Raw genomic sequence first — 144,179 nt, forward strand, 5'->3', positions numbered from 1 at the left:
ATTTCTGAAAGGGACAGAGTCTAGCAAAAACCCTTCCCAGGGAAGATCTTTTAATTTTTCTGTTGTTTCATCATTAGTACGTGAAACAGATTTTTAAAAATTGTCAGTCTCATACACAAAGCAGAAGGATTAATAAATCTTGAAGAAAGCACCAAGGTGTAAAGTGCAAAAACATCTGAATGGAAAACTCAGCTGCTGCTCCACACTAGGAATGCTTTAGTAACTTGGGAGTGGGAGATTTCTCAGAAATATGACTATTTTAATGAACGTTTTGCAAGGTTTTTCTAATTCCTCCAAAGCATAGAGTAATATTTTTGTTAGAGGGCATCTCTCAGCAGTAGCACTTTATTAAAGTACTGGTCTTATATTTAATAAACCAAATTCAAGTCTGGGAGAAAGGTTCCCAGGACCATTCCCATGATCCCTTCTGATCACTGATGAGATGGATGGAATTTAGAAGTCGTGACAGTTTGTTACAGCTTGTCATATTTTGTGTCAGTTTCTCAGGTACTTCTTTTGAACCATCCGCAGTGTTTTCTCACTCAATCTGTTCTCACTCAATCTTCATGTTCTTCCTGCAATAATTACAAGCTGTTTATGACAAATTGCTGTGCAAAGTAGCATTTTCTTCATGTTTACAACCACCACTTAGCTCACTGGGGTGACTGTTTGGAGAGGAAAAAGAAAAGTTGAATGAATGTAGACAATACAAAACTCAGCTTTGCCATGACAGCAGATGCTGCTGATGGATTTTACTTTCCCTTAGAATCATAGAACTGTTCAGGCTGAAAAAGACCTCTAAGATCAAGTCCAGCCATTAACCCAGCACTGCCAAGTCCACCATTAACTGCTACATCTGCATGCTTTTTGAACACTTCCAGGGATGGTGATTCCACCATTTCCCCAGGCAGCCTGTTCCAATACTTAACCACCCTTGTCTCCCTGTAAGATAACCCTCTGATTTGCAGTCTCCCTCCATCACTTCGTGCTTTTCCTCAGTGTGAGGATGCACAAGACTCCTGATGAGGTGGATCAGTCACTGGTATCCCCCTCACTGTGCTGGTGCCTTTTTGTCTTGAAATTGGGGCTGTTCTTCCATATGAGTCCTGCTGTGTATTGCTCCTGAAACTGGTGCATGAACATCTCTATCTTCCTGTTGTCTTTCTCCTCCAGGAGCAGGCTTATTACCTGCCTTGAGATGAGACTGCTCAGCAGTGCTTCTGCTGGTACTCTCAGCCTCCCCTTCCCAAGTTCCTCCAAACTGACAGCCGTGGCTTCAAACCAGTGTCTCTCACTCCCAGTTCTGTACAGACACACTGCTTCCCCACACAGAATGGTCTTGCACGTGTGGAGTTTGATGGAGCAAGCTGGGCTGCTCCCCACCCACCACAGCTTTCACCACATCTCTCCTGCGGTTGTGTAATCACTTTATCCTGTGCCCAAGCAACTCTCTTGTCTCTAAGCGTGAAGCTGGGAAAGCTTTTGGCTTCCTCTGGCTACATCCACATCTGGCTGTGCAGCCCTGCTACGATCATGCTGGGCTGTCCTCCCCCAAGCAAGCTCCTCCTGCTCTGCTCTGCCCAGTCTCTCTCTGCCTGGGCTGCCAGACCTCAGTGCCCTTGATCTGCTGTCAAACAACTCAGCTTTAAAATAAAAGTGTGCAAACAAGAGGAGAACTCTAAAAAGGCCCTGGGGACCCCTTAAAATGCTCTGGGGACCTACTTTTGTAATTGTTTTCATTTCTGCAATATGATCTTCTTCTCCATAGCAAAGGATTAGGGCTTGTATATGCAAATTCCATCCTTCTAACTTTAGATTAAAATTTTTAGAACCATTTTAGAGCTTTAAATCCCCAGTTTCAAGTTGTAGTATTTAATTTGAACTAAAGTATGTATTGTGATAGGCTCTTTAATAAGCAAGTGACTGGACTGAACTTTAATATGCAAGTGACTGGTTTCCTTGACAGTCTCTAGCTGCTCTCACCCAGTGTGTGCTGCAGGCCCAGCTGGGTCCAGCTCTGGGAATCTCTTGTAATCCTAAAATTGAACCCTTTTTGGTGCCCAAGAGTTAGCTAGTCCCAGTTTGGAGTGTCCTACGTGTTACTTAGACTGCTTTGTATTTTATAGAGTTCTTAAGAATGACAATAAGCAAGGTCTAATTGCACAGTAATTATAAGCAGAAGTTGCAGTACAGCCCCTGCAGAGTCTCCTTGGCTCCCTCAGTTCCACTCAGTTGCTCTGTTCAATCCTGCCTGTCACAATCCTGTGTTGTGCGGGAAAGATGTGATCAGACATACCAAGGGAGGCAGAAAGCACTCGCCTTTCCAGAGCCAGAGACCTTTATGGTAAAACATTTGTGGAAGAGGCAGTGGAAGGAGGCCAGGAGCTTCTTCCAGTGCTAGAAGTGAAAAGAAGTAAAGACTTCAATGGTCATGGAGCATGAGGATAGGTAAATGAAAGGATGAAGATGAAACAGATGTTTATGGTGAAGACTTGTGAGCTGGGGAATGGGCAGGTGTTGCATTTGAGCTGGGAGAAGAAATAGAATTAACTGGATTGAGGGGACTGTGAAAAACCAGAAAATCAGCAGCACTGGGTAGTCAGTGAGAGCTTTTACAGCAGGGACCTATTTTGCTTTGCTCAGTGAGTTGAAGAGAGTAGTGAGAGATGCAATGAGGGAAGTCAGGGAGATGCAATGAGTGGAAGGGGAGAGCTCTGAACAGATGCATCTCTTTTCTATAGGAAAGGATTGTGTAGGTGGGGAATAAGCTTGCCTGAATCTGGCTTGTTGATTTTTGTGTTTTGTTGCCAGTCATTTAATTTTAGAAATAAACAGGATTTGGAGGAGAAATTTGACTTGTAGGTTACTCTGCTGGGTTTGGGTATTTCTGTTGTGGTTTTGTTTTAGCACCACGCTTGGTAATTCATATCACAGAATGATCGAATCTTAGAATCCCAGACTGGAAGGGATCTTAAGGGCCATCTGATCCAACCTTACTTGGCAAAAGCACAGCCCAAATTTGTCCAGCCAAATCTGAAGTGTCCAAAGTGGGGGAATCCGGCAAACTAGACCTATCATTGATGTTTCTTAATTTCTGTCATTATCTTGGTAGATAACTAGTACTTGGATTTTTAGTCCTAGAGGATACTCTCTAAAAGGTAGATTTATTATTACTTGGGGTTCCAGTGTAGGGATCTAAGCCAAGTAATAAAGTTTATATACATTTGAGAACTTAAAAGTGAGTTGCAGCTTTATGCTGACAGCTGTCGTGACTGATATGACTCAGATATGAAGGAATAGTGGTATCAAAAATAGACTGGGTTTTGTGCAAACGAGATTTTGGTATGGTTTAGTCTGATAGCTGTTTTATAATGAAGTTAAAATAAATGCAGAGTTATCCAAATGTGAATAGGGTTCTTAATACTTACTTTAAGGTAGAGAGGAGGAAAGTTCATTTTTAGCAGTACTTTAGGTATTGTGTATTTTTATTTTATTATAAATTAAAATTATGTAAAAACACCTACAACCTTGGACTTTATTGCCTTTTTATGTACTGCACTAAATAAGCAGAATATTTTTATTAGAAATGCTTAGTTTAAAAGGAACCTAAAGGTGAGAGTAGAAGCTGGATATCTTCATTTTAATGGTAGTAGGAAGATTTTGCTCCCTTTATAGTCACAGTGAGCAATTCATTTCTCAGAGTCAATAGTCCTGGGATAATTCAGTGTGAAAAAAGGGGCAGAAAATAGTTCTTCATATATCTTGGCAAAAGTTCTTTTTTTAAATTTTTTTTTTAAATCTTCATTTTTAAAGAAGTAATTTTTAAAAAACAATGGGAAATAATCCATGTTGTGGGGGCCGCAGCATATTTATAAATGTAACTGCTTTTGTTACCAGGGAACCTGTCTGACTCAGCTAAGCTTAGCATTTCAGCAGCTTGTTCTTTCCTCTCATTCCTGTTGTTCTCCATATGATTTTAGGCACATAATGACCTAATGTACTTTATCAAAACAGGAAGGGATTGTCATGGGTTTCTTTAAGTTTTGATAAGTGTACCAAATTTCTGCATCTCGTTTACCCCAGGATGACAGGAGGAGGCAAACACCCTGTGAGAATTACTGGTATTTCTATCTAGCTGCACCATTGGCTCACACATCAAAGGTATGGATCAAACACATCAGGAGTGTAGATGGAGCAAGCAGGACCTTTGCAGAGCTTGGCAGATTTGGAGTATCTCTAATTGTAGATGACACCTTACTTACTGTGTCCCATCTCCAGTGTAAACCAGAGACATCTCCCTGGGGGCATTTAGCTCAGTTTGATCTGAGCTGCAGTTCGATGCTGATTATCTCCATTAGTCGTCTTCTCCAAAGCACAAACAGCCAGTACAATCAATGTTAAATTTCTACTGCTTCCCTCAGCAAAGATGTTCCACACATGTCTTTGGTGAGCAGACTGCAGAGCAGGGATGGGGGTCCATCCACTTTGCTGCTCTCCATTCTCCTGGATTTGGTCACAGAGCAGTGCCCCCTCCCCAAGATTAAAGGTACCAGTTTTTCTGCAAATTATTTCATAGTGTGAAAGCTTACACCATGTGATCTTTGTGTTTTCCTTGTATTTTTGAAACTTCTGTACTATATATCTCATAAGCCACAGTGGTTTATGCTCATTTTAAGGGTGTAATAGCAGAAAAATTTTTAAAAGTCTTGATAACTTTTAGACATTGGTGGCCACATAGATAATCTTCCATTTTCATTCAAGTTCTTAACAGTTTTCAGTTTAAAGAGCAGCTAAGTTACAGTTGGTGTCCATAGAAGATTTTTAATTAAAGTTGTATCACTTCAGGGTGATCTTGAAATATAAAATTGTTCCATTTTCTTTTACAGTCAGCAGAACTACATGAAAAACTGTAAATAGTTCTCTAATGGTCTCTGGTTATTTCCATAGCAGTGTTCTTCTAATTGTCTATATTTACATCTTAGCACTACAATAGCTTCAAGAGCTTTTTTTTTAAAGACACTGTTAGAAATACTTTCATTCCCCATTTTGGTTTTAGAAAGTTACAGGAAAACAGATGATTTTTGAGGCCAGGTATGCAGTGCCTGATCAGAAACCGTAAGAAAGCTTAGAAACCTAAACAGTCTCCTGTAAATGTAGTTTATCACCTTTCACTGCTCAGAACTTCATTCCTTTTGAAGAATTACTTTCCTGTTGTCTTTACCAAGCACCTGCCAATTCTGCATTCTGCAGTGGCCTCTGTGCTGAATTGCAGAAAATGTCTCTTTGAGGAAGTCTTCCCTGTCAGATGTCTCCTAAAGCTTTTAACCAGGCTTTTTCCAAAACTTAAAGGAATCTATCTCATTTTCCTTTCAATTTTGTCTCTCTCTGACATCCTCCTACAGTCATTTCAACTTAAGCTATGCAATTAACCCCATGCAGTAAATCTCTAAAGAGAATAGAGTTATATTCCACAACATTGTAGATCTGGAGGAGATTTCCAGAAAATTCTGGTAAGAACTTTACCTCAAAACTTTATCAACCTGTAAAAAAATTTGTCCTGCTACTGATGCCTTTTCCTGGTCTTAATATCAAGAGTCATACACTCTTAGAAGTGTTAGAAGGGGAAAAGGGATTTTACCTTGGTATTTATTTTAAGGATCCTTAGGTGCACACGTCCAGGTCATGTGCATCGAGATGCACCACGCCAAATGCCCACCCCAAAAGATCTGGTATAACATTATAGATCTTACTAATTATCATATCTATCAAAGATTCCCCAATGAGAGGCTCAAGTGGGCCCCCCTCCCCAAGCACTCTTCCCCTGGATGGTTGTATCTTAGTTTCTGGAGAGGACCTTGGGGTCTGGGGCACACTGATCCCTAGCTACGAAGCTTCTAAAATGTTTAGTCTCCTAGCTTGACAAACAAGTCCAAGAATGTAGGCAAAAAGCACTAAGAATACAGAATTTGTAAAAAAGGTATAACAGGGGTATAAAAGAAAAGGCAAAAAATCTTCATGGCATCACTACCATGTTTTCAGGCCCTGTGCTTTGCTTAGCAATACTGAGATTTATAACATGAGGCCTTTGGCTGACAAGTTCCTGCTGTTGGCATAGCCAGTAACGCCTTTCCAAAAGCTTTCTTCCTCTCAGGCTATTTCCGTGCTGAGCTTGCAAGTACAAAAGCAGTGATCTGGGCTAATTTCAGGATTCGGAGATCACAGTCCCCTTCCTTGATTATTTTGGATATGCAATTCAATGCAGTCTTTAACAATGCAGCAAGAGAGGCTTTTTTAATTTATTACTTTCTTTGACTTTTCAGTTGCTTTAAAAGACTGGGCTCCTTCAAGTTGAATTCTACTCTGAAGTTAACAAAGTTTAATTAACACTTGTACTGCTTTTTGTTGCTCTGCAAAGGTTTCATTGACTCAACCTATTGAAACAAAATAGGGGATAGGTGGTCACCTGAAGGAGCAAATCAAATGACTGGGCTGAGTCCCTTCATGAGTGGACTGTCTTGGGAAGATGCAGGAAGAGCTGGAAAATGTGTGCGTGAGGACTGACCTGAGGGGTGGGTTGCAAACTCAGCTCAGGCTCTGATATCCAACAGGATCTCTGGGCTGATATTGGATGTTTCTGGGGCCAGTATAAAGGAGTTTTAATGGAAATGATAATGAAAATTATCATGGGATCATATTAAAGTATGAAGATATTTTGGAAATTTAGAGCATGGAGAAACAGAAAATATGTTCTGTGTACTATCGTGAATCTAAGCATTGTCAGTCGTGGACAATTATTTAATTTAATGTAGAAATTTCAGCTTGTAAACAGTATAACCTGCAGTAATGGCTTTATTACTGGAAGATCTTTTTCTGAAATTGAAGGTTAGACTTCAAAATTACAGCTTTGCAAAATGACATGTTTCCTCTGATATATTCACTGTGTTGCACCCTGTTGGTATTGGTGACTTATGTCGATCATCACCGCATTAAGTAGGGCATGATGCACAGGGAGAGATGTTAAAAATTAAATAATAAATGCTCTTGTCTTCAAACTAGAAGACTTTACCAAAGTCTGGTGAGGAATGCGAGATTCCTATAGTCCACAAATTCCAGCAGGCATTAGCACTTAGCAGGATGAGGTCCAAACTAGTGGTGACAGTGCTTTTACTGGTAAAAGTTAATACCAAGTATGGTAAATAATTATGAATTGAAAATCTTGGTGGTTTATGTGCAATTTACTCATGAGGCAAAAGGTTCTTGTTCTTTGCCATATGTTCTTGTGATCCATGTGTATCTCTGTAACACATTATGTGTAATAACGGAACTAAGAACTTGTTTGCCTTTGCCTTGCCTTTTATGGCACTGAAGCTCCTTGTAACCCTTCTCCTCTATACACTGAGAGAGAAACTTCTTAGTTACTGGAAATTGATTTAAACCCCAGTGAAAACCCAGTAAGGGAAAAATAATTTTAAAGGATTAAGTACATACACATTTCTTGAATTAAACTGACCATACTGTATGAAATTACCAGTTTTGGTTACTCTGTTCCTTTAATTTTCTTACACCTGAGCTTGTCTTGTAAAAGAAATTAATTAGAATAATTTTCTTACCACATGTTAGCCATTTTAAATTGACAGCAACATCAGCGCAATTTATCTTCAGTACACGTTCCCTTGTCAGAGTTGTTCTGCTGCTGATAGGTAAAATTAAGTTGTATCCAAACTCTTTTTAAACTGTTCACTCCTTTTCAAACCTTTTACATGTAATTAATAGTCATTGTACCATAAGAAACCTTCAAAACTTAGCTTGTGAGTCATGGACCATGGCCATGCTTGAGAATGCTGAGAAGTAAATAACTCCAGTAAACATTTAATTTAGATTTAGTAATTGATACAGAAATGTTTAGGGATGTTAAGCTGTATAGTGCAGGAAGGAAAAGCTATTAACTGAAGTAATGTAGTTAGTTTAGAAGAAATTAAGATCTGTAAATGTGAATATTAATTGAAGTTCTGATTTCCAATTCTAAACTAAACTAATTAGGTTGTTATTTAAAGACTTGAAATAATTTCACCATATTATATAACTTAGGTTTTGAAATTTTGTGGAATAAATGTAGTTTTTAAAAAATAAACTTGCTATAATAAAATGCTGGGTTACTAATGTGTAAGAGGGTGGTGGGAGCAGTAAAATTCCTTTCTGCACATTCCAAAGTACATTCTATTGTTTTCCCAAATCCATGAATAGAGCTGAATGTATCTTGAGGCATGAACCCCAGCTTCAGCAAGAAAATGCCTGAGCCCTGGTTTAATTTTTGAAGAAACCTAAGAGCTTTAGGACTCTAGAATTTCAGCTGCTCAACACTATTCATCTGGGAAGTAAAGACAGAGAGAAATTTTCCTGTTTTCAGGATTGGTTGATAAAGTGAAGTAAAGAGTTATGGAATTGATTTTTTGGATTGCAGGGTCTTAAGAGAAAGAAACAGCAAGCACATGGGCTATAGGAACATGGAGAGTCAGAAGGCTCAGTAGATATTATCCAAGTTGCTTCTGATTTTCCACTCCCTTCACTGAATGGCATCTCAAGCCAGACCAAGGCAGTGGTTGAGGGTGGGAATCTTAAGGTCTTTTAAAGCAAGAAGACAGATTTAGAATAGGTTCCTAACACAAATTTCAAACCTGAAATATGTTTTTGGCTGCTGAGACTCATTCCCCTAACACATCTGTCCCTCGCTGTTGCTATTCACTTTTAGTTTCTTTGTGCTTATGCAGGATGCATTTCATGGACACACAAATTAACATTTAATTCCTGAGAAGAGAGAAGCATAATCTAACTTGCTTGTTTGATTAACTGTGCTTTACTCCAGATCTACCCTCTCCTTTATTTAATGGATACAGGCTTCCAGGTCTGCAAAATTGTAATGCACAACTTCATTTGGTGATGGGTTGTTCATTCTTAGAAGTCCTGTTGATTCCTTCAAGGGCTTCTCCAGGAATTAGTGGAGGATGTAAACTGATTTATACAAGCTGAGTCTCCCCATACATATTTGCTTAGAGAGTTATGTCAGGTTTTGGGAGATCTTACACCTATTAGTACTTAAAACTGGAGTTCATAAATTCTTTATTATATTTTACTTCTCAACCATTATTCTAACAATGGAGTGTTAAGACCAGCAGATAAATCAGCAACTGCTATTCCATGCAAATATTTTCATCTTGTAGAGTTAGTGTCCTACAGAACACTATAAACTACTTTTAATTTCTAGAGATTCAGAAAAGCGTTAAAAACAGAATTTAGGTCGAGAGGCAGCACTCCAGACGTACAACTGGTCAAATAATACATATTAACTATTCCTGATGTTAATAGACCAGAGCCAGAGGGACTCCATTGATTTCAGTGAAGTCATTTAGCTAAAGATGACCTATGTTCATTAAAAAAACCAGAAAATCACACAATAGATTTTTTTCTTGCCTACAGTCACTTTGTTACTGCAAGGTAGTTTGTTCTACAGAAGTGGAATCCAGACTCTCAATATCTCATTGCTTAGTGGTCTTGAATCTTGACTTTTAGTTCAAGCTGTTTAAAATATACTCCATGAAATCTAGTTCTTAACTGAAGTTTGCATTTCAAACATTTGCAGAGTTTGTGTATATTTCTAAATGTCTTTTAATAAATGAGTGCCAATGCTTTCATACATCTTGCTCTAGTGCCAACAAGGAGCAGTTGTTAATATTCCCTAACTACACTCAGAAAACGTGAAGGCGTGGCTTGCAGTTTGTGCATGGGGGTTTAAATGAAGAAAGAGCTCTGTGAATATCAAAGGGAACCGGAGGGGAATAAAAGAATTTGGAGCTGGAAACATCTTTTCTCTTGTGCTCTTCTGTTTTTATCATCAATACATGCACACACTGTTTTTGCAGATACATTAAAAACAAGTGTACAAATATTATGTCAGGAGTATATGAATTTCTGCATTTACAAATCTTGAATGATCCTTCTTCACTGCAGTGTATGTGTTCCTGGATATGTAAAAAGAGAGAATTTGGTACAGATACAATGTGGAGATAGTTGTGACTGAGTCTTCTTATCTGGATTTTTTATTTGTATGTAGAGTATTCAACGATATTCCTTGATCTAGTTTTCACAGGAATGGAGGTTTTTCCCCAGTAGGGAGCAGTTCCAGGCAAGGCACACATTTCTGTCTCTTATTCAAGGTTGGCAGAAATGGCAAAGTTCCTGACACCCTTTCAGTCCTGAGTTTTCTGAACAATCTGGAAATCTTTGATAGCTCAAGTAATACTCTTTTGATGATGCCTAGTGAAAGATTTTCATTCTAACATTGGGCCATTCTTGCAAATGTTTCACCTTCTACCGGCTTGATACGAGTAAAGCCACAGGTCTGGGATGGAGCCACACAATGTCATTGCAGGTTGGTCCTTACAAAGAAGCTGCTGTGTAGCCAACAGAGGTGTGTATTCATAGCTCTTTCTTGCCTTTAACAGGGATTCCATTAGTTTGTACTAAGGTGTGAAAGCACTGAAAGAACACTGATGAAAGGAGCCTGCTTAATTAAATTTGATTTTATTTGTGCAGAGCAGGCACCACAAGAATGTAAACAATACCTTCTGAAAAGGTGGGTGAAATGTTGTGGTACTACTTGATGCAAATAGTCAGCAATGGGAGAACACATTAGGTAAAACACTTCTGGCCTGAAAAATACTTGTTCTCTGGTGTGCAGGCCTGGAAGCAGCTACCTATGTCTAATCTCATTTCCTGGCTGAACTGGGTGCTGGGCCAAAGAGTTAGGTGCAAGTGCAGATTTTGGCAGTTATAGTATCTGTACCAGCGTGAAAACAGACCAGGCTTTCTACCAGAGGGTGGAACACTGTCCTAGCTTGAACCTTTCTAAAGTGCAAGGAATGTTTCCTGGAAAATGTTAAATACTGTTTTAAATTGTGTTTTTCATGAAGGAAGCAACATTTTCTCAGGGGACAAGAAAACCCTGTTTCACTGAGCACTTGGAAGTATCGGGAGCAGTAATGTGCTGTATTTAATGGTGCATCTACCTTGATGTAAATTACCTGGATGTGTGCAATTTTTACATGACAAATCCTGTGCTGGTGCATTGATCAGAACATGCTCTATTTTCTGTGAAGCAAAGGTGGTTTGTTTTCCTCAAGGCCACGGCATGCTGTGGAGGTCTAGGACTGTGACCTGTTTTTTTCTGGGGCATAGTAAATTGTCTTCTCAGTAACTGGTGAGTGAGTGAGTGGTTGTGTGGTACTTGGCACTTAGTTGCCACCTGGGATTCAACCACTGTGGACTGCTCATGGGAGTGTGTTCTTGTATCACCCAAGTACCCTTTTCCCTGAGCTAGGCTTCTTCCTACACACTGATGGATTCAAAGCAATTTTAAATCCCCTCTGTGTTAGTGCAGCCTAAAGGGGAGCTAATTAGGCTTTGAACATCTGCTGAAATACAGCTCATACAGCTGTGTCCTCATACAGGAGAGTTCCTGCTTCTTGCTGCTGCCCTGCTAGGTGAGTTTTCTGTCTGCCTGGCTGGGTGTGTGTGAGTGCAGGGAACTGTTCCCAGTGTGGGCTGCAGCTCCCAGCCATACTCAGGGCACTGGTTACTGTCTTGCTCTCCCGAAAATGGAGGATTTCCTGTTGTCTTTGGAAATCTGTATTCTTCTCACAGATACCCCAGGCCTCTAAAATTGACCTTGACCATTTGGAATTTCACTCTGGACTCCTTCTGGAGCAGTAATCTCCATACTTTTATAGCTGCTGCACAGTGGATAATTTCCCAAGATGTGAGGCTTGTAAGTCTTGTACTGGGAGGCTAATCCCCTCCTTTTCTAAACAAGATAGACCTGGCTGCTAATTCTTCTCTGGATGTATGGGGTAGTGGTGAATATAAATCCCATTAGCAGTAATAAAACTGAAATGTGTAAATCCCTGCTATGCTGTTGGGAGCACTAATTTCCCAGTTTCTCTAACCTTCCTGCTTCACTAAAATCTTGAAGTTCCTCTTCAGGTTGCCCACGTGCAACCTCCCATATACCTTACATATTTCTGTGATGTCCTTTCTTGTGATATGCCAACTACTGTGAATTATTCTACCTTCATTTTGCAGACCTTTGTATTCCTAGGTTTTCATACTGTTCAAATAAACTCAATTTAACTTTTAATCTCTATCTCCATTTGCACATGTAGGCATCTTTTGTGATTGTAATTTTATTAAACTGTTATTGTAATATGATTCAATAACACAGTGAAGACACTATCTAACTACTCAGAAATGGGTAGCCCAGTTCTGTGCCAAATACATTCTCACAAGGCCATCACTCAGCAGTGCCCTGGTTACATCCTCTTGTTCAGGGCCTGGGCATCTGGGCCTGTTCCACGTCTCTTACTTGCAGTAGTTCCTAATGTTTTCTGTTGTCCATCTGTATGTTTGATCATTTTTTTCCCTTCCAAGTCTGTTCCCCAGCTTCCTTATCAACATACCATGTAGGTTATACATTAAATATAAACAAAGATGCCACAATGTAGAAACTCAATTATTCTTCCTCTTTTTGAATGAACCATACAATTCCAGTGTATATTGCATGGTAATTTAAACAGTTATCAGTAGCTAGGGAGAGAAAAACATAAAACTATAAAGGATGGGGTTTTTTGAGCATCTTGAAAATCATCACATACAACAATCTTTGCTATTATTTTAGGTGCTAAACAAGGCTTGCAAACCTTCTTCCAAGCAGTTCAGTATCTCAAATTGCTTGAACTCAGAAGATTTCACTTCTCATCATGGTCTGTTTTGCCTTTTGTTTGTTTAAGTTCTGTGTTTGCAAAAGGAGCTGGCTGCCAATTTTGCTAGTCCTGGAGTCCTAAAATCATGTTTTCACAGTGCATCACAGCACTTTGTAAGGCTGAACTATCTAAAAGTTCCAACTTGTCCTTTTTTCACAAAGTGTCTCAGATATTGGAAAATCTGGACTACGCTATCAGCTAAATATGCAGAGCCTAAAAGCACCAATGGAAAAGTTCCACAGATGCATACTGGTCCTAAAAAGAGAAGTTTCTGAACTGGAGGTCTATTTCAATGAAAGAGCAAAGGACATCCTGGCTGTATTTAAACTTGTGTCTTCTCTCGATAAAGGAAAGTACTGAGAAAAGTAGGGGATAACCAGCTTCAGTATTCAAATTTTTAGATCAAGTACATCGCCTTTGATGGCCAGTATGATATAAATGGCATAAAAGTAATTTAAGTGGCCATTGTAGAGTTGTCCAAATCTCTTAGAAAATGAGAGAGGAAGAGCAGTGAATTACAGTGCTATCAAACAATTTCTAGCTTTTCTGATGTTTATTTTTTGGAAGAAGAAGAAGAAACACAAAGTCTGTTTTCATTCATTCTGCAGTACAGTCTCATTGTACATGCAGGAACAGCATATATGGTGGTGTGTGATGATACAACTTCACATGCTGTAAAATGGTAGCTGACCTGGAAAACCATCAAAGAAATGTGAAAAAATCAAGCTACCCTGCCAGTATGATATATCTAAAAGGAGACTTCAAAAAAATCTTCAGAGTCACCTTTTGCATATTTTTATCCTTTGTATCTCTGTTTTTTCTGTTTTATTTGCATTTATAGTGCATACACTATCTCATATTTTGCTTTCACCTTATCGTAATGTTCTTAAATGCAGTTGCTTCATGGTTAGAGCAAAGGCTGGAACAAATTTCCCACTGCATTTTCTTGTCTGTGTCTGTAGTTTGGAGTCAGTAAAACCTTCCTCATTCCAGCATCATTGAATGATTCAATTTGAATGCATCTCTTTTCCATGTATGAACTGTATCACCAATATGCAGAAGGTCAGCTCACTAAAGCAAGGAGTATAAACGGTGCGTTTCAATTCTTTTTCGCATTTTGCCTCTAAATGACAAATCAGTGTTGATGCATCACTTCATAGTCACATCTAATGTGTTTTCTCTGAATTACATCTCACCTGAAGGCCACTTGTCTCTGTTAGCAAGTATTAAACAGTCAGTGATAGTTTGCTCTGCCTACCTTTCCCTCCCCAACTGCAAGTTCATACTAAAAGCATCCTTATTAACCTCAGCACATAAACCCAGCACTTTCTTGCTGATCAGGAATATTCATATCAAGATTTTGAGGCAAAAAATCCAAATGGAACTTCTGTGCTATGCAATAACCACTCATATTTGAAGAAGGAAACTTCTCAGAAGAGAAGCAATGATTTGTCAAAGAGGGAGTGCTAAATGCTCTCTGTCAGGCCAGCAGCAGCTGTCTTCTTGAAAAAAGAATTCAAAGTAGTGCAGTGCAGTGGAGACACTCTGAGCAAGCTGCAATAGGGAGTTTTCACTGCCATTCTACAGCTCTTTGTAAATCAATTAAAAGTAGAAAGCAGTCTAATCTCTCCATTCTGAAATATCTTGAGGTATTTTTGCCACATCTTTTCCTGACTGTTCTATAGAAAACTGGATATGACTGTGTCATACTATAAAAAACCCGAAACAACTGCCTACAAGTTTTCTCCAGGGGTATTTCAAAGTGCTAATCCTAATATCAGATCGAAAAAGCTCTGCTCTACAATTTTAATGTTTTTAAATGTAAATTGAGTCACTGAAATAATTTATCTGATTACTAATATTATAATAAGGAATTTGAGAAAACTGAGAATTAAATTTCTTTACACCTTTCTTTCAGAATAGCTGTTACTCTCAGAATATGTGTTCCTTTAAATATCCTTAATTATCAATAGTAAAAAAATGGACTTTCCTGAACATTACAGACGGCCTCAACAGCTGTGAAATAATGGTAGTTGTTGCATTGTTTTGCAATAAAAAAGTGGCTCTTAGTTTTATTGCAAGTAGTTAATTTAAAGAAAAAACTCTTGCATTACCAAAACTCCTGTTATTTTTTCTTGGGTCTCTATAGATTTTTTATCTCTTCAATCCTTTGCATTTACTTCTTTAGCAAAAATACATGTCCCAATGGCTTAGAATGTATTTTTTTGTTCTTTACTTCCTATATTGTAGCTTCTGTCCTTTTGTTTTATCAGTTCATTTTTCTTGTATCTCACATATTATATTTATTGAAAAAGAACACATCTTTGTAATGAGTTATATCTTCTTTCACTAGCAACTAATATCCCCCTGTGCTCACTCCAACCTTCACATTTAAAGACAATGAATCTGCTCCACTTTTGTTCTATAAATAAAGAAACTAAATCTTAATTATTTTTTCAAGTTACTATGTCTGTATCTAGCCATGCATATGTAACTGATCACCATATATGTACTATTGAATTTATTTTTAATCCCAAATTTTATTTTTCAGAATAAATATAACATCTGAAATAATTAACTTGTGTTTATGTGGACACATGTCAAATGCTGGGACACCTATCTTACTGATCTTGGTTTCCTTCAGTCCAGAATTTCTGACACTACACTGGAGCTATGCAAGCTTGTATTTGCATTTTATGCCTTCCTTATTCAGGCTGGATTCCCAAAGATAACATGCAAGTGTCAGGCATGCAATTTTTACAATCCTCCTGTATTCCTTTCTTCATGAATTTGTAGCATGCTATAAAAGCCAAGCTGCTTAAAAGGATTTTATATTTTAGCCAAGCTTTCACCTCCTAAGTGTATAAGCCTTTATAAATATATCCTTAAATTTGCAGTTGAAAACAGTTCATAATAAGAAAACTAGCTACATTTTTTCTTCCATAGCAGTGTTACTACTTCCTTTAAAATAAATTGCTTTGAGAGGAATTTTTGAAGACAAAGTCTAGAAGAAACGGCACTACATCAAGCTAAATAAATCTGTCTAAAAATATCTAAAGCAGTCTAATACTACATTAAAGATTCTATTTAACTCCAAACAAGAGCATCTAGTGTTTCAATGGAAAGCCTTCCAGAATCCTCTGTAGCAAAGAGAATACAAATTCACGAGATCCTTTGAAATTTTTGATTCATATGAAAAGAAGAACATTGACTCAGGCAAATTTCACCTGAACACAGTAAGGTGTTCTGAGCTGCTGCACTGTATGTATGTAGAAGTGCAGTTCATATACCCCATTCAGAAGAGGGTTTTGGTGAACCAGTAGCTTATTTTGTAGCTTTTTAACCTGTGGAATTTATGGAACAGCCACAGTCAAAACATACCAATTTGACAAGTCAAGGAAATACATCATCAGTATTTCTCTGGAGAATAAAGGGTGTTGTTGGATTTTCCCCTCAGCTATTTCAAGATATTCTTATCATTTCTGAGGTGGGCTAGGTCATGGCTAAGTCATGCCATGGCATTATGCTTGTGCTGTGATACGCACTTTGCGCCCTGCTGGGAACGTTGATGTCCTTGGTACTACCAAGGGATACACAGGTCATGCAGAAAACTTAGGCTTGCACTTAAGCGGCATATGGAAAATGGACAGAAGTTTAAAATGTCACACTTTGGTGAATTTGTGTAGTTCTATAGGTTTTTACTCTAGCAGATTTAATGACATGCCTGTTTATATTAGCTATAGATAAGAACTTTCTGGAGAAATTCTGATCCTCCCTACTTAATCCTTCTCCAGCTTCTGCCTTCAGAGCTTTTTTCATTATTCCCTTCTCCTGGAAAAGAAATACTTGCTACTTCATACTTCTCATTACCTCCAATAAAACATTCTTTTTTCAGTCTTCCCTACAGAGTTTCCTTGCCAATGGGTACTGTACGATACCCACCTTTGCCTGAACTGCTGGCACCAGCTTCTGCAGAACTTGAGGACAGATGGTGTATTTTATCTGGTTTTTGTGTGTTCTCAGAAACATTAATGGGCCTATGTAAAGTTAGTAAAATGTTTATTATTAATATTGCATTGGTTTTACCTCCTTTCCAATCAGAAGAATACTGCAAAAGGTGTTTTTCTTGTTTTGGTACTATTAGAATCAGGGAATTACAGAAAAATAAAAATGATTTTATGAGAATTATTTAGGCTTTCACCTTTTTTATAATTTCCTCCATTTCTTGGCTTTTGCTCCTGCTCACGCAGATTTCTCATTTTAATCGGATTGCTCTACCCATCCCAATTATGTTTTGTGCTTTGCATTGTGTCTCTTAGCAGCACCTCATTCCAGGAGGGGATAACTGGGAACCAGATTTCTGAAAATGGAAAAGCTGAGCAATAAGCAGCTAATGTATTGGTCTGGATGCTTCCTAGGAGCTCCAGAGAAACAGGCAGCAGCACAGGTCCAGCAGAAGTTGAATACATCATTTTATGTCCCAGGGTAAGGTCCCCAGGAAGCTTAAGTCATTCTTAGACTATGTATAGCCTTTATGCTATGACAGAGGGGATTATTTTTGCACAGACCTCTTTTGCCTTGCATGGAAGGAAGAAAAACTGCTTACTGTGGTCAGAACACTATTCTGCTTTTACATGGAAAGCAAGCTATTTACTTTTTCTGGCATTATTTCCTTTTCCTCTGAGGAACTCGCATTTTATAGAGACAGCAGTCAACAGGGAGGCCATGCTGCTCTGCAGTTTGCTGCCATTAACAAAATCAAGGGCAGCAATGGTCGAGAGCCTTTGGACAAGCAGCTCTTCACTCTTGCAGGCCAAATGAATTGTGAAAGCAGAGTCTAGCTTAGTCTCCATGGAGAAGGATGGCAAATTGTGTATTCCTGTACAACATATGTTTAGAGATTCTTTTTTCCTTTTTCTATCAGGCTTTTTCCTTCCATCTATGACCTCAAGCAGGCTGCTCCTTTGTCTCAAACCACCATTTGGCTACATCCTCACTCTCTTTCCTTCAAAGCTCCTGCTTTGATCTCCCTCAGCAGAGTTCCAGCAAATCTGACAAAGGCAGAGGTTTGCATTTTCATCTGCTTGCTAGATTATTAGTTGAGAGCAGCAGAGAAACATTGTGCAACCTGTCAATGCAATTTAAAAAACCATATTATTCTAAGTTGCCACAGAGGGCTTGTTCAGTGGAGCAGAAGTCCTCCAAGAACCAGTTCTCTGGGGCCGTTCCCCTCTTTCATGTCAGAGGAAGACATTGCTATGGCTTCCCCCACAAATGTTGCAGGGTATAAAATTAGCCTGCTGATCTTAGGAGAACAGCTCAAAATAAAGCAGTTATTTCCAGTTTGATGAAGTTCCACTCCATTTAACTAATCACAAAAATATCAATTTTCATATTTGACCATCTCTGTAAGGAGAAACAATTTACTGAGGGTCATCTCATGCTCTTGCAGTCCAGCTCACAGAAGACCCCTCTCAGCATCTTCTGCCAAACTGAAGAAGGCAAAGAGTCACTCACCTCTTTATATTAATATTTTTTAGCATAACATCTGCCCCTCTTGGTTTTCACTCTGTGATCAAAATTCCCTCAATTCTGAGTAAAAGCTTAGTAAGGACATTGGGGTATTGCCTGTGGGTGCTTGGAGACTCTGCTGGCATCAGGCGTGGAATGAGTTGCTCTGAGATGAGCTCGTTCCCTGGTATTTCCTCCTGTCAGAGCCACAGATGTGCTTCATTTCATTAGGTGTAGCTGTGGGCATACTGCCATCCAGCTCTACAGCTGACTTTATCCCACTGCTGTTGAAGGCCAAATAATCATAATCATTTCAAGTTGATAGCACAGTATATTTCCCCAGGGAATGCTATTCAAATTAAATCAGTCATACCAACAATAATTTTATAATTACATAAAGGGAGCCCTCTACTTCAGTAACTTTTCTGAAAAAACTGCGCATTCTATCAAATGGTTATTGCTTCTTCTGGAGTTTTTTCTCCCCACAAATCTTGATACTCTCTGCCTTCTTTTATGTGAAAAAAATCGTTACTCTGATAATTAACATGGTTAAGTTCAATCAGTGTCGAAATAAAAACAAATGTAAATTTCAGAATTCATCTCTGATGTAGTCACTGGCTGCCACGAGATGATTTTCTGTTGATGGCAATAAGTCATTGATTAGCCTCATTTTGAAAGCACTGAAGGCCAGATTAATTTTTCCAGTCACACTCAATGGAGAATGACATTTTCTTGTGAAACTACCATGACTGATATTTATTGGTCAGTCTCGGGCTCTGCAGCTCCCAAGTTCAGCAAGGAGCTCTATTTTGAATGTCCAGAGTAATTTCCTGGTGTCACTTGAATGCTTGTAGGAGCAGATGGGCGTAAGGCCTGGAGAAAAGCTGAGCCTGAGGTAGTAAGCTGGGTCACAGAATCAGAGAATTACGGAGTTGTTTGGGTTGGAAGGGACCCTAAGGCCCATCTAGTTCCAGGGATTGGGAGTGAGGAGTGATGGCTATCTCTTTGCAAGCGGGTTATTCAAATATAACACCACTCCTGCCTTTTTGTATTAATCCTCCCATTTTTCTACAGCAGAGCAATAATTAGAGTAGAAAAATAACATCATTTCTTCTACTGCAAGCAGATTGCTGACCATTTATGGTGCTCTGAGTTAGATAAGGAAAGCCAGTTTAGGAGCAGGATGAGGCCTCTTTTTTAGACTAGATCAAATTGATTGCAAAAAACGTAGAGCTAATGTGCTCCACCTTTTTAGAATGGGATGATTTATATCTCCTTTATGCACAGGAGATAAAATGTTCTGCTTCTTAGACTCTTCACAGAAATAAAACAGAACTAAAAATAAGTCCTAATGCAGACAAGTTTAAAATAGAGCTCACAGCAGACAAGTATTCATGAGAAAATGAGTTAATGATTTCTGACTGGTTGGGGCATATATCGAAATATTAAACATAACCTTTCCTAAGTGTGTGTGGTTTTATTGCATTACTAGCAATGAGTAGAATCAAATGGCAGGAATTGTGAAATTCTTCCCTGGATGAGGCTGAATCAGTGTTTCACACATAACTTCAGCAGTGTGAAGGTGAACTTTGTATGTCCCTTCATCTCTCATTTTCCTGTACTCTGAACTACTTAATGTGCAGTGACTGATTACTTTGAGGTGGTCAGGAAAGTTTTCACAAGAGACGTGAACTCTGAACGGTCAAAATCTAGTAATGAATTTGATTTTCAGTCACAGGATACTTCTGGATTTTATGCTTGTCTTAGTTTGTCACAAGTGTTCCTGTTATCATCAAGGTCTAGTGAAAAGCTCAAGTTCAGGAGATTTCTGGTGGGTAGGATAACAATGAAATTCTTGATTCTGACTGTGACTGTGGCTTTTTTTCTGGTAGGTGTTTTTTTTGTCCATCTTTAGAAAATCATTTAAAACTCAAATGAACACTTCTGCTGTCAGAGAGAGATAAAACTGATGTAAAGTTTCTATCATAGTATCCCATTCTCAATTTGTCAGTTCCTGAGAAATAAAATACTGGGTTATATTGTAATCAGTCACTGGTATGTTTTGGGGGCTAGGGTTCTGCAAACAAAATTCCAGAATTAAGTTTGCCTGTCCATTTCAGCTGATCTAGAAAGAAATGCTTCAGCTCATTTCAGTTTTGCTGCTCAGGAATGTCTCATCAAAGAAGAAAAAGGTCTTTTCCATCATTAATTTCCACATCTCCTCAAAATGGAATAAAATTACTTGTCCACTGAAAAATATGAGTCTCATTCCGAGCAATTGATTCGTCAAAGTGCATGTTGCTACTTCTCATGTATTAGTCTCCTTCCATCACAAACCACATTAACGTAGCATATTGATGTAATTAGTCTTTTAACACCTACAGAGACACTGCACATGTCACACTGTGCCTCATCAGTGGAATAAAGTTAACAGGGAGAGCTGTTATGCATGCTGTATATACATGATCTTATAGTCTACTTTTTGTGCTAATTTTTGGCCTTTGAATTTCCATCTGGCCACAGCCTGTGGCTGCACCTTAGCAGTCCTGCATAGCTGTAGGCAAGGGCAGTGCTCAGCTCTCATTGGGAAGGTGGTGCCTTTTTCTTTTGATTTTTTTGTAACATATCATGGGGTGGTCTTTCTGTGCTGCTGCTGACTGGAAAATAATAATGTTGGAAGAGAAGCTGTCACTCACCTTCTGTGGGATTTGCCCCATATAGCATAGGGCCATCCATGCATCAGTGAGCAGTGGCCACCCTTGTGTCAGGAGATGTCTTTTGCCTTAGGCTGTCATTGCAAACTTGCCTTGTTATTCATGAAATGCACTAATTAAGCATTCTCTTAATTATAGTGATTACAGTTTCTTCATCTTAGTGATCTTCCTGTGATTCAACTTGTGTAACATCAGTTTATTGCTTCTACTGATGAAGCATGTGAAATGCTTTCTTTTAAATTTTGAGTATTAGTCTAGAAGTACAGGTTTCACAGTGTTTCCTTTCCCCAGGACAGAGATTTGACAGAATGTCATAGGTTAGCAAGCATAGTCCCGGAAGGGACGTCCTTGCTAAGGGGTGCTTACAGTTTCCTCTGGGAACTGATAGAACCTATCAGCTGGCCAGTTTGAATATGGACAATTCTCTAAGCCACTTAAAGTTGTGATCACCTCTGTGATCCACATTTAAGAATAGGCAAACTCCCCCTCCAAGCTCTCTCTCGTTTCCGGCGCTGGGACAGGTGGCTGCGGGCCCCGTGTGGGGGCCAGCGGGCCCGGCCAGGCCCTGCTTGGGCCAGGCCGGGCCGGGCCACGGCCATCCTGGAGCCATGGACCTGTTCCAGCCATGGAACCCCCCCCACTGCCTTGCCGTGGGCAGCCGGAGCGGCTCGGCTCTCCCCCCTCTCCACTTCGATAAGAAAAATTCAACATTCCAGCTGCAAAGCTGCAAGGCCGAGGTGAGAGTAACCCTTTTATTGCTGTGAAGAGCTGAAACCCCGAGGGAAGAGAGAGAGGAGATGCTTAAAGCTGAAATTCTGTTGTGAAGCTATGATATATCAGAGTATCCCGTTGTAATTTCATGAAGATATGGGGGGTGGAGTGTTCAACTCGTGAGCAAAAGCACCTGCGCTGAGATAGGCAGATGCTGACGCAGCTGTAATTTCATGAGAAGTTTGGACAGGGAGAGATGAACCAGATGAGGACTTTTGCTCCAAATGGGAAAGGAGAAAACCTCAGTCCCTAGAGATGCTCCCAGAGATAGTCCTAACGATGAAGATGATGAAGACCCTTTGCTCCCAGGGAAGGAGAAGGGCCTCTGTTTTTGTTTCTGAACGGCTCAACCTTAAAATTGTACCCCAAAAAACTTCAAGAGTGGACCCTCGAAAGCAGTTGCGGGAAAAGCTGCAAGTCGGGGGAAAGGACTCACATGTGAGCAGAGAGACTCCTCTTCCTAAATGGACTGAACAATATTTGGAAGTGGGCGGCTGTCTCGTTGTGATAATGTTTTCATAGCATGAGCAAGAAGAGACTTCTCTTTCTAAATGGACTGAACAAGGTTATTATGGAAGTGGTAAACAGACTGAACATCTTAAGGGTTGTCTTTTTACATTGTCAGTGGGAGAAGGGAGGAAGGTGGGGGGAGGAGGAGAGTTCTGAAGGTGGTATAATTTTTTTTTCTTCTTTTAGGTCTGTTAATAAGCTTCTTTATATTCTTTCAAGTTTGGTGCCTGTTTTGCATTTCTCCTAATTCTTATCTCACAGCAGATAAACAGTAATGAGTATTTTGGACCAAACCACTACACTAAATTGGTGTTTCCACCTGGTTACAAACCGAACCCGCGACACCTAAACATTGGAGCCTTCATTGTCATTATAGAGATATTGTTTCCTTCTTTGGCCATGTCTGGCCATTAAGTTTTTGATCAAAATTTCAGTGTCACTAGAAAAACAATCATTTCATTCAGCTGGGATTCTCTTGCACGCCAGTTTTTCCTCAGTCAAACCCTTTTACTTCTTTCGCCCCAGAGCATGCTACCAGCATTTGTTGGGTCTGCCTTTGTCCTTTAATAAACTAATTTATATTCCCTAATATAATTTCTTCCTCTTCAGTCTTTTCAACTCCTAGTTGCCCCAGCTCTACACCTCTACATAGTGAATTTGTTTCTTTCCTTTCTTGCTCCGTTTTTTTTGGTCTTATTTTTATCATATAAGTAATGGGAGCAAAAGAAGTTGTGCAATACTGCTTCTACTGATTAAATTAGAACTAGAGTATCTGCTGCTTGGGGCAACCTTTAACAGCTTGATAATGTGATAAACTGGAAACAGACAGACCAGTAAAACTTCCTTCTTTGCCTAATTCTGTTTTCTGCGTACAATAACTACGTCATTACTATCCTCTGTGCTGGCAGCAATGCTTAGCATTAATCCAAATTAAAGAATTCATGAGACAAAGAAATAGTGACAAGCTTGGACTGGACTATGACCAACATCATATGGATTTATAGGAGAAAGAAATGCAGCTATGAATAAATAGCCTTTCAGGACTTAAATTTTGGCCTCACTACCTTGACTCTGGGCACTTTAATACTGTTCTTTGAGACCAGCCTTTAGAGTTTAAAGTCTGTTCTTCAAATGACCACTTTTCCAATTTTTTAAAATTACTTTTATTAATATTGTTGCTATTGATAACACAGTTCACAGAAGACTCCCAGGTAAGACTGCAAAGGCACACAAACCACATCCTCTCTGAGTGGCTAAAGACCAGGGCCCTGGGACATTTAATGCCAGATGATAGGAAAAAAGTTATCAAGTGGGAATAGTATTTTAATTATTCTCTAAGTATTATAATTAAACAATAACTGCAACATATGCTGGTTATTTGCCACTTTTACTCACTGGACTTGTATGTGGTAAAGCAATGGCATTGCCAGAATATATCAGTCTGCAGAAAATGAATTAAGCAATTGGTAGATTAATGTCAGGCTGACTGACCTGCACCTGCTTCTGGGAGCTAACATATTCTGTTTGGAATTTTTGATTTAAGGAGGGGAAGTTCTGGTTTTAGATCAAGTCTTTGAGGGCATCTCCCACCCTACATAGTTAATGACAGGGAAACCTTTGCCATTAAAATAGTTCTGCTGCTTTACATTTTGAGAACATTGGAATATGCAGTAGATATTTGAAGTACATCATCAGTGTCAATAAACAAAAAAGCCCAGGAGAAAATTCGGCATTTTGTCAAAATCCAAGTTATTAAAATACCATTCTGATTCTGACCTTTTGATTTCTTCATTAGATTCATCTAAATCAGTTTCAAAAACAGTATTTTGAAATTAAGAATGTCAGCAACTCAAAATGAAGTGTTTTTACTAAAATTTGTGTTACTTGTTTTGGTATTGTTGACTAGTACTTTTGAACCTTTTTTCATTACTTATGTTCACTCCATTTTGGACCCTGCAAAAGTTTACATCCTGAAATTCCTTGCAGACTAAAAATTTCTTTGACCAAAATCCTGCATACTGGATATTACAAATGGCACCTCCTGTGGTATGAAAACCTGTCTAAATATACAGAAAGATTATTTGTCTTTAGTCTCACATAATTTGAGATTTTCAATGCTCAGCCTTCCTGAGTGGCAGTTGATCAGTGTTTGCTGGGCTTTTGGAGGCCCTTCCACATTAGAGGTAATTTCTTTTCCATCCAATCTCTACTGCTTGTAGCTCCAGTGGAAAGTAACCATCAGCTGCTGGACTGACACTGTGGGAAAGAAAAAGCCAGGCTTCATTTGTATATTTTTCTTCCTTTTCCCTAAACCAGATTTTGGTGCTTTTAAGATGAAATACCTTTTTTTTATGGTGGGAACATAAATAAGACAGTAATTTCTGGGATTCTAGGTGGGATGTGAACATGATGGGGTTCATAGATTTCATGAGAATTTGAACATGGGTTGTTTTGACATCTGTGGGAGCATCTGCAAGATTGCACTTTAAATTCTCACATTTTGGCCTTCCAATATAATTTCAAAATGACAATAATGCAACCTTACTGCAAATAGGAACAGTTGGTTCCTTAAATGAAAATGACTGGTAATTGCAATTTAATTTTTTTATTAGAAACATAATTAATTTTTTTTCCAAGTAATTTGCAATAATGCCTGTGTGTTCAGGTGTTGCTACTGTGAGAGACCACTAAATATTTGAACACTTTTTTCTTTGATGGACAGCAATGGCTAAATCCCAAACCACAGATTTTTGTTAGGAGCATCTATGTTCGAGTTCTTTTCTGGTACTTGGGGAAGAGACAGGAGACAGACGAGGTTTCTCATTCACTCCCAGCCACTTGCTGGCCCTGCAGTTGGTGGCCTGGGCTGTTCTCATTAGTGCTGCTGATGGAGAAAAGCAGTGACCTGCTAAAGCATTGAGGCTTGGTCCTACCATCACGTCCCCAGAAAAGTAAATTCAGTGAAACCCGTGGATTATTCCTGTGAATAGGAAAGAGACTAAATTTATGGGTAAAAAACTTTGCTTAGGAAATACTACTGTGTGGTTTTGAATATTATGGTATGGTTAAAATCTCATCCTGACTCTGCTGAAGCTGTCGAAGGTCATTGGCTTGTGCTGAAGTCAGCAATGGGGGCTGTTCTTTGCAGCCATTGAAATCTTCCCTGTATTTTGGTGACAAATATGTGGTTATTATCATAGCACTATTCTATTCATTATCTGAATGGGCAGAGTGAAAAATGTAGTGCAAACAGGGATATATATATATAGCTAAATTTACAGAATGTGTCTTGATCCACTTGTGATGTGCACGTCAGTGACAGGTGAATACAGAGGGACCTTCCTTGTTTTTTGTTCCTCTCCTGGATTTCCCATACTCTCATAGCAAAGTAAAACAAGCTTTAAATCTCAAAGCCTGTTTGGATGGATGGGTATACTCTACCCATGTTAAAAGACATGCAGTTAGGGATGATACAGACCCAAACTGTGCTTATGAGCAATAAACTAAGAGAAAAACTCTAGATCTGTAAGTCTGTTAAAACCACAGTAACTTACACTGGTGCCGAGATGTGTGCCAGAAAGTCAGAACACTGTATTTTTGCATGTAAAACACAATGCAAAAGGTCCAGCCTGGTGCTCTGTACCTGGCTGGAGCAGTGCTACAGTGCAATCCCATCTTGTTTCAGTGCTAGACAGTGCTTCAGTCACAGAAATACTGCTTCATAGTACATTTCATAACACATTTTCACTGCTGCTCATCCTAACATTTTAATAATAGAAGTATTATTATAATACTTAATACTTTAATAATAGAAGTATTATTACTGGAATCTTCCATTCCAGTATCTCAAAATATTTGTGAAGTGCTATAGATAAGTACAGGGGGACTAATTTGCAGAGTTTTGCACATATACTCTATATTACATTTTATTTGTTCAACTTCCATCATCATTCTACAGCTTTATAATAAGAATGATAAAAATCTATTATGTATTTCGTGTCATTATTTGTATGACTCAGTACCTGTAAATGTAACTGATATGAGTGAGGAATGAAGCTGCATAGTTGCTCTGAAAACAAGGCTGCTTGTGGGACTAAATGGCAATTGGTTATGTGACATCAGGGGACATTTCACACATTTTGTTCCAGCATGTCACATCAAGTCGTTAACAACAATTACGATTCTTTTTTAAGTCAGTAAATCTACAATATTTTCAAGCATATGTATCCTTATTCTCCCACCCACCTCTATTTCTTTTTTCCCCTTGTAATCTCAGCACAAGCTTTCTGATTTTTCTTCTTACGTGCTCCCTAAAGGAGCTGGGCAAGTCTCAGAACCAAACAGTTCTTGTTCAGCTCCTCTCTGGAGCCTGGACCAGATGGTACAAAAGAACATGCATCCCCAAGGAGTTGCATAAAAACCCTGTGGAGGCCTGGTACACAACAGAGCTGTACTGCCTAAAACATTTGCATAAATCTTCCTGCAGTTCCATTAAACAATGTCTGTGGCTGGGAGGAAATAAAGGTTTTGGGATGCTTCTAGCTGGGGGTTTCTTTCATTTGATTTTTAGAATATTCAGTGCAACATCCTAAAGAGGTCAGAGGAATGTCCTCAAGGGCTTGCCAGGGTTGTCAGCCAGGACCAATCAAGAAATTAAACTTGATGAACCTCTTACCTTCTAAAATTAATGTTGTTCAGCTCAATCTATGTAGTGTCATTTCATCCCTAGAAAACTGACTTATCTTTTGTAGAAAATAAAATTAAGTAAATTAGTTTTCAATCTATTATTTTAAGTTTATTAGAATTACAACATTTAAAGGGCTATAGAGAAAAGTTCTGCTAAATTGTAAGCACTTTTTATGTGTTTAAATTAACAAAGCCTTACAACACCTGTTGAGAGATGCCTAATTTTAAACTTGTTCAAAATTATCTACATAGTCAGCAGTTGAATTAGAAACAGACCCAATGAGTCCTGATTAACTGGACAACACTTTAGGTAAATGAGCCACCTAAACACCTTCCTTGTTACCTGTGGCTCGTTTGATTAAGTAGCAGAACTGTTCTTTAGAGAGAGGTTGATTCCCTCGTGATTTAAGTTTTGCATCAAGTAACATAAGCTGTGTTAGAAAGGATGAGTAAGGAAGGCTTGAGAAGGCCTAAAGAAGGGAGGGTTTGGAACACAAAGTTGTATGAATCTGGCTTGGGAGAAAACTCTTAACTTTGCTCTTAGCAATCCTGCAAAAGACAGGTGCCTTACTCCTAGAAATGTGTAGTTCTGTCATGAATCATCAGATGATGTTTGTGGAATATTGTGTGAAATTCATTACAGACCTGAGGCAGACGATTCAGATGTGTTACCTTTAATTTTCATTGATTTTCCTCACTAAGGAGAAAACACTGAGATAATGTGATTAGTATTAAGAGCATCCTTAAGGAGTTGTTTTTTAATTTCTGTTGAAAAACAAAGTATTTGGGGAATTTCTTTAGATACAAAACAAAGATAAGGTTATGTGGGAATTCAGACTTTCTTTCACAACCACAAAGAATAAAAACTTTTTTTTTGTGAAGTACTGGGATAACCAGAATTTCTGTGTCTGTTCTGAGTGACTTAATTTCTTTTAAGATGGAGATAATCAGTCAATGAAAATGTAGTCATCTGGTCTGCAACCTACTTCCAGTTCTCATTTTGCTCCTACTAGATAGATCTGCCTGCCAAGCATAATTCTGGTGAATTTTTGAGATGCGGGAACTCTCTGAAAAAGATTTTACTTTAGTTGCCACCCAAATGATTTCAATCCATGTATGCACTTGAAAGAATACTATGAATCACTTGCCTATTCAGCTCTTCTCCAGTTCTCATTCCCAGCAGCACTGACAATGATAACACAACAGTACTTTTGGTCCCACATCCAGGTTTATCTACCAGGAATTACTGTTGCTGTGTCTGTTATAGCTTTCTCAGCTGTAAAAAGAAAATCAATATTCATTTGATGTTTGCAGCTGGAACCTACACTAGGTAGAAATGTAACAATTTTGCTGTTGTCAGCGTAAGTCCAGAACTGAGCTGACAAACAGAAATTCAGAGGAATGACTGAAAAAGCTTGTTAGTATGCCTGCTCTTAACCCAAGGAAGAAGTGAGCATTTGAACATTATCAAAAATGCTTTTCGAGCAGAAGGTTTGGTTACACAGCTCTTGATTCAAGGGGTTTTTTTTAAAAAATAAGATCTCTTCGTTAAAGAATTTGTTAAAGGTAATAGTTGGAAGGAGGGCCTTAAAAATACAGAACAATGCTTTTTAACACTTTTCCCCCATTTGCTTCATTAAAGTATTCCCTCTGACTGAAAGTGTGTGCTGCTCTTCTGTTTTTACTTTTCTCTTCTTGCTTGTCTTCCTAAAGACAGAGAACCAGGGACTCCTTCAGTTCCTGTCTTTGATCAAGCTTTGCTCTTTTTCTGAGAATAACAGACTTCTGGGGCTTCAAGTTAAAATTTTTCAGGCTTTGTTTTCTTTTAAATACAAATGTATTTCTAACTGAAGAGTCCTGTTTTCAAAAGTGCGTAACACCCTTGGAAAGAAGATTTTAGCACATTTGTAAACAGGGTTTGGTCTCTTTTCAGGTTGAAAAATTCAACTTCCCTAAAAATAGATACAGTATTTCTGTGGTTAATGTAAGCATGGAGTCATGGGAAATTAATTCCTTGATAATAAGGAAATATCTAAAAATCATTGGGCAGAATCTGTCACAATCTGTGTCAGAGAGATTGACATGGGAGAGATATTCCATTCTTAGCATCCAGAGCCAATGTGCAGGTTCATTTTGCTGCAAAAACCAGATTGCTTATGCAGGTATTCCTTCAGTAACATTTGTCTATCCCTCTTGTATCAAAGACTGCATAAAACTGCAATAGCAATGATAAAAGTGTAGTTAAAAATAGATATGCAATGTAGAAAACAATAGTAATTTGCAAGAATGGAAATCCTTCCTGGCGAAGTCATGCCCTTGAACCTGGAAGGGATCCTGCCTGAGCTACCACAGCTCTTGGCTATGTACAAAACGAGAAGCAGAGGCACAGTCCTTAGAGACTCACCTGGGAGTGCTCGAACCTCGAGGGCAACAGCATTATCCTGGTTCTCAATGGTCATGTGAGCCTTGGAAAGTTGCTCCTGACAGTGAAGGCAGTGCTTGTCAGGGGGAGATCAAAGGACAGGTATGAGAGTCAAAGCAAAGCTTCTTTCTGCCAAAATATCTATTATGTTTCCCTGATCCTTGGAAAGCATGAAGGTGGGAAAAGCTGCTCATTCATCAGTTCAGTGGGTACCACCCAAAGAGCATGGGAAAGGAGTTTTTATTTAGGGACTTTTTAAAATCAAAGCCCTGCGAAATTAAAAGCAGGAAGGTAAGGGAAAGGGAGGTGTGTGTGAAATCATTTGTGCTGATTGTAGAAACAGTGACCAAATTAATCAGACCCAGATGGCAACATTGCTGAAGTTTTGTTTTAAACTATAGCTCTGATTTGCAAGCTAATGCTTTCATTGCAAAGACTTGGCTTTTTTGGTCATTTTTTTAGTTTTCCAGTGTTAATTTTGTTCAGATCAAATGCTTTGGATATATTTAGCAAAAATGTTCTTACAGAGATTTAAAAATATGAGGGTTCTTCGAACAAACTTTATGCGAAGTTGTCAGAAACCCACGCTACTGGTTAAATTGTCAGGTAACTTTATTTCCTGTGAGGAGGAAGTTGGATGTAGATTGTAGTTGTAAGATGATTCATGTATTTCTTGCTCATCTCCCAACTGCTTCCCTCCTACATATAATACAAGATGCAGTTTCTCCTACAGATATCTGTGCAAGTCAGTCTCACACACATTTTTGTTCTGTACACAGACAGGTGAACAATCCAGATATAAACAGATTGAAATAGTTTGACAAGGAATACAGTTCATAGAATTTTAATCGATACAGTAAATCTTCTGCATTTCTGCTCACTTAAACCAAAGAACTCAAACAAGATTATTGAGATTATTTTATTCTAGTGTTTAAAAATATATGATTTTGTGCCACATTTTAAGGATTAGTATGTGCCAGTCTTTTAAACATAAGCAGAATGTCTTTCTCTTTCAAAGGAGCATAAGCATTTTAAAACCACAAAAGAGTCCTGAATTGATTTACAATGATTAGAAATGCTGTTTATGTAGCCTGCTTTTTGGCAATGTGCAAGTGTAGTATCTGATGTGTAAATACTGCATTCTGAGCACAAAGGGTCCAGTTCCATCAGCTCTTCCATTCAGACAGTCTCATTAAGATAAATAAAAATTCTCAGGCGGGATTAAACTTTGCTACACTATGCATAAATATTTTCTCATACTATGAAGCTAATGAGTAGACTTTTTTTTAATGTATGAAAAAGAAAGGAGATCTTTGTTCTTTTTCCCATAAGAACAGAGGTTTTTCAGTGCATAAGTCATTTAGTGACATGTCATTCAAGATAAGAAAATAACACTTTTGTAAAAACAAGCCCCCAAATAATATTTTAGTATTCAAGAATGGAATGCATGACACTGAGGTACATTTATCCTATAAATTGGCTTGCACTGAAATTGGGAATCATCTAATATAATGACGAAAAGCTCTTCCAAAGGAAAAAGTGATTCAGCTGACACACTGGCAATTACTCACACAGACTTTTCAAGTCTGTCTTTAAATAAAACATTTGTTAAAACATTTCGCTATATGCCTCATGTCACCCACAGCAAGATGAATGTTGCATTACCTTCTATCAGTTACTTTCAATTAAAAATATTTAAAAGCATGTTGATGTAGCTGGAAATGCAACAGGCTTTAGATTTTTGGAACAGTGAGATTTACTTTTTGGCGATGACTAGCAAAGACTAATGAAATGCATATACTTGCTAATTTGATGGCTACAGAGTTTTATTCATTCACAGGAAATCTACATCCAATTTATGCTTCATAACCACCACTGATCATAACTACTGTAATTGCAGAGCCAAGTAAAGCCAGATTGGATTGCCTTTGCTTGCCCCGTTGTTTTCAGCCCCGTGCAGTGGTTAGATATTTACAGCAGTTGTTGTGATTCTTTGGTTGCTCTTTTCAGTACACAGGCTTTAGGATAACACGGCATCATAGCCAATGAATATTACCAGAAGGCATTAATCCAGTCAGTTTGGCATAATTTATTAGGCAGCACACAAACTAATAATCTGTTCCTGTGTTAAATATTATGGCACTGAAGAAGAGAAAGATCCCATTTTTTAAGCTGAAAGAAAGTTCAAGGCAGGATTTGTTGAAAGAAGCCATATATTTAACTTAGTTAAATTGTTGTGATTAGAAATAAGGTTTGCACACAGCTTCTTGTTCTTGGAACCAGTGTCCCTGAAGAAGAGAGTTAAAGAATACCATATGTACCTGAAAACTGATCTTTTTTCTCCCCTCAGGGGTACCACCTGGGGTAACAACTGTCCTATATCTGCCTTTGGACCTTGCTTTGTGTACTAGTTTGAAAGCAAACCAGTGAGAGATTCCAAGTCAGAACTACAATTTAATAGGAAAATTAGAATAAATGCAATAGTACAGAAACACTGACAGGGTCAGGATACAACCTGACACCCTGTCAGGCACGGTGGTGGTAGCAGTCTGATTAAATGGTGGCTGCAGTCCTGTTAAAGTGGTAGATGTGGTTCTGCTGAAGTGGTGATCCTGTAGAAGGGTCTGGTCCTTGTCTGAAGGTCCAGTGGTGGTTCCGTAGCTCTTGTCCTCTGGGAATCCAGTAGGTAAGGGCTGCCTGTGGTGTTCCAAACCTCAGATTATAGCCAGGTAGGAACGCTTGGTTCCTCCCCCTGGCCGGAGCATCTCACGATGGGATGATGTAGTTTTATGAGTCATGCAGTGAGACTCGATGGCCCATTAACAGAAGATATCCCCGGGAGGGAGTTACAAAGGATGTGTCATGGAAGAGATAAAGAACACTGCCCCACCTGGTTTTAACAGCTTATGAAGATGGTGATAGAATACATACTTTTGGTTACATCTTACATTAACCTAAGACACTTTGCTAGTGTCTTAGACTCATATAGCAACATCTGTACTGTTAAAGCTGTGTGTGCATCCACTTTATATGTCCGTGTCCCATGGATATATAAGGTTTGGCTGAGAATTGATAGCAAGCACCCCATCAATAGATTTTATGCTACTAAATCCTTAGGAAAATTTACAATCTGGAAGTGAATGCCTTGCTTACCAAGGACATTCTGCTAGAAACTAGCCAAAATTATATCTCAAATTAAAAACAATTAAAGTAAGAAAAATGTATCTTAGTCACCACAAAAGAAATGGATATGAATTTCTAACCTCTCTAAGGAACATTCAGCACAATTCTGTGAGCAACACCTGGAGTTTGTGGTGTATTTGTGTATCTCAAGGCACAGTGAGTGGAAAGTAATTATTAGGACACAGCAGTCTGTGCCATTTGTTTATGGTAACATGCACTGTTTTTCAACATATATATGATGAAGGTCCCACTGTATTCTGTTCTCGTGTTAGTCTGTGTATGCAGAACTACATCTCAATCAAAGCTCTTTGTTTCTGCTCTCACCAAGAGCTGTACTTCCTGCTCACCTTAACTGCAGAAGGAGTCATTTGAAAACCAGATCTGTCTGGGGTGGGGGTGGGAGGAGGATACAGTGGGGGTGCTGGCATAAGTGTCATCCTCACACTCACCTGCCACAAAACCTCAACCCCATAATAAAAGGGTGACCCTGCTTTCTAGCTGCAACTCTCTCAGTAGACATCAGTGGAGGAGTCCCTTTTTTTGATTGCTTGATTACTACCTCAACAAAAAATTGGTGTGTTTAAGACTTGGGATAAAATGAAAATTGAATGAAACCCCAGCACGTGGAATTACTAAGGAAACAGAAGCTGGGCTTTGGAAGTTTGAGTTTCCTCTAGTCCAGGGAACCTTTTTCTTGCTTTTAAAGGTCCAATATAAACTGAGAAAGGAGTGATTTTTACAGAGTTGTGGCAGCTTACAGAAGAGCTGAATGATACTCAAGGAAGAATGGCTTTAAACTGAAAGAGGAAGTTTTTACTCTGAACTTGGTGAGGCCCCAGCACAGGGCACCCAGAGAAGCTGTGGAGGCCCCAAACCTGTTCAAGGCCAGGTTGGATGGGGCTTGGAGCAACCTGGTCTAGTGGAAGGTGTCCCTTCCCATGGCAGGGGGTTGGAACTGGTCCCTTCCAACCCAAATCATTCTGTGATTCTATAATTAGTGAAACAAAGTTGCAGCTACAGAAAAGTAATTCTCTCTGGACTCATCTGGATATATTTTAGTGCATAAACCCATGTACCAGTACTCAGCAAAGATGAGATAAAATTGTGACATTAGAAACTTTGTCTGTTCTCCCAAGTGTTTTATAGAAGTTTTCAAACATTTAAATTACCTGTTCAGGACTTCAGAATTTCAACTTCCTTCATGTTTATTAATTTATAATAACTTTTGTTCATTTACATGGGGTAATTTAATATTCTTTGAATTTTTAATATCTTTTCAAGATTGATATTTATTATGTGTTTATAACATTCTGTTTGAATGCCATTAAGCAGTGTGGTAACAAAATAATGTAGTATATCTGCTACAGAATGTTCAGCAACCTATACTATTGTTTCTCTGAGAAAAAAAGGACCCTTGGGTATTGAGAGGCTCTACGCAGGAGGCTGTGCTGGTAGAAGGGAATTTGAGATAGCAGGATTCCTTGAAGGTCCTCAAGAACCAGAACAGAATTTATTTGTAACAAGTTTACTATAATTGAAGTTAGTAATTGCCTCGAGATAGCATGACTCTCATTAAAAAAAAAATTGTCAAGTATAGTACATAGAAACTCATGAGCAAAATTAAATTGTGAGCTGAGATGGTAAAGTAAACCATCAAAGGTGATATGTGTCCAGATTAACTCTTAAGAAAACATCAGAGGCTTTAAAAAAAAAATAAAAAATAAAAAATAAAATCTGCTCTCCCTCTCTTCCTACTTCCCTTCTTTCTCTCTTTTTGGCTGCTGATTGTAATGTCTACACATACATCCTAATGTCTGTGGGGCTCCTTATGGGTAGTAATAAATAATAGTATCTCCAACTGATGTTCCTAGAAATGACAGCTTCTGAAATATAGTCAGTGATCTGACATATAAATCTTCCTTTGGAATCTTAGCAAATTCTACTTCTCTTCTAGATTTGTCAGCTGCCTTTCAAATTCATGGTCTCTGTGGTTTGGTTGATGTATCTTTCAAACTACATGGGATAATCAAAGTTGCCCTTGCTGGATCCCATTAGAATCTTTTTAAGAAACCCCAGGGGCCTTCACAAGGCAATAGACTGCTAGAATGGACATCCCCAGAGCCTGGTGCTCTTGAATTGCTCATTAATCCTGCATGGGTAGCAGAAAAGTGACTATGCAGGTCGCTCATCTGGGAACCAGTGCTAATCCAGATGAAAATTAGAGGATTCTTGCTTACAAGGTGGCCAAAGCTTAAAAAAAATTGCACAAACAATATTGACCCTTCCAACAATTTTTTCTTCTTTTTGGGGGGGGGGGTGGGGGAGGGGGGAGGGAGGTGGTAGTGGTGGTGTGTGTTTGGGTTTTTTTTGTTTGTTTCATTTTATTAAGCCATTGTGGCAGATCTGTGTGGTTCATTTTATACTTCTGGTTCTTAACCAAGCCCATTGTTCTAATAGCCCGCCTAGCACACTGTCTTATCTAAAATGCTAACAAGACTACTACAGCATGTAAAAACGAAGTTGAAGTAGGTAAATCCAACATGTGAATGTTTTGTCCATTTTTCCTTTCAAAACTGTGCAGTGGTGCTGATGTGGATTCCTGAGGCTCTGAGACAGGACAACCAGTTGCACAGGAGTCTGGCATTCATGTAAGTCTGCTGTTCTCTTGATGCCAAAGAAAATATCCTCCAAGGTTTCCAGACAATTTTTAAGATTAAATAGAACAATCAAACTTAATTAGCATATTTTATCAGTCAGATGACTCCAAATGTTTTTATGAGAGTTACAGAGTACATTTGAATGATTTAGATGGTTTTCATTTCTTAGCAGACCTTTGTTTATGGTAAGTCAACATACCTGCATCTACTGAGACTCTTGTTCTACATTCCAAATGAATTCAGTAGTTTGTAATTTGCTGGATAGAGAGAGGTGCACAAAAAAAAGACTGAGGTTCTGTGTTCATTTGCGACAGGGCAGATGTGCTCCAATGCAAAGCCACCACTGGCAATGCTTCTATTTGATGTTATTGTTTCATTGAGGGTAAGGATTTGGAAAGAGAGGCCCCTTTGGCACTGTGACAAATGGTTTACCAGATCATGCTGTAAGTTTAAGTGTAGGTAAGATAAAGATTCTTTTACCTTATTGATCTTTATCTGATACCCTCTTCAATGTTATAAAATATGTCTATGCCAGAGTGATACAAAGAGTGTTGTTCTCTTGTGGTTCCTTATCTTCGGTTCCTTATCTTCAGTCTCTTATCTGAACATGCATTTGATTTTTCCTCTTTGAAATGCCCAATAATTTTAGAACTGAAAGAAAATCCTTCCAAATAAAAGGTCTTGGCCCCAGTAAATCCAGAAGTGAATGGTTAAATACTAAGGAATGGCAGCAAGTAATACATGAAGCTTGGAATATTGGGCCTAGAGCCAAAATATACAAGACTGTCAAAGGCACAAGGTGGAAGAACAAGAAAGCCTTTGTCAGTTGCTATGGCACTTGGGGAAATTTGGAATCATTTTGTGTACTTTTATTGGCCAAGGGGCAAGGGATCCATGTCTTGTAGCAGTTCTCTGCATGTACTGTTTTGATTCAGAGTGTTACTACTGTGATCTTGAATAATCTGGAAGGCAGAAAAGGGCAGCCTGTTTACAGGCAAAGGGCCTATGGTGCTGATGTTCGTAAGGTGGCACCAGCACCATAGGGTGGACAGTGTGGCACATGTATAACCTCCGGATAGTTTAAGGAAAATATCAGGCCACAAGAATAAAATTTGAAGGCCAAAAGAACTCCAAGCCTGCAAATAACATACTCAAACAATATGGGACATAGATTATTAAGTCTTTTCTAGGAAAATCTGCCTCTGATAGAATGGGACAAGGGAAGAAAAGCCAAGGTGTAGGCTCCTGAGAGTGAGCTATAAATGTGCTATAAAAAATGGGATAGCTGTGTGTGGTTCTTTACTGTTCTTACTGGGCTGAACATGCATTAAATTAAGAAATCTGTGGGTTTGTAACACATCAAGCTGAAAGCTTATTTCTGTATACTGCAATAACCAGGTAAGAATGCAGTTACACATAGATGTATTATAAATACATGCTAATTGCTATCAGCAGTCGTGTTTTGAAGATCATGTATTTTTTAAGCATAACAAGCTGCTAAAATATCCTTACTAGTTATTTCTGCATCCTAGCATCCTTACTGGAGAAGCACTAGCAAAAAGGTATTCCATTTTAGGATTTCCACCAAGACTTTGAAAGCTCCTGGTAAAGGTGCAAGAGGGATGTGACAGACATTGCATAAAGCTCAGAATACTTATTGCCTTCTGCTTCCCAGGGAAGCAGTCACTCGGATTCCTGTAAAGGCAAAAAGCATAAAGAGTCTGGGATCTGTTATCAGCCCTCTTGGGCAGAGCTGCAGTATAGAGTGCTCTGCTTAATATTGCTTATCACTAATTTTGTGCATGATAACTGAAGCATGAACAATATACAAGTGGGAAGCAAAGTAGATCTATGGCTGCACAGTCAAGCCTATCAAAATATATTGCTGAGCTCCTACAGTCAAACAGTTCTGCAGAATATCAGTTGAAACGGGATGTTCCAGCTCACTGGGTCTCCACTCACCCTATGCTTGTGCAGCCTCACCTGTAACAGCAAATAGCTATGCTCAAGGGCAGGATGCATTAAAAATTAGGAAGGGATGCTGGAGTGAACCTGAATGATATCGAAAACTGATGGGTTTTGTTACTTGCTATGTCCTACTGAGTTGTGAGGCAATGATGATGAAGTCACTGAGTCTTGCTGAAATCACTCACATGAGTGAGGAGTATATATTACTCTTAGAAATCTATATTTGCAAAGCCATGCTGTAGAGATTACCCTGAAGAAAATCCACTCTTTTCTGACTTTTCATTCTATGAGAGAAGTAAGAGAGAAAATGATGGTGTTGCTCTGTGGTTTGTCTGTTTAAACAAGAAAGGTTCTCTCTTCTAAGCTTATCCTGTACAGAAAGAATCATCTGTGTATTTTGACCAATGTACAGGCAAACATTTTTTCTGAGAACATGGGATACAGGGTGGGATTTCCTGACAGTCCCTGCATCCTTCATGCACTTGTGTTAGCTGTGGGTTACAAACCTTACACTGGTGAAGAGCCTGAAGATGCTGTCTGGTTTTAAAGCAGATCCTAAGGATCATTGTGATTTATTTCTGTTTCTTGTGTGAGAAAACACTAAGCAAAATGCCACAGGGAAAACAGTAATGTCTTGGTTTATAATAATGTGTCCAATGCATGATTTTATTTTTTACATGGTCACATGTAACTACAAATTATTTTTCTGGGAATTAATGCACAAATGCTACAATTAGACTATTGTGACGAAACACATGCAGTTTATATTTCCCTGTTCTTTTAATGGCAGAAGTCTATGACTACTCTTATAGGAAGTAATTGAAAAGTTTACCTAGATGGAGTGTCTATTAATGTAACATTTTTCCTATTCATAATGCTAAGAAATATTCAAAAAGTTTCAAGGCTTGAGGACTGAGGTACAAAGGAGGCCCAGCAACAGTTTTAAAATTTAGACTTTTTCTTAGGAGGAGGGTGTTTAGTTTTAATTCCAGCAAAAAAAGCTTATAGCAAGGAGAATATCACTGCGTGTTTACCTCACTTCCCTTTTTATTTGATCCTGCAATTACAATTTTATCTGAGTGGATGGGTCCCAGCACCTCCTGAGAACCTTGGTAGGTAACTGGTGCTGCTTCCAGTAAGGTTGGAACTGGGCTACCATTGAAGTGTTAAATATTGGAAGAACAAAATCACAAGGCAAAGGGAAGAGGGGTGTTGTCTTGCTTTGGTATCTGCTTCAGTCAGTGCACTGTAACACCCATATGTCTTGCTGTGAGTAAAACATCATTTTGCCACTGGCAGATAATCTCCACAAAGATTCTTCCCTGCTGGCCAGTGGCTTGGGAATCCAGCTGGGGAATCCAGCTGGGGAGAGAGTCCAGGCGGGATTGTTGTGAGCTCCCTGTGAAATCTGTTCAGTAAATGTGGTTCCACACCCAGAGTTGGTCTGGTTAAACAAGATCTCAGGATGTTCAGGTGTAGTGTTGGATAGCACATTTTCCCCCCAATTTTTTTTTCTCTTTTTGTTCTAGAAATCAATGTTTTTATGATTAATCTTGATGCTAGTGACATATTTTTTTCCTCTTTAAATGTGCCCTTCTCATAATACTGAGGGCAATAACAAGCTGGTGCCAAGTGCAAGTCAAATAAATGGGTAATTGCTAAGGGAAAATACTAGAAACTGCTATAAAATAATATGCTATTAACAACATTTTATTTTGACCATAAATGGCAATAATTATTCTTTTATTGATATTTCAGAAGACTGGGACAGGTTATTGGGACAGGATGAGATGGGAAATTGTTCAATTTAACTTTACTTTCTTCACATTAGAAACTCTGGCGATGCTTTTTTCCTTTTTAAAGCACAATTTGTCATTTCTGTCCAAATAATTAGTTTGAGCAGTATGTAAATGCTCTTGTGATACCAGTTGCAACTTCATCATTCTAATAAGTGTATCTGTAAACCAGCACACATGCATGGAAATAAACTTGTAGAGTAACTGGTAGTGCAAAAAACCATCCAAAGTAAGTTTCTAACAGAGCTCTGTAGGCATGGCACCAATGTCATGCTTGGTGAAAATCCTATGTTTCTTAAACCATCTTGATAACCAGAATAAAATGATGGATTTGTTTACATTAATTAAACAAATTACCTAAATGTTGGATTATGAATACTCTTGTATCTTTGCTGTTTTTAATTTCTGTGTTATGAAAAGGCTTACAGCGCAAGAGATGTGTTGTGAAGAGGAAAGAATTAGAAAATACTTTGAAAATTGTAAAGAAAACATTCCATATAGTTCCTTTTTCCTAAGAGTGAAATTACAATGCACTTAAGAGAAAGAGAAATGTCAGTCAAAATAACAAAACAATATTAATAATGACCCCTAAAAGATTTGCAAGCAGGCAGGTTAATCTTTTTTTTTTCAGTACACCTATCTGAACTCCAGCACAAAGTAATTAATTACAGGTTCTGGTACAGAAATGCCTCACATATCATCTTTGGATGTCTGCCTTTTCATAACATACTAATTAGTCCTTTTTACACTGTGACTTTGTTAAAACGTGGGGGGGGGGTGGTAGAACAATGTTGACATTTGAAAGGGCTGGACTTACATTCCCTGATAATTCACTGGAGTAACACAAACTGCTTTTCTTAATTACCAGACAAAAGCAATACATTTTCCAAGCTGCCTTGCTGTACAGATGTATAAATAAGCCTTAGCTTATTTAACTGGTGTGTTTTTCATCTCTGAGTAGTTTGGGGATGTTTATTTACCTGGAAAAGCTGTTACATCCCACCGCTGCTGGTGACGGGCTGTGATGACCCTGCCTGTTACAGAGGGACTGCACATGTCTTCCCTGACTTCAACCTTCCTTCTGATGTCCAGTTGCTCTCCTAGTCTGGGTAACTGAGTTTCTGTCCAGATCCTCCAGGATTAGAATCTTCCAGAATTAACAGAGTTTGGAGACTTGGCCAACTCATTCCCCTAACACCTCTGACTCCACCTGTCCATGTGAAGTTTTCAACTGACATTTTCACTGAAAAAAAAATAAATTATCAATTTAACATTTGAAGTAGTGAAGTTTCTATAAAAAGGGAGGAAAGAGAATGTGTCATTTCCAACTTTTGAGAATGTCCACTCCTGAATGCTGAAGAATGTATGTTAACTGTGGAAACCTGATCTGAGATAACCTCAGTGCATTTTCCTATAGAGTGTTTCTACAGGCAGGGGGTTTATTTTTCATACTAGTTCCTGAAGGTGCTGAGATTTGTGTTTCACAAGTGTGATGAGTTCCTCTCTACCCAAAGTTAAGGGTGTTTTCTAGAAAGGGTGGGACTTTGCTGAGAGTCTGGTTGATTAGGTTTTATTCATTTAAGATGTAAAAAATAAGTCTTGTTAGATCTGGTGCTGCAGCTAGAGTTACATACATTGGACAAACACAAGACAAAGCTAAGAATGTTATCACTTCCAAAATAAAAGCTGAAAGAGAAATCCATAAATGATATTAAATCTATGAAGGCATTATGTGTTTATATAATATTAGATTTATTGCTGAAGTATAAATATTGCTTTAATTTTCTAAATTTCTTTAATTTCAATTTATCTGCTAGATTTACAGACAACATTGAAAAATGTTTTATAAAATGGGTTTTGTTATGGCCTGAAGATGCAGCTTATCACAGGTAAGTAGAATATTGCATTGATCTCTGCTGTAGATAAGGAGACTGCTGGGGAGCAGCTGCCTTGTCACTTGAAAAAAATGCTGAGCACAATTCAAACATACTGGGGAATTTCATGTTTGTTTTGAACTGAGCTGTAAATAAAAGGGCAAACCCTGTGTTAGCAGGTACATGGGCAAGAGCAGTGTGCTGGGGAACAGGAGAGAGTCTGAATATAGTGCTCAGGGTCTGCAAGGACCCCACGATTAGCTTTTGAGTGAGGAGGGGAGGCAGCTGCTGCACTGACCACCTCCTAAAGGCATGGACCTCATGGGCCTCTCACTCCCCAGTGCACACCAAGGGGCAGGGCAGCTTTGTTTGCTTCTGCCCCCATCCTGCCATGGTGCAGTGAGTGGGCACAGCACCCTTGGGAGCCTGTCCTCTAACCAGGGAGGGTGAGCCTGGTGAGCAGGGAGCACTCCTGGCAAAGGATGCTCCTTGCTAGGAATGTTATTTAAAGAGTTATCAAGGGACTGAGCGAGTACATTTGTTTAGTGTGTTAGATGAAGAGCTATTACCAAAAATAAAGTACGTTGGCACATTGTGAAATGGTAGCACTTAAAAGATGAGCAGGATTTGTGTTCCAGAGAGTCATCATCAGGTACAAGTGCATGCATATGGTGTGCCCAAGTGGCTGCTTAGTCATTCAGGAGGAAAGTGGAGAAGATGGAATTACCCATAGCAAAGGAAGGCTTTGCCCAGCCCTTCTCCTTGCTGGGAGAAGCTGCAGTTCTTGGACAGCCCGTGGTCCTGCCTGGCAGGATGTTTAGTACTGCACATCTCCAGCACTGGTGGTGCTGTATGCAATTGGGAATAAGGTGTGGTGATGACACTCACCCTTTCCCCAGGAGCAGACACTGCTGGGGCAGACAGCGAGCACTACTAGAAATGAGTTGGGCATTCTATGAGTTCTTTTGTGTTCGATCACTGCAGTCAATATAATATAATACAATATAATATAATATAATATAATAAATATACTATATCCCCAAAACTTGCTTCTTGCTTCTTCTTCCTGTTTATCTTTCCTCTCAGTAAGCTCTTCCTCCTGTGGAATTCTGCTCCATGCAATTAAGGTGTAAGGCTTATCCTGTGCATGCTTCTTGGCTGGCTGCATGGTACACTTTCAGCAATCTTTTCTTAAAATATATTAGTACAAATAGACAAACGATATCTCTAACATCTTGGTCTACAGCAAAATGTAACATTTTTCCTTTAAAACTTCCAATGCCTCCATGTTCCCCGCCCTGCTGTTGTGGTACTTTCATCACCCACTGAGTATGAGCCAAAATATGGAGACTATTATGCAAATAGTTAAAGTGAATTGGATGGCTTGTTGTGTTTATTTATATAAACTCTAAATGCTGTCTGTGCACTGTAAGCTTCAGGGTGAACAGCCAGGCTCTGCTCCCACAGTGTGTGAGGAGTTCATGTTTGCAATAGCAATGTATCCCAAATTACAGGTGTACTCTGCACCCAGGCTGTGCTGCAACAAAGGAACCGGGAATACGGCCTCTGGTAAGGAAACAACGGCTGTGGAAGGATGTACTAAAAAAAGCTTTGTTTCAATAAATCCCTGTGGTTTTTTGTTGGGAATCGAGATGTTGGGCAAGAGAGAATTTTAGTCTGACCAAACATGGCCAGTTTTAAATGATAGTGCAGCCTTAGGAATATACAGTTTTACATTACAGATTTGTGCTTTGAAATTAAAACAAGATGTGTGGAAATACACATTGTCAACATGTCAGCCTAGCCGACACCTTTCAGCTGGCAATGAATACTGATTACCTTCTCCATGGCAGACAATTCTTCTATCTAATATCATTTCATTAAAACACAGCTGAAGTGAAAGTCTGGGTTCTAATTTTAAAGGAATTTCTTGGGTAAATCAGGCCAGAAACACATGCTTTCCTTAAAAAAATAAAAAAATTAAAAAAAAAAAAAAATAAATAAATAAAAAGGAGAAAATCATAGAAGAAAATATTTCATTTGAACATCAATGTTTTTCAAAAACTAAAGCAAGTCTAGGGAAGGAATAATTTCCTGGCTGCTGATGGAAGAGTAATGCCAGCTTCTGGGGGGACCAGTCAACACCCATTTATCATTACCTCTCCTATTGTGTTTTACATTTATGCTGTGTTGCTCTAAATGTGGTGTATTTGATGCCATAGGTGTAAGTACTAGTAACAAAGATTTTGTGATAATTTAAATCTTAGACACCTGAGTTACACCAGCAGGCTTCGAACAGATCTGTTCAAGTGAGAATTTCCATTTCACTGGAAGGTTGAGCACATTGAAATGTTTGAATTGGAAACATAACTGTTATCCTTTTTCAATCTGTTCATAATTGAAGCAGAGTACCCAGTTGCCCTGACCCTGAGGGGCCCCCCTACCTTGCCCTCTGGGCCTCCTTGCAGAACCCTGTGATCCTCATCGTGCCCACCCAAGGCCATGGCAGCTGGAGGCCATTGACTGGAAGATGTTCTTCAGGTGTTGTGTCCATGGGCTGACCCCAGCAGCAGCCTGGGAAGGCCAGTTTTGCCAAAAGGCAGCAAATGACCTGCCAGGACATCTGTGGGTTTTTCATGGAAACTCCCAGGGCTTTGGCAGAAGTTTGCTAAACCTGAACTATTTCTATAAAACATCTGTTCTCATTGAACTTGTGAAAAATTTTTCTTGTCTCCCTGAAATTTTCTGCACTGTCTTCCTGAAGTTCTGTATGTTTCTGGTACACAAGAAAGTCTGATGTTTGTGATATCTGTCTTTAAACACTTACTTACAGCACCTCATGAATTAAGGCATTTAAAACCATGTTTCATCTTTGGAGAGGGGAGTCTTTTACCACTGTGTGAAACACATACGTTAAATTCTCCTTATCTCTGGGAACTTTGTCTAAGTGAAGAGTTGGAGCTTGAGACTTTGGTCCTTAATCCAATTTAATAAAACCCAGCCATTGTTTATTGGCTTCTTTTGTCAGTGAGGTGATGGGGGGCCATGTCCCAGATTGCTCTCTCTAATCTGACACCTCATATATTTTCCATTATCAGAACAAAATGGAAAAGAAAATCCTTTACAGATGCCTCTTTGAGTGCTTCAGAAATAAGATTTCAGCAGTGCTGAGATTTTTATGACAACATAATTAGAGCTTCCACCAGATTGTAAAAACTCAATTTGTAGAAAATTGTGTAAGCTGATTTAGGGTCAAATCCCAGACATCTTATTCAGGCTTTTCTCTGAATTTCCATAGATCTCAATGGCATAACTCAAGTTCTCTATTTCTAGAAAAGTATCTCCGTGCTTCTTTCCTTGCTGTTCCAATGAGCAATCTTCCTTCTTACAAAGTGTGTTTCAGAGACATATATTGAAAAGGTGTTACTGATGCAGTTAACAGAGCAAATAGGATCTGCTGTACTTGTGATGATGACTTTGACATTCATTTGATGCTACAAAGATATGAAGGTTAGCTCCAACTTCGATAATCTCTTGTAATGTAGCCTTGTGCCAACAAAGCCACAGGTGTGGACACAGAGATAAGATGATAATTTTGAGTCTATTTTGTGTTCTCTCTTATTTTTCTCACAGTTATGCTTTTTAAAGTTCAAATCTCTAGTAAATAGGATACTGAATCTGTGTTTTCTATCTCTTTTCCTTTCTAAAATGGTGTCATGGGGCTGTTTCTCAGCAAGTCCTGATCAAATTGGCTGAATTTACGAATACAAAGATGTGTTTTTCTACCTGCCAGCTTCATCTAACCTCACGCTTGCATCTGAAAGCCAGGCTGTATTTGATGTGATCTAGAGGACCACCTATAGAGGCCCACCATGGCAATAATGTTATGGAATCAGTTCAGTTAACTGAATTGCTCTTGTGGGGAGGATTATTAGTGTATATACCAGATGGAGGAGGTTCTTACTCTGCAATCTTGTTTGTAGGTCAAAAACCATGGGTAGGCCCCAGCAATGATTCCTGAATTATGTTCCCTTTCAAATCATCTAAAGAGGAAGTAGCATGAAAACTTGCTTTTCAAACATCAGATATTGGATTCCAAACTCATGTGAGTAATGTATCATTGAATATGAATTTTCTGAGATTTTTTAGAATAATTTTGTTAGTCTCAGTAGTGTGTGGGGAGACACACTTCACATGATTATTACTATATTATAGTAATCCTATACAGACTCCACCTGCCTCCAAGTCCCTGTGAGCTGCTGCAAACATGGGTGAAGCAATATTTCCACATAATGGAGTTTATAATCCTCATAGCATAATCATAGTAATCAATGGGTAGAAGAAAGTGAATACATCCCTTTTTACTCAGGAAGAGAATTGGAGGACAAAATCAAAACTGGGTTAAGGTCATACTGGTCACAGAAGAATATTAAGAAATCACCTGTGATTTTCTTTGCTGTTGTACAGAGGTCATTCTACCCAGCAGGCTTCCCTCTGAAAACTACAAGAGAAGTGTTAGTTATTCCAGACCTTTGGTGAGGGTATCACCCTGGAAGGTTTGCAGACTGAGAGCTGTAGAACTGTTGCAGTGGGGATACTGCAACATGCATATATCAAGCCAGGAGTCCCATGGAAAGGAAATATATAGGACAGGCAGATTCTTGATAGCTGTTTCAGAGATGTTTATTTCTCCAGCCGCGTGGCCGGAGCTCTGCCGAGGAACTGTTCCAGTCATGGGACCAAGGGTCCTTCTGCCCGCGCAGGGAACACAAACCAACCAACGGGAACGAGGCTGAGCAGGGACAGGGAAACCCCGTGTCTGTGCCCTCAGGGCCCCTCTCCCAGGGCTACACAGCGGGGGAGGAGACCCCAACACCTCACCCATTTTATTTTAATAGAAGGAGAATGAAAACAACTGGATAAACATAGCAAGAACAGTTTCAAAACAAAACAAGCCACCCTCCTGAGTCTTTAAATGTCCAAACAGATTCTGTGGAACATCTTAGGGCTGACAGAAGGGAGACATGACTCTCTGAGCATGCTTTGTGGGGAAACTGAGGCAGGAGAGGGTTTAACTTCTTCCCTCCCCCTTTTCATCCCCCACTCGGCATTGGAAAGGGATTTTTGGGGAAACAATTGGCAAAAGCATGGTTTTGTGAGGGAAACCATGGATGAAAAAACGGATTGGGAATACACTGGGGGTAATAGGACATAGGGTAAAAGGGAAAGGTGGGATTAGGAAAGGGAGACTGTAGGGGGGGCTTACAATGGAGATATTGTCTAACATGACTACGATTTTTTGCATATATACTGCCTTTTACAGGAACACCATCAGGCCCAGTGACCTGCGATGCTTGTAACCCTTTTCTACCTTGTATAATTTTGAATTCTACCACCTCTCCATCTCCCAAGCTTGGGATGCATTTTTCAGGGTTATTCTTTTTAATAGCAGTTCTATGCACGAATATGTCTTGCTGGTTGTCACACCTTGTTATAAAACCATAATTTTGCTTAACATTATACCATTTTACTATCCCTAAGATCTTAGCTACTATGATCTTTTCCTTTTTCCGAGTGGCTGCTGTTTTCTGTCTCGCTGCGTCTTTGCTCTCTCTTTCAGTCGCTCGGGGTTGGAATTGTCGGGGCTGCTCGTGCCTGCGCGCTCTTCCCGGGGTCGCGTTCAAGGCCGCACGGGCCGGGCCAGGCCGGGCCGCGCCGCTCAGTTCTCCGTGCGTCGCCTCCTCTGGTCGCAGCTTCGCTGCCGATGCCTGGCACTGTACCCACGTCTCGGCCGGGCCCCCGAGCGACGACCCCCCCACACCCTGCTCTAGCGCGCGTCTCGGCTGGGCGCGGCTCCGCTCCACTGGCACTGCCGCCAGCCGCTGCCCGCGCGCCGCCCCTCTCGGTCGGGCGTTCATGGGGCTCACTCCACCACACACTGTGCGGGGCCGGGCGGGCACCGCCGGGTCCCGCCGCTCCCGCCGCGCCTCGCTCTGCCACCGACACTGCGGCTCGCGTGGCTCCGCCCGCGCACAGGAACTGCCTCGCTGCTGCTCGCAGAGCGCTCGGTGCACGTGGCCTGGGCCGCACAGTCCCTGCGCCAGGCTTCCCTTCGCCAGGACACAGCTGACATTGCTCAACAGTCTCGGTAACTAAATAATATTCACGAAAATATTCTTCCATCGGCATATATTTTGACTCCAATATTAACTGTGTCCAAACAGTTTTCCAAAAGCCCTTGGTAAGAATTAAATCCCAAGAAACATAGAAAAAGTTCTTAAACAGCCATGCCAGGAAGTGTTTCAGTTCTTTTTGAGCTTGAATCAAGCTAAAATTTACAAATCGTTGTTCAAGAATCATTTTAAGTTTAAGATAAATGTCCATATGCGGCTCTGAGAGCCAAGAGTCTTCCCACGGTTCCTCCATAGTTTAGATATGGAATAGCAAAGCAAAACCAAGAAGAGGAATCCAAAGTTTCCAGGGTTTACTCACACAAATCAGTCGCTTAGGTATCGGGGATTGTTCTGCCTGCATTCCCACCATTATGTTGCAGTGGGGATACTGCAACATACATATATCAAACCAGGAGTCCCGTGGAAAGGAAATATATATGGACAGACAGATTCTTGATAGCTGTTTCAGAGCGATGTTTATTTCTCCAGCCGCATGGCCGGGGCTCTGCCGAGGAACTGTTCCAGTCACGGACCAAGGGTCCTTCTGCCCGCGCAGGGAACACAAACCAACCAATGGGAATGAGGCTGAGCAGGGGCAGGGAAACCCCGTGTCTGTGCCCTCAGGGCCCCTCTCCCAGGGCTACACGGCGGGGGAGGAGACCCCAACACCTCATAGAACCAGTCACATCCGACATACAGGCAGCTTTGATGCAAATTCCCTTTGGTGAACATCTAGAGAGATTTTCCAAGCTCATTCTGTCTTTTTTCAGGATGGGTAGCAATCCCACTGTGCTTCACTGGCAGTTCCCTTCACTGAAAAGGGAAAGGTGGCTCACAGGAGTCTCAACATCTCACTTTGCTCATATCTCACATAACACAGAACTCACAAACATATTTTTGAAAGAGACAGGGATACCATAATCACCACCTTCTAGAAACGGCTGCAAAGCCATAATTCTGCATACAAGATACTTTTCTTAGCACACACTGAGCTGTTTCATTACCTGGGAGTTCACAGCTTTCCAGAGCCTGACATTGTAGGGAACAGAGCATTGAGATGACAAATAGCTTGTAAGCTTTTAACAAGACAAATAATCTTTTATACCAGAATTGCTGTAGTATCTTCTTAGAATGGACTTTTCCAGTAAATCGTTCTTATCACCCATTTTTAACAGAGCTGAATTCACCCCTCCTTCTCTAGGAGACTTCAGGTCTAAATTCTGCAGCTTATTTAAAGCATTGAGACTTGGCCCTGTATGATGCTGGACCCCTTCAATCTGTGTAAAGTCATTGCCTACAGGCAGTACTCAGTGTGTCCCACCCCTTGGCCCTTGTCACACTGCAGGAGTCTCCAACTATTCCTGCTTCTCCATGTTTCCTTTTAACAAAATCCCACTGGAAAGGGTGTAACAATGTAAGACTAGTACAACGACTGCAGGCCAAATCCTGCTTTCCTCTTGTTGTGCTCTCCAAGGGGCAGGTGGCATCTCCTCATCCATGCTCAGGTGTTTCCCACCCTTCTGGGGCCCTGTTTGCTGCTGACTCCCAGAAACTACCATAAATCACTGTAATACCAAATGCCAGGGCACACACTTCTAGAGGTCAGCTCTAGGCAAGATGAACTTTTGGCTGCCAAGATCTTTGTTTGCAGAAGCAGCAGGCAGGCTAGGGGCATATTTCTCTATTTATTCTTGAAGAACCATCCTGTTTGAGAGCTGTCAAGAAAAATTTCAAATCCAAGTTTTCTAATACATTAGTTATTAATTTTTTTTTTGGTACAGGAGACTGCACTGGCAAGGAGGAAAGAAAGCCGGTTTGAGACATTTGCCAAGATTTTTGTTGGGGTTTTTTTGGTATGTGGAGGTGAGGGGAGCAGGGAGAAATTCTCCAGCTCCATCTGATACAAGGTCACTTAGATTGGCATAAAAATACATTCTTTTCTGCTGCTGTGGGAGATGTAATCTGTTCATTTTAATGGCCAGTGAGCAAGGGCCGCCAGCACCGCCTCAGTGTTTCTGTCGCTGCTGTTCTGTTCCGGTGCCTGCCCTGAGGCACAGGTCAAGCTTCCAAGCAATGACCGAAATTTTAACATTTTAGGTAAGTGATGAAAGCTTTAATAACTGTAAACCTCAGTAAATGTTTGAAGGAAAATAGTCACCAATTTCTCTCTTTGTGTGAACAGACGAGAATGACATTGTAAACTGCATAGCCAGGCTGTAGCAATCTTGATGTAATTCCCAACACGGCTGGAAGCTTTTCATCTGATTTTTGGGCCTCTGGCTTCACATGCCCTGTGCCTCTGCTCCTGCTTTGAAATGGGATAATGATATTCCCTTTTTCTACCTTTTGACCACTGCAATTACAGTGTCACATTAAGTGTTTCTACAGCACATAATAGATCTTTGGTGTTGCATAAAAAATCAAGCTGCTTTAAATCAGTTTACATAGAAAGTGGATGAGTAAGCCATCATAAGTTTTCTGCACAGCTGGTAGAAAATACATTAAATTAATTTGAATATTTTTTTAAGTCCAGTTTGTAAACTTAATTTGTAATGATAAATGGGATTTTTATACACCATTTCTGTGAAGTGAGCATTTGTTCTGTATGGGATTTTTTAAAAAATCTCTTCACAGATGATGTGTTGTAATCCATGTCACAACCTCATAAAAACATCGTCTGAATTTGCTCTATTAACTGAGGGGTTTTTTTTCCATATACATGGCAATCTTTTTCTTTAAGAAAACACTTTACATCATGTTGTCATGACAACAGAATATGGTCTTACATGGAAATGCTGACATTTCTCTCAGTGTTCTTAATGCACTCTCTGCTCACTCCTCCCTTCTTGGCCAGTTCTGAGGGTCTCTACAAATAAATTTATATCTGCAACAGAGAGATGGATTTGGGGGCCAGAAAAAGCTGACTGCTCTCTTTTTCTTTTTCTGTGTTTGTGAGTCTGTGTAAGTGGGCAATCATTTTAAAGCTTGAGGACACTATTGTACCAACATCTGTAACATAATTCAAAGACACACAAATACAAGGGCATTTTCTGTATCACCAAAACATATCTAAATTGTCTTTCAACCAAAAATGTCTGTGCTGGAACTCATGTTCAAGCAGTCTTGGGTCTGTTCCAAATAATGTTACAGAAAAAGAGGTAGCCTGTGATGAACTTGAAAACACAGAAGACCTAGAACAGGCTGTAAAAGTAAGTAAATTCTATTTTGTCTTATCCTCTGGAGATGTTCATAAAATTGAAAACATGAATATGTGAGTTCTGCAGTCCTGAGTATTCAGATGCCATTCAGGTATTTCGTCCCTTACCAAAGAGAATAGGTGTGGTGGTGCAAGTGGCTCCAGCCACTCTGGCCACTGAAGAGGATACCAACACTAAGCTGTGGTGGTCAAGCTCCCAAGCCTAAAGCAGCTCACTTGTGGTGAGGGTCAGAGCCCACAGTCCCCCCGGTCTAGGATTTACATGGTTCCCTATGATTGGTTCATGTTTTCCCCTCCCAGTTTTATGTGTAAGGCTATGTGTATTTGTTTCCCTTAGTTACTATGTATAAGTTCTAGAAAGTACCTTTGCACTCGACACCCCATTGGTTCCTTCCCCCGTGTGTTGTTCCCATTGGTTCCCTCACTGTTAACCCCGCCTACTTGCCCTTATCTCATTGGCTGTACTCTCTTTCCCCACCTTCCCTATCCCCACTATAAACTCCCTGGACCCCGTTATAACTTTGGCTCTTTGTCCCTGTCCCTTTCACAGAATAAACCTCTAAGTGGGAACCATGTGGAGCGTCCCCTGTCTTCTTCTCAGCCTCTGCCTGCTTGCCCACACACCTGCGACAGAGAAGATTGCTCCCTCGGGTGAGCAGCTCTTCCCCTCCTTTTTGCGTGTGCTGCCTTTCGGACAGGGTTGCAGCCTGGACCTCCGGGCTCCTGTCTGTTGGCACGCTGGGCGCAAACCCATCACATAGGCAGCGATGAATTCTAACTGTTCCAATTCCCACAGAATTATGTCCACAGTAAGTGGAGGCCACAGAAAGGGAAACATAGAATAACTGTAAACAGTAACATGTATGAAAATGTTTATTTCATGCAGCTTCCCTGATTCAGGCAGAAGAGTAAGACCTGAAGATGACCTGTTAGTTCAAGTTTACAGACATTATTCCCTGTAATAGTGAAAACAATCATATCAATTTGCCTCTGCTTTGCTTTTCCAAATAATACATTAACATTCATTTGGAGAAATCTCTTCTTTTTGAGAGAAGTTAAAAGAACAGTTTAAAGCTTCTTAAACCTTTCTCAATACTTGCATATTCTTCTGAATATCTGAAAAGATGTTTGTAGGTAGAGTCCCTGGAATGGACACTGGAAACAGCTGGGAGAAAAGGTTAAAAAGAAAAAGACTCACAGGAGATGGCTGGTGAGCTTACATGTGAAATAAAGGCTGATACTGGAAATACGCCCTTTGTTTCAAGCTATGAGAACATAGATAAACTTACGGATATAGTTCTGCATGTGAGTTAGGCAGAGAAGATTTTTTCACATCTGTTTCCTGTAGGGTATTTTATCATCTTCTAAAACACCTGGTACAAGCAACTATTAGGATATTGCATGATAACATGCTGTGTATATGGTCCGCCTTGGCCATACCTTGTTTCTTCACACAATATCGTAAATAGGAAAGTCTGACAGGGACTGCACAAGCATAAAAGGATTGTTGTGGCTTGGGGGAGAAGCTGAAGTAGCAAAGTAGAAGAGTAAACAATGGACTGATGCAATCCACAGACAATATTCTCTGATTCAGCAGCTTGTGAAGTGGTTAATTGGCATTGATCGTGTTGTTAGTTAAACAAGAATATTTGTTTTTATATGCAGGATGCAGACAAGGTTAGAACTTCCTTGCTAAACTTTATGGCCTATTCAGACATTGAAGCACCACTTGAAATCTCTGAGCAAGAGATGTCAGAAAATAAAAACAGTAATAATAATAATAATGTATTTCATCTACTTGTTTGGTTCATAAAAGTACAACTGTAGAAGAAAATGGATGGATAACTCAGAAAAAGACTTTCAGCTACATGAAAAAATTAATAGATTTGAAGTTTTTGCCCTAGTGCTGAATGAAATCCAGAATATCTGATGAAAATGAGATCACTCAAGAAGCTTCATAGTGAGGGACTTGGGAGGCTGGCATTTGTGGACTCAGAGCTGTTCTTGTAATCGAATGCAGCATGCTCAGTACCTCCTCTGTTGTAGAGGAGATTTGACCTCTAGGTTTGATTTGTATTAGCTAGTGACTATTCTCTACTTTCACCCAAGAAAACTTCAGATGAAAATTTTATTAAACAGGATGTAGGTCTCTGAAAACTTTCAATCCCAACTAACTGGCTGTTTTGGGTAGGAAAAGCTTAATTTAAAAATCCCCAGCCAGCTGCAGTTATAAGCCTTCTTATTTCATTACCCATATGTGGGTCTTTCTCTGCAAAAACTTTCCATGCCAACTCTACATCACCACGAAGACTGGGGTGGGTGTGGGCGTGTGTGTGTGTTTAAAAGTGAAGATAGATTAGCTCAACTAATGAGTGTAGCTGAGCTTAATTAAAATTAATAGTGAATATAAAAATTAGAAAATAATTATGGCACCAAGTAAAACAGAAGATGAAGAAAGTAACTGTAGCAGATTACAAAACTGCAGTGGGAAGCTGCCAGAAGACCTGCCTTTGGCTTGCTAAATGGAATCATGGAATTGTAGAATCATTTAGGTCCAAAAATACCTCTAACATCTAAGAATAAACAAAGCAGTCAACCTATCTCTGATGTCAAGCATAAAAGAGTGTCCACTTAGGAATTGATGTAAGTGGCAGGGAATGAACTCCTGGGGTATTACAGTATCCTCTGGTGTGTGGTCAAGGCAATAGGAGCAAAGGGGCTCCTGCCTTGCAGTGACTTCCCTTGACATTTTTGTGTTGGGTGTGAATGTGATCCAGTGGTCCAGTCATAGAAATCCACATACAAAGTGTAAAACAGTAAGTTTTCTCCTTGAGATGCTTTCCACAATAAAACCAAAAGAACTCACAGGAGGTCAGCTTGGGAAATATCCCCAGTGTGTTGCACCCTGATGGAACCCTGCTATGGATTATGGATTACTGCCCTGGTGTAGTCAGATTTCTACTTCAGCTAAGACAGCATTCAGACCTCCCACATATTTTCAGTTTTAGCTGATAATATACCAACAGAATGACTTCTGAATGAAGAGCACTTCTCTAAGAGTAAGTTTTATCTTTCTTTCTCTCCAATTCTGGGCATTAGTCTGGTTGTGACAGGTCATTCCTTTGAAGCATCGTGAGTGACAAGCATTTAACTGAGGTGCTCATGTCACGATTCAAGCTGTTAAAAGTCTCTGTCAATCACCAGAAGTGAGTCTTGCTCCTTCTGCTTATCTCTCTTTACAACTTCCTCAGGATCATAATTCTATCCCAGGAGTTCATTCCACCACATTTTACTAAATATGGACGATTGTGCAGATGACTGTGTGAAGCATTTTAAAAGCTTCAAGTAAGGCATTTTAAGAGAGCAGACCTATTTCAAATTCTCTCTGTTCTGGTTTTTGGCTCAGAGAATTCTCCTTGATAATTTGTAAACTAAATCAAAATTCTTCAGAAAGCTGTGGCATGCCAGGCTAAGTGGGTTGTGAGGAGCCCTTGTGTCCTGAAGCTTGTGCACAGCCTGGGAGTCTGGGAATTCACTGAAAACTTGTTATATGATCTTCCTTCTCTAAAGTCAAAGAAGATTGGGGGTTTTCCTATCCATTGAAGTTAACAACAAGATTGTAGCATTTCCTGAAAGAAAGAGGAATGAAAATCTTTTAATTCTCTTACATGCGTTGCTGATTTGTTCAGCTGGAGGAGATTTATGTGGGCTGGTGCAGTGCCTCTCCATTCAGTTAAGAGTAACCTTAATGGTATTTCTTGTGGGCAGACTTGCTCTCGTGCTCACCTTCTTTGTCAGTCAGCTCATTTATTTTAATTTCCATCTTTTGAACAAAACCAGGTCTGAATTAAGTGAGCTAGTGTATCTAACCAATAATGCATTATTGGAACACATTATGTGATGACTGCAGTTCTTCTTTCTGTGCAGAAAATCATGTGTTAGTACAGTGTGGAGGATGTCTTCCCCTTCCAGAAATCATACCTGGGGAGTTGGAACTGATGGTCTAACATCCAACCAAAGGTGAAAAAACTCTATGTGATGGACCAGCCACAGCACATTTTAAATGACCACCTCTGATAAAACACTTGAAAAACAGCTATGCTTCATCAGAGACATTACAAAAGTCATTAATTTTATGCTATAGCCTTCTCATTTTAATTTGATACTTAACTTCATTATCCTGTAGTTTAGATGGGCACTTTATTACATTTTCATTAGTGGTGAGCTGTAGGTAGCTGTCTCACTGTCATCTTGTTTTCATACACACACTACCACAAAACTGAATTCTGTTTCCATGCTTTTAAGATTCTACAGTGGCATAAATTTCCTGATTATAACATTTACTGCTCATTGAATGATAGGAATGATGATAATATCCTGCTGTGCTATAGCATTCTTAATTAGGTGACGTTGAAGTCACTCTGTAGATTAAAAACCCTGTATTTTCATGTGTTTCAATACTATAGCCAAGTGAATCAGATGAGAGAAGGGAAAAGAAAAGCCTCAATCACTCCAGCCCGACTTAGGGAAGTGTGTAGCAAAATCTGGAATCAGATGCACAGTTTTCTGTGTGTTCTGCAGTGGCTGGATATTAGTGAGCCTGGCTGGGCTTTTGGAATTCAGCAGGGAAACACCTGGGGCTCTGCAGCCCTTCTACAGATGTGTACAAGGGCAGGGTCACTGTCATATCTCTGATGCTTTTGCAGTTATCAGTCTTAAAAAAAACCTGTTCTCTGATGCCATGGAGACTATTACTTCTGAAGCAGTGGAGGAATCAACAGCCAAACCAAACTCAAAGTCCAAAGCCTTTGAGTTTGCCCATCGTAATTTTTAGTTGAGTTCCTCACTACTTTGAAATAAAAAGTAATACTGACTAACACAAAATTGCTGAAATTTAAATTGCTTTTACACCCACAGAAATGCAGTGGGTTTCGAGTTTGACTGATGCACAAAAAGAAGGAATTCACAGCACTTTTTCATAAACATTTTAATACCTAATTTAACACATAGTTTGTGATAAGAAATGAATTTAATACTTTGTAACCCGGGCAGGACATGATAGGAAATTTTGCTTTTTTGCTAAGAGGCACATATATCTAAGGGAGAGCATAAATAGGAACCTGGAGAGCAGATTAAAAGAACTTCAAGAAAGAAACTTGGTATCTGAATCATGTCAGGGTTTTACAAAAAAATGATACACTTTCTGGATCACAACAGAATTGCAAAACTTACTCTGAGCCTAAAAGAAAATGGAGGCCAGTGCAGAAAGCACAAAAATATTTGTTACTGTTCTGGGCTAATGACCAATTTGAAGATGCTAAATTTCTGCTCCATTTTCTTTGCTACTGAGTGATCTTTTTTTAATTGCAAGCAAAATTTTAAAATACCAGAATTATTCTGATTTCAATTCATTGCATGCATTTTAAAAAGCTGAAATACCATTTGGGTTTCATATTTTTGCACATTTTTTAACAAATATTTATTTAGCTGAAAAGGGAATTTTGTCTTTCAAATTAAAGTGTAATGAGATTGGAAATTCTGCACCCATACCCCCATTCTCCTTCAAGTCCTATTTGAGGTTTTGTGTAGACTAAATTCTCTTTGAAATAATAGATGTGTATGATATATAGTGAGCAAAACAGCAAAATAACATGATTGCTATTTAATCAAAGCATAAGGGTGTGAAGCTGCCTTCCCATTGTTTGCAACTACTACTGTGTGTCTTGGAAAATTGGGAACAGTTGCAACTATGGGTAGAGCTTTTGTGTATCAGATCCAGCAGTATCATTAAACACAATGTGACTCTATATTCCACCTATTGAAATATTTATTTATTTAGAGAAGAACCCAAATTATTTGTGAGGGATTGTAATCATAAGTGAATTTGGTGCTGGAACTCTTTTTTGCCTTTGAATCTAATGCAGACTGATAGTTAATGGGCTTCTCCCTGTGGTTCACTGGTGCCAACAGCTGTGTGGTTTTTCTGCCACCTTTTCTCTTTTAAACCAATTCATGACTTCTGCTAATGCAATATCTTTCACAGACCCGTAAGTGAGTGAAAATGTAGTAATTTTTTCCTAATGTTGTGCCTTTCTAGTTGTGAAGGGCCTGAGAGGCTCAGCCAACTTTATGGATCGTGCTTTGGTAGCCTATGTAGAATTCAGATATATGGGCTGTCCTGCAATCACAGTTTCTGTCTCAGTGCAGTTTGGTCTCCCTGTGAAGCTTCTGTTTGCAATACAGTTATCAAGAAGTTATTGATCAGGTAGGAGTCATCACACTGTGCCATACAGCCTCTTCTTTCTAACTTTTTGTCATTTTGTTTGAATTGGTTTCAGTCTTCATAATAGTACTTCATGGGTATAGTACAGAAATTAGTGGTATTGTCACTGAAAATATTCACATCATCATTAAGAACACCTGGTAAATTAGATGGGTGCTGTTAGTGAATTTACCTGTTTATTTTCAGGAGTGACTTTTTCTAAGAGCACATGGGATGCCTTTCTGTGGCTATCACTTGTGCAGGACAACAATCTGGTGAGGTTACCTCTTGTTTTCTCACCTCTGCCATTATGGGCTCAGTCAACTGATAAATTTTAATGCTGTTCTGTGCATCTTTCTCCTAAAAAACCTGGCTATATCGTGGATGTTTTCAGATGATTGACTAGCTGGCAAAACACGTTGTTGGTAATGTGCTCCATCTGCTTTATGTTCTCCAGGATCCAGTAGCAGTTGGTAGCGAGACTACCAAGGCGGCAGTCCAGACTTGCATTGTGTCTAGTGTGTAGGATTGAAGGAAAGAAACGGAGGAAGGGGTGTTACATTTCCTCTCAGTCTCTGTACAAGCAAGTAGGACACCTTAAATACTGTTAGAAAGAATTTCACTTGTGTGTCACTGAAAATATACTAGAGAGACATTTTTCTAGATACTTGTTCAAGTAGTCCTTTATTATATGTCTCCAGTCTTAAAAACTAAATAAATCTCATGCAGTTTAGCTCTTTAACAAAATTATCTGAACAGTGAATGAAAATGCATTTCAGTCAGTCCTCCCACAATGTCTCTGCCTTTTATGTACACTCCTATGCATTTGTTACCCCAGCTATGCTGGATGTGAGCTAGGGCAGAATAGGTGGGAATTGTAACTTAAGTTAATTTAGATAAATCCCCAAGTTTAGGAATATGTTAGGTTTAGTTTCAGATCTTGTTTCTCTTCTGCAGTTCATTAGCTTCATCCCTTCTCCATTCTGCAAACACATTGCAGGCTTTTCTTTCATTTTCGGTTTGCTGGTCATGAAGCATAGGTGTGAGACCCAGAGATTGAAATCTGGGTGTCTCAGGCATCATCTTAGCAGCAGCAAAACAAACCTCCTCAAGCCTTAGCCCTGAAGTTGTAAAAGAAGTGAGAAAACACTGTCTCCCCAGGTGGGTTTTCAGGCCTTCTGTTGGGTCTTCTAACAAGCATATTTGCATGGTGGAGATATTTCTTGGACAGATACTAACTCTTGAAAATGAACTGAAACTGTGAAGTCTCATTTCACATAAACAGTTATTGGGATGATCTTTCAATTGCCCCCAGCTTGGGCAAAATTTGAACTGATACCACATCCAAAGGCAGAAGGCTCCATGTCTTGTTGCCACTCCTCTGAATCATCCAGGTATTAAAATAGTAAAATCCAACAGTTTCCATAGTGACTGTTCTTATTTAATATTTTACTTCTCCTGTTCTCTCTCTGCCTTTAGAGTTGCTATACCATTTATTTTCTTCCACCAATTACACTTTATGACTGATGGTTAAAATACCAAACTCCAGAGACCTATTTTCCCCTCTGTATATGCCCATGGTTGCTTTAATGTTAATAGAAATCACATTTGTGGAGAAGCTTCATCAGTTTGTAATTTACCCCCTTCACACTAGAAATCAGAATCTAGTTTATCAGCATTATAAAGCTACCCTCCTGCCAACCTTGGCCCTGTCCAGTCCTTGCTTGCCTCAAAACCTCACACTTTTCCTGGGGCTTGACTTTATTAGTACAAAAACAGGTCCTAAGATCACATAAAATTAAACCCATTCTTTCTGTGGCTGTTTGTACAGTTGCTGCCCTGAGAGTGCTCAGCTTGTGCGCTGTCAACTTTGCTGACCTGGGGTCTGGGGAGAAGCTCCTGGTTTAGTAAATCCTAAGAACGTTTTGCCGCAGATTTACCCCTGCTTGGGAGGGTGCAATCAGGAAAGCACCATCCGTTTGATACAATTAAGCAACTAATTTCCTTGGCCTCTTTTTGATAATGGGTTCAGTACACAATTCAAAGTACTGCCATTAGGATAGATAAAAATCTTGACACTGCACTGCTTCAAATTGTTGAAAAGGGCAGTTCCCTTTGTTCGGAATAAAAGTCTCTTAAAAGATTTAAAACAAGACCCTGAAAAAGTGTGAGGTTTAAGAGAACAACAGGGGAGATGTTTTCCTGACTGTATGATATCAACTGAGTCTGAACCACCAGTTCTTGAGAAGTAGTACCTTTCAGACTGGAGATGAATGCTTGCTCAGAACTGTTTGGTATCAGAAAGGATTGACTTGTTCAGATTAGGGAATCTGGAGCAGAAGTTAATCATCAAGTTGAAACCAAACAAATAAGAAAAACCCAAACACTCTAAGGTACAGTCCTTGGGGGTTTTGTAAAAATCATTTTCTATTTTTAGGCTGTCCAGGACTTGAATCCAGCTTGAACTCTGTAGGAAGAATGTGCCACCTTTGAGGTACAGCTCCGTCCCAGTGAAAGAAGAGTCAAAAATCCACTCATTAAGCCCAGCAGGGGTACAGGTGATCACAGAAATCAAGTCTGTCACATTGATCTCTTTGTCAAGAAGATCAGGTGAAACCAGATATTCCTACCAGCACTGTTTATGTCATACCCTTAGCACTGCACCCCTACTATTCTTTGGCAGTTTTCTGTGACCTTAATACAAGAAAAAAGGATGGATGAGTTTCCCAGTCCAGGTACAAATTTCTAAGCATAAATAGTCCCAGAAAATAAAGGTTTTGTCTAAGGCATCCTACCCACAGCACAGAAGTACCAGAAAGCTCCCGTTCTTTCCTCATGGCCTTTTCTTTGACAGATACATGTGTACTGCCCTTTGTGAATAGACACTTCTCCCTCTCAATCTGTTCCCTCAGCCCTCTCTATCCTGTGCACCCACTCGTATGAGGCGGGAATTGATATATTTTTAACTTTGCATCTGTGTGGGTGCATGTGACTGGCAGGCTGCCAGTGTCTGTTGTTTCTGAACTCTTGTCTTCAATCATTTTGGAAGTAAGCCTTGTAGGGAGACACTAAGCAGGGATGAAAAAGGATTTCAGCGTACCTTCTATGTGTGGCAGTAACTAATCACTTAAAAGGAAAACATAGAGATAAAGTTCAGTGCAAAATGGAATAGAGCAGAAAAATTCAATTTGTTCTTTTAAATCTCAGTTGTGAAACACTTCAAATAGGTGATTATGTATTCAAAAGCTAAAAACTACAGCCAGATTTTCTATGGGGCCAGATAATATCCTGGCACCCTTCTGCTCTGGCTCCATTTCTATCACCTAGAAAGATTGTGGAAACAGAGCAGCCAGCCTGTCCATGTCAAATGACAGCTCTGCTAGGAAAGTGACGTATGTTAAAGTCAAATTGTACTTTTAAGGTGTGATTATTTAGCCCAGGCAGGGCAAATTATTACTTAATCTCCTAAACTCACTTCCAAACTAATAAGGTGCCCCTATGTGAAGCAGCATTCTGACATCCAGCATGGGCATTAATGTTGTTTACAGAATATAGTGTGAAAACAGTCAATTCACAAGTCACTGAAAGATGTATCTTCTTTCAAGGCAAGTTTGCTATCTAATGGAGATGTGATATGAAACAAACAGAAAATCCAGTGCCAGGCATTATGGTATGATGTTTACCATGTAGGTAGAAAGGAAAGCGTTCTGTTGTCAAAGTATAAACACATTGAAACATACTCTAGCATGAAAGGGATACTCAACACAAATCATAGAATTATTTAGGTTGGAAAATACCTTTAAGGTTATCAAGTTCAGCAGTTAACCCAGTACTGACAAACCCACCACTGAACCACATTCCTAAGCAACACGCCTCCACATCTTTTAAATCCCTGCAGGAATGATAACACCACCACTTCTTTGGGCAGCCTTTTCCAATGCTCGATCAACCTTTCAGTGAAGGAACTTTTCCTAATGCCCAATCTAAATCTCCCCTGGTACAGCTTGAGGCCATTTCCTCTTGTCCATCCCTTTCTTGGGAGAAGAGACTGCCCACCCCACTACAGCCTCCTTGCAGGGAGTTGTGGAGAACAATGAAGTCCCCTCCCCATCCCTGTCTTCCAGCTTAGGGGGGGGCTAATAGCTCTACCTAGAAAACCTGTCTTTCTACACAAACGCTATTTCATAGCGGTTGAAAGCCCCCCCTCCTTTCAGCAGACTTGCTGTAGGATCTGTGGCCCACCTTAGGGAATACTGGAGTTCCCTCTGTTTATATATGCTCTAATGACCTTTAAATGGTCGCTGTTAATGCAGTTGTCTCAGAGCATGATGAGCATGAATGGTGGAAGATAGCTCAGACCTTACTGTGGCTGTAACTCAGGTTCCCGTGGTTATCTTCAGTAACACCTCTTTGTCCCTGTTCTTGTATCTGGAATAACAGGCATATATTGCTATTTCATAAAACAGCAAGATAAAAGCACTTGAGAAATAATAATGAAGTATTTCAGCTGTTCAACCATGCAGGCAGTCCAGTAGACACAGCATGGTCACTTTTTTCTTAGTTGGAATAACAGCACAAAGGTGTTAGAAGGGTTAACAGTGGCTATGCAACATTCTGGAGATTTAATATGCTAATTTTTCATACCTGTGTATAATTTCTTTGTATCCTTTCACTTCACATTCTTAATTGTGACCTATTTTTGTCTCAAACCTGTTTTGGATTATTCTATATGGAGTGAAATTTTACAGCTCTTTTGTCTTTTTTTGTGCTAAGCCTTCTAGGCTGAGCATATTTCTCTGTTGTGCTCTTCTTTATCTTCAGGGCATTAGTTGTATTTGTCATAAAATGGAAGAGCATCTGATAGAAGAAAAGTTTCCTTTTAAATCATAAGAAAATATATTGAATGTAATGTGTGATTTTGCAAGTCTTTAATCGCTTCAGTAGGTTTTGCCTTCTGCCATTAGGTCTCAGATTTGTTGTGTTGTATTTAAAAAAGAAGGCCTCTGTAACTTTGGTTACTTTTAATATTGGAGACATTTTGTTTCATATTGCTTAGTCACGTGCTTTTTCTGTTCAGCTCAGTTCTGCTTCTCTGTGTGATAAAAGTAACAGATCTATGTGCTTGTCTAAAATAGTAAACAATCTTAGTAATTAAACTGGGAAAACAATACTTAATTTTGCTAGTTTACTGTAATAGACTGCCAGTACAGAAGCCAAAAGTTGTTCCTTCTGCTAAACACTGTGTGTGGCCAGTAGACTGTCCCAGTAAGTCAGCTGAAATAATTTCATTAACTTTAGATTAGGCTCAATGTTATTTGTCTGTCACGAGACTGCAAGATTTAGTGTAATAGCAGGTTTTGTGCTGAATCATCAGTAGATAGTGTCCAATTTATTACACTGGGAATGTGAAACCTTTGAGCACAGAGTATTTGTCCTGTCCCATCACTGCCTGTCTTGGCATTGGCAAGGAGTCAAGCCTTATCACAATTTCTTCTAAATATGCTCCAGAGATGGGAAAGCTTCAGGAAGTTGGCATGGTCACGAAGGCAGGTAAGGAGGTGGCCTTTAAATAACCTGCTGAAACTGAGGCAAGATGAAGGCAGAATTTCACACTCTATATTGTATATCTGAGTATATTATTTCATGCATCCAACTTCTTAATTTAGGTATGTAGATGGATTGTGGAACAGATAAAATTGTCTGTGGGAACTCTAAGATGAGGGCAGTGACTTGTGCACTCACTACGTTCCCTCTTATTGAGAAGAGTTCTTGTACATCACTGGCCACAACACTACCATAGAGGCTTTTCCCCCCCCTCTGTGCTCTCTCCTATCCTACATCCTAGTGTACTCACAAAACATTATTTGCTGTGAGGGCTGCTGGCTCTGAAAACTGTAATGTAGCACAGCTAATCTTACGGGGAAAAATTTAAGAAGACCAGTGACCATTAAACTCATGGACCTTGAAAGACAAATTGCAGGAACTTGTGCCTTCTGATCAACAAATCAATATGATTACACAGAAGCTTCTTATTGTTTAAAATACACTCCACATATCTCACAACTTTGACATCATACCCTACTTGTACACTTTGCTTACTTATACATTCTACCTACTTATCCATACTTATACAGCTCACTTACTTATACATTCTATAACTTATAACTTCCACATATCACACTACTTATACCTCTTACTACTGTTACATGATACAGTATGTATACATTTTGCAAATGCTGTGCATGAGATCTCACATTGCTTGAGTGGTTTCTCTATTTTGTCCATGAGCTCTGCACACACCTTTCTGATAGTATGATTGGTTTTAATTTAGTGCAGCACAGTCCTCTTTTTTTATCTATTCCTTGCTATCTTGGTATTTAGTTTTTCAGCTTCTTCTTCCTTGATTATTTTCCACTTTAGCACAGTTTACCTTTCAGTCCTTGATGAATTCCTGAGGGCTCTAACAGGTGGGGCTCCTGGTCCAGGCAAGCAGCGTCAAGATGATGACAGCAATCAAAGACAAAACCCATCCCGTGATCAGCAGCCAAGTTAGCCCAGGAAATCCAAACAAGACAGCAAAGGACAGGAAACAGATATAAACTTGTCCTACTTCTCTCACTTCTCCCCTGAAACCTTCAGACTGGAGCTTAAAAACCCTCTTGGGGCTGATGTGCTGCAGCTGAAGGTGGAAAAGCCAGGTGAAGCTGGTGAGGGTAATTCCAGCCTGGTCCCACTCTGAGGGCTCTGATAAGAATAGGTAAAGATGGTTTGCCTGGGGTACACTATCAAGGTTCAAATACCTTACAACAACAAATAAAATAGATTCATATAGCACAAAACATGACAAAACTTGAACATTGCTTCACTTCATTGGGGGTTTATGCATTACTTGTTGAACTGGTAATGGTAACAACAGAAAGTAGATTGAAAAATAAAAGGTGAATGGGAGAGGGGCTCATCTTTGTCCTTGTAAACCAGTAAGCAGCTAGACCTAGTCTATCTGTCACTTTGCTTCAGAAACCCATGCCAGTATAGGTGTATGAGGCACTTTTTTCTTACCTTTGAAGAACTGCATTTCCCCTTAACAGGATGCTAAACTCCTTATGGAAACACAGATAGTAAAAGATCATGTTAAATTTATCAGTGAGTAGTTTTCTTCATTGACAGAGTCTAGTTTCGGGAAGTATTTAACAAAGAACAGATAAATCTAAGATAGATCATAAAAAGTAATTCCCTATTTTTTTTCTACTTAGCCTAATTTAGACTAGCTCAGAAGACCTTCTTTAATCATCTGATATCATAATACAGAAATGTGTTTAGCCTTACCAAAAAAAAAAATCTCAGAGCTGAATCACTGAAATAATTGATCTATTTAAGTTCTGCTTCAGACACATTTCAAGGGCATATGTTATTTCTACATGTCATTAAAAAGACTTGGTGCATTGCTACAATTAATTATTTTATTGATATTAAAGTGGAATGAGATTTTTGGCCTCTCAACTCAATTGTGTGTGGGTTTTCTTAATATGGTGTTTAATTCTGTGAGGACTTTGAAGCTATATATGTTAGCCGATAACTTGAAACTGAATCCTGAACCCCTGACTAGTAATGTACTTGAATTTGGAAGCATTACATGAAAACTAGTTTTTGGAGGTTTGGATGGATAAAAAGGAAATTGAAAACACACACGAAAGTGCAAACCACATGACTTAAAAAAGTTGTGTTTTATGACTTAAAACACTTGTTTTTCACAGGTCCACAAAGACTGCCATGTTCATGGAGATGAGCAGTTTTCACTACATATCACTTCTGAAAGTGGTCAGCACCATGTCCTGTCTTGGGAGACACAGCAACAGCACCTACCACGTTTCGCAAGTAAATCTCAGGGCACCTCTACTTAGAGATAGGAAAAACAGAGAACGGGGAGCTGAAGTGACATTTGGGACATCACCCAGCAGCCAAGACAGACAATCCAGATCTTTGGAACATTTCAGTGCTGGAAGGACACTTCACGAAGCTTTCTTCCAGTATTCACTGAAAGGTTTGCTGTAGAAATTTCTTCCTGGCCTGAAGCAGTTTGTGGCAGCAATCAGAGACAGTGCACTATTGATTTAACTTACTCCTGTTCAGGCACTTTCTAACTTGCTTTGGAGCCTGACGTCTGTAAATCAGGGAGCTGCACAGTGTCACCCTCAGTGTGTAAATTCACCTTAGATGGAGAAAAGAACTGGGCCACATTTGTCTAATCTTTTTGTGAATACTTTTGTGAATACTAAGTGCTTGGTCTCAGTGACCTATTGCAGTTCTGACTTGACAGGTTAATTATAAGTTATGTGGAAAAAAAGTATTTATTAACTTTAAACTTTATTGCACTTCAACTTCACTTGCTTGTTCCCTTATTCTTGTTTTAGTAAAAGGTAGATAGGAGCCCCACATTTATCTTACTATTTCTTCTGTCATGTCCACTATCCCTGAATTAAGTACTGCACATTTTTTATATTTCTACTCTCTTACACAACAAAATATATTGAATTCTTGTGAGCTGAATAAAAGACCTTGCTCTCATTAGACAGATGTCATTTGAAAGGGCCAAGACTATGTTTCAACATTGTCAATCTGCAACTGTAGAGAGGCTCAAGATCTCTGTCTTTCCATGATTATACCTCTGAGGCAAAGGCTCAGTAGGAAGCAGTTATGTCTGTAGAGAAAACAAATGACACTTTGTCCTATCATTCGCAGCCTGTGAAATCTCTTTAGTCCAAACTGAGAATAGAATGCTGTCCTGAGAGCAAGGAACCCATTCAGACAACCATTTGAAAATACTTCTAAACCAGCCACACATCTACCCTCTCTCAGTTACAGAATACACATTATGTTTCCCCTAACAGGAGGGATGGAGCTGCCATCCCTTCACATTTCTTCACCAGAAAGATTGCCAAGCTGGAGCCATGCAAAGCAGTGGCTGGGGACCAGGACCAGCCTTGTATCTATATGCTGAATCCCACCCAGGATGCATGGGGAAGTAGGGGAAGAAGGTGGCCTTTTGTCCCCAGCTGGAGAGCTGGCACAAAGTTGCGCCTGTCTGTGCTCAGGAAGGCAAGGTGACCACTGCAGGGTTGATGCTCTAAGCTGGATACCGGGGAGGCTCAACCTCTTCTTTCTGAAGGAATTAATGGTCTTCATCTCCTTTGGCACTGACGTTTCCAATATTTTCTTCAGGGAGGACCCCTGCAGGAGAAGAGCTACACTACACCTCTGTTCACGTCCTAATGCACTCTCACTGTTGCAGACCAAATTTCTGCCTCTTTTTCTCTGCTGTGAGTTTCCGAGTGGCATTTCTTCCACCACCAGTGATGCCTCTAGTGCCTCTAGCTTTGTTGGTCCAGCCCTTAGTTCCTCTCAGGAATGGTTAGTACTTATGTTCTCAAATGCATTCTGAATTCCACTTGCAATGAGCATTTAAGCTTATGGTATATGCCATCCTTTATTCCCCTATTCAGCAAGGAACACTAAACCTCTGAAAGGCAATGCTGCCTGTTCCATGCTGCTGTGGGAGAAGCAGTATTTGCTATGATTCATTGCAGTACCAAAGAGCTGTCTTGGATTCTCCCAAGGCAGATAACCTGCTAGAGAATCAGTGTGGCATTCACAGGTACAGCAGATGCATTATTACAATTAACAGTGTCTCCTTTAAAAGTAATGTACTGTCAATATTAATAGAACTCATCCTGTGCCATTCTCCATGAAAATGCTTGGGTATGAAATACTTAGACTTGATCAAATTGCATCCTCTGGCATTAATAAATAAATGCCTTAGGTTTTATCAGAGCTCAGATCAATGTTTTTTTGCCACAGAAATTAATAAACCCAGCAGACACACAGTAACATGTAGATGCATTTGAATACCCCAGCTGTAGTTGTTCTACTTCATAGGCTGGCTTTGCTGTTCTTTAACCTCTGCCATAAGGCCAAACCTAGGAGAAATGTTGAGAGAAGGAGAAAGAGAGGGAGGAGGATGGAAGGAGGAATTATTCAGAATGCAGGGAAAAAGTGGAAGAGGCACATGCCAACTGAGTCTGCCGAGTTCTAGAGTTCATGGAATTGCTGTTAGCTGGAAGGCAGGATTGCGCAGTGCTTTATCTTTCTGGGTACCACAGAGAACAGCAGATAATTCTTCCAGAAACTTACAAGTTTTCTTTAATTTGAAATGGCCCTTAATCAGGTACTATGAGCTTCTGAAGAATAGTTTGGAAAATCGATCTTCTATTTACTCTTATCCTTGTTGCCTAATCTTTTGTAATTGTCTGTATTATAGCAGGAAATGCTGCTTCTTCCTTCTAAAAAATACCAATTTTGACTATACCAATATGATTTTTTTAAACGTAATTATTTTATTTGTTGCTTGTGCTGTATTTAGAAATCTTGGCAAGGCAGGAAATTAAAAAATAAAAGGACTGCTGCTTCTGGGCTATGACGGTTTTGCCTCTATCTATTTTTATTCAATAGACAACTATTCTCAGAGTCTTATTTCACAATCATTTGCATTTCATGAAATAACAAATCCCTGAATCCTGTGCTTGTACAAGCAAATACTTGTATTTCTTACATTTCTCTAGTTTCTCTAGGTATCTCTGCAGACTCCTGTACTTCCTTCTCAGCCTGCAAACAAACTGACAACAATAAATAGAGTGCGGATTCCACATGTTCTTTTCAGTTAGGGTGAACAGGAAAATATGGGCACAAAGCCATTTTTTCTGTTTTTACTTGCAGGTCACCTTTGGGGGGTGAAAATAATTTATATCTTGGGTGTGTGAAATGACAGGCTTGTCCAACATAAGCCTGAGCAGCTGCAAAGATCAGCCTGAAGGCCTGGAGGAGACCACCTGCCATATGGGATTCCCGAAGCTCTTCCCGTACCTATTCACTGCAGCAGCAACAATGCACAAAATGCTGATGAGAAGAGTAAGCATTAATTGCTTCTGAACTTCACTGTTTTATGACCAAAAGTTTACTTTCCATTTCCAGTTAAGTCATCATTCAGTGAACCTTCATAATGCTTTTGAGCTAAAACCAGCCTTTATTGTGTTTAAATGTAATGTAGGGGGCAAAGCTGGAATATAAGAGGTCCCTTCGATGTACGTGTGATGAGATGTCTGAGCAAGGAGATTGGTGACATTTTAAGGGCAGCATTAATAGCAGTCAGTCCCATGGGGCTTGACTCCAGCACACACAGGGAGTGTCCCCATCCCAAGTATTGGGGGTCTATGGGAATCTCTCCTGGCCCCTCTGGAACAGGTGCAGTTCCAAGGTTAAAATCCTGATTCCGACTCCAAGCTGGAAAAAATTGCCTGTTTCAACCAGGTAACCTTTCATTCAAATGTCTTATTAAGGCAGTACTTTTTAGGTGAGGACATGGCAAGTGCCTGTGTGGTATTTGTGGCAATGGCTGTGTCTTTGGCCGTGAGCACACACTGGTACCCCTGAGCACAACAGGAGCGGAGATGTTCAGCCATCATCCCTTACTGGCTCAATGGTACCAAGAGCAAGAGAGTGTGGAGAAGGGCCAGGAAAAACGTCTTCTCTGGAGCTGTTTGAGAGGCACAGCACTGGATTTACTGCAAAGGAAAGGGAATATTACATTTACTGAAAGAAAAATTCCGCTCCCTCCTTCCCTTCTTTGAGTTTCTCCAACTGGCTTGAGAGTCTGAACATTTTTTATCTTTAGGAAGTGATAAGCACTATGGAAGAGCTAAGGAAAACAGAAGCAAAGAGATGCATTTTATTTTGCATTGAATGGAACAGTTCTGCTTTTGAAGAAAAAAAAAAACCCTGCCTTTTTCCTTTCCTAGGGAAAAAACCCACTATTGTTTGCATATTCCAAACAAAGAGGCAAAGATGAAACTCCACTGAGCTGGTCATGGTTTCCCAGAAGTTCAGTTTCGGTCCTACCATCCTTTTTTTTTTTATTCCCTTCTCTAAATTTCCTGACTGATCTGCTCCAGTGTTGCTCTCGTGCTGCCTCCTTCCCAGTTTTCTTTTGAAGTAAATTTAGTGGGACAGTGAAGACATCACTAAGGACAAATGCAGAGTGAGGACACTGACTTATTTTAACACACAGGCTCAGATCTTTGTCATATTATGTGATTTCTGAAGGACTGCAAATTCTGACACTGCATGTGCACAGATAGCTCAATTTTAATGTGATATAAAAGAAAAATCTGCTTAGTGTTCAAGTAGAAATTTGCACTTGCAAAAAAAGAAAAAATAATCCTAAAGAGAAATCTATCTTGATAGCTCAATTTCATTTCTTCCAGCTCGAGAGAAGCAATTGTGTCCTTCCCTTGTTTACAATGCAGTGGAAGGAAACGAGTCACTCTCAGTGATGTGAGCTGCAATTAACAAATCAATAGCCCCTTCCCCTTAACAAAAGCCACAGTTCTGTGCTGGGCTGATATTTTATTCCTTTATTGTAATCAGCACGATGGATCTTTCTTTAGTCACTGCAGGTGTGTCCTCCCACTTACAAACTCGTGTGGCAGAAACAGGTGTGAGTGAGCAGAGGGCCTGAGCTGAGCTCCCTGCACAGCCCCAGCCCTTACAGCAGCCGGGTCCCTCTGCTCCACTGTGCAATTACTCACCTCGTTCCACTTCAGTGCCCTGTGTATATTCCTAATGACTCACCATATGACTAAGTGGAACAAATCTCCAATGACATAAAATGCAAAACGTACATTTTAATCAGTAAAATATTTAGATGTCTGCTGAGTGTATGTTTATGAGAAAGTTATTTGTTTCTAATCACTGAGAGGTGCTCTAGTGGAACTAATTGTGATAGATTATTTTCTTGGTTCTAACAATTTATCTGATGAACTTAGGCTACACTTTTTCTTTGTCAATGGAATTTGTCTGGACTTCTCTAAATATGTGTATTATTTGTAACTGTTTGCCAAATTGCTTTACCAATGGTTCTTGGTTTTCAGATCATTTGTGAGCTGTTTACAGCCTAGTACTTGCCTATGAATAGGAGAGATACATAATTTTGTTTGGATTAGTCATGTGGTCTTTAACTGGATGAGCAGGACTTCTGATGTGATCTTCAGCCCTTATGAATTCAAATTTTGCTTCTTGTGGCTACTTATTGATTCACTTGTGTTTCATGGCTGCTTCCTTTTCATGCCAAGATAATCACTAATAAATTTATTTATGGAAAGCAAGCATAAACTGGACATGAATATACAAAGCTTATTCTGAGCTTGGGGATTTTCTAGGGGGAAAAAAAGACTGGGGGAATTAAAAATAAATGACAGGCAAATATTTATGCTCCAAGAATCCTTCACTCCCACTGAAACACACACAACATAGATACAGCTCTCTCTTTAAATAAGCGGACACTGACCCTGGTGGTTTTACACTCAGAATTCCTGTTGGCTTCCACTGTCTGGAAATTGGCTGAAGGTTAAGTATATAGATAAAAGGTCACCAGTTGTCACAAAATAAGTCATAACTATTACAATTTGTCATTTAACAACTTGAGAAACATTTAAGTAATGAATTCTCTATTATACTTTCCTAGTAAATGCATTCTTGGCATGATAAGAGCATCAAGTAAGAGTCAAATGTGTGAGTATAACCCAGAAAAATAGCTGACATCTGGGCACTGGAAAATGAAAAGCTAACTTTTCCTGTAATGTAATTAACCCTTGAAACAGCTAAGGTTTATTTGAATGGGAAAGCATCACAAGATACATTTATTCTTGTCATTGGGTCATTTTTGCCTTTGTTTGAGAGGTGTCATACTTGATAGAAACCAATTAGAACTGAATTTGATTTCGCAAATTATTCATTTAATCTTTAGTTCTCATTTATCAGTCTAGAAAATAAGGTAATTGGAATACATAGTGAACATGGATTAAGTGATGTATATTATAAGAATATTTGAAATTTGTTTAATAATTTTACATATTTCAGCCATCAGGAAGTATCTTCAAAGACATGGACAGCTGTCATTATTTGACGTATATATATATATATTTCAAAATCTTGTTTATTCCAAAACTGAGGTCTTTGTGCCAGTGTTCAGACCTGTATTTCACTCTCCTTGTTTTTATAGACCATGTTAATGGTGGTGTGGCCATGATGGTCTGAGATATATGAGAAGTAATTACAGAAGTGTAGCTGAATGTCAGTGGATACCTAATAGGAGTTTAAAATATTGTCAAGGCACAATGATGTACTGTTGCATGATACTTATATAGTAAAACCAAAGTTAACTTTAGCAGGAGTTTGGGACAATGCTTTCAGATTTCAAGGATCTCTTGAGACTAGGGAAATACTCTTCAAAGGGGACCAGCAGTGCTGCCCAACTCTTAAATGGGCCCTTGCATTAGTTCAAAAGATTTAGCACAGAGGAAGAAACAAATAGTCAGCTGTGCAAAACCAGTAGCAGACATTTTACAAAATTAGTGAACTTCCCCCATCTTCTGTAGTGTATTTCCTCATGTATTTTTTTTCTTTACTTTTTCTGCTTTGTAGGTTCTGTATATATCACTGATTGCTCCTGAGAGTATATAAAGATTCAGTCCTCCTGTGCTAGAGGTCAAAACCACATGAGCACTGTCTCCTCTTAAGCATATACTGGACACAAAACCCAACAGAACTGCATGAATGGTGGATTGAGGAAATGTCAGAATTTCATGGATTAAGGGGTGAGGAAAAGTATTTTCAGATTTCTGAGAGTGTAAAAAAGTTCAGATGAGCTGGAGGCATTTTATGTCTCTCCCAGAACAGTGTTAGAGCTTCCCCGATCCATGAAACAGGGTCTGAGGAGGCAATGCCAGGCTTTCAGCCAGCTTGTGCCTTCCTGAACAATGCCAGTATTTGGAACCTCTGCTTCATAGGGATATGACAGAGTCAGCCCTGCTGGAGTGGGCCTTTGTGCATGAGTGCTTTGGGTCCTGTGTGCACTGACAAGGACACTCAGTCTGGGGAGCAAAAGACCTCTACAAGGCCATGATGGGGAGACTGTTTTCTAGGGAGCAAATTCCAGACTAGTAATGAATAAAGAACCTGCCCATACCAGGAAACGTTATGCCTCTGTCTAATGTGTGAGAATTCAGGGAATTTCTTCTTTCCTAGCAGTTAAACTGGATGACAGAGTCAAAACTAGGTGTGAATGCTCAGGAACACTCAGCTGAGCTATACCTGGCTCCAGCTCCCTCTGCTCTTTGCTCTGCAAGATCCATCCAGTTTTGTCAGTGAGAGACTCAAGCCCTTCTCCCTGCTTTTCAGTGGTGCTGGTTCTGTCTTCCCAGTTGCTCCTCTCTAGTTCAGGGCTGTTTTTACATGTTCCTCACAACGGATAAGTAAGGCTGAAGCCAGCCCAGACAGGCAGGATTTTAACGGTCAATAGACTCCAGGCACATCTGGTTTCCCTATTGCATTGGTGTCATAGGTTGATACATTGCAGTCAGTTTTCTTCTTAGTCGTTGCTGGAGCCCTCCAGTCTGGTATTGCCACCACTGAACAGGAGCTGAGCTCCCACATGGATGGGCATTCTGTCCTGCACCACATGGTGGGTAAGCACAAGATTGGTGTATGGATTTATGACGCTGTGTGTTTTCACTCAGGAATAGCCTTTAAGAATACCTTGCTATCTCTAGGAAGCCCCAACCAGTGTTAAATTATAGCTCTATTATATGGCAATGGCACCTGGTGGTTACTGGAAGCAGAGTTTATGCACTTCTTAATGAATCAGGGCACCACCAATATCTTACCAGGGTAGGGGGTTAATATATCAATAACCAAACTTCCCTTTGAGCCAAGCAACAATCAGACCTATGAGCTTGGTTGATTTTGTATGTCAGGCTGGGTACACCTTTTAAAGCACAGAGATAGAACAGCTTTGCATTCTGAATAGCTGTGTTGGTCACAGCAAAGTATCCCAAGTCCTTCAGCCTCTTCTAAGTTTGAAATTAAACATATACTGCATTTTATTATATGGGTATTTATTTCTCATAGTCCTTTCTTGAATTTTGTTTTTGTATCCTGGAATATCAGTATGCATTTTCTAGTACCTCAAATGTTTTCTGTAATACAAATCATGGAGTCACATCAACAAAGAAAATTCATCTTTCCTCTTATTTGTATTCAGCTCATGTAATTTTATCCTGGAATGGTAAAAATAGGTTTGAGAGATTCACATATAATGTTCATCAGATCTTAATGAATGTGTGAAGTGATTCCATCACAAATGTGTACTTATAACTTCTGCACAAGGTCAGACTTTGTCAGTATTGATTGGGAACAGAATTAAAATGCCAGAAGTTGTCCAGTTTATCATCAAGCTGCTGAAACCATCTCCTCTCTGATATTTCAACAAAGAAGCCTCAGGCAATCACAGTAATTATTCTGAAAAGCAAATCTCAACTACTTTTAAATGCAAAATTCTCTGTCCTAGCCAAATGATTGTTAGCAAGGGATTACAGCATTATAAAAGATACTTTGCCCTTCCTTATGCATGAATCAATCTTGTTTACATCTGACCAAAAGACAAAAACAAAGAAAAAAATTCAGTCAAAAATTTCTAGAGATCAGGTTTCAATGCATAGTAGATGTTGTCAATAAATACAGAATACTTCAAGTGTTCAATAATACCTACTTTTTAGCTGAAGCTTCTTGTGAGATAAATCAATACACTCCAATAAGACCAAAGTTTGTTCTATGATAACCTTCAAGTTATTTCAATTAAAACAAAATAACAAAATATTCCCTCACCTGAAATAATCTTAAACCTGGTAAGAGAAGTTTTTTCTTTCAAACTCAGAGGCAAAGGTTGGAAGGCACATGAACAAACGAGAGAGTTGTGGGACTCTCACTTGTTTCACTGGAGCAAGTCTTCTTACATGCTGTCAGAGTAGCTGAGATAAAAATAAATAAATAAAAATAGAATGTCACAGCAGGAAAAGTACATGTCAGCCATAGCCTGCTCCTGCTACGGAACTAGGGAGAGAGGAATGAATTACAGCAGGGTAGACCTGGAGGGCCAGGTTCCATGGCAAGCAACAGTTAGCACATCCTAATCCTGTTTTTTAAAGGGGGTCTTACCTGTCTGTCTTCAAGGAAGGGCTTAGAACAGGGATCTGACTGGAATTGAAATGTTAAAGCTGTAGGGAAGAACAGGCTATATAGATTTAAGACACATGGCTTGACCTCAGTTGAGGCTGGATTCTCTGTCCCCATTAAGTGACTCTTGCAGGCTTTCGTAGATCATGTTCTGCCTAAAACAATGCCTGGGCTCTCTTTGGCCACAGTGCAGTGCAGCACCCAAGTCCTCCAAGCCAAGGACAGCCTGCTACGGAGTATTCCCCTTCTAATGAGGCCAGATCTTCTACCTGATAGCACTCTACATCACTCAACTGACTAGTTCATTTAGGTTTAAATGGCCCTTTTGCCTGAAGAAAAGTGTTGGCTGCTGTCTTCATCTGTCATGGCCATCTGCTCTACTCTTCTTCTCAGCATGACTAAAGTAACTTACATATGAGAACAGATTGTGGGACACACATTAACCTCTTTAGAGACCATAAATGATCCCCCAGGAGTAGAGAGCTTACCCTTTAACTCTGATTCCCCTTCTCTTGCAAGCACACATGCGCCACTATTCCCACATCTGAGTGTTTCAGGCTTCTCAAAATAACTGTCTATCTAATTTTCTCTTTGGGGTACATTTTGCTTTCAGTTTTTACAGACTTTCCACTGACGTCAGTGAAAGCTATGTGCACATATTAAGGGCAGCATATGTCCCAGAGTCAATGCTTTCTTTTTTCTCATGTCTTTTCTACTATAGTGGAATAGCATCTTAAATGTGTGTCATTAAAAAGTAATAACATGCTATGACTTTTTGAGCTCTGTCATTGTACTCACTGAATGAACTTAGATAATACCTGAGATAATCATCTTAAGTACCTATCATCAAACATCCTTCCTGTAAACACAAGGTTGATGGGGGTTAGTTGGATAAGATATAAATCTTACTATCAATGGTTCCTAAAAGCAGGTTTTATATAGAAAGATATAAGTGGAAATGTTTCTTTATTTAGTGGATTTTTAAAAAATAGTATATATTTCCATATTGATTTACTTCATATGTCTAGACTGTAAGACAGTTGCTACACAAGGATGTTGCTTTTTGACAGTCCCCTCTTTGATAATGTTTCAGTTATTAGATAAACCTACAAGTTAAACAGCCACATACTTCAAGTGTTTGAACCTTTCTATACCTTTGTGTAACACTCACATTGCAAAAATTTGATCATTTGACAGTTTTGATTTTGAACAGAACTTACAGGACTTTTGAATTTCAGGTTGTATTTCTGTAACTAAGCAACACTCAGAACCACACAAAGGTTACTGTGCTGATGATAAGAAGGTGGCACTTCACTAGAACTCAGTTCATCATATCACCTCATTTCCTATTAAGACCTAAAATCTTCTCCCAGATTTTCTGACAATGCCAAAGTATACCCAGGTCTGCAATTCCTTAGAGAAAGGCGGTGCCTTTGTGTTTATTCTTGTCAGCAGAAAGGGACCTGGGGGTACTGGTTGACAGCTGACTGAACATGAGCCAGCAGTGAGCCCAGGTGGCCAAGAAGGCCAATGGCATCCTGGCCTGGGTCAGGAATAGTGTGGCCAGCAGGAGCAGGGAAGTCACTCTTCCCTTTTACTTGGCACTGGTGAGGCCGCACCTTGAGTACCGTGTCCAGTTCTGGGCCCCTCAGTTCAGGAGGGACGTTGAGACGCTCAAACGCGTCCAGAGGAGGGCAACGAGGCTGGTGAAGGGCTTGGAACACAAGCCCTATGAAGAACGGCTGAGGGAGCTGGGGTTGTTTAGCCTGGAGAAAAGGAGGCTCAAGGGAGACCTTATCACTCTCTGCAACTCCCTGAAAGGTGGTTGTAGACAGGTGGGGGTCGGTTTCTTCTTGCAGGCAACCACAGAACGAGACAGAATGAGAGGACACAGTCTTAAGCTATGGCAGGGGAAGTTTAGGATAGATGTCAGAAAAAAATTCTTCACTGACAGACTGATTGGGCAATGGAATTGTCTGCCCAGGGACGTGGTGGAGTCACCATGCCTGGACATGTTTAAAAAAAGACTGGATGTGGCACTCAGTGCCGTGGTTTAGTTGATGAGGAGGTGCTAGGTTAGGTCATAGGTTGGACTTGATGATCTCAAAGGTCTTTTCCAACCTAGTTCATTCTGAAAATTCTGAAAAATTAATTTTGCTAAATAATGCAACATACTGTAAAGTACAATAATTTAGCCAGAACTGGATCAAGCTGTGATATCAACAGAGATACATTCTGAAGGGTAAAAAACCATGAAAAGAAACTGGGTGATTCCTTTGAAACCTGCCCAGAAGGCCCCACACAGCTATAAAGACTTCCGTCACTGTATCTTTAACTTTTCTTGGGGAAAAAACCAAAACCAAACCAACCAAACAAAACCCAAAAAGGAGCAAATGTGGTTTATATTTATTGGGAGATGGAACTGCAAGAGACAATATGGTTAGAAAATACTCTTTCCTAATCTGGTCACTCACTGAGCATTGAAATAAACTGAGACACCAACTATTTGCTGTCCTGCTTTATGTTCTGACTCACAACCCTCTCTCCCATCAAACAGTGCTTACCTACAAGAATAAACCTATTGAATCCTGAACAGCCAACCCCAGTGAAACTCCCTGTGCTGCCCAGGATAAGTGAAGGGTGCTGAATAGGATTCAGTTTGCATTTTAGCATTGTTTCCACTTTGCTATCTGAAGTCCTACTTTTGTATCACAGGGGAAGGCTAATATTCTTCTGAATGTGACAATTATTTTGTCAGCTGCCCACCAATCAGCACCATGCAGAAACACCCAGGGATGTTTGTACGTTTGCCTGTGCAGAAGTTTACACATTGAGTGCAGGCTAACAGTCCTATTCCAAGCTGACAAGTTTTATCTATGTGTATCTATTGTAATCGAGGATTTATACATTCAGTTTGTTCAAGAATTTTTATGCCTCTGCCACTGACAAAACTGAGAAATAATTTTTCTTCCTTGAAAAGTAGTTTGTAAGAAATTAATAAGATAGGAATGACAAAAAGAAGCTTAAATGGCTTGGGCAGCAGATATTTCTATTTGCAGAATCAAGACCAGCATGAATTTGTCCCTGCCTGAGGGTGATGGTTAATTTTGGTTAAAGATGTCAGTGTCTTTCTGTTGTGGCATCCCCAGTTGCATAATGAGGATTATAGTTCTTCTCACTTGCTGTGACTCCATGTAACCTTTGCTGGTCTACCCAGCCCTCAGCTATTAAAGAACCACAGCCCTGGAGAGCAGGAGCACAAGTCCCCAAGCTGCTTTGGTGAGTGTTCAGGGTTTGTTTTGGACAGCTGGTGTTAAGCTTGGTTTGCAAAGAGTTTAAAAGCCTTGTGATGAGATAGCTGCTTCCCTTCTCCTCCCAAGGGCTCAGAGGCTCTGCAGCCAATACAGGCAACACCAAAACCTGCAGGTTCACAGATTAAGCCTCTCCCCAGAGAGATTTGTCTTCTGTTCTTGCCCTTCCATGTGAGATTCCCCTTCAGCCCATGTGACTTGTGGGTGCTCTTTTCCTTACTCCACCAGTGGCGGTACAGCTCATTTTGTTCCTGACTGGTATACCTTAAATATTGTTTAAATATTAACAGAAAACCAAAAGATTCCACATGATATAGCTGAAAAAGCACAGGGGAGAAAAAATGATAGATCAGTAAAAAGCTCAGACTCTACCTGTGTCTCTCCAAGCTTCAGTTCTGCAGCCCAAAGAACAAGGGTTCTGGCTCCAGGTAGCCACAAGGAAGAAAGAAATTATCAGAGATCTCAGGTAATAAAAGCTTTTGTTCCTCTTGATTTAGCAAATGCAGCAAGAAGTAGCCTGGCCTTTGGCCAAGCTAGGCTGGCAGCTAATGCCATGCTCAATTGGGAATCTTCTCCACAAGTAGGGGAGCAAACTCTGCCTCGCAGACACTCTCAGCTCCCCTGTCGCCCTCTATTGCACAGCAAACAGGAGTAACTGGGATTTTTTGTATGGCCCAAGCATCAGAGAAAGGAGGAAATGTAAATGTCTGAGGTTCAGGTGAAGGCACCACCCAGGCTGGCAGCTTGGCATCATAAGTGGAAAGACCTTAAGTAAGAAATGTGTTAAAACTTCTATTGTAGGCACAGGATAACGTATCCCTGTGAAGATCTCATCCTAGTCTCTGCTAATTGTTTCTCAGCTTAATTCCTAAAGCATGAGATTTTTATATTCCCTGCAAGGTTTCCTTATATTAACTATTTTAATGCCATATGTTCTTGGCACCCTGCATGTTGTGATTCAGCCCTGGATTCTGGTAAATTTCTGAAAATACATTTACCTTCATCCCTATTCCACCTGCTCTTCTGTTGTCAGTGTCCAAGACTGTAGCATTTGTGCTGAAAGCTCTGCAGACCTATTGGCATCTCTCACAGAAAGGATTCTGCCTTTAACTACAATTTGTTCATAGTTATACAGCCTTCACAGAATCACAGAATCAGAGAATGTGCTGAGTTGGAAGGGACCCACCAGGATCATCAAGTCCAACTCCTGGCCTTGTAATTAATGTGTTTTAGATGAAAATACTTTTTATATCAGCTCTACCTGATTAACACATTTATTTATATAATTTTAAATACTTTTTCTCTAACAGTAATTTACAAATCAATAATTCTGGCATGCAATTTTGTTTAATAACATAGGCCAACACTTAATTAGTGCCTCATAATCATGTCAAAATCCTGCTAACACAGTAATATAATATGTGCTGAATGATTTGTTGTTCTAATCCTGGCCTGCTGAAAAGGAAGCCATAATAAACATCTTTTATAATTAATATACAAATGTAAGGAGATTGAGCTTGGACATATCATCTGGATACAGCTTTTGTGGAAACGGTAAGTGATGGTTATGTAAGTTTTCTAGGCCATCAAAATACAGTCCTCCCTGAGGATGTACTAGAGTATGTGTGTACAAGGTCAGGATTAAAATGTCCTCACTGAGCCTCTCTTTAGCTCTATCACGTGCGGCTGTGCCTTGAAAACACTTTGGGCCAGAGACTGTATTTTTCCATTTGTTTTTGGAGAATCTGTAGGAGCACTGCAAGCAAATGATAATAACTCCCAGTGAATCTCCTACTTTTAGAGTAGTCTCATGGGATTTTCCTACCATCTCATGACAATGATGTTGCCCTATTTATTGACCGACTGGGGGGGATCTGCCTTTTGGAAATGGCTGACAGACCACCCCAGCTGAACTCTAAACAGCTCCTGTATGTAAACTGCATTAGAGGAACTCCTAAAACTAGCATGTTCTCCCAGCACAAATAGTGCAGTGAAGTTGACAGAAACCAGTCCAGGATGTGTTGGCTTCGGTGTGTACAACTTAGAGAACACATCACGTACAGGCACCAAGTCATTTTTTGGTGCAGGATCATCCATTTATTATGGTAGTTACTGAAGAAATCCTGGAAATAAGCAGAACAATTCTAAAAAGAAATGTATACTCATACTGCCTTTCTCTTTTCATTTTGGTATTGAGTTTCATTGCCACAGATGATGCAACACCATCAAGTTAAGCCTGGTCTTAACAGTGTAGCACATACACTGTTGGTGTGCAACTTTTCTGGAGCCTCATTCACCTGTATAGCATGAAGAAAGTACTTTGTAGGTATAGGAGGCACATGTCCTGTGGCTGCATTTTGCACACTTGGGTTTGGCTGCAGCAAGGTCAAAGTACCCACATATTGGATGGAGGTGCCCAGGAGTACCTTTGCCCAGATCCTTTGGGTCTTCTTTTAACCTCATTGTCAGGGCTTTGAAGATTCCTGACACCGCTCTGACAGACCCCACACAGTCACGCTTTCCATAGGTATCTCTTAGAAAAACTGGTTAAGAAGTAACTGAGCACTGACTACCAAACATCTCAAAGTTTGCAAAACAAGTTTTAAATCTGCTGAATCAGGTGAAATCACAGCCTACTGAGAGCCACCTGTAAGCCTCCTTAGTTTATACATTTGGGGAAAAGATTAAGTAGTGGCTCCATTAAGCCATATGCATATTCATGCAAGATTTGTTATTTGTATACTCATTACTTTTTCTGTCGTATTTAAAAATCAACACCTTTTGTATGCAAATTTCTCCTTAATAATACTTGCCAGCCTTCAAATTAATGAATTGCAAGCATAATTTTGTGCATGACTTTGAATCACAGAACAAATTAAGATTCAGTCACAAAGATGCCATTTATCTTCTGTTTTGCAGTAGATGATTCTCAGTGGCCTGTGCGTCAGCATGTAAATGTTCTGGCTGGAGATACACAGGCTTGTACAAACAAATTAGTGAAAACTTCATCTATTGATAGTGCTTATTTTCTTACGTTCTTGTATGTTTTCAGTAACTGCCAAGTACCCTGAGCATTTTTACCAGCTGTGTGTGTATTTATATATACACTGCATTGACAGAATATCACCTTAACACTACGAACAATATATAAAAGGCCTCCTCCTCACAGATTCATAAGGGTTATGTAAAGATTTGTGTGACTTAAATGTGCCTACAAGTGTTGTCCAAATTGTGAGAAATGAGACAACTCTTAAAAAGATTAATTTATTGAAAACAGAAAAATTGAAAAAATACAGAAATTAGAAAAATATAAAAATTTGGGATCCTATGGCTCAGTAGATGGTATGCCCCAGGAGCGCAGGGATTTGAGATCTTCTGGCTGAGACAGCCGTAGACCTCAGGTAGAGAAAAAGAACTTGCAGTGCTGGGCTGACTTTAAAAAAATTACTAAAAGCCTCTTAAAAGGGGTAAGGCTTTGAATGCCCCAGCACCGATGGCTCCCACAGCTAGCCTGGAGAGAGCAAGAGGGGAAAAGAGAAGAGGGCCCGCCTCTCAGCTTTGTCCTTTTTATAGTTTTTGCTCCGCCCCCAATCCACCCCCAGTCCGCCCCCAATCCACCCCCAGTCCGCCCCCAGTCCACCCACAGCCCGCCCCTTTGGTCCAAAGCGATTGGTGCTTTCCCTTTGATGGATCATCTCCGTCCACCAAGGGCTCATCATTGTCGGGGGGGGGGGGGGGGGGGGTGTGGTAGTAGTTGAGATAAGGGGAATACAATACCTTCATTAAAATTCAGGTATTCAGGTTGCCATGGGACTTGCCTGCAGAGTAATGGCTCTGTAGCTAAAAATAGCTGCTGGCTATTAAGACTGGGTGAGGTTTTGGCCTTGGAATCAGAATGCAAGTCCAACACATCTCAAAACACTTGTAAAAGTATACAGTAAACACAGGAAAGGTAACTCTTATGGTGTATAGGTGGTTTGAAGTTTGAGAAGGGGCAAGTTTGTGATTTTTAACTGGGAAAATTTTAACTGGGAAGGGTGCAACTCTATTAATAAACTACTTTAAACAAATGAAAACACTGATAATGGAACTGGATTTTTGTACCTGGGCTGATGGGTTAATTTTAAGATTCAATTTAAAAATATTTAACTCAAAATTAATTAATTAAAGCACTTAATATGCAAAGACCAAGCACAAATAGGGATTTCATGTATGACACAAATCATAGCAAAATCTAAATCTTACACTTTCTAATATACTAAGTAAAATAAGAAATTTCATGGCAAAATTCTCTTACTGTTCTTTCTCAATCATCCCTTTCTTCGGAGTCCCGGGTAGCGTTACTGGCTGGGCATTTCCACAGCATTCTGTAGAAGCTGTTTCTTGTGGTCTAATTGCTAGTTGATGCATCCATCCCATAACCCTGGGGCTTGATGCTAATATAGCTTGAGTCAGAGGAGTAAGGGAGACTGGGTATGGAATTCTTGATGCTATAACAGCAAGGCATATGTGCATGCCAGCCAGGTGTGGCAGCACAGTGTTTTGGTTGAATGAGTGATCCCTCAACCAGGAGAAACGATGTTTAAAAAATGCAATGAATTAGATGCATATTACTGAAAGTTTCTCCTAAATGAAACAATGCTGGTATTGAGGGCTGTTCATTTCACACTTGAGGACAGGTTTAAGGCAGGTTGTTATTTTGGTTTCATCAGCTTTAGTTACTGCTTGGTTGGTAAAGAGGAAAAAAAATTAATCAACTGCACTACAATTAAACTGTGATATGATATGGCATGAGCAGTTATTACTCATAGTGAAAAGCCATTTACCAATTCATCCAAAAATAGCCTAGGAAAAATCTTATCTGTAAAAATGATCATCTTATGCATTATTTCCATTTATGCATTAGCTCACTACAGACACTTCTTATTAACTTTGGGAACGGTTAAGCATTTCCCTAATGTGCATATCTTAGTAGGATTTTCCACCGCTTGTGTTACCAGCTGGTATAATGGAATTTCAGAAGAAATGGTTCTTACTTGTATCCCATTGCATTTTCTTGGTTTTTCAGTTTTTAACACCTGCTTTGAAAGCCTTTTTGATATAATTCAGTTTTTCTTATATTTTTGGGGGTGGTATTTTTTCACAATATTTGTGTTTTCAGGAAAGGTGCTCAAATCAGAAACAAAGAGACAAAGATTTCAGAACGTTTTTCATGTAATCTGCAGGACATTTAAGATTTGGTTCAATCCTCATTTCTCAGAGCTTGTCATGAGGTGTAGGCAGTACCTTGGGATATTTTACTATAAACAAGGACTTCTATTGCACCTCTGTAGTTTTGTCTTTCTGCCAAAATAATAAACTCCACTATTTTTTCACCGCATTGCTATTTAAATAGTCAATAGCAGCAGCACTGAGTATCCCCAGTAACAGACCAATGCCAGCTGTCTGAGCTGCCGTCAAACCTGTGAGCAACTTATTTTTTATTATAGCTGTGAGTCTGATGAAACATTGTAGTAGTGAGTTAATCAGGAAAACAGTCTGCTTTTGTCTATTTGCTGTTTGCTTGGCACATAACTGCCATGGGCATGGGCTTGTTCCCATCCAGTTAGACTGTATTTGGTCTCAGCTAAATTATTTTGCTGTCCAGTCTTGCTCCAGAGCAGTGTGCAGAGCACATGAGTTATGGCAAGGTGTTGCTTAAGCCCTCCTGGCACAGGCAAGATCTACACATACCTTCTCACTCTAGTTGTTTGCCTTTTTTTCATTCATGCTTAGATCAGAAAGATCTACTTAAGGTTAATGAGCCAATTGTTGTTGTAAAAAAACAGTCACAATGACTGTTTTCCTGCTTCTTACTATGTACATAAATTGATACTGGAGATGGAGAAGTATTGTAGCATTCAGTATTGTTCTGTATACAAGCAGACAAAAATTGCTTGCTGGAGATAATTACCCACTCATGTACAATTCAGAAGAACAAATGGGTCTTTCATTAAATTCTTGATTCAGTACACACATTTTCTTGCACTTTGTTCTTAAACATAGTACATCAAATATGTCTTTTTAAGTTTTGAAACAAATTTAGAGTAAATTATACCAAGATGAATTCTGTTAAGTTCCCCAGGACTTGTTGATCTGTCCACTTAGGCATATGCAGGTAAAAATTTGAGTCCCTTAATGCAGCATTCATGCTGAGACACAGGAGGAAAACAAACGTTATGCTAGGAAATTACCCTTTTAAATGATGTAGCTGTATAGTGAAATACCTGTTTTCCAGACTTTTTCAGTCTTTTATATTGCCTATAACCACTAAATATGCAATTAGTTTTTTATTAAATTTCCAAATTGCAACTTCTTTGTTGCTTAGACTACAGAGGTAAAGAATCTTCTGAAAATATCCTCTCTTGGTTAGTAAGTCTCCCATCCCAGACTTGGTCTGGGAGTCTCCCATGTCCCAAAGAAAAGCATTTTCAACACAGTCCCCACCCTATCATCTGTGTCCACATTTACCCCTACTGAGATACTTTTGGTTGCCTACAGAGTCCACAGTAGACTAAAGTCTAACTATCCATGCATGTCCAAAATTACTACTTTTCAGCACCCTTCTCAGCTCCTTCATTTGTTCTCTTTTATGATCACCTGACAAAGTCTTCACTAGCATAGATTCAGCTCTGCTATTTTGTAGTATCCACAAACCTTTCATTGTCTGCCTTGCTGTCTTCAATACTAGTTTACTAAGTCCAAAGCAGTTTTCATTTGCTTATAGCAAAATGATTTAAATGTGATAAAAATAAGGAGACTAATGAGAGGGATTTTTATAGCACTGAGAAAGCTGGGATTGCTACTTGTGATTGATATCTGTAGAGCTTCAAACCACTCAGTTCTGCTTTCTCCAACTACCATGCCAATTATTATAGAAAATGTTAGTGGTACAGTCAGCAAGTCATATACAGCTGCTGATTTCTCAAGTTATCAAGGGAAATGCAGGTAGTTCTAAAAGACTACAATTTTAGAAGGTTAATTTGTCACTGCCTGTTGAGAAAAAACAGAGAAACCACTCAGAGATGCGGAAATAGGCCAATTTTGTAATAGCTGCAGATGTTCATTACAATTTGTATGATGAGAATTTTGTTCAAACTCTGTTCATATCACAGCTAAAAGACTGTTAAGAAAGTGTTGTAAGAATTATTCTATTTTCTGTTCTCTTTTAATCTTTGTAGCAGTAATGAGTCATCACAGAATTTCAGTCTTCAGTACATTGCCAGTTTCACAATCACATCAAAATGCTTAACGAAAAGAGAAACTATGCAAGTCAAATCCCTTTTCATGAAAATTTTTAAGAGATTGTTGATCTGCTTATGATAAATTGTATTTCTAGGGCTCTTCCTGATGCAGCATTTTCTAATCATAGCTATGAGGTAGATTGCCACAGAATCCCAGACAGAAGATGTGTGAAATATCATTAGGAGTTTATAATGTGTATAATAAGTCATATCATCCATCAAATGTATGCTTGTTAAAGTATCATGATGGATAAATTACCACCTTATTCATGATAACTGAAATCATACATACAGCTTCAACAACAATTTTGGTTCTGTTTGCAGCCTATAAGGGGGAAAATTACACAGGTAATCAATACTGCACACTTTTGCTGGACACAGAGGACCTGGTGCTGTGTGAAGGGTCCATATAAATCCCAGATCCTGGAAGCACCAAGCTACCCATTGGAAAAAACTTGGCCAGTCTTATGCCAGGTTTACAAATTAATTCCTGAACTAGCTGATCAGGAAGTGTGTCAGATAAAGTTGGCCCTAACTGGACAAATCACATCTGCTCACAAGGACAGGGAAGCAGTTGGCAAGGCAGGGTGTCCATTTCCCTACCAGAGCACTGAGGATTTATTTTCATTCTTGCTAAATTGCCTCGACCTCCCAGTAGTGATGTTCAATATCTGTAATTGTATTTGTCTCCTGGAGGATGGGCTAATAGAAAACATTCCTATGATAAATACGTTCAGTCCAATTTGCCATTAACAGATGATGTGGTGACTTGTCAACTTTGCAAAAGAAGCATAAAATGGTGCCCCACTCAAAGCAGCAGTAGGTAAACTCATTTTCCACAAGCTTAGGTGGTAACTCGAAATGAAAGGCAATGTGAGCTAGGATCAGTAGCTTCTAGGGATGTGCATATCTTATTTCTGATGTTTCTCTTGTTTTATACTTTGCATAGCCCAAAATCTGTTATTTAACTTCATGAATCACTTTATATACTCTATCAAATTTAAAATATTATGCAAATTTTTCAATTTTATCCTTAACTTTAATCCTTAATTTAAAAGGACAGTAGGTTCTTAGACGTGTTTTAACAGTAACTTTCTTTTACTTTAAATGTACACAAATGAGGTTTAGTCATTCTCATTTGAGAATCCTCTCTCTCTGAATTTGGGTGTCATGAAAAATCACTTTTCTTGGATGGCTCCTGCAAGCCACAGAAGCAAGAGTGAGAAATGGTGTGGAGGTTGCTTTAGGAAGCACAGTAGCACCTGGATCTGAATTTCTGCATCTGAACTTTTCTTGGGGCTTGCAATCAGGAGAAAATCTGAATCTTTCCCTGGATTTTTGATTCTCTTGTCTTTAGTATGAAATAATTTCTTATATGTGTAAGAGCATTCAGAATTTCCCACAGGAGTAGGAAATTTAGGCTGAGGAACTTTAGGAAATTTAGTCCTTCCTTGAAAACCTCACCAGTTCATTCTGTTCCATCTACAAATCTGCTTGCTGTATTCTGTAAGTGAAGATCCCTGGCTACATCACTGTCAGTTGTATTAATGTTAGTATTTTGAAGAGGCTGGTTCAGCCCTCATGGAATTCTCCCTTCCTGTCAGTCACTGGCATGTGCCGTTTGTGCCTGAGCTTACTGATGCCATTTCTCTATTGCAGTTTGGTGACATTTGCCCACTTTGTGTAAGGACATGCTGAAGTAATACATTTTCAATACTGTTTTATTAAATTATTTTCAGTTACCTATACTAAGTACTTTCTGTGAAATATTTTTTATCTCCATGTTTAAAGGGGGAATGCATAACAGGAATGGCAGAACAATCCACTGGATTGCATCATGCAGTGTTGCAATCCATGTTGCATCACTGCTAACAAGAATTGCCATCATTTTCATTTCAAAGACTCATCTGAAGAATAGAGCCTGATGTAGCCAGGCTTAATACAGATACACAAGCAGACACAGACCTTACTTCATCATGCAGATGATTGTTACTCATACTGAAAAATCATTAAATTATCTGCAAAGGACAGTATTTCACAGCACAAATGAAACTGTAAGAGGATTCTCTCATCTGTCCTTTAAAATAAAAAAAGATAAAGGACAACCCAAGTGAGACTGTATCACAGTATCAGGGCTGATTATTTCAGGGTAGTGTAAGTTAATGCATGAAGAGAACTGCAGCTTTCATGTTGTTAGTTTAAGTGTTAGTGGAGACATTAATTTTGTTGATAACAGAAAGAAATCCAGTCCCATAAAAAATATAAGGCAAAATTCTATCCATATTAAAATGAATTTCAGGCCATTGCTTACAGTTATGGTGGAGTATTTAAAGGAAGAGGAGATGTTTTATTCAGTGCTGGCACAGCTTATCAACAGCATGTGTCTGCACTAGCAATGTGAGCCTGCTGTACTCCATCAAAGGCTGGGGCAGTCTATAAAAACATTCAAAGAACTGGGAGAAGCAGCAGATTCTGTTCCAGCTAAGAGAGACAGCAGCTGTGTGCCAGGATGTCGTACTTCCTGCTGTAACAAGTAACAATAGTGAGCATAAATTAAGGAGGTGGAATGGGAAGTGATAGAGAAAGAGTAACTGAACAATTTAGTGACAGTAATTTACAAATTCTTTAACTGTGTGGCATATCCCAGAGCCAGCAGGGCTGGATCTAGACTTGGATATCCCTTCCTGAAGATTGCCATCATTCTGCTGTTGGTTTGGATGGAGAATCTGCAGACAAATAATACTGGGAAGCTGAGCCTATAAAAAAATGGACACCAAGATGCCTCATGCAGACAGTGCTATGCTCAGGAACAGTGAATTGTTTTTGGATGGCACTCCATTCACTTGCCCCATAGCTGAGAACAAAGATTCATTTCACATAGGTCAGCTGAGAGCCAGCAAATAGAGGTGACCTTCAGGTACTCAGTTTGGTTTGTCCCTCTGGGTTGGAACTGAACAGCCTCACATCATGCTGCCAGTTCTCTGACTCACACAGCTCTCTCTTGGCCTTTTTTTTTTTATATATACACAGCAAAATTCAGAAGGGGAGCAATTCTTCCCTAAAGTATCTGTACCTTCCAACCAGCAGTGAGGCCCCCAAGGAACAATAGAATCTTGAAAGTTGGCAGTGATGCTGAGAAAGAAACATAGCCATGGGATGTCACCACACAGATTTACAGATCCCCCAGCAGGCTCACTCTCCCAGGATACTCTGGAGCTTCTATTTAAAGTTACACTGTCTAACGTGATTATGTCCACCTAGAAAAAAACAGGGCAAACAGTAGCTGTCCACTGTGGAGAGAAATTGCCTTTCCATATGTGTTGGGATTTCTTCCTTCCTGAATTTGCCAAGAATGATATATAAAATAAATAATTCTCTCATTGTATGGAGGAAGCAAGAAGATCTCTCACTCAAGACCCAGGTATGGATACTCAAGCTAATTTCCGTGGCCTCCTGTAAAATGCCATAGAGCTTGGAGTTTCATTCCCAAAGGATCTGTGTTCTCAAGTGTCAGCATTTGTTTCCAGAATAATTTCAGATCTGCCAGGTGACATTTCAGCTCCTTTAATTTCCTCCCCTTTTCTTCAGTGCATTTTTATGGCTGCCTTTCCAGTATAACACTCTATCAGCCTCATAGAGAATATTTTGAAGTATTTGGCCTCCCACAGTTGTACAAAATTCCCTAGCAAATCCCCCACTCTTTTAGAAGAAAGTATAATTGCACTATGTCTCTTTTTCTTTTCCAAAGCTGAGTGGGATTTACAATACAAGTAGAGCATCAAAGGAAATAAAACCTATTTGTAAGTTTTCAGCTAGCAAAAGAGAAGCACCCACCCACCTCATTCATGTGGGTGTTCTTGGCCTGTACCAACAAGGTACATGCTTTAAAATAAGATTGGAACAATAAAGCTTGGGAATCATTCAGCTGAAATCACCAGCCTGCATACACTTGGCAGATTAAAACTCTGGAAAATTTCAGGCTGACATTTAGAATGAAGTGAAATTGTTTAAACTACATTTAACAGTAACTTTTCTGTAGCCTCATCTCTTCACCTTCCTAGCACAGAGTCAATGGGCAGTCCTCGGCATCTGTGCTGTCTGGCTGGGATGGTGGCAGTCTGAACGGACAATATACACTGCACATACCCTGTGGTGATTCAGCAGGCTGCAGAAAGACACCTGGCAGAAACTTTGTGCAGGTCAGGTTAAAACCCTTTAAAACCTGGCATATCTGGAAGATATTTTGCTGTATCCTATGCTGGAAAACCACCTCTGGTTCCTGGCTGACTGACCTCTGGGTTAACCCCTAGCCTGTGTTAACCTTTAAGGTGTGTCAATCCCTAGTTTAACATAATGCTGCTGCACTGAAAACTGCAGTTATGCTGTGCTTAGTATAAAGTGTGGCTAAGGCTCAGGAAGAAATTTTTTAACCTTTACTAGAACTACAAATTGTCTCTTCGGGTTTTTGGAGTAGATGTATCAAACAAGTTGTTGGTTTTGGCTTGGTGTGGTAAAGCAGCCATAAATACCAAGAACTGGTTTTCCATTATTCCACAGTACTTTGTGCAGTAACAGCAAAATTTGCCCAGCTCTAACTAAATTTTCTTTCCCTGTTTTATGCTAATGCCAAAGCTTATTGTTTCAGTGACATATCCCATTTGGAAAGTGGTAGTAGAAGGTTCATTTTCTCATCTAGGCAATTGGTTTCAATCCGCATCTTGAGCTGTAGCTTCTGTGGTTGAAAGGTATGTGCTAATTTCCTGACATAAGGGTATTTATTTTGGGGGGTTGTGTTGGTATCCTATCCCATGGGTTTGATTAAGGCCCTTAGTTTGCAGAATTATAAAGTTCATTGAAAAATGTCTTCATAGACCATAGAAACCATAAAAACAAAGCTGAAAGAGATCTCTGGAGATTATTCCAAACTCCTATTCAAAGCAGGGTTAATTTCAAAGTTAGATCAGGATACTTAGAGCTTTGTCCACTCAAATTTTCATACTCTTTAAGGATGGAAAGAGAGAGAGAGAGAGAGAGAGATACTATGATATTATGGTCTTCCTTCCTTCCTTCCTGTTCCTGTAAAGACAGACAATCAAGGAATATACTCATTTAGGAAAAACAAGCTTCAAGAACTGCTGACTCTTGCATACAGCTAAAAGAGTTTATGGAACTCATTTCACCTGTGAAACAAAAATTTTTATTCAGAAGTTACACGTTTTTGATTTTTTTTAATGGATAGAAACTTTCTGACTCATTTCTATCTCTTAGAGAACTCAGCCTCCATTTTCCTAATTTGTACAGAACCATACCACTTTATAAGAAGTGCTATGCTAATCCCTACTCCAGACCAGCTAAGAATTGTTCTGTTCCTCTTATTTTACCCAAACTCTTACTCAGTTCTTTGGCTGCTGCAATTTTTATGTTGGGCATTCATACTCTACATTCCTAGACCACTTGTATTCTCAGACAAGGAGAGTTTTAAAGATGCTAATTTATTACGTGTTTGTATAATACCTAGCCAAGAGGGCAGTGCCTTCCTTATGGATTGGAATCATGACTTAAGAAAAAATGTTAAATAATAATAACAACAATCCAATACACTGACCTATGTAAAAAGTATTATTTCTTTAACTATCCTGCTCACCTCTTTGTGTGTTCTAGTGATTTTGAAAGTGCATGGAGAAAGGTCTCTGTGGGAGATGTTTGTCTCACGCTCCCAGTTAGCTACCTAAGAAAGGAAGGGATTGCTGTCTGGAGAGTCTGTTCTCTCTGCCTTGATTAGATGTAGAAAGATGCTTAACTTGGAAACAAGTAATGGTGGTTGAGACATATTGCAATGAGAGCGGGAGCAAATCTGGGGTTCAACTTACAAAGAATAGCCTTACCAATATGTGGAGAATATTATTTAGTTGCTTCCCCATTTTGCAATATCCTATAGGCACTCACTGAAGCTGCTAGTAGCCTGGATAGAACTAGCACAGCTGCTTTATACAGGATGAGCTTCCACATAAGGATTCTGTGCCATGCGAGTGTTTTCCCTTCGGTGATAGGCAGAACCAAGAGATGGGGTGGGAGATGAACACCACCTGGCATTTCATAGCACAGTCATCACAGGAATGGTAAAACCTACTCAGAGGATGCTGTGGCATAAGCATCCTCCTCCCAGACACAAAGAGAATTTCCAGGAGCTGAAAGCCACTCATAGCCTGACCCTGAATGAATGTACTGCAGTGACATTTGGGCTGGTCATGTTCTCAGATCCCTGGCAGCTGGAGCACCATGGAATGCCCCTGGGGCACAGCCTGGCTCACTGCAGAAGGCTTTAGCGATCTGTGTGAGGTAAGCAGGTGGCCTTGCTGTCCTGTTAGATACTCACTACGTGCTCTCATAGGGCAACTGACCTTCCAGGCTCCATAGCTGTGTTAGTTTGCCTCTAGAAAAAGGAGGCTTTTAGTTACTCAAATGAATCATTCCTGTGTCATATCCAAAGACCCACTTCAGTGGATTTTGGTTGTTTAACAATAAGTCACATGTAACTTCTGGTCACCTCATGAACAATATTGACTTGATTCTACTAAACAGAGTGAAGTGAGCCCTCACGTATTAATTGTAATGTGCTGGAGCTTATTTTTAGAAGCTTAGAGTACTTAATGTAGGAGAGTTCTGTTGTTCTAGCAACTGCATGTGTACCTATCCTCAAGAGCAAATCATTGTAGTCAAACCTCATCAACTATCAATAATTCATCTTATTTTCCACTATGATGATATACATAAAATAGTACTTACCTAATTTTGGAAATATAACTGTATAATCTTTCTTTCAGTCCTTGTTCTTAGCAGGCAGAATTTTAGTGAATATCTGTAACTACAGGCAATTTTGTGGCTCAGAGAAAATGTCAGATAAATAAGGGTGTAGCTCACACTCCACTAAACCTGTGGAAAGACTCCTATTGACATCAGTAGGGATTCTACAAGGGTTTGAATGTTTCATCCCCTTTTACCCCGTTTTTCTCGTACCCCTATCTGTAATCTCCTCTATTAAGTACAGTTCACCTTGTACATGGTAGTAAATCCCTGTATAAGGGTGAGAAGAATCTGTTAATGGATAGAAACAAGTTGATGACAGAAGCCTGTTACGGTTTCATAGGATTATGGTGTCAAAAAAATCTATAGACACTCCCAGAAATGAGAATTTTGCAAGGAGATTTTCTTCCACTTTAAGCCAGAATACTAAACCAGAATACTGTGTTCCTTAAAGATATGAGAAACATTAAGAAACCTCCTGGGCATTGCCTCACTGGGGACTCTATCAAGAACAAGTTAAGCGAATTTGTTTCTTGAAAAGCTAGCCAGGCTTTTTTTGTTTTTTTCCCCTGCTTTCTTTAATATTACACAGGGAAGCACTCAGAAGGTCTTTAGAACCTTTGTTCAAATGAGATATAAGAAAGCATCAAACTAGGTATAAGATGGAATGCATGCCTGGAATATATATAATACTCATTTGAAAGCGTATTTCAGTTTTAAGACATCTGCAAATCTAGAGCTGCCTCTTTCCTAGCAGACTGTGAACAGAAAAAGTAGAAAACCTTCAACATGTCTTAACTTTACAAACAGGAATTTGGTGCTTTTCTCCAATTATCTCTGTTTTCTTTTCTTTTATTTTTCTCTCTAACCATCTGCAGCCCCAGTGAGATCTTTGCCTTCCAAAGCCTGGTAAATTCACATTTGATACAGAAGCACGTAGGCTGAGCACCAAAGCTGCAGCAGGTCTTTGCTGTGCTTTCCCTGGCAACAAAGCAACACTAAATAATTCTCATGCTGTCCTGTCCCCTTTTCCATTCTGCTTCTTGCTTTTCCACCTCCTCTAGGTTACTGTCCCATCAGATGTAGTGATTCATCTGTTTCTAGGGCTTTGGCTGTAGGACTTGAAAATGAAGATTAAGAAGAAAATATTGCAGTATTTGGGGTTTTTTTCACAGTCTCTGTCAGAGAGCTAGTTTACAGCTTGTTCCCTGAAAGCTAAAATAGTCTTGCTTAGAGGTTATCCTCACAAGTAGTTGCATCAGCCTAGCAAAGGGGAGAAGAAAAGGACAGTGGTGAGCACACTGAGCACTGGCCTTGACAATCAGCAAAATCCTGATGTTGTGACACTCATGGGGCCAAAGACAATTAACAACTGAGTAAGTTATGTGTGACTTTGCAGACTGCAAGCTGTCCTGCAGGACCCACTGGAGGGTAAAGAGGAGTAGGTTTACCCCATTTTTTTATGTCACCTGCACTGCTTACTGCTTAGTCCTGGTTAAGGGCAGATGCACCTTCCCATGGGTAACTCCCATACTATAAATCAAAATTTGGGCTGTCCTGTTCATCTGTCATATCTTAAGTTCTTTTTAAATCAGTGTAATATAAACGGATAAAGATTCAGCCAGTAATTTTTTAACTTAATTTTTGTCTTTTAAATTAAGTTTTTCTGTGTCCTATTTAAAATCCTCCACACGCTTTCTCCAGTTCTCCATACAGTACAGACTTATCTGCTGCACACACTCTCCAGTGATTGAAAATGCTGTGCTTTTCACTCCCAGTGCAGCCAAGTCAAGCTGATAAACATGCTTCCCTTCTCCTGTATGTCAGTTTGCAGTGTGCTGAACTTACATTTTCATTAACTTGACTTTAACAAAACTTTTCACAATTCTCCAGGGATAACTGCTCCCCAGTGTAACTACTCAGAGCTCCACTGAAGTCAGACAACTTATGACAATTGCTACCAGCTGAGGTCTGGCCTGACAGCACTGGGTTGTGTCTGACACGTCAATTCCTCATGAAGCAAGATTCACTCTAGACTGCTGTCCTTTCACTGGGCAGCTTTCTGCATGAGAAGGATTGCATGGTTTCACCAAATAGGAGTGGATGAGAGTGTTTTTCAGCAGAAGTATCTGCAGCTATTTCTGCAGAAAGTTCTTTGAAAGCAGTTTTCATTGAAAGGGAAAAGGGAAAGACAACCTTGTTGTTTTGAAATGTAATTTTCTTGCTGAATTATTTATTGCCCCTTCTGCTTCTGTTGCCTCAGGTGTTCTTTCAAGTGAAATGCCCTTAAAGCTGATCACATCAATGCCACTCTGTCTCTTCCCTCTCACTTTTCCATAGTACTACATTTCCTTTTTTTCTTACATCTGCTAAGAGAGCTATTGCATATCATTTGCAGAGCCTACAGCTTCACAAAGTTAGCATGCTAGACAGCTTTGAGTTTCAGGAATGTGTCAAAGGTTTTTTCCTTCACTTTTGTCCTTTTGCAGCACATAATACTTGCAAAGATGCTGTGGTCGTTTCTTCCTTTTAGTTACACTACATGATTCTGATTATCAGATAAATTCATAATCTCATTACACACCTACCCCTATCTCTTTCAATTTGGTAAATGTCATGTTGCTTGACCCATGACTTATCAGCCTGCTTGCATATTATGTTTAAAAGTCAAGTTCAGAAATCACCACTGTACTTTATACTAAATATTTAACTCATGTCCTTGGCAATAAGACAAACCCCTAACCATAGACTTAAAAAGTCTTCAAAATCAGAAACCATTATCTACACAAAAGGTTTATTCTCAGTTCAGCCATCTATAATTACTGTACAATATCAATCATCTGTCTATCCTATTTATATTGCCCATATGAAATTATAACCATGGTTTTATTCTCTTTATTTCTATACTGAGAATTAGCATAATCCACATTCTTTGCAAAAGTAATCACTCTCAGCCATTTAATAGTATTAGGTTTTCATTTTCACTAAGGCTTTAAAATCTCTTTCCATATTAAATTTGTTAACAATTCTCAATTAAAAGTATTTTCTAGGTATAGCTATCTGTTGTTCTTACTTTATAAATGTAGCAGCAAGAGCAACTTGACCAACATCAGTAGCATTAACATAGATTTATATATTGAAAAAGAAGGGAATAAGGCTCCTGATGCAAATCTCCTCACCAGGGTCCTACTGAACAGCCAGGGTTGCAGTGCTCAGCTCAGCCAGTAACTAGAAATACATTCACTGCATGCTGGCTCAGACTGTAGAACTAGGCATATATTCCTCATATGAGTAATTCCATTGCCATCAATGAGATAATTTATATAAACTAAATTCACATATAGCTGTATGTTTTCAGGCTCATGCTATATAAAATCACATAAGTGTGTCTGCAAAAATGAGAGGAAGTTCGGGGTTTTGGTCACAGATTAACTCTGTTGCTTTTTCCAAAATCTCCTCTTCCACTCTGGCTGTTTTCTTTTGATTCATTTGACATTTGTTCCATGTCTTACCTCCATTTCCCAGTATTTTTAATTTCTGAGGCTCAGCCTTGTCCCCCTGTGTCCCCTGAGTCTAAGTAGCAGCAAACTGGAAGTAAGCTCTTTGACATCATCTTCATTTTTCAATGATGTGAAAAGACACAAAAGTTGCCTGGACATTCCTGACCTGCCTTTCCCAGAAAAATCCTTTCTTGAGTATTGAGAATCTGGGTGATAAAGTATCTCATAGATTTTGCCACTTGTAAGCCACCTTGCTGAGTGGGGGGTGGCAGTGAGCTGTTTCAGGATGAGGGATGTTTTCCCACTCTGTGTGTATGTATGACACAACACTCCCTGCCAGCATCAAAACGAAAATACCAGTAGCTGAAATATTTCTAATAAGTGGAAGGAGTTAATTTTTCCTTCAGTGTTATCAGCTGCTTTTGGTAGAATATTAAAATCCAAACCATACCACAGCTTATAAATTCAACAACATCAGAGGAACTGGTGGCAGAAGCTTATTGACTACTGGTATCAGGATCCTTTATGTGTAATCCAACCAAGCCACTGTAACATATTCCTTTCTGAACACAAGTACCCTCAGTGCATTATCTGCTTGTGCCAACCAGCTCTTTGTAGCAGGACTTCAGACAACATAAAATGTATAAGATACACAAGGAAACTAAACTGCATTGAGATGTACATAGAGCTCCTTGTAGAACAAGTCATAAAGGCTCGGGGTTTCCTTAGTTGTGTCTTTTCCTTTTGGTGATGGGAAATAAGGAATCAACATCCATAATTCAAAACACAAATAAAAAATTGAAAATTCTACTTTTAGAATTAGAACTAATTTTTGCTTTAATGCTCAGACTTGAAAACCAATTATTTTTAAAATAATAAAAATGCATTGTTTTTGTTCCTCTGCTGACATTTATGGGAATTTTTTCAGCACAGAGCAGCTAATCTTAGACTGGAAAAAGTGAAAGTGGATATGCAAAATTCTGGCTAAAAATCTTGATAAATTGTTGACAGTGTGGTTATTTAGTCTCCTCAGTTACAGCAGTCTCATTATTAGAGACTACTAATAGCAGCAGAATTTTACTGTGTTTTTATTAAGTTCCAGTAATTTTAATTGTGCTAGTACAAGAGTTTCAGCTAAGGAAAAATCTGAAATATAAATATTACAGTAGGGAACAATGAAGAAGTAAAGATCAAATTCTGTGCTGAAATATACAGGCCTCTAGGATTTGGGAGGGGGAGAAAGGTTATTTAGCAGCTCATTTTCTTTGGTTAATTTTAGGTTGTCACTTTTTTCCGGCATTAGAAGTGAGCAGATGGTACTGATATTTTGCCCACTTTTATCATCGCTAACTTTTTCTTTTGGAATATTCACGTAGCCTCATTGTCATGGAAATGCGCACACAGGAAACTTTAAATCAGCCCAGCTATGTATGTGCTTTTGCAAACCTCTGTTTTCCTTATTTAGCTATGAAATGAGCCTGTTTTTTCATTAATCTACATAATTTTAACATTTAGTGTTTTGAGAAAACCTGGTGAGCAAGTGTTGGCTGCATTGAATTAATTTTGGAGTACAAATACAGGGGGACAGAGGCTTTGGTAATGCATTTAGCAAAGGCAATAGAGTGGTCTCAGAAAATTCCACTAGACCATAAAACATTTACAAAGGTGCTTTTGGCTAATCCTCAGAACCATTAAATATTTATGTAGGGTCAGCTTCTCCCTTCAGTAAACTGATCAAAGTGAGATCAATGATGACCTTTCCTCTGATCCAAAGATCTCTTCATCAAAGTTCCTCTGATCCCTTATCATATCACAGTATATTCCTAGAGATGTAAAATGGAGACACGATCTATAAGGAAGATAAAGAAGGCAAACAATAGTAGCAGATAAATTTGAAGAATCCCAATTATTCACAGTGCAGCTGTGTCTGGGGAAGACCTGCTCTCCCTGCATGTGGTCGTGTGGCAACTCTGCGCTGCCACCTCCTTGGCAGGGATCAGACAGGTCCCTTGACAGGGAAACTCAGTGGCCAGAGAAGGACTGAGATCCTGCAGTGACACGCAGCAGAGTAGAACTGCAGCTGTGTCCTGATCCAGGGCAGTGCTCTCCGCTCCCAATGCACCAGAGCTCTCAGGTGAATGGAAGTAATGTGTGGATGTAGAAACGATTCTCCTGATAAAGCCAGGGCAGAAGGAGCCCCAAAAGGAAAGCAGAGGTCCTGTGAAGGCCAAGGTTTTCCTATTTTTCTCCTCTGTGCACAGCTATTCTTAGTGCTTCTCCTTTTAAAAAGAAACCAGCAAAACAAACAAAAACCCCAAACAGTTTCTCTCAAGTCAGAACAATTTCATTCAGTGCAATTATTCTCAGCTTGTTGGGAATATGAGGGAGTCTCGTTTAATTTTCAACTTTTCTGGTTTTTTAATTCCTGTATTAATCCTGTCTCCTGAAGGATGTTTGTGAATCATCAACCAAAAATTGCTGATTTTTTACAGTCTTCTCCCTCATCATAATGCCAAATCACATTCTGAATAGCCCTAAATCTCAATTTTAGTTGAAATCGCATTTCTGGAGTTAAAATATTGAAAAAGCCTGCTTATGTTAACTGTCAAACTTTTGTGCTTCTATACCAGATGGTAACTGTCACCTTGAAATTAGCAAGGAGATAAATAATTTGAAGATACAGATTGAGTGATTTATGGGCTTCCCCTTTTCATTTCAGTGCAATTACAGTCTCACTTGAGATCACTGCTGGAACCTAGATGAATGTTACAAAGGTATTTGACAAAGCAGAGTATGGACTCTGCAATTGTATCTTGCCAGTGCCTCTTGAAGAAAGTGTTATTTGGATGAAACTTTAAACCAACACTGTTGGCTGTGAAATTATAAATTAGCTGCTCAGAGCTCAACTGTAAGTAAGCTGAATAATACAAGATTCTCCTTCCTCTATATTTCTCGTCTCTTAATAAAATCTCTGAACAAATATCAGTTAATCTAAATGAAATTTTGTAATCTGGGTAGTGCATGAGGTGTTAAAATACAGAAGAAATGGGTATGTGTACCTATGACCCATGGCCCAAGCTTGCTTCAGTCTATTTCCAAATGTACTGTAATTTTCTAGTCTGATTACATATACAATTACAGATTTTTAATATTTCTGGATATTCAGTCTGGCTATCTAATTTTATTTGATTAATTTTCAAGACATATACTCTTCTTATTGCAATCAGAAATATTGCTTTACTTTGTACTCAAGAAAGTAATTTCAGTTTTCTATTCCTGTGTATCTACATTGTAAATTTTTAAAAAATGTTTATACTGCACTTAGAATCTCCTTCTGGACACTTGGGATAGGGTTTAAGCAGAAGCTAATAAAATTATTGGAAATCACTTGGGCATGAATTCATGCACACTCTAGTTAGTCCTCTTAAGATCCTCTCTGGTTTTAGCTGAAATTTCAGGCATATTACTGAGTCTGTAGGTTTGGACAAATTATCTCTCTTTTTCAGAAATCTCCAATTACTGTGAATGAGTGTGGGCACTGTAACATTGCATAACCTCTGTGCTTTATTACTGGCCTTTCTTAAAAGCTGAATTCCTAAAAAATTAGAAAATTTCAGCAGAATGATCAAATATCCTCCTCAACTCTAAAATGTACTTTTGAAAAAGTATTTTTGAGAAAATATTTTGATCCAATACTTCATTTTAGTATAGTTATAACTTCCTGGTATTTAGTAGCCTAACAATGAGAGAATGAAAAGAGGTTAGCAGCTGAACCTAGGTCAGCTTCATGACAACGGAAATTTCTGCTATTTTCTACTTCAGCTAGAGGACAGATTCCCAGATCTGTGGCATTTAGTTCTTTCATTATTGCAGTTTAAGTGTGATTACATGTTTTACATATCTGTGAAGTCATCTTATTTCTAGTTTTAAAAGTTCTTTTATCCCAACCTGTAAATTGAGAAATCTCTCCTCTATCCTATGTTCTCTTTCTCTTTTCCAAACCTAACTACTTGCAGGTATAATTGGGTGACCTCTCCACCTTTTTGTTCCTCTGGAAGAAATTTAGAAGAGGAATAAATCTATCAAAACTCCCATTGGATGAAATAATAAATTTGCTCATTTACTTTTTGGTACCTATGCTCAGAATATATAGAGCAGAGAGTATATTGCATAATGTCTTCTCCTCTGGAGACAGGCCATTGTAATTATATTAGCAATACTATTCCATTATAGTTGAGCTCATGCATACAAATGAAAAATAATTTAAGTAAATTTCACATACTTTTTCTTATTTTAAAGAGGTATTAGACTACAACCCTCTAAATGAATTTTTCTCAAACATAAACATAAAGCTCTCATGTCTGTATTGAGCCATAGTCTTCCAAGACTCAATAATCCGGTGATCACTTGACACTTGTACTGAAAATGCTGTTGTCTTGAAAAGGTTTTGTTGTCATTGTTGGACTACAATTGTAGAGCTTCCACAAAAAGGTAATTTGGAAAGATTTTTAAAAGAAAGCAAATATGCAAAGTTTGTGTGGTCCCTGAGTGTTCCTTCCTGCTTCCCATGCACAGTAAGCAGGGAGTAGGATGGCTCTCTGTAGAGTATGGAATAGCAAACAGGGCTTGTGAGAAGGATCACAGATGTCTTTTCCTCAAGAGGAGAGAGGGTGCCAAGCATCAGTTGGCATGTGTGTTGAGACCATCTGGGATGTGAACAGGGCCCCGGGTTGATCCCCACATCCTTGACACAAGGATGAAGAGGGAGGGTCAGTCACTATGAGTTTAAGGAAGCCTGTGACACAGAAGGAGCCAGGGGAACTAAGTGCTTCCTCCTCCCTTGCTCAAAGGAGGTCCAGCATGAAGCACAGACCCCTCCCCATTCCCCACAAAATTCATCAGATTTGAGGGCAAATTCACTAAACATGCAGATTTTCCAACACCTGGAGAAGCAGCCTGAAGAAGGAAAGAATTTTCATCTTTCACTGTTGCACAGAAAACGCTGTCTTGATGTATGTATAAGCCATATGTATAGTGCTGGTGTATCAGGGAAATCATTTCCCTTCTACAGACTAACAAAAACGGGAACATCCCTGTCTGACTGGCGTATTTGTCATGGGTGGAGATCAAACAACAGCTGCCTGAAGGGCTGGCAAATTTGACCAGTCAAGAGCAGAGATGACTGAGATCCGCTCTGGTTGCCCACAAGTGCAGAAGTGGTTACGTGGCTGCTGCTGAACTGCTGTTGGTTCTGCTCAGGTGCCTTTTCCAAAGTTAATGCAAAGTGAGCAGATCAGGTCGTGTTTGCCCTGCATCCCAGGAGGCCCACGATCCAGGTGCAGCAGCACAGCCCTTCCCCTGGCCCAGGGCTCTAGTGGGAGAACTGACAAAGCTGGGCATGCACAGGGGGCTCACCAGCTGGTGCAGCTCTGTTTGTTAATATGGCAAAAAGTGAGCTGAAGCATGTAGTTCACTGCTTTCCACATCTTTGCAAATACTGTTGGGCCAGTGCACAGTAACAACACAGAGGAAAATTTGACAGAAACAACCGGCTATTCTCTTCAAGTGAAAAAAGGAGGCTTCTCTTTAAAAGTGTCAGTTTTGCTGAACTACAGAGTTTGCCCAAAGTGCAAGCAATGAGGAGAAGCCAGTAATGAACTGGGGCATGGTTTTACTCAGCTTGCTGACTTCAGAAGCCAGGGCTCAAAATCAATGAAATCAATAGAAGCCCTTTCTTTCACTGCAATATTCTTCACTGTGGAACTCCAGTGATATTTGAAGTATGTCGGTATTATTGAGACACTTTTCATTTTCTGTGCACGTTTACTGGACATGTGATCACCTTGTTAGCCTAAATAAGCTTACAATGCTCCTCTGAAAGAAGGAAAGAAAGGAAAAAGAGAGAAAGACAGATCAAAGGCCAGGAAACTTGCAACTGCACTCTTATAGGGGATAAGCAATAAAGTACACAGTGATATGCAAAGAGTTAGAGTAACAAAGGCATTGAAAATTTTACCATTATAATGGAAATATTTTATTTGCAAGTAGAAAGAAGACTTACTTTGCTGTAATTCCAAATATCTTAGTAATGACCCAAAACAAATCACAACTACACCAAACAGGGAATGTTCAATGGTATCACTGAAGAAAACAAACAGTAGTTCACATGCACTATTGCCCTTAGAAGTGTAAGTGCATTATTACCCATAACAGTTCTCCTAGTAGCCATTAAATTCTTATTTAGTAGAGGAAGCAAAGAAATAAAGCAACACCTTAGATCCAGAATGGCCAGAGAGGTCTCCCAGTACGCAAACTGGAATGCAAAATACCCCTATTCTAATGCTAATGGCAATCATTTCAGTGTAAGGCATAAAGCAGTAGGGCCATTTTCAGTAAGATACAACTCCCTCCACCAGACCTTTATCTTCCCTTTCACATATATTCAGAAAATAAAACATGGGCTGTGAATCCTTAATTATAGGTACATATAAGCACTGTTTTGAAGATGGTGCACTGTTTAGAAGATAGCATACTGTATTGATTTTCCCTCCTAGTTTCCTCAATGTTTAATAATAAAAAGAAACAGAAAATAATTACATCTGCTGTGATATTAAAAACACTTCACACTCTGCTCTGTTTTGGTCCCAGAATTTCTGTTCTTTTCTTTAGAATGACCCCAGCTCATTATGTGGGAGCCAAGACAAGAGGGAGCTTTTATTAAGCTTTTTATCTGAAACTATTCATTTTAATATAAGAGCATCTTTTTGTAACATAAAATTCATTGGGATTTTTCTGTGTCCTGAGGCATGTATGGGAGTCTGAAAAATAAGTGTCTTGCTGCAGTACTGCTATTTCATTGTGCTCTGTGTGTGCAAATGAAATCAGACTAGTCATGAAAGAAGGAAAGAGGAAAATTAACTGAAATATCCATAGATTACTCAAAGAGAATATGGAAATTAATCTACTCAGCTGAACATCCCAAAGGCCAGCCTGAGACAACAAAGCTGTTGCATGTATCAGAGCAGTTGTAAATAAGCTGAAGAACATTTTCTGGAGAGACTACAGTTGGATGGATCAACACTTTACAAATGTCATGGCTGGTGGAAGATGTCCCTCATCTTCACCTCACTGGCCTCTCTTAGTGCTCTGAAATGCAGAAGCAATCTGACGATAGGAAGGTGAAGAGTGCTCTGCGCCTGATTCAGCAGGACTTGCTTCTTTGAGTGGTAAATAAAAGATAATCCCAGCTTGTGCAAGTGCATCAAAGAGATGTAAGCACTGCAACCAAGCAGATGCAAACTGCACCCTTCCACAGACACCCAAGAACTAATGTGCCATCTAATGAGGTCAGAGACTACAAGGCCAAGAGAAACCTCTGTGCTATTATTATCTAGCATGTTAAACATCTATGAACTTACTCTTCTTTGAACTGGAGTTCTAAGAAAAACATCTACTTTTGATTTTCAAATTATCATTGATAGAATTCTTCACAACCTTGATTAAATTGTTGCAAGATCTAATAACTCCTGCTGCTAAAACTGTGAATCCTATTTTTAGCCTGAATGTATCATGCATCCATATCTAACCACTGGGCCTTTGTTAAAGCTTTGTTTGCAGACTGAAGATACCATAGTAGAGTTATGCTCTCCACACTGGTCCTTATATGCAGTTGTCTCCTTTCCCGTTCATCTTTTCATCACTAAACTGAACAGAATAAACCTTCTAAGTGTTCCTGCATCTATCCATAATCAAGCAAAAGCCTTTTGAATTGTACTTTTCCAGTACAGGCCTCACCAGTATTAAATAGAGAAATAATATTTTCCCCTAATCAGTATTTCACTATCTGTATATTCAAAGACTAATCCATTTGGTCTCAGCATCACACTGTGATGGTTATCTACCAGGATCAGACAGCTTTTTTACAGACCTTCGATGTTAGTCTTCTATCTTGTAAATATGGCTTGACTGTGTATGTAGGTCTTGACTTCTGTTTGTACTATATTTTTTATGTATCTTTAGACGTCCTAGGATGTGATCTAGTGCACTCAGATAAATAATCTATTTAGGCTATACGTATCATGAATTTATTTCCACTTCATTTTTAATCATTGTTACAATATGTTCAATTTTTGTTAGGTTCTAACAGTCCAAAAATGTTGCCTTAATCCCTGAAGATATTTACTGAAGAGAATTGCTAAGGAGTCACAGTTTTCAGAGTTAACAATCAAGGGACAAGGCTCACAGGAAGGGAGAAGAGAAACCATGAGGAAACTGCCCTGATAATGTCATTAAGTTTATCTAATTTAAATATACCATGTTACATTGATCTTAAAAACTCATGTCACCTTATCTCCTATGTATTATCTCTCAGCTGGTTCTCCTCAAACCACTGTGCTGGATAGTAAAGTCCCTGAGCACCTCTAATTGCCAGACTCTGAAATCAGTAAGTGATCAGGCAAGGCTCAGGGCTGAATGCATATTTTCGCTGTACTTAAAAACTTTTTAGTATATAATAAGTGATCTATGCTTTGTGATTTTGTTTTTCTTTTAATTTCAAGAAACAATTCATGGTGTGTAGTGATCACCTGTATCAGTGTGCAGCTCCTTGGTCTACTGCATAACAAAGACTGAAGTAAAGATTTTGCCTTTCTTTTAGTTATAGAGTTTAGAAGTTTTACTGTGATCCATAACAGTTCTCCTGACACATCAGCTATTCTTCCCTTTAATGTTATCTTGCTTCCTAGTTATTATCCTGTAAAGGTTGCTTGCTGGCAAATCCTCTTTTATGTAGACTTTTAAAATTGTGGCTGAAAGTCATTCCAACACAAATATCTGATTTCAAGGATTCATGTGTTTGCTAAGTTTTCATTGGCACTGTACAAACATCATAACCTTATCTTGGATAACCTGATGAGGAACACATTTTCTATAGGCCAAAAAATTAAGAAAAAAAATTTGTGGTGTATTTATCATTTTTAGAAGTTTTCTGACCATAAATGTTCTTGTCTGTCAACATTTCATGAAGTCAGTTGCTAGAATAGAAGGTCAGCTGGGACAAGAACCTAGTGTGGGAACAGGAAATCAAAACAAGATGTAGAAGATGAAGTTTCCCCATTGCACTGGTCCTGTGCAGAGTCATGTTAAGTATCTTCTGCTGCTTGGTTGGCTTTAAAAGCCCTGCTTAGCACAAAACAGTTCAATGAGCTTTATGTTTAACAGAGATGTATATACAGGGGGGTAGGAGCAGCCTTTTATATGGCAGCATGCAATTTAGGGCTTTTTAAGGCCGTAGTGTCAGAGACTCTTAAATCACAACAGAGCTTTGTGCTAATTTTCATAGCATTGAGCTCTGTGCTTCTGGGTAGTTTTTCTTAATTGGGCTTCTTAAAATGTACTTTAGAGTTACACGTCACAGACCGTGATTTATGGGCATAGATCTTGCTTCTGCTCATAAATAAGAAACTGTGCATCCTCCCTACAGCTGCCTGACCCATGAGATACCTGTAAAGTTGCACTGTCCCAGCCAGTCCTTTAGTTCATTCCCTGGAGGCCATTACCAGATGTTCTCTCAGTCTGCCTGGTTTAGGGGTTTTGTCTGATCTCTTGTCATTCTGATTATGCAGTAAATTAGTTTTACATGAGGAGGCCCTTAGCACTTTTTCTGGTCAGCTTTTCAGGTGTTCTGCCTCAGGCCTGACCCTAACTGCAGTCAACAAAATCTGTACCAAATTGGATTTGAACCTTTTCTTCTGCATCCTTCTTCTGCATCTGCAGGTTTTTATATCCTCCTGAGGCTCCATTCAAAGTTCACCTTCTCCTTGTTGTTACCAAAAGAGCTCAAACTACAAGCCAGCCTTCATAAATTTGGCATATAAAGCCTCATGAACATCAGTCTTAGACACTTTTCTTCAGCTCAGATGAAAAACAAACACTATTCTCATTTGCTCTGGTAAAACAGGAACAGGTTGTAAAAGGGTCTATTTTGTACTTCTATTCACAATTTCTACACAGATATCTAGTTCAAAATTCAGTTTCAAGATTTTTTGGGTTTCTTTCCTGTAGAATTTATTCCTTTAGTATGTTACTGCGAGTAGTATCTAGTGGTTTCCTTTTTTTCACTGTGTGGAGTGAATGTTGCCTGATGTGTGATTTTTCTTAAATACTCAAAACTCCAACAGAAGTTTCACAACAGTATGTGTGCTCACTAGGACATTTTGTGAAAGCTCTATACATGTTCTTAATTAAATATTCTACAGATGCAAGTTCTATAAGCAACATTTGGCTAGTAAATAGTCTATTTTCACCAGTACAGGAGGAGAATTATGTCAAGTTGTCCCTTCCTAAGCCTCTGCTCCTCAGATGTTTAACAAATTAAGCAAAGAATCTGCTGCTACTGCTACTCTTGTTTGTTTGTTCATTCATTTGTTTTAGAAGACAATTTTTCTCTGAGATATTTACATGCTATAGCATTTTATTGCTCCTGGTCATGCATGCACACATCCATGCTAGGCCACTCTGAAGTGCTGTTGCTCCCAGTTTGTATTTGGAGAGGTAAGGCATAAGGACAAAAATACAGTTCTGAGCAGCACACAAATGCAGAGATGCTGCTCGATCTGATGGTACAGTGGAGCAGCACAGGCTCAGGTGCAAGAGGCAGGACTGAAATGCTACATTTCAGAGCCAGAGGGCTCAGCAGTACCTCTGGATTTCTGCAGGACATTGAGACACCAAATACAGGCGTGCTGAGTGTGATTTCTCTAAGGTTACACAGAAGCAAATCCATGTCTCCTGTGATAACAGTAATCACGAGACCATCCTTTCTCCTGTTTTTCATCTGCTGGGTGTGCAGATCTCGCTGCAGGGACTAAGTGCTCTGAAAGCTTTGCAAGCATGTAGCCAGCAAGGAAATAGAGATACCAACCCTGAACAACAAAGCAGAGACAAGTGGAAGAAAGGATACCACTTACACAACACTGCCGTAACCATTAGACTATACTGTTTCAAAAATATATTATTCTTTAGTTTGCATCTGTTTATAGTTTTAGCTCCAGAATATGTTAATTCTTGACTTTTATTTTCAAAGATCCATATTCTCCAGTTCTAGTAAATGTCTTTGAAATATTTCCCTTAAATGAAAACTTACATATAAATATTCAATGAGTTCTGCTGACCAGAATAGATGTGCTCATTTATCCTTCAGGCAGACATTTTGGAGAGTCAGAAACAGTTATGCTTACATGGGGTTTGGTCCAGGAAGTACCTTTCTCTTTTAGTGTCAAGATTTCTGTTGTTCTTGATGCCTTTTCTTGGTCTTAAAATCAAGAGTCAAACACAGTTAGAAGGGATTTTACCTTGGTATTTTTTTTAAGGATCTTTAGGTGCACATGTCCAGATCGAATGCACCGCAATGCCCACTGCAATGGGGGCGCCCCCCCAACAGATGGGGGATAACATTATAGGTCTTATTAATTAACATATCTATTAAAAATTCCCCAATGAGAGGCTTGAATGAGCCCCCCTCCCCAAGGAACCTTCCCCTGGATGGTTCTATCTTAGTTTACAGAATGTGTTCTGGAGAGGACCTTGGGGTCTGGGGCACACTAACTCTTACCTTTGAAGCTTCTAAAATGTTTAGTCTCCTAGCTGAACAAACAAGTCCAAGAATGTAGGCAAAAAGCACTAAGAATACAGAAGTTGTAAAAAGGTATAAAGGGGTATAAAAGAAAAGGCAAAAAATCATCATGGCATCACTCTGAGCTCAGTATCCACTCCACACATGTGATGTTGATGCAAAATACCATCTATGAATCCTGTTATATGCACTCATTCTTTTTTCATTCCATTCACTATGCTGAAGAGATTGTCCCTGGTCATTGCAGGGGCGTTGGACTAGATAACCTTTAGAGATCCTTTCCAAGCCAAACTACTGTTTGATTCTATGATTTCTCCCTCCTTGCAGTTCCCTCCCATGTTTTTCAACTTGGTTTCATGTCTTCTACAGTCTCTGGGGTTTTTTTGCTTTGCTCACAGGCTGTGTTTTCTAGGCTTGTTTTAGCATCTCTTTTCTGAGCTGGCCAAGGTCTGTAAGGAAGTTAGTGCTAAGAACCCAGGACATAATATTATTTGATAAAGGATTCAGCACAGCTGTAGTTAACAAGAACTGGAGATTTGGGAAGCCTGTTTATCTTGTTTTTATTGAACAAGACCTGGGAATATGAAAAAGAGCAGTTAATAGCATGTGTAATGCCAGAAAAAGACAGACTAAAAAGGGAACAAGTCAGATTTATCCCTAACCAAACCTGAAAAACAGCAGTGGATGGTAGATCTTTACAGAATACAGCATAAAATTAAATAAACCAGGCTATAGTCATTTCTGTATTCAGCTCCTATAGCTGCAGTCATGGTTTAGTTCCAATACTTTTTCCTGAATATCTTCATAAAAACTGTTATCCTAGATAAAATTTGTTTTAATCAGAATTAGTTTCATTACTAAGGTGATTTCTGACCTTTGTTCTGTCTCAGTTCATACAGCACAGCCCTTTCAAAGATACTTAGACAGGCTGGCAAAATTGCCTTCCAACATGATCAGGTTTTGCACATAGCTTGCCGGAGTATGAACTATAACAGAGCAAATATCTTCCATGTTATTGAAAAGACCTTAGATATTTGTGATCAATTCAGCTTTTACAAGAGCTTACTACATTCAGTATTTGCACAGGTAGCCTGAAATTGCTTAACTGTAATGAGCAATGAATATCAATCATATGATTACTAATGAAAATGTAAACTAGCATAAGCAGAATTAATTTCTGTTGAAATCTGACCCCTCAAAATGTAAATTGACTTGGTTCTGTTTTAATGGAAAGATTTTTTTTTAACATTAATATTTTAACAAGCCATGCCAATTTGATGTAACAGGGTGTCCAATTGTAAAAGCTTCCTCTTTCATTTGCAGATGCATACATCTTGGAAAGTTAATACACCATATGTAATGAGAAATCCCTCCATGGTGATTTAAAGCCTGGAGGACTGTTTGTACCCAAAGGCCTCATCTTAAAAGACGTGTACACACTGATCCTGATACCCCAGGTACACTCTGTAAGTCAAAAGGCTTGATCCTTCAAGCTTCTAAAAATTATGTCATCTGATGTCCTTATCAAGATCCCTTTAAAGGAGGGCAGCCCTTCCTCTAAGGTATTGCAAAGACCACTGCCAAGAGAGACGACCAGGAGCAGAGGAACATCAGAGTCAATAACTATGGAACTGAGATATTGGTACTATAAATCCCCCTTTCTGACATGACAAGGATTGGAGCTGCTCTTCCTGTTGCTTAGCCTGGTCTGTCTGCATGGTCCTCAAGAGCTCAAAATATGTGAAATAGGTGACAAGGAATAGGTTTGTTTCTTTGTCTCAACTGCCAGTGAATGAATTGCATTTCAGTAGAGCTGTTGTACCAAAATATCTGAGAAGACTTGGGGCTATTTCTGAGATTAGAACTGAATTTTAAAATGTGCTTGCCACATCAAGCTTGGTGAAAAAGTTTGCCCTGGAAAGTTTAATTTCCTATCAAGCCATTATGAGAGAAGCAAAGGAAATGAGACATTACAGGAGTTACCAATCACTGCTCAATTCCCCAGTTCCAGCATTTCAGCTGAATATGGAAAACCTTGTTCAAATCTCTTGAAAGGGGCTTGGCTCCACAGTCTGGATGAATGTCCTGATCTCCCAGTTCTGAAGTCTCTCTTGTTTATCTCTTCCAGGTCAGTGAGCAGTGGATAGAGCTCCTTCTCCAGAGGAAGGCTGAGGGTGCTGCTCTGGCTCAGCAAACACACTGCAGTTTAGGACAGCCCAGGACTGCGGCCAGGCAGCAGAGCCCTCCAGGTTCCCATAGCCCCAGAGCCCCATGCTAACCACTGGACCATCGAAGGACTACTGCACTGAAGGCCTAGCTAGTTGTAAATCTACCACTTTCATCTTCCAACTTCCAATGATTTGCTGCATGCTAATTAAATTTGAGGATTTTGATCAGCAGCAGCAGCCAGCAGTTCAGGAATGGATAGGAATTCAGTGGTACCTGTTTCAGAATGTTTATTCATTTTTGTGTTTGACTTAAACATTTTTTGTGTTTGATCACTTCACTTTGAAAGGAGCTCTGAAAATACATGCAATGAATAAATACCAGTATTAAGTTCCATACTTGTTTGTTATGAAATCCATTGTTTTAAATCAGAATTTCAATGCTCACACATGCTACAAAGTAGGATCATTGTAAATTTTAACCCAACATTCATTTATTGCAGGGTACAGCCATAAAATTTCCAGAGGTTATTAGATGTTTTTACCTGTAGGTTCTTTATTAGTGATTTAAAAGTTGTTAGTCAGAAGGCTTGCTGACATCAAGCTTTTGTTGTTTTATTTTTTACAGTGAGGAAAGCTGGTCAGGAGTCTGAGTCTTCACACAGGGGTAGTATGCATAATATTATGTGCAGCCTTTTAATAATACAGCAAAAGGATATGCAAATATACCAATTTCATTTATAGAGTTGAAATCTGCTTCAATAATTCTTGTGAGATAAGAAGAGATAAACTATATATACTCATTTATATCAAAAGCCTATTGACAGCCAGCTTTTAAGAATAATTCTGGTGCTTTCTTTGTCCTAAAGTACAAGTTGGAATTTTTATTTTCTAAGAGAAATAGGATATTCAAGTGAAAACGGGCTATTATATACTGTATACTTCCCATACAAGGCAGTCTGCACTGGTGTCTAGCTAGACATCCATCATGCATCTTCTTCAAGAGCCTAGAGAAAATATTTTCACTACTAGCCATTATCCATGTAGTCCTTCTCCTACATCTATCAGCCAGTTTGGAAGTAGCATTCAATGCTATATACTGAAGATTATAACCTGTATATTTAAAATAAGCAATTCAGCTGAGTTTTCTTCATGACGTTGATCCCAAGAAACAACTGAAGTACAATTTGTACTGAGGTGAGCTGCCCTAATATAGTGAGATGCTCTTCCAAAAATCTTTCACTCTTTCAATATGATCCCCTCAAAAGTACATACTTGTAAAGCAGAGATAATATGTAAATTTTAAGAAACTGCAACAAGGATATCTGGCACAAAATGGCCTATAAACAACTCTCTGATACACCAGTTAAATGACATCTACTGTTAGCATTCAAAAACTTTTAGCAGTAAAAAGAACAGAGTATTAGTCCTTTTCTGAGTAGCTTGAGGTTGTTCAGGGACACAAAGGGTATTTTTGTTGTAAGAAAGTGATTTAGCCTAACTTTGCTGGTCCAGAAAATGTATAGAACACTTTTAGCCAATTTCCTTGAATTGATCTGGTTATTCTCCTGGGTGTAAGTGTACCACTATTCTCATGAGTAGATGTCAACTTTGCAAGCTGGTGTAACATTTCTTGTATGATTAGTCTGTTCAAGGTGGTTTTGGGATGTAAGCACAGCAGTAATTCAGAGGGTCCACATGCCATTCCTGTGGGGGATGACTGTGAGTCCAGGGTCTCCACTGGGTTGAAGATCAAAGGAGAGGCAGTGCTTGACTAGTTTGTCAGCTCTGATACAGCCAAGGTGCATGTGCTCTCTCAGACAGACAAATCTCTCTAGGCAATAAGAAGGCTTGATTTAGTCTTGCAGGGATTTTTTTTATTACAAGCAGAGTGTTCTTCATTAACTCTGATCTGTTATTTTTGAAAGCAAAAAATTTTCCAATGTTAAAATCTGCTAGAAACTGCCTGTACATATTCATGATCGAGGACTAGCAGAGGCCAGACCACCTATCATTGCTGAGGTTTTGTTCCACACTAGTTTCTTTAGATGTCATAATGGTACAATTTGCTTAAAATAGGTAGCCAGTCATAGAATCCCCAATGTCATTGGTATTTATCATCCAACCACACAGCTGGGCATTCACTGTATGATACAAATGGCTCTGGCTGTGCTTTTTGTCTGGGGAAGGATCCTGAAAGTGACATTTGCTAGATATTTCTCTGTAAATGTAAGAGAAAGAGGGGGGCAAAAAAAAAAGTAGATTTCAACACCTTTGTAGGTACCGTCATTTTCATTCTGAAAAAATGAGTGACTGATTTAAGCGGAAGTCATGAAGTTTAGTAGATTCTGCCTAGGTTTACTGCTGAAGCTGCATAAAATATTTAAAAGTACTGTAAGAGGCCTAGAGTAAAGTACCTCTAATGCAGCTGTTCAAGTCTCAGTTTATGAAGAATTAACACCCAGCAAAACTGTGAAAAGAAGGGGGAGCAATTAATAGCAAATAGAAACATAAGATTTTTTATTGACCTAGTTCTTACTGAAACCTTTAATTCCCATCCCATTAAAGATAAACAGTAGAACAACAGGAGCATAGAGAACAGTGAGTTATCTGGACTTGATCTTGTAGTTAATATAACATGAGGAAGATGTTCAAATTAGTGCCTCAGCTTTCTGTATTCAGCTTGAGACAAAAATGAGCATCTAAGATAGTATTTGCTGAAGATCCTGACTGACTGAGAGTCACAGTGAATTATGTGATGAACTGGCTTCCTTTCTCATAGCAAGGATCTTGACTTTGAAGCCTTTAAAACTCAAGTGTGCTCTGAATAATGAGAAAACCCTGACACATGTAGCTGTAACTCTTAAAATTGCTATTATTTTGTGTGCCATCACTACTAGTTACCACTTCCTTAGAAAAATACAGAGGGACCATTGGCCTTGCCAGTGCCTAAATGTCTTAGATCAACCTTAACACAAATGGCATTTGATCAAGCTGGCCCCAAACTGAAGCAATTGAAACATGTGTCGCTGGTTGACCACCATGTCAACAAAATACCATGAGTGGGCTGCTGGGAAAAATACTTTCTTAAACTCATTCAAAGAAATTATCAAATACGTCATTACCTGTTTTTAATACCTAATATCTGCTCCAGGGTTACCTAATCCTAAATGTTTGATTATCACATTCACATTTCATCCTGTACAAAGCAGGAATCATTCCCAGACTCCATCAAACAAAAAAGCTTCTGGGAAAACTCTGTGATGGATCAAAACGTGGGTTTTCTTTTCACTCTTCTACTTCCCCACATTGGCAGTGATACTTCAACTGATTTCATAGAGGGATAGTTTCAAATAAATATATTCTATATATATAAACATCTTATTATATGCACATTTTAAATGAATATTCCCTGCAGGTCTTACTTAAGAATTGAAAATGCACCAATTTGCACTATATTTAAACAATAATGACTGATGGAAGGCCTGTTTCTTTTCAGCTAAATGTGCCAAGACTTAGCTTATCTGGTAATTAACTGCTGGGAAAGGCCTCCCTGTCAGTCATTGCTGCCTAAATAAGTATTAGATTGGGGGGAGGGGAGGAAGGCTTGTCATTAATCACCAGGAAATTTCAGACAGCTGCTGTTTTGCTGTAATAGAACTTGCAAGTATTAAGAAAAATCACCAACAGTTACCTTCCAAGGTATAATAATTATACGTGGGCCTGCAAGTTGTCTTAGATATGGCTCATTTATATAAAGCATTTAGACATCAGCCCAATAACTGGTAAGAAAATAGGACTATAAAAAACTTTTAATTTTCAGTACACTCTCTGTTGCACTTGATTGCTTTCAGTGTGCTTTCAAGTGAAAAAACAACAGTATTTGCTAGGGACAGCCATGCGTCAACTTTCAGAGACTGGAAAGAGCTAAAGTCATCAGCCTCAGGTTCAGGCAATAAGGAGCCTGTTCTGAGCAAGGATGATCACTTGGTATTTCTGTGTGGTATTGTGCTTCATTGCAATAGATAGGAAGTATAATAAATAAGAATGTAGTAGTAATTAAAAATTACTAAAAATAAATATCCATTTAATATTTTTATAAGTACATCTTTCTTACATGTATTTAAATATAAAATAAAGTTATATAGATGAATGTCACTTATATAAATATGTCAAAATATAACAAACAAATAAATTTAATCTACCACATCAACAAAACATGGTGATATATCTTGTATTTCCACATAGAAAGCTCAATTCATAGTTGTCTGGTGGTTCTTTAGCTCCAGCTTGCTCAGAAACAGTTGCATGGAATCATGTCTACAACCCATGCACTCCTACTGGGCTGTTAAGATGAAACTTCACTTTCTCCAGCCCTGAGCTGCTCTGTGGAGATGCTCCTGAGAGCACTGTGCCAAGACTCACATGTTGTCCTGTCCCTGAATTATTTTGGTCCTGCTGTGAAACCAAAATGAGCCACAGGCAACTGATCCCAAGTGAAGCACCCCATAAAACTTCTACACTCAGTCAAGTGTCCCTCCACCTGAGACGAAAAGGGACATTGGCTCCATCTGTTGCTCTGTGTATATGTGCCTGTCTCCAGTTTCATCCTGTGAGGAGAAAACTGACCCCCATCTTTCCACAAGGCAGCACATACAGGAGGTCTCTGCTCTGCCAAGGGGATCTTGGGCTCTGCCTGGTGTGTATTAGAGACTTCCATGCAGGTTCTAATATTTTCACATGAGGAACTTTGTCACACAAAGGCTTTTCTCCATCTTAGCAAGAGGGTGGTTCATGTCCCTTCCCCCTTCTAGCAGAAATATTCAGTACAAAAAACCTTCACAGCAATATATTCCAGGATGAACAGTCAGCTAGTATAGTTTCCCATGGATGTTACAAATATTACCAGCTTTAGATGCTGGTACCCATATGGACTGAAATCCTAACCTCATCAAAATGGGTGGGAGCTTTGCCAGTCATTACACTGTGATCAAGATTTCACACACTATATCTTAAAATGTAAAATACCACCATATGTGATGCACGCAAACCCCCACCTATTTGCTCTACCTTTGGCAGGTATTCTAAATAAAAATGTTAAGATGATTCCTACACTACTTATTTTTCTGAAATTTCAGTGGAGTTATATGTACTGATGGCACCCAGATCAGAGTAGGTGCTTCTAGATATACTGCCAAATATACCTAGTTTGAATCCTAAGATTTCAGGACAACAGGTCTAATAAGGCTTATCAGAGACTATAATAACACAGCAGGCTTTCCTGGGGCAAGTAACAATTAATGAAGCCACAGGATTGATATTTTAGCCCAGACACAAAGCATAGTTGATAATTTGATACCAATACATTCCCCTATGCAGCAGAGTTGTTGAGCTTGCTATTTTGTAGCATTTGTACATAGCATATCACAGAGCTCCCTCCTGAGCAAGTCAGCCCAGGTGTGTGCACACTGCATAACACCCACAGCAAGACTGTGCCTGCTTGGAAGGAACGCCCTGGCACAGAAACAGGAACAGGAGAACTCTTCATAGAAAGCCCATGTCACATTATGGAGAAGATGGGATCAGCGACTCAGAACTTTGTTTTCCAACACAGAAGACTGAACCTAAGTCAAGTAGAACAAAAGAGTACATTTGTTTATTGTACACATGAACTGGAAGGCATGCATTTTTTCTGGTAACCACAAATTGTAATTTAGGCTTAACAGGAAAGGAGAGAACGGAACATTTTCATTGAGACATTTCATATATTACCTAGTATTTCATGTGATTTTTAAAATAACTTTAGATGTTTTCAGATTTATGTATATTAATATATATAATGCTCCACCCTAGTTTTAGGCTCCGTGGGTGGAAGGTGGAGAGCCCCGCCGGGTGCTTCCAGCAGCTCCAGAGGGAGTTTGCTTCACTGGTAGTGCTGCTGTCTCTGCTCCAGCTGCTCTATTACCTCTATTACCTCTGCTTCTGCACCTGGTGGCCCCTAACATGCAAGTGTTGCTTTCTTTGTGAGTTCAGCAAATTAGAGAGGCAGCCATCAGCCCAAGTCTCCTCCACTATGCAGCACCTCGAACAGCTCAAGACTGGGTGTATATATTTGGGCTGTTATTATTTCTGAAGCAGCTTCAAATTGCCTGAGAATGTCACAGTAAGCAAATGAAAGACAAACGAACTCAATTAAAGATAAAGGGGAAGGAGGAGCTGGATTTTCAAAAGTGCTTATATGATTTAGAGCCATAACTCCTGTCATAACTCCCAATTCACTGAGAATTGACTGTCTAAATCTTTCAAGCTCTTTTGAAACCACCACCCAATAATTTTTCCCTGGGCAGGTATCACTAGCTATTGCTTTTCCCCAGTGAGATAACTGTATCATAAATAACATTCAGCAAAATAACTCCATAATACACAGTTTTATACACTTTTTATACACTTTCACAAGGGTAAAATACTGTCTGTATAAAAAGTTAAAATGGTTTAGTTCTGCCATGGATTAGTACCTATTTAAACTGTAAAATATTGATTCCTTGCAAAATCTCATCTGGGGTAGTGCTTTCCAAGTCTGTCTTCCATTTCACTTTGGTTTAAAGGATCAAAGAAGTTTCACTGACCAATAACCCAGTCTAAGATTCAAAATGAAATGCATCTAAGGGCTAAAAATTTGTGTTATGTTAGAGGTAGGTAAAAGCTGTAAAAACGCATTCACTTCACTGAAATGAAACCCAAGCCCCACCTTTGTGGCCTACAAAGTTAATTTTTTAGTGCACATGAACAAGAGGCTTCTTTAATTCATTCTGAAATTTTTTGAAACACAAATTAGTCCTTAAGTTACCAATAAAAGCAAGAAAGTTTATATCCCCCCAGTAACAACTACATTCTGTGATCTGTTAATTGGTCAGTAATCCACCTAAGATTTCCCATTTTACATTGTTATTATAAGCATTTTAAAATCAAAATTTGATGTGGTACTAAGTTAAATGCCTTGAAGAATTCTGTACTCTACCTAAGAGAGCTGCCATTGTCAACCAAGCACATACTTCTGCCAAAATAACAATATATGCCTTCTAGGAATGCTGACTGGCATTCATTATGTTTTTAGGTTCAGGTGCTTTACTGACATAGTCCTGAATGAACTGTTTATTATTTCAGTCAGTAATATCAGACTAACCTACTTGTTATTCTCTACATCATCTTTCTAATATATGGAGATCATGTTGGCAACGACCAGCTGTTCAATAATTTTTCAGATTGTCAAAGTGTATTAACATTAATATTACTGGTTGTGAGAGACTTCAGTCAACTTTAAGACTCCTGGGCTGGAGCTGTCTGTGTAGGTTGGTCTGAAAACATTTTTGGTTTGAATATGTAAAAGATGTTTTGCAACATTTTCGTTTGCTTCATTTCATAAACTTTCCTGAATACTTCTGCCTTTCAAACATATTCTGTGAGATATTGCCATCTTACTAGATAGCAGGGGATGTATTTTGAGTCTTTCCTTAAGAAATCCTGTAATCCTGTACATTGTCATCCTAGGTTACAATGTAAGATGTAACCAAAAGCATGTATTCTATTATCATCTTCACAAGCTGTTAAAGCAGGTGGGGCAGTGCTCGTTATCTCCTACCATGGCTCATCCCTGATAACTCCCTCCGGGCACTATCTCTGTTTAATGGCCGATCAAGGACCCACCGCATGACTCATAGAATTACATCCACTCGTTGTGGGATGCTCCACCCAGGGGGAGGAGCCAAGCATTCCCACCTGGATATAATCTTTTTGGAACAGTAGGGGCAGTCTTTACCTATGGGATTCCCAGAGGACAAGAGCTATCACTGGACCTTCAGGTGAAGATCAGACCCTTTTCTACAGGATCACGGCTTGAACAGGACCATTTCATCACATGCTACCACCACTGTGACTAACAGGGTGTCAGGTTGTATCCTGACTCTGTCAGTGTTCTTGTACTATTGCATTTATTTTAATTTTCCTATTAAATTGTAATTCTGACTTGCAATCTCCCACTCGTTTGTTTTCAAACTAGTAGAATTGTTTGCCTTTCTCATTGGGGTAATTCTGTTTCAGTGAAACAGGAGCATAAATATGAGAAACATTTGATCAAGATTTCACTGCATTTCCAGAACAAATAGTAACCAGTTAGAAAAGGATGTGGTTTATCTGTGATCTGTCTCCAGTTTATAGATGGATATGCACAGGGTTTTAATCTGATATCAAACACAGTAGTGAGGCACTGGCACAGGCTGCCCAAAGAAGCTGTGGATGGCTCATCCCTGGAAGTGTTCAAGGCCAGATTGGATGGGGCTTGGAGCAACTTGGTTTAGTGGCAGGTGTTCCTGCCATGGAGTCACTGTAATCAGATAATCTGTAAGATCCCCTCCAACCTAAATTATTCTATGATTCCATAAACCATTGCCACAGATGGGTTATATAATCCATTTTAGTATCTGGTCTTCCTTATATCTAAATATATTTAAACAAGGCCAAGTTTTAATTTGTACCAACAACAAAGACCTTAGCAGCTCTCTGTTCTTATCTGCTCTGCAGGAAAAATAATATATGAGTGTACATAAATATATATATGTGCAACAAAAACTAAAGCAACAAAGGAGAGAGGGAAGACAGATGCATTGGCCAAAACAAATTGTGGCATTCCAGGGATGATAGAAATTTTAGAGAAATGAATCAAAATTCAATCTCACATTGGGGCATATTTGCAGAATAGTCCAATACCTCTGGCCAAAAGGCAAAGCAGGTGTTTTGAGGATGTAAGAATGTTCTCAGAGTGGATGCAGATTTCTCATGTGTCATCCTTCTTGCTCCTCAGCCTTAGCACAAGGTGATATTTTAAGCAGCAAGATCAGAAATAAGAATATTCCAGTTTGAACCTAACAGTTGCCAAATGATACGATAAGATGTGCATGTGCACAATGACAAACCAAATAGGTTCACTCAGTCATGAGAAAAAAATATCAGAAAGGTTGATGTATTGCTGTTATTATAAAATACAGAGTGAAAATGCATCTGAGAGTAATTTTTTCCCATTTCATTATAGTTTACAATATGCATGCTCAATAGTAGCCATTAGCTCTGTAAACTATGACATAATTTCTTCCTAGCTAATCCTAAACAGTGCCATTATAAGCAATTTTAGCATATTTTATTGGGTCAGTGAAAATTTTATTCTCTGAAAGACTGTAAGAGAACAAAGCACTTTATGAAAAATGTACCATGTACAGCCTGGAGTGTTAATCCACCACCAGTGAGATTCCCTGGCTTTAATCAACACTGTGAGTTCAGAAGCCAAGTGCTTCTCCTTTGTGTGTGGGTGGCTCTCTAGTACACAGTAGTCAGAAATGCCTCTCTGGTAACACTGGGAGACCTGTCATCAAAGTTCATGGTCTCTAGGAACCTCAAGACAGAGAGGTTCTTCTGTAGCTGAGTGTTTTTCAAGCAGGTTAACTTGGTACCTACCACTGAGTAAACTGCTACTTGCTGGCAATTATTTCCCTGTCTGGTACATCCATCACAGGAAGGAAGAAAGCAAGTGCTAAGGAGAGCTGAAGTCTTTTCCATTTGAAGACTCAAGATCCAGGAAGTTTCATCTTCCTAGCGTGAATCCTATGTAACAAGGAGAAGGAAGGTGAGGGTATTAATGGCAGACTGAGGGGCTGTAGTGGGAGTGTGCTGCTCTAAAACACCTGCAAGGTTTCTCTGAGCATGGGATTTCATGATGTCGGAAACCTGGAGGTTCTGCACTTTGCTGGCTCTTCTCTACTCCATGTCACAGCCTTGGAGTGGAAAGAGGCTAGGACAAGACCAGTGTGTGAGCCTGTGAAGCAGTAACCAGACATATCAGCTGATGTGTCTCCAGGTATTATAAATCACAGGTGTGATTGTGGCAACCCATATACGGTGATTTTCGGGCTTTTATAATATAGAGACCTTAAACACTTTCCAAAGGAAGCAGAGATTTGTGTAAGGTGAAGTTAAGTCTTACGGGTTTTTCTCCCTCAGTTACTTTTCTTGGATCCCTTATAGACCATGACCCTCTGGGGCTCACAGACTGCAGGCTGAAAACTACTGCTGTAAACACACACAATAATCAAGCAGTGGCACTAATATTATTTATAGACTGTCGTTCACTCCATGTTTGTTTTGACTGTCTGGATTGCAAGCTTTTCAGGGCAGGAACTGCCATTTTCCATCTACAGTGCTCAACACAGCAAGAACTTGATTTCAGGTGACAATACTGGAACCCAACAACGAATAACAATAATGAATGAACACAGTGATTGTCCTCTAGTGTCAGGAAGGATTCCTCCATGGAAACCAGCAAGCCAGAGACCTAATTAATATGAGGCAGAAGAGAAGAAAGAAGTTTTATTTCCCACTACAGAATCTATCATTTACTTATTTTTGCAACTATTTTATTGATGTTGGGTGTAATGGGTAGTCCTTCCTATAGGCATTGTACTTGCATAAAAGTGCAGTTAAAGTGTATAAAATGTTGTAATATGCTTGTTCTCTTACAAGTGGCTGTCCAAACACCGACACAAATATTGTACCCATGCTGTTCATTCCAGAAAACTGACATTTCTAAAGATGAGGCCAAATGTGTTTACAGATATATTTCTGAGTTTATTCAAGCTGAAAGGTACTTCTCATCTTTTGAAATGTCAGACTGCTGCTCCAAGAAAAATAAGTACAAGCGATAGGGCCACTGTTGTACAGCTCCATTTTTAAATGAGCAATATCTGATTGAAGATCCCAGGACTCGTACAGTTCTGTGTTTTGCTATGATATATTGGCTGCACTGGCAAAATGTAGTTGAGTGCACTGATTATTTGCTTCCATTGAGTAGCCACACCAATCCCCAAATTCTAGTATCCTTTACCACCCTTCTATCTGTTTAAACATCTGTGATATCACCCGAGGGGCTGTACTTTTTAAATGAGAGATTTAATAAGCTGCAGGGCACAGGTTCACTAAAGAGCTGCTCTGCAGATAGCTAAAGAGAGGCATAAGGGGAGGACAATGTAGTGAAAAGTCTCACTGTGAATCTGCAGTGAGCAGGTTCTCTGTGTGTTACAGGAGCAGATGGGGAATGGCAGGACTGAGAATGTCAGAAAAATCATGATCTATGTCTTCTGCTTCCACTACCTCTCCCAAAACTTATCTTGACCTCCTCTCTACTTTAGAGCCCTCTATTAAAATCAATGTGTAATATCAGCCCTCATACCATACTGTTCCTGTACCTTCCATATATATGCTGGCTGGAGATATTTTTGTGTAAAGCAGCTCTTAAGAGTATGGACTGTGCCATTTTATTTTTATCATAGATGAACTCAATAGTTAATTTTTAGTATTTACCTCAAAACTGGTTGGATATGAAGAATGCACCACACTAGGAAATCAAAGAGGAGAGCAGAACATTAAAAATGGTTGACGAATCATTTGATTGTTACAAAACCCCATTTTTGTTCCTTCGGTAGTATTGGAATTGTGTTAAGAGTTTGCTGCAAGATAGTAATGTGGATTTGCTATTGCTGTTGAAACCTCAATTAAACCCCTGTGCCAAATTACCCAGTCTCCACTTAGCAGTGGAACCACTTTGACACAGCTCTCTGCTAGAGCAAGATGACTTGTTTAGTTTAATATTGCTCAGTACAAAATTAAAGGTTAGATTATCTGTAGCAGACGCAAGGTTTAAGTGTGGCAAAAGCACTGTGAAGGATCAGATCAGCCAGCTTCCATTAAAAGAAGTAAAAGATGAAGCAGCTTGGAAAACTTGCCTGCAATTTTTTGATGTTTGTCTTTTAGGATTCCCTTTCCCATAGTGAAGGTGTCTGTTGTTGATGCTTATTACAAACCTCTTTGCTTGACACAAGCTGGTTTATTTTCACTGCCTTTTCATACAATGTCATCACAGTCTCTCTTCTTTTATTTCCATATGACACCTTTCTGTGAGAAAAAATATTGACAGATATTTTCTGCTTGTACAGAGAATAGAGGTATAACAATAATTAAATTACTTTTAAGTAAAACTGGTAATGTTACTTCAGAAAGGGCAAGGGTACACATGGAATTTGTCCTAAAGAATCTGTTCTATGGGAAATTTTATCAGATAAGATTTGTATAAACAGTATGAACATAATATCTGGCTGTAAAGAATGACAGTCCCTAAATAGAACTTAGGAAAAAAATTACAAGATCAGTCCAAATCAAGGAGAGTAAGATCCATAATAAACCTCTGGTCACTTCCAGTAGACATCAGACAAGGAACCCAACTTGCTATCACTCTGCTGTTATGGTACATCTCAATGAAGACTGAATTTTTCCAGCATCTTCTACATATCTTCAGATATGTTCCTGACTTCAGATGTGTTCCTTCTGGAGACACTCATGAAACATGCTGGAAAGTTCAGCTGTGTGTAACATGGTGCTTTAAAGGGATGCTAGAGAAAGCAAACCCATTGTTCCCTTCTCTGCCTTGCCTTTGGAAACCCATACAAAGAGGGAGGTTGAAGGCTGTTACAGAGGCAGGAGGTGCTGCTTCGTAGTCCAATAGTTTTGTGTCCAAAGCAGCAAACAATACTCTCTTTAATGAACAACTTAGATGACAGTGTGGTACTCAGTACTTCTGAAAAGGCTCCAGACTCTGGTACGTGACCTACCACAAACCCAGGCAGGAAACTTCAAGCCTTTCAGCCTCCTTCCAGGTAATACACCCAGGTGTTTAACTGGTTCAGATGATGCTTATTAATGGGTACTGGTGGTCTCATGTTGAAATAGTTGTGATAATTACTAAATATAAACAATTTATTTTAATTAAGGACAGCATAGAAAGAAAGAGATTAAAGTGCAGAGCAGTATCAATGTGTAGTAAGATTATTCTAGCGCATTTTTTGTAAACAGAACCTATTACAGTTTCATGTAAGCTGGAATAAATTTGCTAAATGCAGTAAGTCTGATATCAGATAGGATTTGGACAAACACTCCCTTACACACAACCTCTCAGAAGAACTCAGTGTCTCACGTTTATGAAGGTGTGTGTTGTAGACTAAGTCTATATTTACTGCTGCAGCAAACATTTACACCTAATGAGGACAAATGTATCCTCTTTATGCCATAAACAATTGATTTCTGAAGCAAAGACAAGAGAATTATATATTATGTATTTCATCTGTAAAATTAATTAACTCCTTTGATTTAGCTGAGAAAGGTGATGTTTTCTGAAGTTCAGCTTTACTGGAAATTGACCTTTCCATCTACAAACATACCATTTAATTTACAACAGAAACAAAACCTTCGGAATTGTATTTACTCAGAAACTTTAATAAAGGTCAACCCTTTTCAGAAACAATTGTAAATGTGGCATTTAGCCTTCATATTTTGGAAAGTGTTACTTGAATCTTCACATCCAAATAGAACATTGCCATTGAATTAAAAACAGCTAAATACATAAGAACAAAGATATTTTACAAAATTGTCTGGATGTCAGGTGTTGTAATTAGCCTTTAGCCTTTTGTCATAGACTGAAGGACAGGTGTCCACCAACAAAGGCGGGAACCTCCCTTGGAATAGAAAGTGTGACCCCCTTTCCCTCCAAATTATTATAACTTTGAAATTATGGGGCTTTCAGGCAAAGATGTGGGAAAAGGAATAACAGTTCTTTACACGTGTGTATATATATGTGTGTGTGTGTGTGTATATATATGTATGTGTGTATATGTATAACAAGGCAAACAAACAACAACACCGGCAGCAACAACAACCAGAGCCAGAACCCAGCGCCAGCCTCTCTTGGCTGTCGGGCCCTTTCCCCTCGGGTGCAGTTCCGCTCGCAGCCGGCAGGGGCGCTGGCGGCTCCCGGCCGGGCAGGGTGGGTGCGATGGTTCCCCCGCGCCTGCAGGGGGCGCTGTGCCGCGAGCTCGGTACCCTCAGGTGGTGATGGCGGGCGGGCTGGATGGCGGAATGGGCTGCAGCAGGAACCTCGGAGTGGCGGCTGGGACGGCAGGGGCGGGCACCACCCCCGGGGTGGCGAACAAAATGTAACAGAAAACTCCCCAGCCTTAGCAGGAGCTGTGGGGCTTGGGTGGATGCGTATCGTTATCCCGAGCTCTGCGGCTTCTGTGCTGGAGCGCAAGGTGCTGCGATCTTCCAAGAGCGTCTCATTAGCGAAGCCACTCAGCAGGATCAGCCACACACACACACGTGCACGCACAAATGCACAGATAGCTTCAGTAATATGGGTCGACGGCAAAGAGGCAGGAATGGTCTCCACATAGAATTCCATGGACAGAGATTTATTGCATCCGCACCATGGAGTCAAGAGGCAAAGACAAAAAACAATGGAGAGCCCAAGCTTAAGTACGGGAGCTGAGCGAGCACCAGACACCAATGATCTGAGGGCACGGGGGCGGTACAAAGGCGGGACTAGGAAATGGGAACCAATGGGAAAGCTCTGGGGGAGTGGCGAGGGACAAGGGCCAATGGGGGGAACCTGGAGTGGAGAAATTTCTAGGACATGGAACACATAAGGTAGCAAGGGGGTGGGGCGGCCAGCAGCCAACCAGAATGCTGAACTGGTGTACATTAACATAGCATGGCAAAGCATCTTGGGAGGGGTTTGTCTTCTCGCCCTAACCTGACAGAAGTCTCTGGTACTAGGGACTATCTTACCACCAAACTTTCTTTATTCTTTGTACCATAGGCTAAGCAGTCACCACAGACACTGCATGTGGGGTTAAAGCGTAGTGAAATAAACTTTGAGTAGCAGCAGAAAGCAGCAGGGCTGGGCAGCAGCAGCTGGGAGATGTGCCTTACGGGAAGGGGGTGGGTGTCGTGGTTCCCATTCCAAGTGAGGTCTGGTGTTGGAAAGATCCCAGTTCGACAGCTGCTCTTGCAAGTGGAAGCTTACCTACAGTAAGGAGAAAATGTGTGGGACGAGAACTCCACAATGGCAGCAAATCCTCTGGGCAGCAACAGTCTGGCACCAAAACCCACACCTCTCCACTCCAATCCCAAGAGCGAGAGAGGAGCCAATCCCAGCCCCTCACCCCCTGGCCAACATCTTGGGGTATCTTTACCCTTCCCAAGAGAAAACCCCCCACCTTGGCCACTTCTTTTGTCTCGTAAGTACCATCATTATCATCTCTTAGGGAACTAATGGGACAAAATTCTGTGAAAGAAAAAACCAGGAAAAATCTTAACCTCCAATATCTTTATACTTCTACAGGACTATTTTCTTGAGTCTTCTGTTACTAAGGTTGACTAATGTTCAATACCTATAGTACATATACTCAGAATGAATATAATATGATTTTAAAGGTCCAGCAAGTTCAGCAGGAAATAGAACAGGCTTTTTTTTTGACCTTTAAGAAGGAGACTTGGAAAATTCATTGAAGAAAAGCCTATTCATCTGAGATACAGAGGCCCCAGTAAAGCACTTTAGTGTATGGTTGGCCTCAAGTGTGAGTAGCCCCACTACAGTCAATGGGTCCATCCTGTGCTTGAAGGCAGCACTAGTTATTTATTATGTGTATTGTAGTTGAGCCCTGTGGTGTAATGAACTAAAAAACAGACAAACAACAACAACCACCACCAAAAAAAAACCCCAAAAAACAAACAAAAAACACCACAAACAAACAAAAAATGCCCAAACAAAAAAACCCCCAAACACACACACACACACACACACACAAACCTAAAAAACCCCCCACCAACCAACCAAAAAAACCCAACCAACCAACAACAACAAAAAAACACAACTGAAAAAGCCCCAGTGCAATAGATTATGCTAAAAAGCTGAAATTTTCAGGGTGGGTTCATTTTTCATTAAGACCTGTCTGAGATCAAGAATCTAATTGCCTGGTGTCCAGGTATGGCAAGTCGCATCCAGATACGGAACGTGGTATCCAGGTATGGAAAATATCATCCAGACAGAATTTCCTTGTTCTTTCTGTCTCTCATCCTTAACTGTATAGCTGGAAGGACTTTTTAATCTGCTAGTTCTCAAATACAAACTATAACAAGTGAAAGCCATGTGGGATGAGAAAACCTTGGAGTTTGCACAATCTAAAAAGGAAATAACCAAACAAGAGAGAGAAGACAAGCAGGGATTTAAATCTGTTTTTTTCACTCCTGGTTTCTCTCTGAAAGGGCATTCTTTCTTAAGGCTAGATGCAGGTAGAAAACTTTCTGCCATCTCACATGATGCTGTAATAGGAAAAAGGTTTGGAAGTCTAGGACTTTCTGAAGAAAACTCCATCTCTTAAAAGGAATTTGTGATGTGTTTCAAACGTGTGGATCCCATAAGCAACTGCAGAACCCTTCCAACAGATTCAGTGAAGGAAGGATTTACATAAATCCAATAAAAAAGCTTACATTTGTCATCATATGATAACATTTCAAACTAGCATGTGGAAAATGCAGTCTAATAGAATTAACCAGAGAATTGGATGGCTCACAACATTTTGGTCAGATTAATACTAATCTTACAACGATTTATAGTGTGAGGAAACTTTCTCTACAGAATAAACATACTGGAGTCAGTTCAAAAATGTCATAACTGTTGACTTCAATGCTATTACACCTGGAATGTATTAAAATTGTCTTCCCAAAAGCCCTCTTCTACAGTTTTTAACCACTATAATTCCCATTGCCTCTAATAGCCTAAAATAATTGTGAATGAATCCAAAATTACTGTTTCTTTGATCTTTTTCAGAGTTGACTGCTAGTCCTGTGTTTTGTGGACTGAGTGCTGTAGGCTAAAATTTAAGTTTGAGAGCTGCTGAAGCAAGAAATTGTTTTGCAGTGGCAGCATAAAAAAGTCTCTAAAACAAACTCAGTGTACAACATACAACAGGGCTAAGCCAGAAATATCTTTCTAGATGCAGAAACTGCTCTGGACTGTTGAAGCTCCTTGTGGGTTCAGTAATAAATTCAAAAAGCTGCTTGCCCGTAAAACGTTTGACCAAACGTGAATCAGCTTCCAGCATTATTCATTCAAGACAATCATCATAGTCTTCAACCTTGACATCAACATCTGATCTAAAGCTCTGTATCCCTGAATCTCTTGAAACATCTCAGTTCAGAACCAGTTTAAGCCATGCAAGCCCAGTGCATTGCCTTATGTAAGTGACACTGAGATAACTCTTCACCCCACTACACTAAGCAATCCTGAGGAATCAAACGTGAGCAGAAAGGAACCCACTTCAAAGAACTCAGCAAATAAATCAGCTAAAATGAACATAAGTAAAAATTTTTTTATGTCCAGATATAACAAAATGAAACACATCTAGACTGGCTTCAGGAGAATTTCTAGCAGCTTTTCACAGGAAGACCAATTGCATTTTGTTATGAGCGTAAGTACCTTCACCAAGCTGCCACAGGCAGCTGCTCCGATCTTGGAGGCACACAGTGTAGGTGGACAATCCAGAGCCATGACAGATGAAAAAGAACAGCTCCTGTTTCCTGGTGCATGGTGCCTTATCTCACTGAAAGAGGAAGGGATGCACATTCATCTTTCCCTTTGCTTCTGGAGAGTAAGAGCAGCTTGTTGGTGTTCTTGCAGCAAAGTGAAGGTTCGATGCTTTCCATGTTTTGAATTTTATATTCTTATTTAAGGTTACATTCCTGGAATTCAGTTGGTTCCTAAAATATTTGTGAGCCTTCACCAGGTGCAGAAGACAGTCTCACCAGATTATTATTCAGTGTGTTAGGTATGGTAAGACCTCCAGGATAAAGCAGAAATAAGGTCCTGTTTTGTTGGCTTCTTGAAATCTTAGAGCTACTAAGTGTGTGAACAGGACAAACTGGAACAAAATAAAGACACAACACACAAAGTCACGAATGCTAGTGCAAAACCAGACAGGTTATAAGTCTTCTTTTGCTTAGCTTTGGACTGGGGAAAAAGGACAGGCTATGAAAAAAGTATCATAGAATCCTTAAGGTTGGAAAAGACTTCCAAGGTCATTGAGTCCAACCTTTGAAAGCACCATGTCCAAGTAAGTATTAAACAATCCCTGAATGATCAAAGGTCCTTTATTTCAGCTGCTCTATACATGCTTTATTTAGCTGAATTTTCCAGAGAACTCTCTCTCACAGATTTTGACAAAAACTACATACAATGAAGGAATATATGTTGCACCTTATCCCATCCTAACTCTGTATAGTTTTGCACACAGATGATTTAGGAGTCTTGGTTTGAATTGAAATTTTGCAAGTATTACTATACTAATTCCAGTTTTATTCTCTCAGTACTACTAAAAACTGTCATAATTTCAGCCATAAAAGGTGTTTGATTCTTTATGGATTAACGGCTACAATAATGAAAAGGACTAGTTGGAAGTACTTGACAGATTTTTTTACTGTAGAGGAGATTAGTAACATTTTGGCGACATGAATTACTTATCTCACTACCAAAAGAACCTGAATTCTTTGTGAAATGGTCCTAATAATATGGGTTAATGATACAAGTTCACTTGATCTTTCTCATGCTCATAGTAATGCTTGCTTCACTTTCATAAACTCACTGTATTCTCTCAAGTCTTTCAGGGTCCTTTGCAGTGTTGCCACTAAAACTTCAATCCTACTCAACACAGTAATAAATCTCAAAGCTAGCTAGAGAACTCTTTGCAATGTATTTTAAGTGACACTTCTGTCTTGTCGTGTGTCATTTAGACAGTAATAAAATGGCAGTGGCTGGCACAAAACTAGAAGGATCAGACTGTATATATTGGATCAGACAATATATACATATATAATATATACTATAATGATAGCAATAAGGCAAAACAGTCTGTTCCAGTCAAGTTCTGAAAGTCCTTTAGTATATCCTTTCCCTTTTCCAGAAAAAATTCCCTTCTAGGCTCAAAAGGTGAAATGTTGATGTTTGAAAGCCTCATTGCTTTTGGAGATAAAATACAGTGTAGTTTAAACATCAGAAGAAAATTTTTAAAAATACGTGCATGTGCAATATGGGTTAATAAAAAGTAAATGTTAAGTCAATATATTTGGTTATCTAAAAGAAATACTAATAAATGCATTGCTACTGTCTTACTTTGACTCTGAAAACAGCTTCCACTGTTAACTAATACAATTCGGTGGAATTTACTATGTTAAGATAACATATTTAGCAATATGCACTCCCTTAAACCCAGTAGTAAAAGCAATCTGAGAGCAAATACTAAAAAGGTTCTTGTACTAATGAAGGAATCTCCTTAACACAAAATTCCAAGAGACAAATACATCCACTGTCAAGCACCAGCTGTTCTAGAATTTTGTGTTTGTCTTATAGGGACTGTGGGTACTAAAAATGTGCCCTTAACCATTTCAGATTGGGCATAAATATTTCAGTAAAGAGAATTTTGAACATACTTATTCTGTATTTTGAAAGAAGAGTAAGAAAAATCCTGTATGTGGTTGCGTAAATACACTCAAATACTGCAACAGTATTTGTCACTTGTAACAGTATTTGTGAATGGGATTGGTCTTTGAAAACTTAGGCATAAGGGACTGCAGTACTGCACTTGCAAATGTTAATGCTTCTGGCTGCAGTTCCAGCATTCCAGCAGCCTGCCAAAAGGGTGATTGGGAAGCATTTGGTGTGCTGCACTATCTAGCTCTGTTCACATTCCCTCATACTCTCTTTCTTCCTTCTTTCCTTCCTTGGTTGACACAATTTTCCACTAACAGTTTAGAAACTGAAGAGAAAAAATAACAAGTTTCCATTTATTTCTTAATATTCAGAAGTCCCACTGATCATAGTGGGAAGTTTGCATATGAAAGGATGACAAGGTTGGGTTGTAACCAAAATTCATGTTTGAGAAATGGCAAACTATGCTCTAAGCTTTAGAGATTATTAGAATGCAGCAACCCCATGTTTCTGTTCACCTGCTATTGTAATCCAGGCAACTGGACAGCATAAAGATATGCAAAATAGACCAAAAGTGTCCTGTTAAAACCACAACCTTGCTTAAAAGGTATTTCTTTTCACATGCCTTCAAAAGAAATAAGCAATAAAGATACCATCCTACCTAAGAAAAGCATGCAAAAGGCAACAAAAAACTGAAGCCAGTTATTGGTATCCGGTGATGCCATATTTTGATGCCCCAGTATTTTGTATCCGATTTGTAGTTTCTAAGCTGCCTCAAGCTCCTCGTTAAGATTTGATTAAGACATCACATAGTGACTTGAAGGTGGTATGGCAGCTGCCTCGAGGCAATTTAAAACAAAAAAATAGAGGTGTGAGTGTGCCCACACACATATGGACTGTATTGACTTATGCAGAACCGTCCTCTGAGGCTGGTGACAGAAAGCCAATGAGTCTGGGGCACTGTCTGTGCCCTGAGAAACGCTGCTCTGACTGGAGATTCTGCTGCCTTGCTTGGAGCAGTGTATTAACTCTCGCATAAACTGCCTGCACACATTTCTCTATTTTAAATGCGGTTCATTCTCTCATGGTTTTGTGAGCCTCTGTTTGATGACAAAGTAGCTCTTCGTTTGTCAAAGGCTGAATGCCACTTCTGTACAGCGCTGGAGCTTTTTGTGCCTAGCTATCAGTGCATGCCAGTGTTCAACTGCAAAGTGATGAATTCATAAAATGTACTAGCTGCTCAGCATTAAACATTCTGCACCACTAGAATGTGATAATCATACTGACTTTTGAGAAAATGTTTTGGGGTTTGGTATTGCAAAAAGTCTTTGTGTCTTGGAGTTGATGCTCTAACCCCCTACTAGTAACAGGAGACTTCTGCAGCATCCCCTCCACCCCACCCTCCCCCCCCCCAACTAAAGAGTGTCCTTGCTGGTGTGCTCAGCTTTTGTCTGGAAGGGCTAGTGAAGGATTCCTTTCCCTTTTTATAGATGCCTTCAACAGAATAAATTTTCTTTCCCTCAAGACTGTTTTGGAAAACAAGGTATCACAAGCATTTGGGCGAATAAGCATTCTCACTGAAAGTATTCACACAGCTGTTTTGTAAGTGTTTGCAAACCATTCAGATACAGATCAGAAACAATGATGTGTGATGGAGGTGACCAGTAACACTTAAAAAACCTGGAGAGCCAATACTTCATTCATTCAATATGTAAGGAAGATGAACAGCACTCTTGCCTTTAATTCCTCTGGAGGGTTTTCCACATGAATATGTATATGCAGGCCCTGTTGTTCTCTTTATAAATTAAGTTTTGGAAAACTGAAAGAGTTTCTTATTAATGCTGAAGCTAGAAGGTGAAAGCACAGCCATTGACTGTATGTGGTTACAAAGTATATGTTTTTTTACACGTAGACATTAACTTGCTTATCTCTGAGTATAGTGCTAAACAGTTGCTCTTAGCAGTTTCTCACGTTTATGTGAGCACCTCATTTAAGAGATGGACTCCTGGAGGTAGAGCATTTTATGTCAGAGAAATGAGAAGAGCTACCCTAAGTATACAGCAGACAAAATTCTCTAATTTAGACCTGCTTATATATAGGCTCCTGCATCTATATTTCACACAAAGTCACCAAGCTTCTCAGAGTTATACAGCTTTTGCTGCTTTCACTGATTTATATTGTTTTCAGGTACCTAAATTAGAGACTTGATTTCAGGAGGTATTATTCACAGTTTAAATGTAATGCAAAATGCAGCTACTCATTGCAGATATTCTGACTGCTTTAGTACTGTGTTCAGATGTAGAGTCAGTTGCTTAACTGGGGAATCAGAGTTCGTTTTTCACATCTCTATTTCAGATTCTTTACATCAGTCAGTCACCCCCGGTTCTGCAAACACAAAACTGCTAAGCCTTTTTTAAAAAATGGGTATCACATAATGTGTTCTTTTAGTGTTTGAGCCTGTGCCCATTGAGGTCAATGACAAAGCTTCTATTGACTTCCATGATACAGAATCAGGCCCCAAGGCTCAAAGAATTGCTGCATTGTTAATCTCTTGGTGCTAGCAGGCAAAAGGGCTTGTAAATGCATATCCCACTGCCAATAAATGGATGCCAAGCAGTCAGCATTTCTTGCACCCAAAGCATACATACTTCATATCCATACAGGTTTTTAAAAGTCTAAATCAGGTACAGGCCCTCTCTAGGCTCCCAGAGCTAACATCTGCCTCTGGATTAAAGCACCATTAATGAGCAACCCAAATTTTGCTGAATTAATCAGATCAAACACAAATCTAGCATATTTTTTGTGTGGAAGAGAGCTAGTCTGTTTGTTTTATTATCTCCTCTGTCATCGATCCTGTACAGTACATTTTACAGGGTAAAGTTTTGAAATGATTAACTGCCCTGTTCCCCCATAGTACTTCACACATTTCATCGATTTCTAGTCATTTCATTCAGCCCTGACCTTGCTGTGTTACAGTCATTTCTATAGCTCCAAATCCAGTTAATCTGTGCTCAGAGTCTGAATTTACAGCTGAACAACCAAAACATTTAAATATTAACTAACCTTTGCTTCTTTCTGTATTCTTTTTGGCTTCCTAAATTGTTACGGTATGATCTCAGCAGTTTTCATGCGACCTGTAGGGACATATCCTGTAATCCTTTCTTTGGCAAAAAATCTACTGAAGATGGAAGTACACTCCCAAAATCTGCAAGGCTATTTGTCTCAATCTCCCCTTTTTTTCAGGAAACAGACTATTTAGAGAATACCTATTGATGTCTTTGAAACACTGAAAAGCATTAGGCAAGGAGGGTAAGGATTGTCAAGAATATAGACAGTTTTCTAATAATCTGAATCCATAGATAGGGAACATTATCATGTTTATGTGAAACACCTTTCCTTTTAATGCTGCTCCTGGAATAAAAGAGATACTTTTGAGATCAAACTACTTTTCATCTCCGAATCAATTTTTGATTTAGAGTACAAATCATAGCATACAGAATTATTTGGGTTGGAAGGGACCTTAAAGATCACTCGGTTCCAACCCACCTGCCATGGGCAGGGATACCTTCCACTAGACCGGCTTGCACAGGGCCCCATCCAGCCTGACCTTGAACACTTCAAGGGATGGAGCAGCCTTCTCTGGGCAATCTGTCCTAGGGCCTCACCACCCTCACAAGAAAGAATTTCTTCCTAACATCTAATCTGGATCTACTCTCTTTCAGTTTAAAGCTATTCCTCCTTGTCCTATCACCACAAGCCATTGTAAAAAATCCCTTTCCAGCTCTCTTGTACTCTACCAAGCAGATCCCCAAAGAGGCCAAATCTGCTCTGCTGAAGTCCAGGGGAGTGAGCTTTCTGTGTGCCCTCCTTGCTACCCTAAGAGCACCACTTCTTGGTCACTTCATGTCTGTCCACTCAGCTGGTGGAATCATGGGCTCTATTGAACAGAAGGAAAAGCCATTGAGCTGAAATACACATTAAGCCCTACATGAGGAGTACTCCCCAGAGTGGAGAATGTATTTATTGCACATAGCCACTTAGCAGCACTGCTTACATTTTTAAGAATCAGTTTTGCTGCCTTTTGTGACAAAAATAGGCTTTCAGTTCTCTCTTGCTTCTGTTTCAGAATGAGCTGTTTTTCAGAAAAAGCCAACACAGCTTCCACATACACATCAGATTCTTATGAGCAACTTCAACAGGACTGAAATTTTCAGAATTTTCAGTGTGTTACACCTAATAAACCTCACTGACAGGTTTCAGGCTGCAAGGACGTCACTGGGGGTCAATTAGAAGGCAGTGGTATCACACAGAAACCATTGAAGGCCATGTTAAGCCTTTAAAGACTGTACTTGGTTGTGAGATTGGGAAGGGAGAGAATATGACTCTCTCAGGGCCCCAGACGAGTTGGCAGAACTAAGAGCTTGAAAGTGGATTTTTAATCTTAAAAGGAATATGTTTGGTACAAGTAATCAAGAGATCTGTAGGATTCCACAGTGCCGTTTTCACAAAGCTGCTGTGAAGTATTTATCTCTGGGTATTTGGAAGCACTCAATCTTCTGAATCAGAAATATATTTCCTGTTGTGGGGATTGTACACATACATGTACTTCATGGATTTTTTACATGTGATGATCATGGCCTAATCAAAATAAAATTAGAATAGTATTTCCTCCTTTTTGCATTTGACATCTAATGACTTGGAGTCCAGTCTGATGTCAGTGATGGTTTCTAATTCACTGTACATGGGACCAGAACTTTATCTCAAGCTCACATTTTTATATTTCTAGACTTACCAATCAGATCTAGCCTGATGACCTTGAGACAGTCTGTGAACTCTGAAAAATGCTGTTGCTACTAAGAGCTGCTGTTCAGCTTCCTGTTGGCTTGAGTAGTCTAAGTGGTCCTGTATGTTCCAAAACCTCACTAATTCATCAAAAGTCTTTTGATGAACACCAACTAAATTGAGAGAGTAGATCTTCCCTGATGAACCAATTTTGGAAATTTTAGTTATGTTTTGTCATCAAAATGAGTGTTGCTGATGGATGTGAGAAGTGCTGTCAGCTGATCTTTGTGGTTTTAGCTTACAGCTACAGTTCTGAAAAATTATTTGCATGTACCTATTTTAGAAGATCATTACCACCTTATTTGAAATGTATCATAATCAAGGCATATGTAAGTGTAAAGTTATGGGGACCAATGACTGTAAATATGAGAACTACATGAATAATCTGTTATGAAAAACATTTCATCCTGAAAATATGCAGATATTTGTTGACTTTCAGTTCATTATTGTGAGAAGTATGGAAAAGGCATTCACCGAGAACAAGTGAAACAGCTGGATTCTGGTCGTGTTTTAAATACAAATCTCAGCACTTACTAACTTCCCAATGTCATCTCCAATGTGAAATAGCTCTTCTAGCCTGAGCAAAGCTCATGCTGCAGTTGAGGAGGCTGTGGCCTGAGCAGAATGTATCTGGAATACATGATCACACGCACATAGCCCTGTGCCTATGTGAAGATGTCCATCATGGCCTGATGTTTATTTGGGTTTGACAGTAGGTCTGCAGGGCTGTTTCTCAGGCTGCTAATTGTCAGTAACTGGAGTTTCTTTAAATATTGACTCATGGGCTGTTCTAGAACAATTTCTGCCTTTTCTGAATTTTTTTCATCCACTGAATTATAGTGTCATCCCCAAGCCTCTTTTTCATAGTCAAGCAGGGTCCTCTCCCCAAAAATTGTATGTGAAGTGCCCTGTTAGAGAATCATCACTGGGCTCGTAATTATTTGTACATAGATGTGCTGTTGACTGCTGACTGAACAGGAGCTGAGACAACTCCTGGCACTCTGAGCCATATTTCACAGCTACCCGTTGTATTTACAACAATGCAGCCTGCTGAGGTGACATCTCCCAGCATTCTTCTGCAAAAAGGGACGGAGCATGTGGGACGAAGGGTCATATACTGAGCAGAGGTACATAAACTGGCAGGTGGCTTCTAGCAAGAGACAAGGGGAGATAAATTATTCAGAAACTACAGGGCCCAGGAGATGCAAATCTTGCAAAACTATAGTCATTATGGTCCAATTCACAAAGAATTAGAATAATGCCCTGTTTCCTCCTTACTTAGCACAGATACTTGTTTTTCATGATCTCAGTATGTTAGTAAATCCATAAAAGAGAATATTTGTCCTCCAAACTGAATCCATAATCCAAGCAGATATATACAGCAAACACATGACTTCATGTGCCTTAAAGCCAAACTCCTCACTGAAAGCTTTTGGAGTGCTGCTCTACTTAAAAGTTGAATTCAGCTCCAAGAGCAAAGCCAGGTTCAAGGTTCATGTATATTTAGGCATAAGGGATTGTGTGATACTGGTGCAATGGGGTAGCCCTAAAGCTGTGAATGAGCTTGCACTGGAAACATACCCTTTGGTGCTGCTCTCATTGGATTTCACCTTTGACAGCAGAATGTTTCCCTAAAGAATAACAGAAACAAATGCTTTCCAAAAGATTTCCAGCATGTCACTTTTCATATATACTTAATACTTCAAAACCTTATAACAGCATTCCAGAAATTTACAGTACCGAGGGGACCTATTTAGCAATGCCTTTGCAGTAATCTGCTTTTTTTTTTTTTTCAACTGCATAATTATGTTAGAAATAAGGAAAGCAACTGTGTATTCATAGTCCAATTTAATAGGCCCCAACACTTTGCTAAAGCACTGCAGTCAATCAGTTGGAGTTAATTATTATACAAGATTATATTGCAAATAACAGTATGTCAAAGTAATGCATAAGGTCTGCCTTGCAACACAAAAGACAGAAATTTCAAATTTAAGTCTAAAATTATGTCTTTACATTTCCTCCTTAACTCACTACATAATGCTTAAAGTATTACAGCCCCAAAGAAACCTTGTGTAAGACTGGCCACTTCTTAGCTAACCCTTATGTGATAACTGCCTGCAAGAAGGTCTTAAGGACAACCCTGAATTGTCTTGCTTTGGGGAATTTAATTAACTGGTAAATCACTGTGAAAGTAATTGTGGAGGTGGGTGCTTCTCCAAGTCAGTGTCATAACCTAGGTGCAGGAGGCAGAGCTATTGTTTCTGAAAAGGAGTGATTTTTATGTAAACAGTTTTCAAGGTAGAACTACAAGGTGCCCTCTCTGCCACTTTCTTCTTCAAAAAAAAAAAAAAGAAAAAGAATCCATGCTCTTCTATTTTATACTTTCCAATGTATAATGAACAATAGTTTATGAAATATTTTAAACATAAAAATTCTAGTCCTTACTTTCCTGTTGTTCCCTAGCCTCCCTTGTATGGCAATACTATGGATATGTAGGAACAAAATGGGCTATTAGCTTTATTCAAAGACCATTGAAGTCAATAGAATGCTGCTTAATGAATGTAATGGTTTTTAGATTAAACTCTAGGTTACTGCATCACAAGTACCAAGGAAATAGCATCTGACTCATGGAAAGGAAGGACTTGACTTGATTTGCATTCATTGTTTTGTATTTGCTAAAAGACATAAATTATTATCTGAGATTGAGCATCTGTTATGGTTTGATGTTCTAAAGAGTTCTCTGCAGCACCAGAGGGGCCACCAGTAGCAAGGGGAACAATCACATTTGATATCCCTAATACTTAAAATGCAATATAACAGAAAAAATTATAACTTGAAGCAAGAAAAATTGAAGTGCTTCATTTTTTAAATTTAATCTTTTACTCTTGAAACGAGATTCTTCATGGGGTACATATGCAAGTAAGCTAAACAGTAAAAACAAATATTAAATTGAAGATTATGAAATCATTTTTAAATGAAAGGAACTAAAGCCTAAACTTTAGTCTCACAGGAGTTAGGTCTAATATATAGATCACTCAAGGGTGTGCAGCCTTGATTAGAATCTTTGTGCCATGAAAAATATATTTACTGCATTTACACTGCAGAAAAGTTGAACAGAGACCATTTGCCCTACTCCACAGTAGAATTTATTTCATTGATCTAAGCTGCCTTACACTGGATTAGGATTTGATCCAGTATATTTTGAAAAGCAACAGAAACAACTGTGGGACTGTGAACACCAAATAGATGGGTGCCCCTTCCTTGACTTCGCCTGAGCCAGTTACACTGTGAAATCTGCTTTCAAACGTACTGAAATTAATGGTCGTATAAACAACAGAGCTTCATCATCAAAAGTAGGGTGCTTTAGCAACATCATGGGTTAGAGAAAGTTCCTAAAAATAGAATTCAGTGATACCTTGATGTTAGTGCTTGAGTGCTTAGCTGTTATTGAGTGTTTATGAGGACCCAGGAAACTCAAAAAAGAATTCTAGCAGTTCACATATTCAAGAGCAGTTTCAGGATAAACTGCTACTAAAACAACATCTAACAGATGATAATAAATAAATGTCTCTTTTCCTGTAAATCAGGTCTGTAGACTCCTTGGGACACTTCTGGGCTACTTCTGAAGAATCTGCAAAGAGTAATTAAGGATAGTAAATCTATTGCCGGTCAACTTAAGTTTGCTATATAAGGACAACTGCATATCTTCAGCTTAAGACTCTTCAAATTGATATAAGGTGAGAATTGCTATTACAAAACCCTTCTGCAATTGTGGGGGCTTTTTTGCTTCTTATGCCTTCTGTTGTGCTGAAAAAGCAATCAAACAGGCAGCCAGTTTTATGCTGTAATTATCAAGACCCAGCACAATTGCTACAAGGTGTGACTTACAAAACCAAACAACTTTTAATTAGGAATGGAAGTTTCATAAAGCATGAGAACACTTTTGTTAACATTGGCTATATTGTTAATATAAGATATTTTTAAATAAGCCAGTGGGTTTCTGAAGGATTTGCTTTTCTCCCAAACACTGCAGATTATTAGAACCATGTTGTTATTCACATCAATCTCAGTGTACAACTGTAGCCACCTTGTACTCTCAGTTCACCTCACTGAAATCAATGAAACAAATCATGTTGGATGAAATTCATCTCTTTGCAGATGGACAATGCAAGTTTTTCACAATATGACAAAGTATGATTTAAAGACACTGTATTAGATCTTTCAGAATACAGCGATCAAAATTTCCAGCCTATGGGTTACACTGCAATGTTGCAATAGGATATCTCTCTCTTCCTATGATTTTTCTATATTTCCTTCTCAGATTCTGGACTGTAAATTCCCTGTATTGACAGTTTGCTATCATCCTTGGTGGTTTTCTTCCATTTCTTACCTTGTTAGACCTTGCGCTGCTGTAGGAATTGGATGGTAGGCAGGTCTTCAAGTGAGAGGGATCAAAAGGTCTTAAATTACCAGATCCACTCATTCTGATCATGTATGCTGTATGCACCTCTTTCTTCTGAGGAAATGCTTTCTTTTCATAGCAGTTACATAAGGAAATCTTTTCACATTCAAAGTGATATTTCTTGGGCAGTGACAAAGCAAGGGAGAGACCTTTATAACTACCAGACTGCTGGCTTAAGGGAGGGTAGGAACCTCTGTATGATCAGGTGGAAAAGTCATAAATCCTTAATCCTCTAGTGAAAATTTTAAATTCTTTTTGTCTAAACATCTATTTCTAAGAATTTATGTGCTGTTTTCCAAATATGTTTTCATTAGAAGATACTGCTTCAGATTTGAGCTGAGATGAGGTGAATTATGATAATATACAAATGCACACTGGTGGGAAAACAGACTTTTGATCAGCAAACAGTCATCTGAAGTGACTACTTAGATCTAAACTGCATTCTCTTTAAGAAGAATATATTTCAATAATTATATACAAAAATTAAATATTCAGTGGTCAGATGTTTCACAATTGCAATGGGTATGAATTGAATATAACTCACAAGATTGCTTGAAAACTGTATTCATAGGTATAAAATAAAAAGAGAGAGAGGATCCACTTTATTAATAGTATATAGGGGATACCACCACATTTTTATTTGATTTACTGCTTCCTGATGTAATAAATATAGATGAGCACAGCAAAGTACAGGTTTAAGTAAGAATTGCAGGGTTGTGTTATGCCAGTGGTGCCTAGTGTACAGTTAATCGGAAAGCAGAAGGTAATATAAATTGTTTCTGACATTATGGGACTATAATAACACTACATTTCCACCAGCTCCATAGCTCTTAGAATTAGAAGTATGTATCCTGAAGATACCACAAACCCAAGAAATATGAAGACATTTGTCCATACTGACTGTTTCCACATTTGTGTCTTAGTTGTGCAATTGTAATAGATATAGGTTATTACTGTTAGAGTCCATGTTCAGTTCTGATAAAAGTTGCTGGATTAATTTGCTTCCACTACCTAAAGTTGAATTAGATTCCGGTAATGGAGTAATGACTTTTATTTATGAACAAGTTTCCTCTTTGACCCTGTTCCTATACAAATCTTGATCATCCTTCCATGTACTAGAACATATTACTATGTGCCAGATCCAATTATTCTGCCAGGATGTATTGGGTACAATCCTAGCTCCAATGATAGGCGTAATAAACCTACTACACATCTCTGTGGTTCTAGGATTTCACCTGTTAACTGTTCTTAGGAAAAATGAGTAACAACAAATCAATGATTCAAGTAGTCTCTGAACCTGTCTCTGAAACTAACCAGCAAAAAATAACTTTCAGAGAACGTTAGACATACTGTAAACTCTCATCATGAATAAGAGGAGTAAGTCTTTCTTGAGGCAGCAAGGAACAGCTTTTTGCCATGAATTCTGAGTATTAATCCCTACAGCATTTTACTAGATAGTCTAATGCATTTACTCTGCTAATTCACATAAAATTTCCAACTTTTAAAACCAATTATTTTTGCCAAAAATATTGTGCAGAAGACAGCTTTATAGATTAGCTGTAAACTGCACAGCTGAATATTTGTTAAACTGTCTCTTGTCTGCAGCTTTCTAATTTCATTTTATGTCTCTGTTGTTGCCTGATAATGAAAGGTAAACAGGAGAGCTTCAATAGTTTGTTCTATGGCCACTCATAATCAGATCTTAACTAGATGTCCTTTTGACCTGTTTTCCAAAATGTATGAAGCTGTAAGGTCTGTATTCATTTTCCCTCTTTAGACACTGTACTTTCCCCTTGACTTCTGCTATCTGTAGTTTCATCTTGTCTCTGAATCCCTTTTCATCTTCGCTTCTGTCTCTCCCCACTATCACTCTATCTGTTAACTGTCTATTGTAGAATTAATCCATTTAGCTAATCAAAATGCTGACATTGACATAAAGTTTGGTTACTTGTGTGTCCTTTGCTTTTATGAAGAAAACTGGTTTAAAACAAGCAAACAAAAAAAGGTGCAGGACACATTTGATAATACATTTATTAGCTATTATGACATGATTTGGTTCACATTGGGAGAAACACAATGATTGCTAGAATATCTCTGCCTGAGCTTCCTATTGCAATTAGAAATAGGAATACAAAAATAATAAAGTCAGCTTAGTGCAGTTAGGCTGAAGCTTCAGCCACAGAATCCTGCTGTAGATTCTGCCATGAGTTTATGGTAACATTATGGGTTTAGCCCAGTAACATCAGAAAGCACAGTGAGAACGCTGTGTCCCAAATTCCATAACATTTTTCTAATCCACTATTAGACATTACAATGAGAACACATTAGCTAATTATAAATCATTACCTTCTCCTGCTCAGGTAGATACTCTGAATCCCCAGTGTCCCAGAACACTATAAATCTAAACATGAAGCTTGATTATCCTGCAAAATCTTGGTTGTATTTAGTAAGGGAAGGTTTGGGAAAGCATCTGGTATGACCTCAGTTACCATGGAACTCATTAATTCAAGTCACTGAGCATCCCTAGCAAAGTATATAAAATATTTCCATGGCATTGATATTCACATAAAGGCAAGTAATCTGCCATTTTATCCCATGACACACTGGGTTCACTATAAGAAAGACAAACTCGCATGAAGTCTCTGGATTTCTCCAAAATCCATATGGAATGGCTGCTGTGCCATTTGTATCTGCTAATCACGCCATAAAGCTAACTGCATAAGCAAAAAAGCAAACTGTATATTGCAAATGCTAATGAGAATAACAACAACATGTAAGGGGCTTCAGAAGGAAGAATGCAGGTGATAATGAAAATTTGTCTCTTAGCACAGATAGATTTTGGATCACCACAAGACTGTGCACTTGTAGATCAGGCTGTGAAGCACCATTTTATTGGAGACTCGGTATCCACCCTGCTGGCAGTGTGTGAGACTGAGACTCTGACACATGCCACATTCATTCATGGCTATTTTATCTCCTCTCTTGTTCTAACATCTATAATGTTAAATACGATGTCTTTCATAATTTTTTCAGTGCACCATCAGCTGCCAGTGTGGCAGGTGGCAGTCAGCCTGCAATACTTAGCTGCAGGGATGGAGAGAACTTCACAAGAGCAAGTGAACAGAAAGAAAATAGGGCCGCTAGCAAAGGACACCAAAAAAAAGAGGACAGCAGGACTTTGTAGAGAATGCATTAGAAATAGGCTGGTGGTGTGTAGAATAGGAAAAGATAAGTAGTTTGGAACAAGACAGAGAAATTATTTGCTAAGAGGAATGTGCTTCTGAAAACTATCCTTAATGTCTAAACTTCCTGTGCCTGTCTGTAGCTTTCAGATCTGCTATCCTTACCAAAGGACATTTGGGAGCAGAGCGCTCTACAGCAAAGCCAGGCTGCTGCTCAAGATGCTAATTCTGGGTCTGAAACTTCCTTGTTAGGTGAGCTGGGCCAGTTGCTTTCCCTGATTTTTAGATTTTACATTTGTAACAGAAAATATAATCATGCCTCATGAGGCTGCTTGCAGGAATTCATAGGTAGTATGTGTTGAGGGCTTTGAGCTTGAGGAGTGCTATAGGTATAATCATGGACCTTATACCCCACCTGTCCATACAGATAACCATTTCTTTAAAAAGAGAGATGAAGTGACAATAAATAGGGAATATTATCATCCACCCTGTGGCCTGATCCCTACTCTTGCCTGAACTGGAACAGTCTCCATCTTCTGGGCATGATTCTCATAAAGGAACACAACATGTAGCCACCAATGCATGCACCTCGGAGTGAGCAGGTGTTATACGTATGTCATTAAAAGCATGTGTTACACTCCTGCATCATGACTGTAGTGCCCTGCTCTTCACTTTTACCTTTGGCTTCCTTCAAAAGTAGTGGTTTGAATCTCTGATGTTGTTCATTAGCATTTGTAGAGTAATCTGCGGCAATCTTCAATCTTACACCTTGACTACTTACATGATGCTACGGCCAGTGGCACTGGTTGATTATTTTACAAATGCAAAGCCAACTGCATTTGATGTTATCCCTAACTGAATGGAACATCTACCCAAACAATGCCACAGTCTAAGATTAAGATAAAAAACGAAGCAGAGCAGCACTGAGGTAAAGCGACCTGCCGAAAGCAGAGGAAAAGCAAATATTAAGGGAAGAACAGCCTTTGCTGAGCCTATGAGATGGACAACTCGACCTAGTATTGCTTTTCTGTCTCCATTTTGTACAGTTTTTGTGAGCCCCAAAGTGGGGGAATCCATACGGCGAAGTGTCAAGGGGATGGGTGCAAAATTACAGAGCACCTGACTCAGGCAGACACACAGCAGCTCCCTGTGGATACGCAGGCCAGGGGTGTCTCAGGGCTGGTGTTCAAGACACACGGGATGTCCGTCACCCATCCCCCTGCGGCCACCAGGTTGGCCCTGCTGGTGTTCTGTCCTGGGGCAGCTCATCAGCTGACACATAAGTTCTGTCTTTTCCCAGCACCAAGGATGAAACAGGGAGACTTAATACGAGTTCCTTCCTTTAGAGGAGGTTGGGGAGGACCTAACATTCCCTCGTGTAGGATTAAACTCTTGTCTTTCTTCACGGCACTGTGGGTGGATGATGCTTGCCTGCTGAGGCGCTGGCACTGGAGGAAGGATGGGGAGAACTCGGGCGCAGGGCCGGCAGTCCCTTAGGGAGAGCGCACGGTCCCTCGGCATCCCTTGCTGTGGCCCTTTCCAGCCCTCCCTGGGCAGCCCCAGCACTCACGTCTCTCCCCAGCCCTTTCCCCTAAGGCGGGGCCCAGCGGCAGCCGCCTGCCCCGGCCCTCACCGGGCCTCTCACCCCCGGCCCCGAGCCGCCTGTGTTGCCTCCCGGCCCCCAGTCCTGGGGCGCCCGCACCGCCCACCGCGCACGGTCACAGTCACGGGCACAGGCAAGACCCGACCGCCTCCCCATCACCCCCGGCCTCCTCTGCCGGCCCCGGCTCGGCTCGGCTCCCCGCCCCTCCTTCCTTTCCCCGCTCCCTCCCCCGCCCGCCCACAGGCGCACGCACCGCACTCTCACACACACACACGCGCACACACACACACCGAGCCGATGCAGCTTTAAAGGGGCAGCTGCAGCCCGGGGGCCGCCCCACGTGAGGCCGGTGCGCTCCCGTCGACCGCAGCCCCGAGCACTGAGCCGCGGCCGGAGCCGCCGGGGCTGAGCGGGCGGGCCGAGCGGAGCGGAGCGGCTGCCAGCCCGTCTCACGCCAAGTTTGATCGATAACCCCCTCCCGGCCCGGGCGGAGCAGCCTCGGCGGCTCCGCTACCCACCATCTTTGGGGGAAGTCCCTGCGCTGGGGGGGGCTGCTGGAGACGGGGGAGAAAGGCAATCTCGCAGCCAATGAGCCCTGCCAGGCTGGGGTGAAGACGAGAGCAGAGGGATTTGGGGAAGGAAAGGAAAAAAAAAAAAAAAAGAGGAAGAAAGGAGGGAGACCATCCTCCCCACCACCTCCGCCAGCATCGCCACCACCGTTGACACCGCTTCGAGTCTCCAGTTGCGCCCATGCCTGTGCCGCCAGTTTCGGTTTAGGGGCTGAACCGCAGGGGCTGAAGAGAATGGGGCAGAGCGCGCCCCGGACCCTCCTGCTGCTGCTGGCGGGGCTGCTGGGGGAGGCTCTGGCGGGGTTCCCCAACACCATCAGTATAGGTAAGCGCCCGCCGCGGCACCGCGACCCGCGCCTCCCCCGCCAGCGGGGGGAAGTTGTATGGAGGGGAGCAGGGGGCGAGCCCGGGCGCCGCGAGGAAGGAGCCAGCCCTGCTCTGCTTCCTTCCCCTTGTTGGAGGCGAGAGGCAGCGGCGGTGCCCGCGCTGCGCCGGCGGGCGGCTGCGAGCGGCGCCTGGCTGCCCGCACCGCTTCGAGCGGCGGGGATCGGGTCCGCGCTCTGCGGAACCGTGCCCTGGAGCAGTGCCTCCTGTGGAGCACATAATGTGAGAGAGTCGCGGCGTGAGTCTGTAGCGACGTGCCCGAAAGCCGGGGCCGTGCGAGCCGTGAGGTTCAGGGCAGCGAGTGAAGCGGGGGCTGTTCCCTGCCGTCCCTCGGAGCATCCTTTCCCTCGGCCGCGCTATCGCTCCACCAGACTGTGAAACCGCACGTTTGCCGCGCCGGACGCGGCCGTGTCCCCGCACATAACTACAGTGGCGATATTTCGGTAGTCTGGACAGGATTTAGGAGTCACGGTTCCCCAAGTTAGACTTTTAAATCTGTGTGGGCATCCGTGTAAAGTGGCCTGGTTTTCAAGGTGCACCTGCAGCTCCAAGCGACTCTCATTGCTCAGGGGGCACCTGCATGTGGTGTGTGGCTTTAAAAGCCTAACTTTGGACTTGGAATATGTATTTCATGTAGGTGCTCTGTCAGAGTTACGTGCTCAGGTTCAGCTTGCTCCTGTTCATTCTCTCCTGCAGTGTGCAGCATGCAAATGTAACTTATTGCCATTGTTTCTCCTCAGAATTAAGTCTGAAATACCTTTCCCTTTTTTCCTTTTTTTTTTTTTTTTTTTTTCCCTGTCCTAGGTGGACTTTTCATGAGGAACACTGTTCAGGAGCACAGTGCATTTCGATTTGCTGTGCAGTTATACAACACAAACCAAAATACAACAGAAAAGCCCTTCCATTTGAACTATCACGTAGATCACTTGGACTCTTCCAACAGTTTTTCAGTGACAAATGCTTGTAAGTAAATACCTGGTTTTAAAAAATATATTTATTTGTTATCTATCCTTGCATTCAGTTCCTTCCTGGTAGCTAGAGTTCTTGGTCATAGTGCAACAAATGTGTGAAGTGACTGGCAGTTTAATAGGTTTGCAGTATTATATGGAACTCAGGAAAAGTTCTCTCCCACTTCATCCCCTTAGTTTTGTTTTTCAGGAAAACAACCATGTTGTTGATACAGCAGTGTTGTGTAGCTGCAATCAGTGAATTGCTGCTGAAGTAAGATCCCTTTTCTGTTGAGGCTACAACCTAGCCATGTGAAAAGGCATAATTTCAAATAATACTATGTAGGGAAAAACCTGAAACAACTGTTCAGAAGTGACCTTGAGGGGAGAAGGCTAGAGGGGCTTGC

At 39.7% G+C, this 144,179-nt stretch overlaps 1 protein-coding gene across 8 annotated transcripts in view; it reads left to right on the plus strand.

Moving 5' to 3' along the window:
- Positions 1-142,347: 142,347 nt before the first annotated feature.
- GRIA3 (glutamate ionotropic receptor AMPA type subunit 3) overlaps positions 142,348-144,179 on the plus strand; it is a 148,724-nt gene continuing 146,892 nt past the window's right edge. For 6 of the 8 annotated variants that reach the window (XR_006016151.1, XM_042028427.1, XM_042028435.1 and 3 more), the window contains exons 1-2: positions 142,578-142,766; positions 143,630-143,788. Coding sequence is in view for 7 of the 8 variants with exons in the window: in XM_042028427.1 (XP_041884361.1) it covers positions 142,676-142,766; positions 143,630-143,788 (250 nt within the window). In the remaining variant the exon portion in view is untranslated. Of the gene's footprint in view, positions 142,767-143,629; positions 143,789-144,179 lie in introns of all 8 variants that reach the window. The other 2 variants (XM_042028464.1, XM_042028456.1) reach the window with 2 other exon arrangements.

This window comes from Corvus kubaryi, unplaced genomic scaffold (assembly GCF_017639235.1).
Source record: "Corvus kubaryi isolate FWS band 111438036 unplaced genomic scaffold, C.kubaryi_AGA036_p1.0 130, whole genome shotgun sequence".
NCBI lineage: Eukaryota > Metazoa > Chordata > Aves > Passeriformes > Corvidae > Corvus > Corvus kubaryi.